This window comes from Trichosurus vulpecula, chromosome 2 (assembly GCF_011100635.1).
Source record: "Trichosurus vulpecula isolate mTriVul1 chromosome 2, mTriVul1.pri, whole genome shotgun sequence".
NCBI classification, from domain to species: domain Eukaryota; kingdom Metazoa; phylum Chordata; class Mammalia; order Diprotodontia; family Phalangeridae; genus Trichosurus; species Trichosurus vulpecula.
This window is the reverse complement of record NC_050574.1, coordinates 377,190,024-377,313,365: the sequence shown is the minus strand read 5'-3', so window position 1 is coordinate 377,313,365 and position 123,342 is coordinate 377,190,024. Positions and strand designations below refer to the sequence as shown.

The 123,342-nt window shown below is 35.9% G+C and overlaps 1 protein-coding gene and 1 pseudogene across 1 annotated transcript; one reads left to right on the top strand and one right to left on the bottom strand.

Moving 5' to 3' along the window:
- The first annotated feature begins 2,140 nt into the window (after positions 1 to 2,140).
- On the top strand, positions 2,141 to 65,468 carry TMPRSS3 (transmembrane serine protease 3). Its single transcript, XM_036744147.1, has 13 exons — positions 2,141 to 2,161; positions 3,331 to 3,481; positions 16,796 to 16,906; positions 17,732 to 17,848; positions 18,594 to 18,717; positions 26,624 to 26,749; positions 40,467 to 40,510; positions 41,723 to 41,888; positions 42,708 to 42,877; positions 43,647 to 43,742; positions 58,625 to 58,767; positions 61,024 to 61,176; positions 65,457 to 65,468. The coding sequence occupies exons 1-13, from the start codon at positions 2,141 to 2,143 to the stop codon at positions 65,466 to 65,468; spliced, it is 1,434 nt and encodes a 477-aa protein (XP_036600042.1).
- LOC118838864 lies at positions 31,463 to 32,381 on the bottom strand (annotated as a pseudogene).
- Positions 65,469 to 123,342: the final 57,874 nt, after the last annotated feature.

Here is a 123,342-nt window from a genome sequence, read left to right as displayed (position 1 = left end):
AAGTGATTTTTCCTAAAGTGACCACTGAAATTTATTGACCCCTTGCTTTAGGAAAATCACTTTGGTGCCTTAATGGAGGATAAATTGTCATGGGGAGACACTTGTGGCAGGCAGCCCAACTAGTTGGCTATTGTAATCATCTAGATATGAGGAGATAAGGGTCTACAACAGGGTTGTGGCAGTATTGGAGAAGAGGAGAGGGTATATTTGAGAGATGTTGTAAAGGTGAAATTAATAGGCATTGGCAACAGATTAGATATGGGGAGAGGAGTGAGAGTGAGGAGAAGAGGATGACAAAAAGGTTGTGAGCCTAAGGGATTGGGAGAATGGTGGTATACAAAGTAGTAATAGGGAATTTAAGAGGGATAGGTTTAGGGGAAAAGATTATCAGTTCCATGTGGGACATGGTGAGTTTAAGGTGTCTGCTGGACATATGGTTCAAGGTGTCTGAAAGGAAGTGTGAGACTGGAGGTCAGAAGAGAGGTTGGGCCTGGGAAAATAGATTTGACAATCATTAGCATAGAAATCATAATTGAATTCATGGGAGCTAATGAGATCATCAAGTGAAATAATACAGAGGGCCCTGGACTTAGTCCTGTGTGATACCTGTGGTCATTGAGAATGACCTGGATGAAGACTGAGCAAAGGAGACTGAAGGATGATCAAATAGGTGGAGAACCAGGAGAGAGGAATGTCGTGAAAACTGAGACAGAAGAGAGTACCAAGAAGAGGATGATTGACAGCATCAAAGCCTGCAGAGATTTCTAGAAAGGCTGAAGAGATGTTATTGTTCAATCATTAAGTGAAATATTTAGAGATTTCTAGAGTCAATGGCATTATGACCTCAGGGTGGAGTCCTTTCAGAGCCATGGGCATTTAAGGTGAGGAAACAAAAACTTGGAACAGAAGGAGTGATGATATTCTCCTTTCCAAAGGCAATGGACTAGGCTAGAAAGTTGATGATGGAATCTTTCTTCTCTTTCCCACAGGAGGCTTCATACTAGATAGTAGATAGAGAGAATATGATCATAAGGGACTCACCTCTCCATTTCACAATCTAATGGGAGACTGAACACCAGGCTATTACCAGTCTCTTTATTCTCTTTTATTCTTTCCAGTACAAAACACTACCTCTTTCCAATACAGCTGACAGATAGGGAAGGCTAAATTGAGATGAACTTAAGCCTACACAAGGTAAGAGATCAAAGAAGTATATCTGTGTAATTTGCTTTGTTAAATTTCACATATAATTAGGCTTTGATATGATATAGTGATTCCTTTGGTTTGCCTCTTTACAAAGGACAGGTACAAATTTGGACTAATATGACATCTATTCTCCCAATTATGTCATTTTGAGAACAAGCCAGGGGGTGGCAGGCCTCCATAGTAATTCACTTTTGTTTTAGTTGTAAGCTGCTACATAGTACTATGAATTTCTTGAGATCAGAAATTTAATTTTATCACAGGGGAGAAATTTCATGTCATATCTTAGTGCCTAATACTTCTGTGAATTTGATAGACAATTTTGAAGATGTACTGTGGTTCATAGATAATAGAATTTAGAGATAAAAGAGTGTGTTGAGATAATTTAGTCCAATTGCCTCATTTGCACGAGAGAGATCAGAGGCACAGAATGTGGGTAGTGAGTAGCAGAGTAAAGATTCTAACCCTTTGACTTTAAACCCTTTAACTTCTGTACTATTTATCACTATTTTTTATTGGACCAGTAAAATAAAGAGGATAAAAAGTTCAATCTCATCCCTAGTGAGAAACTATCACTGCACTGTCCCTAGCTTCCTACGCTATTCTTAATGAAAATGAAAACAATCTATTCAAAAGATTCTTTTTTGAGAGGTCCCTGGAAGGGTTTGATTACCTTACCTGCTCACACTAATTAAAAAAGAGGCAGCCTTTCTTTTTTTTTGCCTTCCTCATTTCTGTAGTCCTGCCATCTAGGCTATCAGATATCTGTGGACAACTTGAATTTCACGGACCACAGCAATAATGTCGTTTGCTACAATTACTGAGTGTCCAGTGCTGAGTGAATTGGTGAAAATATTTCCAAAGTGGAGTAATTTGTTAGACTAGTTTCTCATTGAGTTGATTTTTATAATGAAAAAGGAAAATCTTTTTGTTTTGAATGATGGATTCTCCAGAAATGGTGAGTAACATGGGGATGGGCAGTGACGCATCTTTGAAAGGAAGAATTCCTCATGTTTTTCAATGTGCTATATATATATATACTCAATTACCTGTTTGAGAGAGAAAATTCTTTACTCGTAAGTCTTACATTTCAAAAAGCATTTTACACTCTATCTCTTTTCTTTTCCTTTCTTTCCTCCTTTCCCTTTCTTTCTTTCATTCTTTTGTTCTTTCTTTTTTCTTTCACTCTCTCTCTCCCTCCCTCTCTCTCTCTCTTTTTCTCTCTCTCTCTCTCTCTCTCTCTCTCTCTCACCATCTCTCTCTCTCTCTCTCTCTCTCTCTCTCTCTCTCTCTCTCTCTCTCTCTCTTCCCTCTAAATAATTTGCTGAATGTCGATAGTAAGCTGCAGATACCAGCTGGGATAAGAAGACAAAATGGCTGAAGCATAAACTTGAGAATTATATTGGATATCCCACACAGCTAATAGAATGAACAAGGAGGGGAAGAGGAAAATATCAGCATGTTTTCCTTATTTGGAATTGAACAGCGCATTTTAAAAAAGATTAAAGATGAAATTTGTGTAATAGGGAACAGAGTTGGCCAAATAATCCAAGACCAGCCCTGGGCCCCCCCGTTACATGTTTATATAGTTTTATAAAAACTGCTTTGAAATATTTCTAAAGCAAAGGGAATACAAAGGTAAAGTGATAAAGAATAATGTCGAGCATCTATTAAGATATATGTTTTAAATTTGTGTAAGCTACAGCTATGCAAAAGTTCTTGACCTCTGCATTGGGGAATAGATAGAAATCCTTGATTAGGGAATAAAGCTACGCTATTGTAGTTGTTGGAAGTGAGTTGCCCCATGCTTCTTCAGACTTTGCTGTATAATTGCAGCTAAGGGGACAAAAGCACATAGTGGACACCCAGCTCCATCATTTATTCTCACCTTTAGGTAGGCCATATGTTTAACTGCCAGAAAAAAATTTTCATCAAGGAATGGCAATATTTAGAATTGTCTTCAGAATTAAAATTTATGGTAGTTGCATCAGCACGGAATAAGATAGAACTCTTGGAAAGTCATAGGCTTCACCTCATGAAAAGTAGCCTAAGGATAATCATAAGACAGAGTCGTAAAAGATTTGAAAATTTTCTCTCTCTCCCTCTTTCTCTCTTTTTATTGAAAAGGAGGTAGAAGTGGAGTTGGAGACCAGCCATGGAAATTCTGAAGTAGTCACTGGGACTAATCCTGAATTGTCAACAGCTGAGGCCCCCTTTTCTTTTAGATCATTTTTTGGTTTTGATGATTTAAAAATGGAACCTGGTGATATTGGACCAGGTAGGTTTTTTTCTCTCATTCCAATGGTTAATGCTATAGAATATGCCTCAATCTCCCCATGTGTTCTTATGTCCTTGAGGGTAGCACATAAACTTCTTATCATCACAAAATGCTAGAGTCTGGAAGAAAAACAAGTGGTTTATTGCTTCAACCCTCCCTGCCACCTTTAGCTAAGTATCCAGAATGGATGGTTGTTGAATTTCCTAAAGGCTCCTCTAAGTAGCTTGTTGCAGTGTTTTATTATGACGACAAGCAAATTCTTCCTCGTCTCTCTTTTTGGACCAGATCATTATAGGGAAATTCCTGTGAGGAATTTCCTCTATCATTTCAGATGGGCACCTTTTCTTGCAGAATTTGTAAGGGGTCCTAAGATTATGTGACTTACTGAGGGTCAGAGAAGGGATTTGAACTCAAATCTTCCTTTCTTTGAGGCAAATTATTCACTATGACACATTGCTTCTTCCTACACTATTAATTCCTTCTTATGTCCAACCAAATATTCTGCCTTAATTTAAATCCATTTCTTCATTAATATTCCCGGTGCATGGAAGCATTTGAGACATTATGTATGTAAGGGAAAGAACACTGTATTTAAAGATGAGACCTAGATTTGAGTACCGGTGTCACACACAGCCTAAGTACTTCTCTGAGACTCAATTCTCTCATTAGTAAAATGAGTAATATAGAATTCATACTATATATTCCACAGAGTTGTTTGAGAAATAAATAAGTAAAATGCAGGTGAAAAAGTGCTTTGTAACCTTAAAGCTCTATACAAAGTGTTTTTATAAATTTATAGCAGTGTACGTCATAACAATGTCTCTCCCTCAGTAAGACCTTTTATAAAAATGAATCATCATCCCTTAACTACTTCGGTTCAGATCAGATAGCTTCTTATGTGAAATCAGGTGGCTGGTTTTAAGTTTCCAGTAATATTTGTAGTAGGTTATTGGATGTGTATACATTCTCTGGTTTCTGTCTTTCTGTGATTTGGATAAATGGTTTTCTTTGCTATTTGTTAGTTATGTTCATTGTAGAATTGTTCTTAGGTGGGCTAGGAGTCAAGCCTTGGATATAAAGCTTGAGATCCACCTTCTCCTTGATAATGATGTCTAAGGAATTGGAAGTTAGATTGAACCTCTAAATCATATCCTCTAGACTAATAATATTTAAGGGAGCATATGTAATTCTAGTCCAGTATCTCTCTCTCTGAGTAGAGAAGACAAGCTTCTGGTCCTAACTTCCCGTTTCCCCTCCTGGCAGGAATGACCCCTGCTGCCCTGCCCTAACCCAAGAAAGATGGACATAGAAGAGGCTACAGATATCTATTTTGCCTCCTTTTGGGCCACACCATGACAGTCTTCTCCTTATATGTGGGCCTCTCTATACTTGAGGGTTTTTTTCTGCAGAGGTTATGGAAGAGGTGGCCGAAGTAGAAAGAGTGAAACGAAGTGAAGCATTTGTGAAGCTTTCCTGAAATTATGTTCTCAGAAAGGCAGTCAACCAACCAGGAGAATAGTGTCCCATAGTAGAGGTTCCTCCAAGTCAAAATCTTTGGTGTGGGCCTGAAGAGGTCAAGGAGTAGGTAGCAAGAGTAAGAAATCACTTAAAGACTTTTCAAAGCAATCTGTTGATTTACTTATTCAGAGAGTCACAGAGATGGCTATGAAAGAAAGAATCATGTGAGAATTTGGTCCAAGCCTCAAAGAATAATTACATGGATGCTACTTTAATTGACTTTATTAAGTAATCTGGGCTATTGATCTAGGGAGAAGAATTGATTGTTACCTCAGAAGGAATAAACCGAAACAATATCTTCTGAAGTGTTTTTTTTTCAGGCTTTCCAATTGAGATGGAAAAATGAGTAGGGGCTATGATCACAATAACTACATTTTATTGCCAGTGTGAGGCCAGTGGGGGCCCTTAGAAGATAGAAGGCGATATTAGTTGCTTAAAAGGGAGAGCTGTAAACAAGCAAACAAGGGCCTATTTAGTATTTCTAACTCAGAAAATAAAATATTGGGGTTTTCATCTTATGTTTTGAACTCCACTCCTAAATCTGTCTTTTTGAAACTATAACTTGTACAATGAAATACATAGTTTGAGATGCTAACTTAAGAAAAAGAAAACAATGCACTAACTTGAAGTAACACATTTAAATTCATTCATTTACTACTTAAAGCTAAGGTTCTTTATCTTTTATCATGGACTTTGGTATTTTTACAATAAATAATGTTTTTGAAACTATAAAATAAAATACTTAAGATTACAAAGGAAGCCAATTTTATTAAAGATATAAATTTCTATATAATATAAATTTATCTACATATAACGATATATATATTTCTTTAATATTTAATTTTACAGACCCCTTTGAAATCTACCTGTAGGCTCCAGGTTAAGAACCCCTGAAGGGGAAAGAGTTTTTCTGTTCTCCAGGTTTTCCAAATGTGCCACTTTGTTCTTCTATTAAGCAGTCCTCCTTTTCATCATTACTTACTTGAGAATGAAAGTAACTTTACTTATTGACTTTTATCACACTTCCCTTCCTGCTTTCCATATGAACATTAACTTGTTGAGATTCAATTTTTATGTTCCATTCCTTTCCTTTTTCCTATCCTTCCTTTGCTTATTTTCTTTTGTTTTCCTCTTTTCCAAACTCTTTCCTTGTCTTTGAGCTTGTATCCTTTCCGAATTTCAGCAGATCAATATAATAAATTAATCATAACTCACATTCAAATAGCATTTTGACTTGCAACTCCCGCCCCCTCCCCAAACTCTTAGAGGCAAGTAGTACCTGTATTATTACTCCTATTTTATGGACGACAAAGCTGAGGCTCAGAGGGGTTGTGTCTTGCCCCTGACCACACAGTTAGTCTAGAATTCAAATCCAGATCTTCATATTCCAAGTCTATTTCACTTTCCACTACACCATTATTAAGTACCTGTTATTTATAAGGCACTAAGATATGCTAATATAAATATGAAGTGGCTCCTGACTATGACACAATGGAGATAAAAAAAATCTGTATACAAAGAACAAGAATCCAAAATAGAATGTAATTAGTCCATAGAAGGCATATAAACAAATTGCTATGACAATTCCCATCATCAAGATGATTTTGGGTCAGGGAAGGGAAGATGTTATGGAAGAAGCAGCATCTGAGCAGGATCTTACGAATGAGTCGGATTTAAACAAAGATGGGAAGGGAGTGAAGGGACAAGAGTGTAAAAAGGGAAGAGGAAATGAATTAAAGCAGGAAAGAGTGAGATGAATTCAGGGAATGGTTCATAAATGACCATGCCTCAGAAACCATTTGACATTTTGTCAGAGCTAGATACATTTCAAAGGACAGATGTACACATCACACAGGGGGCACTTTTTCACTTGTTGCTAAAAGCAATATGGCCTAGTGAATAGAGTGCTGGACCTGGTGTCAGAAAGAACTTGGCACCAATGCTGCATCAGCAACTTATTAGCTGTGGCATACTGAATGAGTTACTTACTCTTTCTGACGCATTATTGCCTCATCTGCAAAAAAGGGATTAATATTAGTACCTCAAAATTTTTTGTGAGAATGAAATGAGGTAATTTACACACAATGCTTTACAAAAATTTAAAGTGCACTACTATTTCTGAGTATTATTATAGTCATTATTTTCACCTCATTCTCATCCTTTTCAAGGTGTTCAGATGGAAATAGTTATGGAGCATGTCATTATCCTACTTTTACTCTTTTTTGCATTTTAAATTAAATAGTTTTTAAATCAAAAAGCATTTATTTTCTCTCCTCAAGTCCACATGCCCCCTCCCTAGGATAAAAGAAAAACCAACAACAAAACCCTTATAACAAATACATGTACTCAAACAAAACAAACTACATTGGTCACATTCTGCATTCTCTGTCAGGAGGTGGTAGCGTTCTTCATCATTGGTCTTTTGGAATTATGTTCATTCATTCATTGGTCAGAATTCTTAAATCTTATAAAGTTGCTTGGTTTTTAAAATGTTACAATATAGATTGCTCTCCTGGTGCTGCTCATTTCACTCTGCATCAGTTCATACAAGTCTTCCCAGGTTTCTCTCAAACTATCCTCTTCGTTGTTTCTTACAGCACAATAGTATTCCATTACATTAATATACTTTAACTGTTCAACCATTCCTCAATGATAATCATTTCCTGAATTTCTACTTCTTTGTCATCGTAAAAGAGCTGTTATAAATTTCTCTGCTCATGAGGCAGCTGGATGGTTCTATTAGATAGAGCTCCAGATCTAGTGTTAGGAAGACCTAAGTTCAGCCTCAGGTACTAGCTCTGTAACCCTGAACAAGTAACTTAATCTCTGCTTGTCTCATTTTTTCATCTGTAAAATGGGGATAATAACTGCACCTACCTCCTAAGGTTGCTATGGGGATCAAATGAGACAATAATTGCAAAACATTAGCAAAATGCCTGGCACATAGCCAGTGCTATGTAGATGTTAGCTGTTGTTGTTGTCTTTATTATATATGTTCTTTTTCCCCCTATGATTTAATAGATCATAGCCCAACAGAGGCTTTTGGATTATTGAGTAACTTTTGGGTTATTGTTCCAAATTGCTCTCTAAAATGGCTGGCCCAATTCATGGTGAATTTCCTGTAGCTCTTCAAATATTTGTCCTTTTCTTTTTTTTCTCTGATGTATTTGAGATGGAATTCCAAAGTAGCTTTAATTGGCATTTCTCTAATTATCAGCAAATTTAGAGCAGTGGTGTCAAACTCATAGAAACAAGGGCTACTGAACTGTACATAAGGAACCCTACAGGTCATAACTGACTTTGTTTTAAAATAGAATGTTATCTATGTTTTATTGTATTTTTATTTTGTAAAATATTTCCCAATTGCATTTTAATCTGGTTCAGGTTGTACTTGGGAGAGCTGTGGGCTGCATGCAAACCATCTGACACTTGATTTGAAAATTTTTAACATGGCAATTGATAGTTTGACTTTCTTCACTTTGAGAACTGTTTCTTCATATCCTTGACCATTTATCAGGAAACATGGAAGAGAAAGCTGATAAGGTATCCCTCAATGTGAATCTCTTCTCCCTTAGATGATCTCAAATTTATCCCTTCTACATCTTGTTTCTACATAGTTGTCTGAATGTCGTTTTCTCCATGAGATTGTAAACTCCTTGAAACTGAGACTTTTTAGCATTTATTTGTCTTTGTAATGTTTAACATAATGCTTGTCATGTAGTAGGATTGTAATAAGTGTTTGTTGACTTGACTTGACTTGTCTATAGCCACAAAGTTTGTTTTACAGGTGACATGGAATTCTTGTGTGTATCTTGATAGGTAAATTGTTAAGCATTTTATACATTCTCTGATTATTTTAAATGTGATTTTTCTTTCTATTGTTGGGTTTTATTTGTAATACAGAGAAATACTAATAATTCATGTGGGTATAATTCATATCCTGCAATTTCCTCCCAGAAAAGTCTTTGACAATCCAGAGCTTCCAGGATAAAAAAAAAATGCTACAACTTACACAAAGGAAAAAGTTCAAGTTTAAATGAGTCACAGTGAGGATTAAAAAGATTTGTCATTTACCACTATAAAAAGGAGAACTTAGAATACAATATTCCCAAAGGCAAAAGACACAGGCTTTCAATCAAGAATAATTTAGCCAGAAAAATGGAGTATTATTTTACAGGGAACGAAATGGATCTTTAAGGAGAGAACTTCTAAGAATTCCTAATGAAAAGATACAAGCTGAATAGAGACTTTGAAATGAAAACATGGGAGTCAAGAATACTCTAGAAATGTAAATATGTTAGAGAAATCAGAAGGAATGATACAAAGATGAAGTTTTATATTCTAATAGACTTCACAACCCTAATGTCTTTGTGTGGGAGGTGTCAAAAAGGGAGTTAAATGTAAGAAAAGACCTGGAAGTATTTTTATATTTTGTTTGAAATAATAAAGGGAATGGCAGGCAAAAGAGTAATATACTAGGTACATGAACTATCATGGCGAAGCTGGGAGGGAACCATAGGACCAAATGGGTCTACGGTGAATTCTCAAAGTGAACACTCAAAGAAAAATTAATTTCAATGACATATAAACTTTTTGCAAAAAATAAGAGAAAAAGGATCCTTAAAAATATCTTTTATGACATAGTGTGGTATTGATATCTAAACCAAGAGAGAGACAGCATAGAGAAAGCAAACTGTAGTTCAATGTCCCTAATGAGTATTGATGGAAAAAATTTTAAATAAAATAGTAGAAAAAACTATTGTAGTAAAATGTCAGGAAGAGTATATGCTATGACCAGACTGCAAAGCAAGATTGGTTCAATATTAAGAATATTATGAACATAATAAGTTACACTGAGAAGAACAACAAAAATCACATGCAATAATTTTTTTGACAAATTACAACACCAATTTTCGTTAAAAGCACAAAAATAAGAATAAATTGAACTTTCCTTAAAATAGCAAATAGTATTTATCTAGAAACAAGAACCAGCATTGTCTATAATTATTTATAGTGGGGTTACTAGAAACCTTTGCAATAAGATTAGGGGTAAAGCAAGAATGTCCATTAACATTAACATTTTTACTATGTGAGCTAATTCTAGCTAAAACTATGGGGCAAAAAATAATTTAAAAATAAGCACAGTCAAAAAAGAAATAAAATTATTGATTTTTACAGATCATGCTTATAAAGCCATAGAGAGTCAATCAAAAATTAAGTGAAACAACAACTTCAACAAAGTCATAGAATATAAAATAAATCCACATAAAGCACTAGTATTTTTGTTTATTACCAATAAAACCTACCAAGAAATAATAGGAAGAGATATTTCATTCAAAATTTCTATAGAATGTATAAAGTACATTCTACCTACCAAAATGCAACTATAATGAATGCAACTGAACTTTCTTTATAATAACAAACACAGACCTAAAACATTGGAGAAATATTAACTGTTCAGAGGTAGGCTTAGCTAATATAATAAAATGCAATACTACCTAAATTAATTTACTTATTCAGTGCTATAACAATCAATTTTTCAAAGTATTATTTTGTAGATATAGTGAGAATAATAATGAAAATTGACTGTAGGAACGAAAGTTCAAGTATCTCAAGGAAAAGAATCTAAAGGGATCCTGCAGTTCTAGGTCACAAACTATACTACAAAGCAGTAATCATCAAAATGATTTAGCACTGGATAAAAAATAGAGAGATTCATCAGTGGAACCAGTTAGATACACAATATGAAGAAACAAAAGAACTCAACAGCCTCACCTTCGATAAACCCAAAGACCCCAACTACTAGGATAAGACCTCCCCAGCTGACAAAGATTGCTGGGAAAACTGGGGGGGAGGGCATGGATATATGACTTAGACATAAAAGGTCATGTAAATTAGAGAGCAAGGAAGAAATTACCTTTTACAACTATGGATAGAGGAAGAATTAATCACAAAACAAGATTTAAACTTTCTTTTTGTCATGTCTCAATTTAAGAGGAAAAGAAAATATACTTAACAAATATGCATAGCTAAGCAAAATATATGTTCACATCATCCATGTCCAAAAATGTATGTCTCATATTATCTATTGCTTCTCTGTTGAGAAGAGGGTATGATAGAACATTACCAGTCCTCTACAATCACACTCTGTCATTTCATTCAACAGAGATTTTAAGTCTTTTGTCTTTATAATCTTGCTATTATATACATTGTTCTCCTAGTTCTGTGCTCTCTGAATCTGTTCATGCATGTCTTTTCAGGTGTCTTGTGAAATCATCTTCTTTGTTGTTGTCCTCTTTGAGCCAATAAAAAATGATCAAAGTCTATGAACAAGCAATTTTCAAGGAAGAAATTCAAGCTAACTACAAACAAATAAAAAATATTTCACAGCATTAATAATTCTTGAATGAGAATGAAAGTAACTCTGAATTTGTACCCATCAGAATTGCAAAGTTTAAATCCTGCGTCAGACACAACCTGTGTGAATCTGGGGAAGTCACTTAACTTCTTTCAGCCTAAGTTTCCTCCTCTCTAATATGGGGATAAAATAATACCTACCTTACAGAGTTGTTGTGAATACCAAATAAGATTACATGTAAACCTTAAAAACTTTGCAAACCTTAAATTGCTGTATAAAATTAACCAATATTATTTCACCTTGTTTTCTTTTGTCTGTAGATATTCTGGGGGATATTAACTGTCTCTTACATAGTACAAGAAAATTAATTGCTCTAAATTGCAAGCTATCTCTGGTACACTCATCTTTTAGAAATAGTTATGTGATTCTGTTAAGAAATGTGGAATTAAAGTTATGTCTGAGAGGAAGCTGGTAAAATGTGTTGCTAGGAATTGTGAAGCATTTGTGCCAATAATCTTGGACCTTCTCTTGTTTGGCTGCTTTCCAGTTTTATATTTGTCATCTGTTTCATTATTGGGTCTAATTTTTGGACCTTGCATTAAGTGAAAATTTCTTTGGTCTTATGTTCTGCACCTCTTCCCTTTTCGGATTTCAGTGGCTTTTTATTTTATTTCTTTTAAAAAATCATATAAGCTTAGGGATTCATTTGATTGCTTTCTCTTGGTAAGCAAATACTATTATGTGATTTGGAGCTGAAATTATTCTTGACAAAAAGCAGTATACTTGCATATTAATGGTAAGATCTATTTCCAGTCATGCACTTGTGCATAACGAAGGTATTCAAATACAGTATCTCCTCTGAGACACTTTCCTTCCTTTTTTTTTTTTTGTTTGTCAGGAGGTGGGGATGGGGGAAGCAATCAGGGTTAGGTGGCTTGTCCAGAGTCACACAGCTAGTAAGTGTCTGATGCCGAATTTGAACTCAGGTCTTCCTGACTCCAGGGCAGACTTGGGTACTGACAGGTCACAGCCAGGAACTCATGGCATGATCTCTAACCAGAGGCTCCACTGCACCACTGTACCACCTAGCTGCCACTCTCTGAGATACTTTCACATTTTGTCACTCAGGCTTGCAGGACAAGTTCCCAGAGGAGCAGTAGTTAGTGGATCAAGTGGATGCCAGAACTACTTTAGTTCACAGGCCTCCACTAGTGGGCTTCACATTAAGAATCAGTTATTAGGATGTTATATTAAGAATAGTAGCTGTAAAACATTACCCTCCAATTATAAGAAGTTATTTGCCTAATTATATACCCCCAAAAATAAACAATTAAAGTGAAATGGAATAACATTTACAAAAATATAAATGTCCTAGATTAGCAGAATAGGAAATAGAGTCTCTATAAAGACCTATTTTAGAAAAAGAAATTGGACAGGCTATAAATGAGCTTCCTAAAAAAAGTACCAGGAACAGATGTATTTACAAGTGCATACACACATACATACACATTCATCATGGTATTTGATGGTGGAACTACATGCTCTCCCCTCCCCCAACATGACTTCAATCCTTAAAAAAGAAAAAGCCAGGACTTGATTGGCCTTGGGGTGAGTCAAGCCTTAAGCTGTACCTCCCTAGAAGCACCTTCTTGGGGACTTTAGCTGTGTGGATGTGGTTTCCTAATTACCTAGGGGCATGAAATGATCCCATCGACATGAGGTCAGTGCCCCTCCAACTTGGTGGCTGCTTCAAAACACAGGGATTGCCATGCTGTAGGGGAGGATGGGGCACAACTATAGAAGCTATATTAAAGTTCTACATCCTTTTTGCATATTCTTGCTCTGTTAGGGCTAAGTAAACCTCCTTTAGCTAACTCTTCAATTACTTATAAGTACTTCATTTCATTCCAACATTGAAGCTGAAGTAAGAGGTTGTGAGTATCAGGTGTACCTGATGATTGAGATGAAATGGCCTCTATGTCTTACATCATGGTTGAAGGAGGGGAAGGTATAATGAATCTGGAGGATGGAGTGATAACATGGCTGGATTCAGCAGGGTGGAACCTGGTGGTAAGGCCCTTCTGGTTAGGTATGGGAAGACCTCTCAGTGAAAGCGGGAACTGGCACCTTTTCAGGTGGAGCAACTGCTCCATGAGTGCTCTGTTAGGGAGGGGGGAAAAGTGCCAATTCCAACATTCCCTGCTGGTTGTTGTCTTAGTTTCAGAAGCTGAACTGCTACCATAACTACCAGACTGAAAGTGAATTGGCCTAGCCCATCCAACCACTAGAGAGCAAGTTCTCCGCTTTTAAACATTGTGTAATGAAGGCCATGGGGCAGTTCATAGAACTGATGACAGTGCAATTGAAAGGATTCCTTTTAAGGGGCTTGGGTACTGACAGGCCACAGCTGGGAACTCATGGCATGATCTCTGACTAGAGGTTCCATTGCATTCTGCTGAGGTCAGAGCCATGAGATAGGAGATTGAGTGCAGAAGAGGGGAAGAAACTTGTAAATACCCACACAACAACAAAAACAACCTCAAATTTATCTTATCTTTCCTAAGAGGAGGATGATTTCCTCCACTGAGAGAGCAGGGGGTAGGCATGCTTTAACCACCAAGGAAATGAGCAGGTTGCAAGAGAAGTTCAAGCACGAACCCCATGAATTATTTACTGCAGCAATGAATGGCTCCTGAGGACATGATGAAGTCATTGTTAGAGCTCTCTCCACAACTGAGTTTCACAAGCTGGAGGAGCCCTTTGGGGACACACAGAGTCAGCTAAATGTATTAAAGTTTCTGGGCTGGGGCCATCCTTTTTCCCTTTTGAGTTGGCCGAGATAGTGAAATATTTGCCCCCAGTCCAAAAAAGATGAATTTCTCTTTCAGCTGACTCCCTGACAAGGTACTACAAGGGAGGAGATTAAGTTCCTAAAGGAAATTGGTTTGATAGATAGTCTCCACGAAACTTCCTCACATCCCAAATAGTCTGCCACACCAGCTTCTATGATCGGTCTGCCTTGGAAGCAATTATATCCCTCTTTATGAGTGGCATCTCATCAGAATGACTAGCTATATATCTTTCTCACTATACAACTACACAGGTTTGGTCTAATTAACTGGTGAAATTTGATCAGGAGTGTTATAGTTTTGGCAAAGATTGTAGTCAGTGAAAATAAGCACTCTGGTAATGGGAGGAGCAGTCACAGAGCTGATCATCCTAATAGGTGGGCAAAGTACAATGTCATCCACTCCTGGAGGAACCTTTGGATATGACTCTTAATACATGGGACTGACAAGAAAGCGATTGATAACTACCCTCCCTCATGGTGCCATGCTATGGTGGGCAGAGATCTGAAAGAGACTTTCCCAGTGACAGTAATGCACGCCACTATAATGACACAATGTTTCACCTGGCCAGAAGAAGTAATGGTGGAACAGGTCCAAGGTCAGATGGTAGCCCACATGAGAAACAAAAGGTGGGCAATCAATCCTATCAAAATGCTATTTTGCCTGGTTTACTGATTGATCCATCCACTCCGAGAGAGGTATACACAATTGGATTTAAGTAATTACTAGTCTAGTAATATACCTCTAAGAAGTGGGTGTCCTGTTAGGTCCTTCCAGTGGGCTAAGGTCCAATGTTTATGGCTGTCATGTGAGAAAGCCGTGAGGGATGGGACAAAGAAGATCTTTATCTTCACAGATTCCTGGGTCAGATCAAGTGGTCTGCAACCTGGAGAGAATATGATTGGACAATAAAAGATGCTCCTCTTTGCGATCAGAACTAACAGGAGGAATTTTGTGGATATCTCCCACTGCCTAGATTTGTTTGTGGGACATGTCAGCATTAATCAGAGACATCACGTGTTAAACAAAAAGGTGGGAATGCTATTTGCACTTGAACATTTCCAGCAGATGGGGTACCGGTATTTCTGATTTGTTCTTGTGTATTTTGCCATATTTAGCCAAAACACAAGGGAGAGCTTCTCCATATCTAGCTTATGATTACAGCCGTGAGTAGAGTAAGTCTGTAACTTATATGGCCCCACCAACTTCTTTGACTCTTAGAAGCTGTTTCATTATTTTAACTGTGGTGCTAACCCAGGAAATGTTATTGCCAGAGCCCAGTTCACCAGTATTTTAGAAATCCACAGATATTGTCAATGTCTCAGATACTTGGCGTCTTAATGTACGTCACTCTAGTCAGCAAAACCCTTCCCTCCCTCCTCTCGTCTCCCATGGAATAGATGATAGATTGGACTTTCAGGAGGTTGTTATAATAATAATAGTGACAATAATAATAATTCTCATCCTTTGTCGTAGTAGTGACAGTAGAAAGAGCACTAGTTTTGGAGTCAGGTGACATAGATTTGAATCTTGATTTTACCACAGAGTATCTGCGTGACTTTTTTGGCAAATAATTTACCCTAACTGGGCATGTTTTTCAGTCTGTAAAACGAAGGGGCTTGGAATGTGTTTTGGCCCAAGTTTCTTTCATTCCTTGATTCCAGACCAGGGACGAGACAATTTTTTTCTAGTAGTTTAACTATGAAAGAAAAAATATATAATATAATCACTTTAGGGGGCAAAAGAGTTCAGTGAAGATGTAAAAATATTTTTTTATTTTCATTTTTTTGAAGGATGGGGGAGAGATGGGCATATTTGTAAGCTCAGGAAGGAAGGAGATAGTTGTTAAGGAAAGATTTAAGGTTAGTTAAAGAAAGAAAATGATCTAGGTGGCAAGTTCCTGAAGGACCCTGGGATGAAGAGCACAAATAGAGGGGTTGGCCTTGTAGGAAGGGCTCTTTTCTTGTCTGAAAGTAGAGGAGAGAATCACAAATGATATACATGGAGTTTTGATATGTGTAATAGAGGAGAAACAGGTAGCCTCTATTTTTTCATTATGACTGATGACCTCTATTTTCTCAGTAAAGTAGGAGGCAAAACCTTCTTTTAAGAGAGAGCAATATCTTCCCCCTGCTCTATTCAATTTAGGATACATTTTTCCCCCTCAGAGGTATTAAGGCAATCCTTGGGACTATATTGGCTCCGAGGACTAAACTTGAAGTCAGGCTGTTGATATCACTTCCTGGTTGCCCAAATATAAAGCAACTATGAAGAACTCCATGGACACTCTGATACTATGCTGGCAACTCAGGCAAGGGAGCTTTGCTCAATTGAATCACCTGTCTTCCATGCTTGTTCTTATTGAATATCATTTTTTTTTGCTATGGTAAGTAAGTCACTTTTTGTTAACTCTTGAATGCATTTTCTAGCGTCTCATTTGGTTTCACCATTGAACCTAAATGACCAGAAGATTGGCTTGAGTAAGGCCCAGCACAGAACTGATGGGGAGGGAGTGGTTTAGAGAATGTTAGGAGATAAATCTAATTTTTCATTATGGCCATTGTTGTCATTCTTCCAATTGGATTCTAGACGCTGATGCACTAGCTGCGCAGATCCTCTCTTTACTTCCATTAAAGTTTTTCCCAATCATCGTCATTGGAATTATCGCACTCATCATAGCAGTGGCCATTGGTCTGGGCAGTGAGTACAATTTATTACTTAATAGGTCTTAGAATAATTATTAAAACATTTAAATGTTCATGAGTTTCCTCTTTAGATTAGTATTTTGTTGCCACATATGTTTAATTACTGAAGCAAAATGTCCTGTTGGTAAAGTCAATCTGTTGCTTCTAAAGCAAAGTGTGAGTGAAAACCAGGGCTATCTCACTATGTGAGAACCATTCAAAGGGAGATACTGAAATTGAATAGTGTCAGGTGTGTCAATATTGGCTGGAGTGCCCACACACACAAAGAACCTATTCATTCATCTATCAAACATTTCTGCCACTGGAAAAACAAGCTGGTGGCAATTTTAGTGAAAATGCATTGTTTCAAAGTCTGACATAAAAGGAAAAATATTTGCTCATCAGTTGGATTTACTGAAATAATGACTTAATGTGTCTGTAGACCTTCTGGAGCCACCATTCATTTCCTCCTCAACCAGAATAAGGGAGGAAAAAAAAGAAAGGATAGGATTAATGAACAGACTATGTTTAGGGCTCCCTCACTAAACTTGCTCAGCCATTCAGTACTTTTAAGTGCTGGAATTTCCCTTCTCAGATTAAGCTTTCAGATAGTTTCTACTCCGAGAGAGGAAGCTATATCTCTCCTGGGTTAAGAAATAGAAGCTGAAAGGGACTAGAAAAGATAGAACAGCAGAAGAGAATGCAGATTCTACAAATTTTGTTATTAACTTAAACAGGGCTGAGCAAGAACTTTCCTATTGTTTTTAAATTGTATTTTGAGCACAGAAATTTGTTTTCTGTAGACTTAAAACTGCAATCTTTTTAATCCAATTTCCTTTAGTACACTTCAATTGCTCTGGGAAATACAGGTGCAGATCATCTTTTCAGTGTATTGAACTGACAGCAAGGTGTGATGGTGTATACAACTGTAAAGATGGGGAGGATGAATACAGATGTGGTAATTTGATTTATTCTTCTCTTTTATTATTGTTAGTGGTATGAGTGAGAGGAAATCTATTCAATTACTCCTTTTCCTTATCTATAAACAAGGCCATACTCATATTTTGTGAAAAATAAATTAATCAACAGATATTAAGTGCCTTTTCTATGAGGCCCTGTGCTAGGCCAGGGGTGGTGAACCTGGGCCCACATATGATCTTCTAGGCCCTCGAGTACAGCCCTTTGACTGAATCCAAACTTCACAAATGAGAATTTGTTCTGTGAAGTTTGGATTCAGTTAAAGGACTGCACTTGAGGACCTAGAGGGCTACGTGTGGCCTTCGAGGCCCCAGGTTCCCCTCCCCTGGGCTAGGTTATGTGAATAATATGAAAAAGTAAGTTTTGTTGTCTGCGCACAAAAAATTAGTTGAGTAGATATATGTATATGTATGTATGTACCTGTACACACATATATATCTATGCATATGTATTTATACATGTGTATATATACACATCTATGCCACATAAGTGATATGGACAAATGCTGCAGGGGTACAGATGATTGTGGATTATAGCAATGAGGAGGGGGGATTCAAACAGGGTTATGAATGACTCCTGGATAGTAATAATGAACAGAAATAAACAATGGAATAATTGCAATTAACTTGATAAATAAAAAGTACTATTTGAATTATAATGTTGCATTATAAAATCCTAAAGTTATATGTCAACTAACCATATTTTTCTTTGTATGTTCCTACCAGTCCGGGTCAGTGGCCATAATGCTGTGCTTCAGGTGTTTGTTGCTGCTGCATGGAGAACTATGTGTTCAGATGACTGGAAAGGTCAATATGGACTTATAGCCTGTGAACAATTAGGATTCTCAAGGTAAATGCAAAAATAATTCCAATCTATGTGTTGTTTGTTTTGAAGAGTTAAGTGCAACAGATCAAAATTTTGAAAAGCCATATAATATATGGAAATAGTATAAAATCTCTAAAAAGTTGCAAGTTTGGTATGAACATCAACATTAACACAAACATATTCTCTCTTCCTTTTTTTGCTATGTCTATGTGAGACCAGGAGCAGCTAGATGGTGCAGTGGGTACAGCACCAGGGCTGGAGTCAGAAAGACCTGAATTTGAAATCTATCCTCTGACACTTAGTAGCTGGGTGACCCTCGCCAAGTAACTTAACCCTGTTTACCTCAGTTTGCCTCATCTATAAAATGATCTGGAGAGGGAAATGGCAAAACCATTCCAGTATCTTTGCAAAGAAAACCCCAAATGCGTACACAAAGAGTTAGGACTGAAAAGGCGAAACAACCACATGCGACCAAAGGAATTTTTAAGAAAATTGGTTTTTAAGAAATAGTCATTCAAATGTGTTACTCAGTATCATGTAAATAAAGCTATTTCAAGGAAGTTTTCATTCATTAACTATTTATGTTTTATGTACATATGATGACATCAAGTAAATATATCCCCATCCTCATTTCAATTTTGTCTTCCTTTCTCAGTCCTTCTCTTTACCACTTCCATTTTCCTTTGACTACAAACTCTCCAAGTGTTCTGTCTCTAAAATTGTAGTTTCAACATAGAACTTAAAAAAAAAACTTTGAAGTAAACATTCCCCACTCACCGACCCCAGCCATCTTTCTGCCCTAATACCCACTTTTGTTTCTTGGTTGATAGACAGCTGGCTTTCTTTTCTCTAGGTTTTCTTTCCCTCATCAAAACTGTCCTGTGTCCCATTGTATTAGGGTCTTGATGATCTGATTAGTATAGAACCATAGATTTCTAGTTGAAAAGTGTGGCAGGTGAAACCACCCCAATCCCTTGAACAATCTACTAAAACTACTGGCTATGCCAAAAAAGAAACAAAACAAAACTGTGGTAGGTGAAAGATGAAATGACTGAGGAAACAAAGATTTGATCTTCCAAGCATATCAATTTATTAGGCAGTGCTTGATAATTGCCCAAGAAACTGGACCAGATCTCTTCATCTTAGGCCTTGTAATGGCAAGCAGGACTTTTTGCCATCTTTTCTTTCGGAGTGCTTCTCAGCACTGGGGTAAGCAAGTGCCTTTGATTGAGCCTCTCTTTGAATCAAGAGTGTTTGATTGAATCAAGAGTGTTTGATTGAATCAAGAGTCTTTGATCACCTGCTTAAAACAAGAAAGCCCAAGTCACATGAATTTGAGTCACATGCTTGTGACACCCTCTGTGGGCTGACCCTGAAGAAGTGTATATATACTCTGAGGTTAGCATTTTGCTTTGGGGCTCACTCATTATAAGAATGTTCATGTGATTTGGCCAGATGAGACTCTGGGTAGCTATTAAGGGCTCCTCACTCAGCTGAAAAAACCCAGATATTAGTGCTTTTCTCTCTCTGGTAACTATGTATGTATTGCTATGGATGGACAGCTAGAAGCCCTGTCTGATGATTTGTGTTATTTTCTCTGTTTATATAATTTCTGCTTGTAACTTCTCTTTGTGTTCTCTCTGAACTTCAGGGTGCTGACTTTTTCCCCTGAACTAAGTGAATGATATATGTATGTTTAATTAAAGTGAGATTGTAAACTCCTTACAGTGGCTTTCCTTAGAAAAGCAGATCAAAGAATCTGTGCTAGCAGCTCTCCTGTATGCTGGTGTTGTTGGTCTTACACCTCCACAGTAGCTGCTAGTAACATTGTTGTAACAGCCTGGACCCTGAATACAGGGGGAGACAGACTTTTATACATTAAAGCAAACAATACAACATTAGATAACCTGCTTTCTAATTGGAAGAAATATTAGGGACTTTCCTAGTTGGGAGGGAGACAGGGAGAAGGTGCAATTCCTTGAATTCAGAAAAAAGAAGTGTCCTACTCCCCTCAAGTTTCTGTAAATAATCAAAGGAACATGGAAACAATAGCTGATTGATCATGATGAGGCCAGTTTTCAGATAAGAATTATGCATTGCTTGAGACATACAATTGTGAGAAAACTCCTTGCATCAATCATTGGTTCTGACTGGGTTGGGCAGCATAACCTAGGTTCTTTAGTTAACAGTCTCTAAGCAGCAGGCCTAGGTGGTTCAGTTTCCTAGTCATGCAGGACTAGGTTTAAACAATGCAATAAGTTTTTCTCCTAATTCCAACAATTGAATACATTATTCTCACAAGACAGAATTTGGACTAGACCTGTAATTGAACAGAAAGGGAACTGAGCTAGCTCCAGAACTGAGTCACAAGATGGAGTCAGGGTGGTTCACTCAGTTCCCACAATTAAACACTTACTGTCTTAATCTCCCCAGTTCCCTGAATTGGACCTCAAAGTCCAAAATCTCAAATTGGTTAAGAGCCTTAGTGTTCAATGTCATACAGGAAATTAATAAAGGAGGTTGCTACTGTCATGTCCCCATTTGCAAAGTTTTCTGTGATTCCTTGAATGGAAGGAATTGTGACATCACAACCTGTAGTTTACTCACAGACTTCACTGTCAGTACTCATAACTCTGGGCATCAAAAGATTTTCAGTAAAAACAAATTCTTTTAAAAAAAGATTGTAGATTCTTGTGATAAATAAATCACCGCTAATGTCTTAATGTGTCATATATCTGGTATAACGCATTATGGATTTGAAACACCATCTACAGTCAATAGGCATTTTAGACACCATACCAGGTCCCTTTGAATACTTGTTATTCCCACATGCCTCAGTATGACAAAGAATTTCTCTTGTAAGACTTTATAAAAAGTTGTATCTATGTAACAATACAGTAAGATAGCCTATGCCACATTTTCTCATGTTATAATATACAAGTTAAGACCATTTACATTTTTTACCTCCCTTTATTTTATTTAATATCTTTTTAATACCAATATTTTACCAGTATTGTGGTGAAATTATGAAAAACAGTTTCCTAGTATAGGCAGGCATGGATGGATTATGATCTATAATGTTGGAAAGAACATCTAAATGGATGAGATTTCAGATCTATTTTAGTATCTAATCTAAATTTAAACAATTATCATTTTAAATCATTTAAATTTTTCCTCACATCCACCCTTTTCCTTCCCAAAAAGTCATCCCATATAATAAATAATATTTAAAAATAAGTTTTTATTAATATATTTTGTTTTTTCATTGCCTAAATTTCACCCTTTCTTCCCCCCCTAGTCTCCATCTTACAGAGAACCATCTCATACCAAGAAAAAGATATTTTTTTAAAAAGAAAGAGAAAGAGGAAAAAATCAGTGCTCCCAAAAATCTGAAAATATATGCAATGCTCTATAACAATTGGACCTCCCACCTCTGCAAAAGAGTGCATAGAGAGGTGTCTTTTCATATCTATTTTTGGGACACTCAATTCCTTATAATTTTGCAGCAGTCACTTTTTATTGTATTGTGTTGATCGTTCTTTTGATTTATATTGCTGTTTTCATTGTGCATATTGTTTTCTTCTCTCTGCTAACTTCACTCTTCAAACTCAATTGTCTCTTTGCTGATTCCCTTGTGTTTTCTAAGTAAATATCACAACACTGGTGTGTAGGTATTGTTTTTATTTCTTCTTTGCCTATATTTATGCCTTTATTTTTAAATTTTTTTTGTTATTGCTATCATTTTTAGAATAATATCAAATAAAATAGTAGGAAAATATGTATCATTGCCTTGCTATTGGATATTTTGGAAAAGCTCCTAGTGTTTCCTCATTGCATATGATTCATGCTTTTAGTTTTAGATAGACAATTTTTATTTTGTTAAAAATACCCCTCTATGCCTGTATTTTGAAAGATTTTTAACATAAGTGAGTATTTTGCTTTGTCAAAGGTTTTGTAAAAATGCTTTTAAAATCTGTTGAGATAATCATGTGGTTTGGGATTTTTAAAAAAATATGATTAATTAAATTGTTGACTGTTGAATCATCTTTACATCTCTGACATAAGTTCAACTTGGTCACAATAATAGCATTTAAAGAATAAGTAAAAGTTTGCAAGTTGCTTTACATATGTTAACTCATTTGATACTCATATGGACGCTGGGAGGTCGGTGTTATTGTTATCTTCATTTTACAGATGAAGAAAATAAAGGCATTTAGATTTTAAGTGGTTTGCCCAGGATTACATAGCTAGCGTGCATTTAGGGTTGGGGTTTGAGGCAAGATTCAAACTTAAGTCTTCCTGATTCCATGGCCTGAGTTCTATTCACTGTGCTGTCAAGCTTTAATAATTTCTTGAATTCATTACTATTATCTTTTCGATAGACTTTATTTAAAATTTTTGAATTCACATTCATTAATGATTTAGTCTAAAATTCTCTTTTGCCTTCTCTGGTTGGGGTATCACATATTCTGGTATTAATTATTCTTGCTGGCAGTAGCTAGTGCTGCAGTGGATAGAATGTTAGACTTGAAGTCAGGAGAAACTGAGTTTGAAATCTCTTATTAACTTTGTATCTCTCAGCAAGTCACTTAACTTCTTCAGACTCATTCTATAAAGGTAATAACATATGAAGTAGATTGGATGGCTCCTTATTTACTACTTATTTTCCTTCACCACAAAATATTTAAAGTATGTATTGAAAAATAAGGTATGTAACAATAAATTATGACACCTGTAATATACTCCCTTTGAGATCAGTAATTAAAACATGATGCCCTTTGTACTAATATTGTTTGAGCAACTCATTCATGGTCTTTATGACGTTGGTCAATATCTCTGAAGTTTTTTCAGAGATCACTCTTATTGGACAACCAGTACTTGGACATAGGAGTCTCTTGAAATTACAATGTTGCCAACAAGGCTAGAAAAAGTCATCTCAGTGTTGCTGCTCAGTTACCTATGCTCAGGGAAAGAAACACAAAACAGAAGGAACAGCCAGAAAAGCCTGCACAGCTGCCTTGGCTTTCTAGTTGAGAACATAATGACTAGGACCAGGGCTAGAAAGTGTAAATGGGGCCTTTTACTTGAAACAGGACATAATCAACACAAAAATATGTAACTCTTGATACACACACACATGCACGCACACACACACACACACACACACACACACACACACACACACACACACCCCAACTGAATTTTCTAGTTGCGTCTGGATACAAAGAAAACTGACAGGAATATTTTAAAAATTTCACTCTTTTATGATGAACTTAATATGTACAAACATGAATACTTCAATATGTAAAGAAAAGGAAAGTGTAAATGAAATTGCTAACTTCTGTTATGTACAATTTTTCCCTATGTACAAGTTGTATAATTTTTATAAAAATAAAATTTAACATGACAGTTACAAATCTACTCAGATTATGCACAATTCTGGAATTTCTTTTGCTCCTCAGATTTATTTCTTAATGATTTATTGACATTTTTTCTTTCCTTTTTCTTAGTATCATTCACTATACTGTCTTCCCTGTCCCCAACTTTGCCCTCTGAGGAAAAAAACGAAAGGCCTTCCTTGTAAAGTACAAATATAGATATGGAAATTAAGGGGAAAAAAAGAAAATAAAGGGAAAAGGATCACTGAAGCATTTTAAAAACAGAAAGCAGGGAATACAAGGAATTTTAGGGGAAAACCTAAATAAGCAGGATAATTTTGAAAATTACTTATTGAATTTATTATATAGTTAAAAAGAAAAACTAGTTTTACAGAGTAGAGATTTGTGGTTTCAAATACAATTTTTATTTTGTAAATAAAATGCTCCTCTTATTTAGTGTTTGTTAAGTGAGAATTTAAAAATAAAAAATTGAATCAATATTCATTAAGTATTTTAGTCTACATATTTTTTTTTGATTTACCTCATATAGATATCAGACCAATAGAAAGAGTCTGATAGGAATTATCCTTTCCTATTTTTGCAAACTATGTGATATTTGAATTAATTGTTATTTGAATATTTTATAGAATTCACTTATAAAACCACCTGATCCTGTTTTGTTTTCCTTTGAAAGTCCTTTTTAATGGCTTGTTAAATTTCATTTCCCGAGATTGCATTATTCCAACTTTCTATTTCTTGTTTTGTTTGCCTATGCTATATTTCCGTAATTATTCATTTACTTTAACAGTTTTATTTGAATACAGTTGAGGAAAATAATTTCTAAAAATTGCATTGTTTTCTCTTCATTTCTTGTGAATGCTGCCTTTTCACTTTTGTTATTAGCTTTTTGATTTCCTCTTTTAAAAATCAGGCTAGCTAATGGTTTATTTGTTTTTTTAACCAGCTCTTATTTTTGCTGATTCAATTTTTTAACAATTTTGTTTTTTTCTTTCATTTTCAGAATTTCTAATTTTGTGTTTGATTTAGATTTTATATTTTGCTGTTTTTCAATTTTTTTTGTCGTATGGCCATTTTGTGATTTGTACTCTATTTTATTAGTTAAAGTATTTAAGGACACATATTTTCCCTGAGGTGTGCCTTGGCTACATCCCAAAAGTTTTTTTTGTTTCATTTTTGTCGTTTCTTAAATAAATTATCTTCACTTTGTTCTTTGACTTGTTTAGATTAAATTACTTAGCCTCCATTTAAATTTGAATACTTTCTTCAATAATCCTTTAATTGTAATACTTTTTGTATATGTTATCAGTAAAGGATATATTTCTCTCTTTCTACATTTGTTTATAAAGTTTTTTGCTCTAACACAGGGTTAGGGTGTTTTGTTTGTTTAGTTTGCTTAGTTTGTTTGTTTTTGCTATGTCAGGCTGTGAAATATTAGTTACTTTTAATTCCTACTTAGTAATTGCCAGAAATCTGTCATATCCGACTTTTCTAAACTTCTATTTGTGTCCATTTCCTCCTTATTTATTTTTTGTTGTGTTTGTCTATGTCTAAAAGAGGACCATCAAGATCTCTATTATAGTTTTTTTCTCTATTGTTCCCTATAAATCAGTTTTTTCCTTTAAGTTTCCTTTGAGTTTTTCCTTAGTTGTTATGCCATACCAGTGCATATATATTAAGTAGAGATACGAATAGGTTCTGGGTCTGTGATTTCATTAGTATAGGGAACTTAAGGTAAGGAAACTCTCTCTACCAGTGCAGGTTGGGAATTTCTCTTCAATCTGTAGAGCAGAGGTTCTTAAACCAGGCTATATTAACTTGTTTTTTAAAAAATATATATAATATATATTTAATAACTGAATTCAATATAATAAATTTCCTTTGTAATCCAATTATTTTATTTTATGCATTTAGAAATATTATTCTGAGGAGTCTACAGGCTTCACCAGACTGCTAATGGGGTTTGTGACCCAAAGATTTTAAGAATTTGAGGCATAGAGATTTGCCCAGACACCTGAAGGGTCAAGTGACATGTTTAGGGTTACAGAACCAGTATATATCAGAGGGAAGACATTAGTCTAGGTTTTCCTGGCTCCAAGAACAGCTCTTTATCCACTTGCCATTCTGCTTCTTATATATTAAATGATACTATTTAATTATCCCTGATGCTTGTAAACATAATATAATTTCCCTGCTTATCTCTTTAAACTATGCCTATTTTTACCATTGCATTGTCTGAGACTCAGTTTTCTACCTTGAGTTTTTATATTTTATTTTGCCTGAAGCCTAATCAATTCATCTTGAGGCCTCATTTTAATCCTGTGCAGACATTTATAAGGAATATCTTAATCCAAAATTAGCAGCTTGCATTTTCCTCCATTCATATAGGCCTGCCTTATAAAAGATGATAAAAGTAGTTAAAAAAATAACAACAAATTTGGTAGTGTTTCAATGAGTTGAGGTCAAATTCATCTGAGTTCTAAACATCCATATAATAGTAATGATAGTGGTTTATATTTCTCATTTGTTTGCAGTTATATAAGTTCACGCACCATGAGGGTAGAGGCAGTTGAGGAGGAGTTGCAAGAGGAATTTGTTTCCATTAATCACCTTATACCAGAAAATAAGGTGACTTCTTTACACCACGCAGTATATGTAAGGTAAGTTCATAATTTCATTGACGTATGCAGTTCCTCCACCAACACAGATTGAAATTCCTCCATGCCTCAACAAATAGCTATCATGACTTATTGAATCCCTGCCTCTACCCACTCACCCCCACACATTTCATTTGATGCCTGTCTTTTGTGAGGTGGAATTCTGATAACAGACTTGCCTTTCCAACATAATTGGATTCATCAGAGCTTGTGGTAGACTTCAGGGATCCATGATAATGAAGAGGAGTTGGACATTAGCATAATTAAGAAATATGTTATAAAACCTTCTCAAAAGCAAAGAAATCCAAAGAAATTTAGATTCCAACTTGGAGGCTATTGAAAATATTCACAAAATCATGGATCACTTGATTTAATTCATTGCCTATGGAATGTCCTAGCTTTTCACAGATGCAGGAACTCAGATCAGGGGTTACCTGTGTGGTTGAAGCCCAGATCATATTATTAAAGCTGGCTCTACTCATTCCTAATCAGTTTCCTGAAATTACTTTGTGTTTTATTTCATAATCTATAACAATAAACACTAGTGATCCTCATTGCTTTTTTTATTAGGGATTAATAAAAAGTTCAGGCATATATCTCATCTTGTTTTAAATCATTTGTTGCAGACAAATGCCTTGTTGCAGATAATTTGTTAGGTTTATAAACTTGTCCTCATTATCCTTAGGCTTCTGGAATCATGGATGAGAGTAACTCTCAAAGGGCAAGAAAGGGGCCCTCATCGAATCTGGTTAGACTGGATGGGTTGTTATACTTCTTTTTCTTTGGTTATGTTATTCATTTGTTGAAATTATAAACATTAAGGAGCCTTTGAAGAAAGGAAATACAGATTAAATAACTCAGCCCTAAAGAAATGATGAGTGGAAGAACTTGTAAAAGCAACAGATAATTTAATTATAGAAATAAAAATTGGTGATCATGATGAAATGATAGAACAAATAGAGAGTGCCAAACTGAAAAAGGTAAATAATGTTCTCTGGAAAGAAATCAGTCAATAGGCATCTGTTAATTGCCTACTATTTTCCAGGCATTATGCTAGGCTTAAATGTTTACTTTTCACCTAGTCAATGAACAAGATTATATTAAGCACTCACTGGGAAGATGAATCAAAAGCTGGAATTAAGGTTGCTGGGAGAAATATCAACCATCTCAGGTACGCAGATCATTCTGCTCTTGATGGTAGAAAATGAAGAGGAATTATGAAGTCTCTTGTGGGTGAAAGAGGAGAGTGTAAAAGCTGGTTTGAAGCTTAACAATAAAAAAACCCTAAGATTTTGGCAACTGATCCCAAAATCATTTCCTGGAAAATAGAGGGAGAAGAAATGGAAGCATTCTCAAATTTTATATTCTTGGACTCAAATATCACTGCAAACAGTGACTGCGGCCATGAAAATAAAAGACACTTGCTCCTTTGAAGAAAGTTATAGCAAATAGGGACAACATACTATAAAGCAGAGACACATCCTTGTTGATCAAAGGTTGGTATAATCAAAGCTATGTTTTTTTCCAGTAGTAATGTATGGCTGTGAAAGTTGGACTATAAAGAAAACTGAGCACCTTAGAATTGATGCTTTTAAGCTGTGGTGCTGGACAATCAACACTTTCAAATTGTGGTGCTCGAGAAGACTTTTGACAGTCCCTTGGACAGCAAGGAGATCAAACCAGTCATACCTACAGAAATTAATTCTGAAAGGTCAAATACTGAAACTGAAACTTAAGTACTTTGGCCACATAATGAATGAGAAGACAAGACTCATTGGCAAAGACCTTGATGTTGGGAAAGATTAAAGGCAAAAGGAAAAGGGGATGGTAGAGGATAAGACAGATAGTGTCATAGAAACAATGAACATGAACTTGGAAAGACTTTGGGAGGCAGAAGACAGAAGGGCCTGCCATACTATGGTGCTATTAAGAGTCAGAGACATTTGAGCAACTGATCGACAGTGAGAGGAAAACATGCCTTGAAAAAAAAAAAGATACCTTTTAGGAAATATTTCATCTCCAGGATCCAGAGATCCAATTCTAAGAGATCCAAATACCTAGTTTTATCTTTATGTTGGAGTAAATTAAAACACTTTCACATCTGTTTCTCATATTATAAAAAGCATTTTCCTTTCTCAATATAAACAGTGCTGAATAATTACAGTTTATATTTATATGGTGCTTTTCAAATTGCAAAGTAGTTTCTTCACAACCATCTCATGAAGCAGTATCATATAGTGACTAGAGCATGAACCTGGAATCAGGAAAACATAGGTTCAAATCTCACCTTGGATACTTAATAGTTATGTGACTCTGGTCAAATCACTTAAACAACTTGGAATTTAATTTCCTCATCTATAAAATGAGGGGATTGGACTTGTTGGCCTCTAAGACTCTTTCCAGCTCTAAATCTATGATCCTATGACTCTTGTGGTATAATAGTGCAAGCATGACATAGAAGTGACTTGCTTGTTGTCACACAGCTAAGTCGTTTTCTTATTGTGAATCTGGTGTCCTTCCAATAACCCCACTTTGTCTCTCAAAAAGAATTTTGTCCCATTTTGGCTATGATCACACAATATATATCTAGGACTAAAATCCGAGAAAGTTATATGCAGAATAGTCAAAAATGTTTGTTTTATGCCAGTATTTGTTTAAGAGACCTATTTCATTTATCTTTTTTACTTGGAAAAGGTACTGTATGTAAATCTTAGAAATAAATTAATCAATAATGTAGTATATAATATGTATCTGATTTTTTCATTTCTTTCTTTCTAAATCTCTTCCTCTCAGCCTCACAATAATTATAACTTACTTGAACTCATTCCTCAATGATTAACATACTCCCCTTGCATTATACTGTTATCATTATACCTTATCATTGGGGTATACGGGGTGTTAAGGGAGGACTAGGCCCTCTGGTGTGAGGGATTGCTGAACCCTTGCAGGGCTACTCATCCACTTTTGGTTTTCACCTGTTACCCAGCTGTCACCTGTAGCTCCAAAAGCTGTAGCATGTGCAGGGGCCACACCCTGGTAAAACCATCTTTGTAAATAGGCTATACCAGCTTGAGGGTATCTGACAGGCCTTAAACATTTTGGTGATTTAGGAGGATGTCTACCATAATCATCCCCCAAGAAGAATTGGTGGATGAGAACAATTTGTTCCAATGACCAAGAAAACAGCTGATGCAAGCAGTATGGAATGCTTAGAGCTTGGTCAGACATCTAAGATCCCAAAATCAGTAGTTGCATCCCAGGCCATCACCAGTCCTTCTTACTATTGTCTTGCCACTGGACTTCAATGACTCCAGAAGAGAGAGTGAAGCTTTTATGACTTTGTGCCACTCTGCCTCACTGAAATCCAATTCATGCAAGAGTCAAGGCATCACTCTGTGATGTCATTGGTTCTCTTAGACACAAAGGACAAACAACCCCTATCATCCCAGTGATTTTCAAATCTTTGCTGTCATTGTTCAAATCTAATTTTCCATCCCCTCACTGTTCAATCTCTAATTCGCATCTCACACAACTCAACTTCCCCAATATCACACTCTAAAGCTATCCAAACCTTCTGCTGTGCTCTCTGGAATGCTTGTTCCATAGGTAACAAACTTACTTTCCTTTTAAAACTTTTCCTTTCTTAATTCTTTCCATCTTCTTTCACTCTCTAAGGCCTAGTTCCCTTTTAAAGACACAGCATCTTTGGTCACCCTTTCCACTACTGGTTGCACTTTCTCACATACACTCAACTCACCAGTCATGATGGGGAAGGCAAAATACACCTCACTCTTCATTGCCACCTTAAAGCTTTCCTTCTACCACTATGACCTCCTTCATTCATTCATTCCACGTTTATAATCCAAAGTTCTAGTAGTTATTACCTACAATCTTCAAGACTTTTTTTCTTCTTCAATGTATTCAGTGACTGACTCAATCTTTCCCCTAACTTTTGCTCTCATACTAAAGGATTTTAATGTGCATACTTATACTTCAAACAGGTTAAACTTCCAGTTTCTTAGCTTACTCATTTCTCATGATGTACTCCTCCATCCTACTTCAGCTTATCACAGAGATAGTCAGAGCCTTGATCTTGCCATCACATACAAGTGTTCCATTAGCTTAGTCATGAACTCAGGAATTCACTTATATGATCAAAATCTGTTCCACCTTTCTCTCTGCCTTGCAACCCCAAACCCTATTCTACATCGTCATTATGACCTCTGATGCCTCCATCTCTCAGTTCTTTCCCAACCTATTGCCCCATACAATGACTATATATCCTTCCCCATCTTGAATAATTGATGAACCAGTTTACTTTTTTCATTATTAGTTTATACTTTATTTAACTTAAATTGTATCTGAAATTTAAGATGAAAAAGGTTGTTAGATTTTAATTATTTTAATGACTAAATTAATTAAAATTTCTAAAGTCAAGATGAAGTCAAATTTACTTTAAGCATTTAATGTCTTAACAATTTAATATTTTCCAAAAACGTGCTTGGAGAAATACTGAGTTTCTCAATTATCTGAGCATTTGTTATCTTTCCTACACACTCAATAATTACAACTATTATACTTCATACAGGCAAGGGCAAGTTTATAAACATTTTTTCAAAATATAACAAACCAGATAATATTAGATTACAATAACTAGTCTATGTGAAAACTGTTCTTCCTTGGGGAAGAGAAGCTACATTCATACAGAACAGTACTTTAGAAGCAATATGATGTGTGAGTAACCCAATTGGAGGACTCTTCCTTAGAGGGTTTGGCTGAGCTGTGTGTTGTAAAAAATAGAATTGTAAGCCTCTGATTCTTCGCTGTCTGCTAGGGATCTCCTAGTGGTTCCAGAAGAAGGCTTACTGGCTTTTCCTGAAGAACTTCCATTTGTTCCTGAACTTTTCTGAGTAGAGTTGAGTTTCTTCTCTCTAGAATTAAAGTTTGTTTCTTCATATTTTAAACCCTTAACCTTTGATGGCCCTGGAGATTCTTCAGTGACGTCAGGCTCAGAATCTGCTTCTACCGCCTTGGGTTTTTTGGATTTCTTTTCCAGTTTCATTTTGAGTTGTCTGTCTTCCATTCTCTTCTTTAACACCTCTACATCCTCTTTATTGCCATTAAGCATGATGACATCATCTTCTTGAAAAGGGACACCACATGTGTGACAAAATTCAGCTTTGATTTCTTTCAAGGCTCCTTCAGAAAATATACAACCACAGCAGTGCAAGAAGCAAAACCTGTGTCAACCATTCAACTCCAGACTGACAACAGGGCAAATAAATCAGGCAGGCTCGAGGCCATCAAATTTATCACCTTTTGTATTTCCCTTATCACCACTCCAGGCTGGATTATCAGAAAGCTTCAGCTCTGTCACATTCTTAATGCTCTTAATGTGAGATGCTGCCTGCCCAAGGGCTTTGTCATTAGATTCGTCCAATAAAAGTTCAATGACTACATCTTTGTTATAAAGTCTGCCAAGTTCACATGCTACTATTGGTCTTAGTATTTCTTGGCTTAAAGTACAATAGTTCCATTGGGCCACTAATTCAGCATTTTTGTCAACCTTTTCCATCTTCTTCAGCCCCTTCACCAGCTTGTGCCTTTTGGGAATCGTTCCCCCATCGCAGCCCATCTCCCCTCAGTTCAGTTCATTTCCACAGTCTGTCCTCACCAGTTTACTTTTTAAAAAAATATTTATTTTTTAACATTCATTTAAAAAAATTGAGTTCCAAATTTTCTTCCTCTTTTCAGCCCCTCTTTCACTCATTGAGAAGCCAAGTGATAGACACTTGTTATACAATGTAGTCATTAAAACATATTGCAAAAAAAACCCAAAAAATCAAAAAAGATAAATAAGATGAAAAAAATATGCCTCAATTTGTAATCATATTTCGTCAGTTCTTTCTTTGGATGTGGATAACTTTTTCATCATGGGCCTTTGGAATTGTCTTGGATTCTTGTATTGATCAGAATATTTATGTCTTTCACAGTTGATCATCACTATAATATTGTTGCTACTGTGTACAATGATCTCTGGGGTCTGTTCACTTTACTTTGCATTAGTTTATATAATTCTTCCCAGGTTTTTCTGAACCTATCACCCTCATCATTTCTTATAGCACAATGGCATTTTATCAAAGTCACATGTAACATCTTGTTCAGCTGTTCCCCAATTCATTGGCATTCCCTCAATTTCTAATTTATTTGAAACCACAAAAAGAGGTACTATAAATTTTTTTTTGTAGATATACATCCTTTTCCTTTTTCTCTAATCTCTTTGGGGTACAAATACACTAGTGATATTGCTGGATCAAAGGGTATGCAGTTTTATATCCCTTTGGGCATATTGTCAAACCATTCTTCAGAATGGTTGGACCAGTTCACAATTCCATCAATGGTGTATTATTAGTGTAGCTGTTTTTTCATGTCCCCTTCAGGATTCATCCTTTTCCTTTTCTTTCATGTTAGCCAATTTGATAGGTGTAAGGCTGTACTTCAGAGTGGTTTTAATTTTCATTTCCCTAATTTCTAGTGTTTTAGGGAATTGTTTTCATTTGGCCATTGGTAGCTTTGAGTTCTCCCTCTAAAAACTGCTTGTTCATAGCCTCTGACCATTTGCCAGTTGTAGAATTGCTCTTATTTTTACAAATTTGGCTGCTCCCTACACATTTGAGAGATGAGACCTTTATCTGAGAAACTTGCTGTAACCCCCCCCCCCAGTTTCTTGAATTTTTCCTAATTTTGGCTGCTTTGGTTTTGTTTGTGCAAAAACTCTATTAATTTCATGTAATCGCAATTATCTACTTTACCTCCCACGTTTTTTCTATCTTTTGTTTGGTCATAAACTCTTCTCTTGTCCATAGATTTTATCCATAGATAAAATTTTCCATCCTCTCCTAATTTGTTTATATCACCCTTTACATCTAGGTCATTGTTTTGATTATTGCTTTAATTTCATCTTCATTGATGGTACATTCACCTTTTTCACTTTTAATACTGGTAATTTGGTTTTCTTTCTTTTAAAGACCAAAATAACCAATGATATGTCTTTTTAAAAATAAAACCAGTTCTTAACAGTATCTATTAATTTAATATATAAAAAATTTACTTTCAATTTTATTAATCTTGCCTTTGATTTTCAGGATTTCTATTTTGGTGCTTAACAGGGGAATTTTGATTTGTTATTTTTCTAGGTTTTTTTTTTAGTTGCATGCCCAATTCATTGACATGCTCTTTCTCTTTTTTATTGATGCAATCATTTAAAGATATAAAATTTCCCCTAAGTACTGTCTTGGCTACATCTCACAAAATTTTTGTATATTGCCTTATTGTCATCATTAGCTTTAATGAAATTATTGATTTTTTCTAATATTTGTTTTTTGACACAATTTTTTCTTAGGATTAGCTTATTCCCAATTAGTTTTTAATCTATACTTATAAGGTTTTTTACTGAATGTATTTTTTATTTCATTATGGTCTGAAAAGAGTACATTTAATACTTTTTTCCCATACTTGTTCATGAAATGTTCATAGCCTAATACATGACAAATTTTTGTGAAGGTGCCATATACAGCTGAGAAGAAGGCATATTTCTTTCTATGCCCATTAAATTTTCTCCAGAAGTCTATCTTATCTCACTTAAAAAAATCCATTCATCTCCTTAACTTTTTTCTCATATATTTTATGGTTACATTTATCTAGTTCTGAGAAGGGTAAATTGAGGTCCTCTACAAGTATAGTTTTACTGTCTCTCTTCCTGTAACTCATGAACTTTTCCTTTAGGAATATGATGCTATGCCATTTGGTACATGTATGTTTATTATTGATATTACTTCTTGATCTATGGTGCCTTTTAAACAAAATTAATTTCCCTGATTCTTTTAATTAGATCTAGTTTTGCTTTTTTTTTTTGGTCTGAGATCATGAATGCTGCTCCTGCCTTTTTTCCTTCTGCTGAAGCCCCAAATTGTTAACTCTGTGTGTATCTTTCCATTTCAGGTGTGTGTCTTGTAAACAACATATGGTCGAATCCTGGTTTCTAATCCATTTTGTTCTCTACTTCTATTTTGTGGGTGGGTTCATCCCATTCACAGCTTTGATTACTAACTTTGTATTTCCTTACATTTTATTTTCTTATGTTTATCCTTCTTTCTCCATCTTTCCCCCCTGTCTCTCCTCAAAAGTCTGTTTTGCTTCTGACTTCTGCTATCCTTAATCTGCTCTCGTTTTTATCAGCCATTCTCCTTTTCTTATCCCTTTCCCCTCCTGCTTCTCTGTTTGGTAAGATAAATTGCTATACCCAACAGTGTATAACTCTGTGTGTGTGTGTGTGTGTGTGTGTGTGTGTGTGCGCGCGTATGTGTGTGTATTTCTTCCCTCTTTGAACCATTGAGAATGAAGTTCAAGAATTGCCTGCTTCTCCTTTTCTCTCCACCACTATAAAATCTCTTCCTTGTGTGTCTCTTTTATGAGAGATGATTTTCCCCATTCTTCCTCTCCCATACCCCTTTTCCCATTTCCTCCCTTTTTCTTATCATTCCATGCTTTTTGAGAGACTCATTACAACACAATCAACTCAAATTCATGTTCTCTGTCTATGTAGACTTCTTCTACCTTTCCTAATGATGGTAAAATTCTTAGGATTTAGAAATATCATATTCCCATATAGGATTGTAAACAATTTAATGATATTAAGGTACTCTTTATTGCTCATTCATGTTTACCTCTTTTTAATACTCCTCTTGAGTCTTGTATTTGAATGTCAGATTTGTTTATTTGGCTCTAGTCTTTTCATTAGGAATTCTTGAAAGTTCTCTATTTCATCAAATATCTATTTTCCTCTGACAGATTATAGTTAATTTTGTTGGGTTAAGTTATTCTTAGTTATTATCCTAGTTCCTTTGCCTTCTGCAATATCATATTCTAAAGTCTCTTCCTTTATGATGATAGCTGCTAAATCTTGTGTGATCCTGACTACACAGTACGTAAATTTTTTTTTCTCTACATGCTTGAAGTATTTTCTTCTTGGTTTGGTGTTCTGAAATCTGGTTATAATATAATATAATATTCCTTTGGAACTGAAAGTGAACAGTGAATTCTTTCAATGTCTATTTTGCCCTCTGGTTCTAAGATATGTGGGCAGTTTTGCTTTATAATTTCTTGAAATATGAGGTCTAGGCTCTTTTTTTGGATAAAATTTTCAAGTTGTTCAATAATTCTCAAATTATCTCTCCTTAATTTATTTTCCAAGTCACATGTTTTTCCAATGAGATATTTCACATTTTTCTATTTTTAAATCTTTGACTTCATTTTATCATTTTTGATTTCTCATAGAGCCATTAACTTCCACTCAATCAATTCTGATTTTTAAGGAATTATTTTCTTCAGTGAGGTTTCTGTGTCTCTTTTTCTATTTGAATGATTTTACTTTTTAAGGAATCATTTTCTTCAGTATTTTTTGTGCCTCTTTTAAACACAATATTCATTCTCTTTTCATGATTTTCTTGCATTGCTCTCATTTATTTCACCAGTTTTCATCTACCACTCTTATTTAATTTCAAAATATTTTTGCTCTTTTTAATTCTTTTCTTTAGCTCTTATATGAATGCTTATTGGTTTTGTGTCCAATCTGTATTTTCCTTTGAGGATTTACATGTAGATATTTTCACACTGTTGTTTTCTTCTAAGTTTGTGTCTTGAGCTTCTTTGTCATTACAGTAGCTTTTTAATGGTCACACACTTTTTTTTTGTTTGCTTATTTTTCCAGCCCATATCTTGCTTTTGAACTTTATATGAGAATTGGGCTCTGCTAACCTTCGTGGAGGCAGGGGGAGCATCTCTGCCCCAAGTTTCAGGCTTTTTCATCCTGCTGTTTTTTCATAGCTAGTTCTGAGGGTCAGTAAGTTTTCAGTGTTCCCAAGGTGGTATGATTTGGGGAAAGGTGTGGTCACTGCTCTCCTGGTCTACATACTGGTCCTTACCCAGAAAGGGCCCCTACTCCCTTATGACCACAAGTGCTAGCAATTCTCTCTTTGCCCTGGGACTGTTACAGGATCTAGGGCTCCTGCTCTTTCTCCATCATAGAACTATTACCAGGACCCCTACTCCCTTGTGCTCATAAGTGCTCCTCTCTATTTTGGACTGGATAATAGGCAATGGAGTTTCCAAGCAGTACTTAGTTGTACACCTAGTGCTTTCATGGGGTTCTGCTATAATAACTTTCTGACCAGTTATATAATCTCCTTAATGTCTCTAGGTGGTAATAGCTCTGCAACTATTGCTGCTGCTGCTGCTGCCACTGCTGCTACAGCTTCTAAGGCTGGTATTGTCACTGTGCTGCACTCTGGGCCAACCCTCTCCCTCTAATCTCCTAAACTGTCTTGGGTTAGAAAAAATATCTCACCCTGACCTTTTGTTGGCTATGGCACTCAGGAATTCAATTTGATTCATTATCTTAAATTTGTTTGGAAGGAAATGTTAGGAGATTTGGCTAGAATGATACCTCTACTCCACTCTCTTGGCTCTACCTTCTAGAACCAGTTCAATTCTACATTGTCCTCTTCTCTGGAAATTCTTGCTCCCTTATCCTCTCGCTGATCTTGCCCTGTTCATCCTTAGCCCTGGATTACTCTTACCATCTGCTGCCTTTGCTCCTACTCAAGTGCTACTGAATGAAAATGGAGAAAAGTAATAAATTGTTCTGAATGGGTTCACTACAAATTTATATTACATAATATCTCCTGTGCCCTCACTTAAGGCAATTCTTTTATAGCCCATTAGTTAATAATCTCTCTTTCATCTCTGCAGCATTTCCATATATTTCTATCCCACCTGAAACATCTCATGGCTCTCCCCGCTCCCATCTCAGATGAGAATATTATTTGACATATTACTGAAAATAAAATTAAGCCATTTTATGAGAGCTCTATCTTCTCCCTTCCTCCTGGTCTTAGAGCATTCCAATTTATTTTATCATTATCTCCTCCTTTATCCTTATATCACACGAAGAGGTAGACTTTCCCCTTGCTTAAGCAAATCGCTCTACATGTACAAGTGATCCCATTCTGCCCAATTTTCTCCTGTAAATTGTAATCTCTATTGACTCTTCTCCATCCTTTCACTTCTTACTAATCTTCAATCTCTCCCCAAATATAGGCTACTCCCTTATCTGTTCAAACCTTAAAAAAATGTGCCTTGATTCAATGATCTCCCTTAGCTATCATCCTGTTATCTCTTTTTCCTTTTGTGGCTTAACTCCTTGAGAAGGCTGCCTATAATCAGGACTTCTGGTCCCTTTCTTTGAGATACCAGTGGGCTTCCTACTTCATCATTCAATCAAAACTGCTCTCTTTAAAATTACCAATGATCTTTTGATTTCCATATTTGATGACTTTTTCTTAAACTGACTTTTCTTAAAAATGACTTCTTTCTTTCTTCCTCATCCTCTTGACCTCTTTGCAAACTTGGATACTGTTTATCACTTACCCTTGGATTAACTCTCCTCTTTAGATTTTTGTGCCACTACTCTTTCCTGATTCTCCTACTATCTATCTGACCTCTCCCTCTTAGCTTCCTTTGCTATATCTTAATCTAGGTCATGCTCACTAACCATTGGTGTCCCTCAAGGCTCTGCCCTGCTTCATCTATTCTCCCACTATACTATTTTGCTTAGTGATCTCATTATTTCTCTTAAATTCAAGTATCATTTCTATGCAGATAATTCTCAGATCTATTGATATGGTCTTAATCTCTCTCTCTTAAAATTCAGGGTCACATTTCTAATTGCCTATTGGTATCTCAAATTATGAATGTCCCATAAATATCTTAAAGGCTCCAAAACTGAACTCAATATCTTTCACCTGACCTTCCATTCTTTCTAACTTCTCTATTACTATCAAGGATGTCTTCAACCTTTCAGTCACCCAGGCTCACAACATATGAGTTATTCTTGACTCTGCATTCTATCTCTTCCTCTACCCAATCTATTACAAATTCCTGTTAATTATAATTTTACAACTTCTCTCTTATATTCCCACCATGTTGAGGCAGACCCTCATCACCTTATTCTTTCATTATTGCAATAGCCTTCTGGTTAGTCTCTCGGCTTCATCTCTCTCCCTGTCAAGTCCATCTTGCAATTAACTGTCAAAATGATATTCCTAAATCATGTTACACCTCCATTCAATAAACTCCAGTGGTTCTCTCTTATGAATAATATCAAATATAAAATCCTCTATTTGGCTTTCAAAGCCCTTCATAACATGGGTCCTTCCTAACTTCGCAGTATTCTTCAACCTAACTTCTCTCCACATACTCTGTGGTGCGATGATACCAGGCTTTTCATTCTTCCTTGAATATGCCACTCCATTTCCTGACTGTGCATTTTCACTTGCTCTCCTCCATTCTTATGACTACCTCTTATCATTTTTTTCTCTCATCTTCCCTGGATTCCTTTATGTCCTAGTTAAAATTCCACCTACTGCAGGAAGCTTTGCCTTATACCCTTTAATACTAGTGCTTTCCTTCTAAGATCATCTCTAATTTATAATAATAATAATATAGTATATGTATATATATAGAATATATAGAAGGCGATGAGTTACAATAATGATATAATATGCTAGTGCTTTCCTTCTAAGATCGTCTCTAATTTATAACAATAATAATATAGTATATGTATGTATATAGAATATATAGAAAGTGATGAGTTACAATAATGATATATGCTAGCACTTTTCTTCTAAGATTGTCTCTAATTTATAATAACAATAATAACATAGTATTTATAGAATATATAGAAGGTGATGAGTTACAATAATGATATAGTATACTAGTGTTTTCCTTCTAAGATTGTCTCCAATTTATAATAATAATATGGTGTATATATATAGAATATATAGGAGGTGATGAGTTACAATAATGATATAGTATACTAGTGTTTTCCTTCTAAGATTGTCTCTAATTTATAATAATAATATGGTAAATATATATAGAATATATAGGAGGTGATGAGTTACAATAATGATATAATATGCTAGTGCTTTCCTTCTAAGATCGTCTATAATTTACAATAACAATAATATAGATATGTATATACATGCACAATACATATATGCAGTATGGCTTCCTTATACATACATACACATATTTGTATGTATGTGTCTGTATATATGTGTACATATATAACCTTACATAGTAGCTTTCTCTCATTAGACTATGATGATCAGGGACTTTTTTGTTTGTTTGTTTTTCTCCCTTTATTTGTATTCTTAGAACTTAGCACAATTCTCGGCATGAAGTTGACACTTCATTAATGCTTGTTGGCTCAATTAGACTTGAATGCTATCACCTCCCACATTGAACAACTAAAAAATCACAACAAATACGTGTGGTCCACAAAAACATATTTCTAATTTTGTCACATCCAAAAATGCATGTCTCATTCTGTATTCTAAATATATTTCTTCATTGGCCAGGGGTATGTCATTCATTCCAGCTTCAGGCTTTTGGACTCATTGTTTATTGGTATATTGTCTGTGGACACTAATTTTTGTTATTTATGTCTCATGTTGAAGTCATTATCCTTGTTCTACTATGGGAGAAATTTAGCTAATCATTATCCTAGAATCAAATAAGACTTAATAGTCTCACAAACCAAGAAATATATTTCATGAGAAATGTATTTTGAGAAATAGGCTAATGATAATTTCTATTTTAGGGAGAAATGCTCTTCTGGACGTGTAATCATCTTAAAGTGTGTGAGTAAGTATTTTGGAATACCAAAAAGTTGAAAATAGAAAAGAAAGAACTCTCATTTGGGAGAACTAACATATATGTCTGTCTATTTTTCAATTTCATGTCCTCTAATAGGCCATTGTGTTTCTCATCTTTTTAGATTAAAGGCCAAGAAATGTGTATATTTTATTTCAGTCTAAGAAGGCTAGTTTGTCCTAGATATCTTATAGGATAGGGAGTCAGAATGCGTGCCCTTTGTGTAATAGGAAGAATGTCTTCCTGTCGTATTTGTTTATAAGTAACAGTTTTGGGAAGGAGAGTGTTGTTCCTTCCTTACAAGTAACCAGGAAATTATTTGTTTATTCTCTGGGGGTAGTTTTACTCTTGTCAAACCAGGTCAAGTAATATGAAGAGCGATTTTTAAGCAACTACTATTGCCAAACATTGTGTTAAGCATTGGGAATGCAAAGGAAGGCAAAAAGTCCCATATGTGATAACAGATCAGATTTCTATAGCACTTAAGGATTCCAAAATACTTTCTTTAATATAACTCACTGAAATAGGAAGTGCAATTAGATTGGATTACGAAGGGAAATAATACTGAGAGATGGAATAGGAGAGTGTCTGACATAGATCCTTATGGAGTAGGGTCATATGGAGGACCCTGGCAAAGGAGACCAAGAAAGAGAGATTAAACAAGTAGGAAGATATATAGAAGAAAGATGAGGAGAAAGAAAAGATGATAGCCTGAGTAGATGGCAGAGTTAATACATGGCCTGACTATATTTGTATGTAGTGCAAAGGAGCTAAGGGATGGGAAATCAGAGAACATTTGTATCGGATGCGTATGGCAAAACTTCATGGCTCTGGAACAGGACACAGGAATTAGGAGAAAAGCGGTGAAAAGACCATGGACTGTGGGAAGGGGAGAGTCTTGCTGAACTGGCTAACTATAGATTTAAGACTATGAAAAGAAGGTGATGAGCCAGAACTGATGTGAGATTCAGGGGGAAGGGGGAAGTAGGACTGAAGAAGAGTGAGGGGAAGGACAAAAAGAGTATAATCAGAGAATGAATTGACCTTACTTTAATTTAGCTTACTTGATGGCTGTAGGTAACATGGCTCCTTCTCTGGCAGTAACCTGTTTGAGACATGGAGCAGAGAGAGACAGTGAAAAATGACTTGGAGATGGGTCATTAACTGAGGAAATATTTTACTTTTTTCTCCTCACTCCTTCAGCCTGTGGTCTGAGGATAGGCTACACCCCACGCATAGTTGGTGGAAACATGTCATCCCTTATGCAATGGCCCTGGCAAGTTAGCCTCCAGTTCCAGGGATATCATCTCTGTGGTGGTTCTCTCATCACTCCTGTGTGGATCGTCACTGCTGCCCATTGTGTTTATGAGTGAGTATTGACATCCTTGACTGTCTTACTGCTCCTTAAACAGTGCTTGATAAACCCATCCCCTTCATAATTTCTTGAAGGACAATAGCATTCTATCACATTCATATATAAAAATGTTTTTAGTCATTCTCCGATTGAAGGGCATGCTCTCTGTTTTCAAATCTTTGACACCACAAAATAAAAGAGCTACTGTGAATATTTTTGCATTACCAACTCTTCCCCACCCCTTGTTTGTATAGATTTCTACTTACTGTGATTGTTAGATAACTTCCCTTAACCTTCATTACTTCACCCCCTGCAGTATATTCCTTTTCCCCTGTGTTTCTGTTCTTCTCTTAAGATCAGCAAGCCTTATCATGTAAACAATTTATCCTTAATTAGTCCCTCATAATTGTTCATTCAGGTTTTCCTTTTTATGTTTCTCTTAACTCATGTGTTTGAAATTCAAAATTTCTACACAGCTCTGGTATTTCTATCAGCAATGTTCTCTATTCATTAGAGATCCATATTTCCCCTGTAATATTATGCTCAATTTTGCTAGGTAAGTTGTTCTTGGCTGTGAGTTTTATCTTTGTCTTCTGGAATATTGTATTCCAAGCTCTCTGCTCCTTTAGAATGGTAAATGCTAAATTGTGTGTGATCCTTACTATTGCTCCTTAGTCCTTTGCTTAGAATAAAAAGCCGAATAGAGCATAACATGTGACACGAATGCTATCATTTATCAGAGCTTCTTCAACATTAATTTCCACAATGTTTATGGGTGAATATTTTGTTTCACTTTTGTTTTCTGTACCTTTACCATCTTTAATTCCATTTCAGCCTGTACATGCCTAGTTCATGGACCATACAAGTAGGTTTGGTGACCTTAATAGATACACCAGCTCCTTCTTATTCAGTGGACAAAATCATATACCACAGCAAGTATAAGCCAAAGAGACTGGGGAATGACATTGCTCTAATGAAACTAGCTGTACCTCTCACTTTCAATGGTAATTTAAAGTGTGCCTTCCTTGTTGTTTTCTTGCTTTTTAAATGAAAATGATGACAAAGATTTCCAATATCATATTTTTTTCTCCTCCTGGGACTAGTCTGAAAAAATAATCTTTATCTTCTCAGTTGAGTTTCACAATTTTCTGAATTCCCCACTGTAGATGATATTACATTTCAGTATGTTCCGTGAGAGAATAAAGAGACAAATAAATTCTTGATAAAGGTAGAGAAGACATTATCATCTTGGGTTGTACTTAGCAAAGACTTGCAACTAAATAGAAAGATTTTAGGGATACCTAAAATCCCATTTTGGACTCAGTTTAAAATAGAAAATTACTCTACCCTCCCTCACAGATAGTGTAATAAAATACGTTTTCATACTTTTTTACAAATCCCTGGCAAAGGAGTCTACATACGTGACCTAGTATGCTATGTTACATATACATAGCAAATTGTAAATTAAGTAACTGTAAAAAGGGGGAATGAGAGGGAGAGAAAAATGTATGAAAATGGAAATAAATATTATATTCAGAATGTTAATGTGATCATTGACATATTACTTGTTATCTCTGTTTTATTCTAGGGTTGTTGTTATGAGAGAAACCCTGGGATAAATTGATAGCTCTTAAAATTGTTAAGATCTCATATTTTCCATATGATTTCATTTTATCCATACTGATAAATGCTAAAGTGAGAAGAAATTAAAATTTTAATTTATCTTCCCTATTTAGTTGGACCTAAAAGAAAAAAAAATTCTTTTGCAAACAGATATGATTCAACCAATTTGTCTGCCTAATTCTGAAGAGTACTTCCCCGATGGGAAAATCTGCTGGACATCAGGTTGGGGGGCCACAGAAGAGGGAGGTGAGTATTGTAGAATTTAATATTGTGGAACCTAATATGCCAACATATAGATCTTAAGAAAATCCAGAGATTTTCATAAGATTGTGAGGAACTGGAGAAATTTTTCCCTAAGTAATTTTGCATGATCTTCTGTTACATCCTAGAAGAATAAATGGGGAAAGTAGGCTCATTATCACCAGTATTATCATTACCTTGTTTTTGACATCTTTTGTCAAATTCTTTTTAACATCTTAATTGTCTGCAAAAATTTGAGACACTTCTATCCTGCATACTAAGGTATAGAAAATTTTTTCCCTTTGCAGTATTTGGGTCATTCTCACTCACAAATGACCCTCTCCCAAAAGTTGCTTCAGATTAAAAAAAATCTATTGGTCTGTATCTACTTACAACCATAGCTCAGAACCCCCCCACTAATGTGTTTACTTTTATGAGTCAGCCAACAGACACAATTAGTTCAAAGGAAAATTGTTTCATGAAATAGAATAGTAAGAAAAGCTTGAAATCCAATATTGCTACCATTAACCTAGGATACATACGTATATCCCACCACAAATGTATATGCCATCTTCATTAAGAGTTGATGAATGAAGGGATCATGCTAGAGCACACATATAGAAAAGATGAAAAGTAAAAATACTCTCTACATTATTTTTCTTGTATATTTTATACATATTAAATTAAAAAAACTGGAGTCCCTTGTAGAAGAGAGAATGTTACGTACGTGATAAAATTATTCTCTTTAATAAATTTCACAAGACAATATATGTCAATCAGCTGATAAAGTGTTCTCATATTTGACTTGCTAGTGACATCTTTACTTTGTAAATGTTTATACTGAGAAACTGCATGCTGAACATTCTAGTTCACAAGGAACACCTAACAGAATAAGCAATGTCTCTTGTACTGAATATGAATTATTATTAAAATTATTTTTGTTTTTCAACTGTAGAATCTATTTGATTTTTTAAAAAATAATTTTTATCTTTGGAGGGGAGAAGTAAAGGCAATCGGGGTTAAGTGACTTGCCCAAGGTCACACAGCTAGTAAGTGTCAAATGTCTGAAGGATGATTTGAACTCAGGTCCTCCTGACTCCAGGGCTCTATTCACTGCACCACCTAGCTGCCCTTTAGAATCTATTTTAACATAAAGTTCATCTTTATACTTGTATGTACCTGTCATGAGGAACAATGCAAGTAGACATTAAAGTGAAAGGTTTTAAAATGTTAAATGCAAAAGGAACATACCTGAGAAGCTCATACATCCAGTGCACAGATGTAGATGAGAACACAAATCAGTGACAAATGTATCTAGAGCACATGTGCAGGGAATATGTGAAGACAATTCACATGTGTAAAATTACAGAGCTGTGACTATCTTTTGAGGATGTGATAATGGAATTTATGTTGAATTTCAACCCTTACTGGACCTCATGCCACATTTCTGTTGCTACTTCTTTTTTTGTTGTCACTTACTAGACTTCAAGTCCTCAATTGAGGTGCTTTCTCTTTCCTATTTTTATTTTTAAAGGTTAAGTCAATCTCACACACAGTCCCTGGACTTGATAAAACAGCCTTTTATCTATAAAGAGACTGTGGTCATACATTTAGTCTGTCATTTTGAATTTATTTTCTCCTTCTATTATACATATAATTGGTTTAAAGATCTATATAGCTTGGATATGTAAATTTCTTGTAACTCCCAATGCATATGGGGATCCGGTGCCCTCCTGCCCAAGTCCACTTCAAAAGGGTATGCTGAAGAAATCCTATAAGAGCAACATGGGTCCAAAGCACCATAGTTTCCTTTAGTCCCCCAAGATCTTTAGGGTTTTGCCATGAAAATGAAAAGACAAGATACATACAAACATATACACATGTATGTATACACATGTATATGTGTACATACACATATAAACTAGATGAGATTGCTATGACACTTGTTACTCCATACATGAAATTGATTGTTCCAGACTCCACTGCACAGGCAAATGTGTCCAAGAGCAATTATACTAGGCTTTGAATCAATTCACATTATTTTATAGTTGAAGAAACTGGGTAACAATAAACGATCACACAGCAAAAAGTAAACCAATTACAGAGCTAGACTATCAAGCTTCCATGAGTTCACATCACCTCTCTAGGTTTTGTTCATTATTCATGTCATTTTTACTAATGTATTCTTAATCATAGAATCTCAAAATTAGAAGGACTTAAGGAAATCCTCTCTATGACAGCCCTGAGAAGTAGTCTTATGGCCCCCATTAAGTTACCCTTATCTATTTAAAAAAAACCCAGCTTCTTGTTTTTTAAATTGATTCAATAACTTAAATTTTTAAAATTTTGTTAATTTTCCTTTTGATTTATAATTTTTCTATTTGGGTATTTAACTTTTAAAAATTATTTTTAAAAGTATGTATAGAATGATTTTTACATATGTGTGTGTATACACACACACACACACACACAAACACACACACATATTTGTGTCTAATGATAGCTTTTCCTAGGGTGGGGAAAAAGGAAGACAAAAAGAAATTTATATGATAACTTTATTATATATTTAAAAGGAGTAGCAATTTGTAAATAATAGATTTGCAGTTTCATGTGAAATCATCTTTTTTAAAAAAATACTATGTTATGGAAATCCTTGTTTTCTTCCATAAATTAAAAATAAAATTTAAAACATTTTAAAAATGAAAAAAATTAAAAAAAACCCCTTGGTTTTCTATGTTTGGTCACATGCCCAATTCATTGCTCTTTCTCTCTTTTACTGATGAAAGTGTTTGGAAATATGTATTTTCACCTAAGTATAACTTCGGTTGCATTCCAAAACTTTTGGTGTGCTATTTCGTTGATATTATTTTGAATAAAATTATTGTTTCTGATTTGTTCTTTGGCAGACTCATTCTTTAGAATTAAGTTATTTAGTCTTCAATTAATTCCAAACATGTAAAGACTTATGCCAGAAAAATGGGTACATGAGAACAATTTGTTCCAATGGCCGTGAACTTCCATGACTCTGGAAGAGAGAGTGAGGCTAATGACTTTGTGAAACTCTCTCTCATTTAAAGCGAAATTATGCATGAGTCAAGACATCACCCTGTGATGTCATTGGTCCTCTTCAAAAACAAATAACACCACCTCGGCTTTTTTTTTCATTTCCCTCCTCCTCTTTAGGAGTTTGTTTTACTTCTGACTAATTCCTCCCCCAATCCTGTCTGACCCTTATTCCTCCTCTTTCTTTTAACACCTCCCCCCTCCATTTCTCAGTTAAATGAAATTTACTCCTAAGCACAAAATGTGTGTGCGTATGTGTGTTCTTCCCCACTTTGATCAGTCCGACTGATCATGAGTTTCAAATGTCATCTTCTCCCCTACCCTCTCTTCCTTGTACAGAGTTCTACTTGTGTACTCAAATTACATGAGATAATTTCCCCCATTAGTCTTCTTCCTCCCCTTCCCTAGTATACTCCTTTTCCTTTCCATTCTTCTTTTAAGATCATTAAAACATGTCAGAACTAATTTCAGGCCTACTAATACTACTGATTAGACTTCTAATTTAGACTCCTGATGATGATAGAGTTCCAAGGGGATAAATGCATTTATCATCTTTTTATTTTGGGACCTCCTGCCTTACAGTGAATGTCAATGGTAACAGTTTCTCCTTGGAACAGCAGCCCTGAGGGTCTGCCTCTCCCAGCTTGATTTTTTTTCTTTTTGTCTAATTAAAGGGGCCATGCTTTGACTCACTTCTTTAAGAGGCTTATTCACTGAATGGGCATTGCCTCACTCAAAGTGAGAACCTGAAAAGACCCTAGCCTGAAAGGGCCAGGATCTCCCATTGTATCCTGAGCCATCTCCAGTCATCCTGTTGAATACCAGGCCACTGGACCCAGATGGCTCTGGAGGAGAAAGTGAAGCTGGTGACCTTACACAGCCCTCCCTCACTCAAATCAAAGTCAACTGTAAGTGATGTCATCATTTCCCTGATGTCACGGTCCTCTTCAAAAATGAAGGACAAACACAATAGTAAACACTTAATATTTCCTTGAGGCTTTTCTTGTAAATGTTTTGTTGTCATTCTCCACTGGGTTTGTGTTTTGAACATACTTTTCACCATAATGATATATATATTTTTTATGGGGGGATTCTTTGTTTCTATTCTTCCATTTTACTTCTTGACTTTGGACTTTATATTTGGGATGGGTTCTGCACCTTTCCTGAGGGAGTGACTGGTTTGAGCTTTTGTCTTCTTGGGTTCTTCTTTTGCTAACTCAAGGGTATTGAGTGTTGCATTATTCTAGGATCTCAGGGACAGCTTAATCTGGGGAGTTATAAGCTTTCAGTTCTCCCAAAGTGCTGTGCTCTTGGGCAGTCTTATCTCTATCCTCTTGGTCTGAGCTCTGTGAATTCCTGAACCAGGTTTGGATCTAAACAAGACTGTGGTTGGTTTGTCCAAAGTTGGAAGTTTCAATAGACTGCTGCTGGACTCAGCCACTATTCACTAACTGGAAGGCTCTGCAGTTTCAGAATGGTTGAATGATAGGCCCCCTTTTACACTGGGATTCTTGTTCTGGTTATTCCATTGCAGGCCTTAGCCTGGAAGGAAGGCTAGAAATGGGTTCCTTCTCTCTTCCTGGGCTCAGAGCCACACTGCTACTGAGTGCTTCTCAACTCATTTCTCACACAGTTTTTAGCTAGGGCTCAAGACCACAGCTACTATCACTAATCTCTGTCACTTCAGATGCAGGTTTTCTCCTCGGTCTGTGCTACTTATGGGAAGCACAACTTAGTGGTAGTGAGCAGTATAGATAGGGAGGGCACCTGTTCCTGTATGATACACTAATTCAGATAACTCCTGGACTTCTTCCTGCTTTAAGTTTTTTAAATTAAAAAAATTTTTTTTGGCAGGGGGAAGGCAGGGCAGTTGGGGTTAAGTGACTTGCCCAAGGTCACACAGCTAGTAAGTGTGTCAAGTGTCTGAAGCTGGATTTGAACTCAGGTCATCCTGACTCCAGGGCTGGTGCTCTACTCACTGCACCACCTAGGTGCCCCCTCTTCCTGCTTTAGTCTTCTGTTCTTGTATACAGTTCTCACCCTCTTTCATTCTTGGGTGTTGGAGTGTTTGAGTAGGGGCTCCCCATTCCTAGCTAGACCTGGGCCCCAGTTCTGCCTGCCTCTCTATTTGTCTCCCAGTGTTAACCTGGTCTGGAAAAATGATTTGCTATGATTTTTTTTGGTTGAATTTCTCAATTAAGATTTGGTCTTGTGTGTTTTCTAGATCTTTGTGAAGGCATATAATGGGGAAATTGGGCTATACTTCTTGCCACACTACTATCTTGGTTCTACCTTATTTGTTTTCTTTAGTGACTACACTTCAGTTTGCAGGATGTGTCATTTTGATTTGCGCCTTGAACTCCTTTATTAGAGCACACACACACATATATGCATATGTGCGCACACACATACATGAACGCACATATATTCCACTCTCTTGTGTAGTTACTTTTTCTTCATGTCTTTGAATCAATTTTCCACCATGAATAGATTTTTTTAAATGTGCTAATTGAGTTTTTAATAGACTTCTGCTTTAAGATATATAAATTCTAACGTTTGTTCCTTCCTGATTTATTCTCTTAAATATTTCATTTTTTTTCTTTGAACCATCCTTGAATTTCTTCTTTTATGCTTTCTTGAGATGAATTAATTTGGAGACTCGTAAAGGTCCCTGCTGAGCACTTTTAAGATTACTATTCTCTCACATGAAAATCTGAGGCATTTACATTATTGGTGTTCTCTCATGTCCTGTGGATTCAGTTCTAATTGTTTTATTTCTGGTTAATAATTCACCTATGAGAGTGTTAGAGCATGCTCAGATCAAGTGATATCCAAGGACCTGCTTTTGGGAGAAGACATCCTGTCTTCCACTAACACATGGGTGGGAGTAACCTCCTTTGATTGGCTGCAGTCAGAACAATGGTGTCTAAAACTGACAAACGGGGACAATCTTGCTCTCTTTCATATACACTCTTTCTAGCAGTAGTGTCCAGAAAGGGTGAAGGTCACATTCATCCAAAGTACAAGCACGACAAATTGATTGGGTGGTGGGGAGGGACATCTTTCCCTCTTCCTCCCCCCTTTTTTTACCAAGTGGACCCAAGAGTTGGACTGGGGGTTGTTTTAGTTTGTTTATCCTTTTTAGGTTCTAGGTGCAGTCAGAAATCCCCACTGGACTCCAAATTAAGCTAAGCAGGCCTTGGAGGAAGAATTTCCCCTTTCCCCTCCTACTACCTGTAGAACAAGTTAGATTTCTCTACTTATCAGGGTATGTTATTCCCTTCTTGAACCAGATCAGATGATAGTATTGCTCAAATACTGCCCTTTTCCCTCCCTTCTTTCCCTCTACTATAATGTGTTTTTATGCCTCTTCATTTGATGTAATTTACCCTTTTCTACTACCCTGGAGGAAGAATTCCAAGCTGGATATTACAGCTAGTCAGTCCAGTAGGAAAATCCTAAGAAATCCAGGTGTGTGGGACTTGAGCCCTAGGAGGGCCTTGGACTTTGAACTTGGAACTGTGCTACCTATGAGCTGAGCTAGGGTGTGAACCTAATTCCCTTCCAACCTCCAGAATAGGAGGTTGTGGTGGGAAATTATGTTCCATATCTTGGGGTGTATGTTTGTATATTCGTTATTACACCTCAGAAGCAAGTATTCCTTTGTAAAATATCATCAAAATGTTAAATGGCTAAATGGAACTGAGGTGCAATGGACTCTCTGACAGTTGAGAGAATACTGGCATGGGAGCTGGAACCATTTCACAGAACACCACAGACCCTATTGGGGAAGCCTGGGGGAGGGGCAAAATGTAACACACCTGATCTCCAGGCAGTGGGGGCTGGAGTGATCACTGTTATGTATCTTTTTTGTACGTTTATGAGACTTAGTTGTGAGTAGAAAAAATGTCTAGTCTCCCAGGTTGTTATTCAAATGCCCCAGAAGTTCCTCATTTTAAATTTTTTCAGCAAACTAAATTTCTGATATATATTATGTCTAAGTATAATGACTTGAATTTATTTAGGGCAAGTAGCTGTGCTCTTTCCATGTTATTATGGGATTATATTAAATTATGATTTTTCTTTATTTTAATAGACATTTGTACTGGGGGTGACCATGTTCTCCAAATTGTAGTCAAAATATATGGAGGCAGAATCAATTATTTCTGTGGTACAGAAGGGATTCTACCTATCATGTTGTTCATTTGGCCCTGAAATTATTTTTTGTTTTCAATTTTTGGTTGCACAATAGACGTGACAAAAAAATTTGACCCAAGTTGCTTATTACATGATTCTGTGTACATACTGATTATACTGAATTTCTATTATAGAGACATTCTTGGGTTATCATGTAGGCACAGTATAAAAATATTTTAAATTTTTTCCTTAAAAATGTCTATCCATTGTTGTGGGTCAGTCATTTAGCCGCGTCAACTCTTCATGACCCTGTGGACCATACTGACTCTTGGCAGAGATACTGGAGTGATTTGCCATTTCCCTTCTCCAGTAGCAATCTACCAGTAAACAGAGGTTAAGTGACTTGCCCAGGGTCATACAACTAGTAAATATCTGAGGTAAGGTTTGAATTTAAGTCTTCCTGACTCCAGGCCCACTGCTTTCTCCACTGAGCCACCTAGTTGCCCCATATACACCAAGTATGTAGAGAATTGAAGCATTTATCTACATCATAAAGAAAAATTTAACAGATCACATTCACAACAAACATTTACATATCTTGGTGAAAAGTTTTTTGTCTTTGATTACTGAGCTATGTATTTTCAGCCTTCCACTTTAACTTGTGTGAGAAGAAACGTGCAATTTCCCTCCCAAGATGTGTTTCTGTCTTCTCTTACAGAGCTAATATTTTCATTTGTTAATCTTAACTAAATTTTTGGAGAAACATATAACATTATTATGTAGAGCAATTTTTTAAAATTAAATTTTATTTTTTCAATTATCAAGCATGTATTTTTTCTCCTTCCAACACCGCCTTGACAATGAGAAAAAGAAAAAATAAGAAAACTCTTGTAACAAATATGCATAGCCAACCAAAAAATAGTTCTATTAGCTACATTCAAAAGCGTGCGTCTTATTCTGTATTATATTAGTAACCGCCCCCGTTCTTTTATTGGTCCTCTGAGAACATGGTCAATCATTGTCCTCATGATAGTTCTTAGATCTTTTAAAAATAATTTTTTTAGAGTGTTGATGTTAGAGTGTAAATTGTTCCCCTAGTTCTACTAACTTTACTCTGTCTTCATTCGTTCATAGAAGTCTTTCTAGGTTTCTGTGAAATAATTGCTTTCATCATTTTCTTATAGCACAGTATTATTCCATTATATTTATATACCAAAATTGATTTAGCTGTTCCTTAACTGATGGATGACAACCTATTTTCCAGTTTTTTGCTTCTATAAAAAGAGCTGTTATAAACATTTTTTATACGCACAGGATATTTTTCCTTTCTTTGACTTTTTTGAGGGGGTCTAGGACTAGTAGTGTTGTTGGACCTAGTATTTGCAGATTTGTAACTTTTAAGAAATAGTTCCAGATTGATTCCCAGAATGGCTATACCAATTCACAGCTACATCAATAGTACATTAATACACATGTTTTTCCACAACTCCTCTAGAATTTCCCTTTCATCAGCTTTGCCAGTTTCATGACAAGGACTTTCCTGATCCTCTTCAATTCTAGTGCCTTTCTTCTGTTGATTATTTCCAATTCATCCAGTTTATACGTTGTTTGTTCTTAGGTATTTCCACATTCTCTCCCTCATTAGATGGTAAGTTGCTTGACAGCAGGGACTTTTTAAAAAAATAATATTTTATTATTTCCCAATTACATGTGAAGACATTTTAAACATTTATTTATTAAAATTTTGAATTCCAAATTCTTTCCCTCTTTCCTCCTCTCACACCTCCTTGAGATGATAAGCAGTTTGATGTAGGTTATACATGTGCTATCTTACAAAGCATATTTCCATATTAGTCATGATGTGAAAGAAGACACAGACCAACCCCTCCCCCCCACCAAATAGAGTGAAAAATAGCATGCTTCAATCTGTTTTCAGACTCCATCAATTCTTTTTCTGGATATGGATAACATTTTTCATCGTGAATCTTTTGGGATTGTCTTGGATCATTTTATTGCTGAGAAGGGCTAAGTTATTCACAGTCAATCACTATAAAATATTGCTGTTACTGTGTACAGTGTTCTCCTGGTTCTGTTCTCTTCACTTTGCATCAGTTTATGTAAGTCTTTTCAGGTTTTTCTGAAACCATCTGAACAGGGACTATCTTTTGTCTTTCTCTGTATCTCCAATGACTAATGCTTTGCATATGGTAGGCACTTAAATGGCTGACTAATTGATATGAAACATCTGTGTTTTTTAAAACTTTCATTTCTCTAATTATTGATGACTAAGGACATTAAAAATATATCTAGGTAGCTTAGATTTCTTCCCTTGAGAGATGTCTGCTCATATCCGTTTATTAATTATTTAATGGCTTCTATTCTTGTAAAGTAGAATAAATCCCATATACATATGTGAAATGAAAGCACTATCTTCATGCAAAGTTCCCCATTAGTTAACTGTTTTTCTATTAATCTTAGCTGTATTGAGTTTCTTGATTATATAAAATCAATAAAGCTCATCTATTTTATCTTCTGTAATTACCTTTTCCTTCATTTGATCATGAAAGGTTCCTTGTCAATAGATCTGAAAAGTAAAAAAAAAAGTTCCCTGCTTTCCTCTCCCCTCTTCAATATGACCTTTAAAATCTGAATCATGCACCTATTTGGTGGTTTTCTTGGCATAGGATTTGGAATTTTTTTCTAAGCCAAAGTTCTGTCAGGCTGTTATCTGGTTTTCACTGCAGTTTTTGTCAAATACTGTACCTCCACAAGGTTTACCAGCAGGTTAGTTCATTCATCTCTAAGAAGGCAGCGTTTAACTCCACCCAAAATGAGGAGCAAGCAAAACTCAGAGAGATTAGGATTCTTGGCTCAGTAAGATGGCAAATGAAATTCGTTTTTATGCTGATAGTAACAGTTCAAAAGCTCTTTTATGACGTCTTGAAGCCTAAATATGGCCTCCAAACCTATGGTGCATCTGAACTATTCAGTGCTGATGGAGCCATATTGATTAGTAAGCAAAATCTTGGAGAGATGGGCTGAACACTCCCATAGTGTTCTCAACCATCCATCATCAATCAATGCTGAAACCAGTGACCATAAACCTCAAGTTGAAGTCAATCCCTCTCTAGCTGAATTTCCAACTGAAGAAAAAGTTTTGAATGTCATTAGGTTCCTCTCATGTGGCAGAGCACCTGAGGCTGATTTTATTCCAGTTGAGATTTACAAGGCAGGGGGTCCACTGCTCATGCAAAAGCTGACTGGAATCTTCTGGATTATATGGCAAGAGGAGGTTAATCCCCGAAGGAGTTCAAGGTTGCCTCCATTGTCCTTCTTGTAAAGGTAAAGGAAATAGGTTGTCCTGTGACAATCTCAGGGGAGTCTGTCTCTTAGTTATTACTGGCAATATTCTCACCAGAGTCCTCCTTCCTTCACTTGGAAGATGATCATTTACTCAAAAGACTACATGGCTTCAGAAAGGGTTGAGTAATGGTCAATACGATGTTTGTTGCTTGACAACTTCAGAAGAAATGCCAGGAGCAGAACAGAGGTCTGAATGCCATGTTCGTAGATCTAGCAAAGGGCTTTGACACTGTTGGTCATAAGGGCTCATGGAAAAATTATGGAAAAATTTGGTTGCCTGGTGAAGTTCATCAGTTTTGTACATCAGTGTCCTGATGGCATGCTTACCTGTGTTCTAGATAACAGACTCTTTCACTTTCCCAGTGACCAATGGAATTAAGCAGGGCTGTATGCTTGCCCCAATGCTTTTTAGTACGATGTTTTCTCTGATGTTGTCAGATACCTTTAAGGATGAAAATGACATCAAGGTCAGCTATCACACAGATGGTAAATTATTTAACTTGAAATAGCTACAAGCCAAGATGAAAGTGGAGGGAGAGTTGGTGCACAACTTTTTGTTTGCAGATGATTGTGCACTCAATGTATCCTCTGAGGTGAAGATGCAACAGTGTATAGGTCAATTCTCTGCTGCTTATACTAATTTTGTATAGTTATATTGTATAATAATTTAGTATAATTATATTAATTATACAATTAACACCAAGAAAACAGAGGTTCTCCACCAGTCAGCACTGCACCATCCATACATGGAATCATTGGCTACAGCCAATGGAGAAATTTGGAATGTTGTGGATAAGTTCACAGTATATCTATCTATCTATATCTCTATCTATCTATCTATCTATCTATCTATCTATCTATCTATCTATATCTATCTATATGGCAGTATTCCTTCTAGGGATGTACCCACCGATGATGAGGTTAATGCATGCATTGCCACAGCTAGCTCAGTGTTTGAGAGGCTCCAAAGGAAAGCGCAAGAGAGAAGAGATATTAGACTGATCACCAAACTGAGGGTCTACAGAGCTGTTGAGCTGACCTCATTTTTATATGTGTGCAATACCTGGATGATATACCCATGTCATATCAGGAAATAGAGTTGTTGCCATTTGAATTGTCTTAGCAAGATTTCAAAGATAAGCTGGGAAGATAGGGTACTGGACACTGAACTCCTTTGTCTAGCTGAACTGCCAGGCATTCAGACTTTATTGCAGAGAGTGCAACTCCAATGGGCTGGCCACTTTTCTTCAAATGCTAAATGTTTGTTTGCTTAAAAGGTTGTTTTATGGGAAACTCACACAAGGCAAATGCTCACGTGGAGATCAGAAGAAATGATACAAGGACATTCTCAAGTTCTCTCTGAAGAACTTTGGAATTGATTGGGAGAAATGGGAGACACAGTCACAAGACCACCCAGCATGGTGTGGCATCATCGAAGAAGCTGCTGTGTTCTATGAATGGAGTACAAATGCAGTAGCTCAAAAGAAACATGACGTGCACAATTTTAAAGACATCTCCACGCCCAATGCTCACATGGACTATTTGTGCCTGACCTGTGGTAGAGCATTGCAAGCTCAGACTGGTCTGATCAATCACAGTAGGACACACTGTACCTTGACCCCAACATAGTGATGTCACTTTGGTCCTCTCTGAGGATGATGGACAACAACCGACCAGTCCTTCAGAGTTGAGTAGTTATGATGTCTCTATCATTTGTCATCATACTCCTATCTATCCCAAGTTTTGGTCCTATAATTTCTTTGACCTTTCCCTTTCATAGTTTATGATGAAGTCCTTCTCAGCCTCCTTTTTTTTGGGAGGGGGGGCTTTTAATCTTTATTCTTAGCCTTTGTTCTGAGCTTCAAAATTCCTATTGTTATTCTTTCAGCACATGCTACTCCTTTGTATTCCTCCACTTTAAAAAAATATGTGTTTAACTCTCCAATGAGTTCTGTGAACATTTACCCTTAACACCAGGAAATAGGTGGCAGTTATTGTGCTAATAAATATCTGGAAAACAACTCAACTCTTATTTTTCATATGTTTCCTTGACCATGACCCTATGAGTAAAGCTAAAAAATGTACTTGTAAAATTAGTGAATATCCAAATCAAATACTGTTAAAAATAGGGCTTATTGGTTTAAATTAGGATTGATCCAATGACATTAACAAGTTAAACTTCAATTATCTTGAAAATATTTTATACTTTTTTCATTTTTTAAAATATGTACCAACTTTGGGAGCTTACATTGTACAGTCACCATTTTAATACTTTTCATAAGCTGTATCTTTGGCTTGTAAGTTTTCTGCATTATGCCAGTACTATAACTGTACCTTGCCATGTCAACAGCCAGAAGGTCCAAATCATATTTTAAATGTTTCATTTCTACTTCTGTTATCATATAATATTCAGTGTCTTGACCATTAAGTGGGGTACTTAATCATTTGGGGTGCTCATAGATAGAAATAAAGATCTTATATCTAAATATATATACATCTTGATTAATGAGTTCCATTTTCATGCAAGTTGGTCATTTATGGTCTTTTATTTCCAAGGGGGTGGGATGGGCTAGAGAGTGATTAAATTCCCACTGAAACATCCAAAATGGCTCATTCCAATACATGTAACTACTAGGGACTAGAGAGATATCTTTTTCAGGCATTCATACCTGTTAAATTTGTAAAGTATGTCTGAGTAGCTTGTATACTTTTGATTATAAGGGAAAAATGTGTTCCTGAGGTGAGGGGGGAGAAAACAATGGGCTGCTTATGGTCACTATTTTGTCCTAGAAAGACTTGGCTAGGTCCTAGTTGGACCTCACACATACCTAACATCTATCAAGATCAGGACAAAAGGCTGGAATTTAGTAGGTATATGTCATAAAGTATTTATGTTTCCTCCATATTTATGGTTTTGATATTTTAAAAATTTATGATTAGCTTAGTTCCTGAGTTTGAGAGTATCAATTTCCCTAGATTGTGCATTTGATATATTTACTATGTTTGTCCATCTGTGTCCATCAATTCAGACAATTCCCCTTTTCATCTTCAGAATTGTTTGTCAACAGAATTTCATTCTCAAGTGTATTCTATTTCTCTTCCTCTGAAAAATTTTAGGTCCTAGAATCCTATTTATAAGAAATTCTGGATTTGACTGCTCCATTTAGCTCAAGAGGAAGAAATCATGTTTCTCCCCCATAAGAAAAGGCTCTTTCTTTTCCTCCCTCTCAGTTTTCTGAGGACAGTTAGGGTTATGTCCCCGAATACCCTGAGAATGACCACACTGTTGCTTGTGCAGCATGCAGAGAAATCTAATGCAATACAATCCTTCAATCAATCAACATGTAGCTATCAGGTGCTTACTATGAACTTAGTACTATGGAAGTCCTTTCTATGTGTTAAAATTTTCTTATGGGATGTTGCATGGAAATATAGGATTAGCTACTCTTCACCCATCTCTACTTCCCCCTGTCTCAGGCCTTAGTCACTAAAAGTATTATGTTCTTGAAGGTGTCAGGCATATCATCTGTAATCCTTCAATATATTTGTGTAGGTGGGGTGGATATTCTTTCCTCCCCAGATTAATCTGTTAAGAGTATTATGAAATAAGTTTATGAGCCATTCTTTCCAAGGAACTGGACAATCAGGTTTTTTAAGATCTTAAGAAGCCAGTTTGTTGGCAAGCTTATAACCCTATTTAAAACATTGGATTAATTTATTTCCCTTGACAGTGTAAAATTTCCATCTTTTCCATCTATGTGCATTGTTAGTGATAATTTCAAATACAATGGAGGTGCAGATTCTGAAGTCCACCCAAAAAGAACTATGTAAACCACTCCCTTTTTGTGTCCATGATTATTATTTTTTAGGGTAGAAGTGGATAGCATATTATATTATATGTTGGAGCTTTCTTGACTTAGGGAAATGTGTTATACAGAAAATATGAATTTGCAAAAAAAAGATAAATTGGGGATTTGTTTTTAATTTTATTGAAATATTCATCAAAGTTTCTTTTAAGAAGAAATATAGTTTGGTTAATAAAAATTAAATATATATATATATATAATTTCTATGAAACATTTCTATCACATAAAACCAAATATGCCTACATTGGTTATATGGAAGTTGACCAGTTTATAAGATTTTCTGCTTGCCCAATGTTATTTTGATCTAAAATACATTGTTTCCCTACTCAGATTTTTCCTCCTGTGGTATTCATCATATTTAATCTCCCCATTGAACAAAACAACCAGTTAACTAAATTCAGTTTGTGAGAAGGGGAAATTTGCCTCTACTGACATATACCAATACATATTTTGAAACAGGAGATGCTTCACCAGTCTTGAATCATGCTGCAGTTCCTTTAATTTCAAACAAAATTTGTAATCATAAGGATGTGTATGGTGGAATCATTGCTCCTTCAATGCTCTGTGCGGGCTACTTAAAGGGTGGTACAGACAGTTGTCAGGTAAGGAGTCTTCACTAAAATTTATTTATAGGACCTTAAAATTCCAAGACAGCAAAATGAAGCTTGGCTGGACCTATTTAAGCAAAACTACATATGTACTATAGACTATGTCAAATTTCTATATTATTTACACTTCCTATAGTTATTCATTTTATGGATAATAGAAAGGTCCCAAATGGCCAAAGAAGAATTTGAGAGGATTTTACTTGATTTTCTTGGTGTATATTTCAATTAGGGACATTCATTGCAGAAATTTTAGTTTTCAGTGTTAGTTTGAAGAATTTTAAAAATGATATGATCAGTTTCTAACCACTCATTTTAATTCCTACATTTGGTGCTGAAGACCATTCTAAATGAGTTATTATGTGGTGTCTTAAGATCTATGTTAGATAAATGAAAAAGAAAAAAAGCCCACATACAAGACAGGTGTCCAAATGAAATTTATTAAAAGTTATTTCTTACTTCTGGCTGGAGATGGGATTGGGATTCTGTGGTTCTCCAAATCTGGATTGCTGCCTGTTTTGTAGGGCCCATAAGCTAAGAATAATTTTTTACATTTTTAAATAAAATGTTTTTGTATTTAAAAATGTAAAAACTATTCTTAACTCTATAGTCATGCAGAAACTTGACAAAAATAGGGGATGGGACAGATTTGGCCCTGGGGCCACAGTTTGTTGATACTGATCTAGAAAATCAACCAAACAATGAATCAAGCCTGATTTTTAGCATTTGTTTTACAAGGTGTATATATGCTCATTTTGAAAATTTAACAATCAGCTCTTCAGAGCCACTATAAAACTGATTCAGCATAACCCTGTGTTGACTTTCAAGATAACTTCCCAGATTTTTTTTTGGTAAAGGAAAAGTTCCATATCTACTATGTGTTAAAATTCCTTATTCTTTTTGGGGGAGGTTCCAGGATGGGTGAGGAGTAAGCTGCTGTTTATTATCTCCACTTACAGTTCTATGCTTTAGTATCTTTGAGCTTAGTAAGTAGTAGAGGGTGCATGAAAACATGGAATTGGAATGCTTTCCAGTTTATTCAAGGTAGGTTAACAAAGGACATGTAGAAGGTTTATCTGTGATCCCAGGTGCTATGGAGTTGTTTGTGTCTAGGTGGACATATAAATGAAATTACAATTGGGGATAATTGGGACACCTGGTTCTCTGCTGATTTCAGAGGTGAAAACAGGAAACAACTAAAATTATATGGGTATTCAGAATAGTAGATATGTAATATAGTTATTAACTTTCCCAAGGAATTATTCCTTAATATTTTTTTTTTGGCCAGAGCCAGGAACTTTGGATTATTCTCTCAAAATAAGGATTAAAGGCCTCTGATGGAGGGACTTAATAATTTTTCCCTTTGGGCTTTTACATATCATGCCAACTCAGATTCTATAAGATTGGGAGGAAATAAAGTTCCAACACACAAAGATCTTAATGTGTGAAAAAGGCCTCATTGCTTCATATTTCTAAGTATAAATGTATTTATGTGTAGCAATATAAGTAATTATTCCTGTTGCCAAAGAACTTGGGTCTCAACCCTCTCCCTCTTCAGAATGAAGCCTCTCTCAGCTCTTAACCTAACTGGACTAGGTTCGATGCTGGGAAAAGTCTGGCTTCAAAAGAGAAGGATTATGCTCTTCCTTGGCACACATCCCCCGCCCCATCCAGTGTGGGGGTGAAGCACATAAATCTTCTGTTTGGCTCATCTCTAGGGTTCCTCCAAAAGAGGGATACTCAGTGTACAACTTAAATCAAGTGTAGGACAACTATTTATTTCTTCCATACAAAAGAAATGCTTAACACAAGAGACACACAAACATTTGAAAAACACTTAAACAAGCAACACTAGCAAACTGTTGTACTCTCTTGAGTAGGTAAGACTTAAAACATAAAAGTGTGAAGCACTTTCTATGACTGTTAAGCAATCATTTCACTTTTACTTTGGCTCTGCACAGTCCAGCTCCCCCAAATCCAGAGCACTCTGGATCATGGCGTGTGTTCATTGTCCTATGGGTGGCCATCTCTTCCTCCAAGATGTCCTGTAATAGGTGAAAGGGCTACCATTAATAGTGCATCTGGTGCCTACTGGAGGGATCAGGAGCCCTTAAACTTAACTTCACGAGATTGCCTCTAAGTCTCAAAATGTTCATCCCTTGCTATTTGTAAGCTCAGCCAACAATGTGACCACTCAATATATGAGGCTAATTTTACAATACCTATGTTGTTTCATTTTGTTTTCACATTAAGGGTGATAGTGGAGGACCTTTAGTTTGTGAAGAGATGAAGATCTGGAAGTTGGTGGGGGCCACCAGCTTTGGAATCGGTTGTGCTGATGTAAATAAACCGGGAGTCTACACTCGCATCACCTCTTTCCTGGACTGGATACATGAACAGATGGAGGTTGGTATCCAACTCTATAACCTGCTTCCTGTATTTATATTGAAATCTTACCCTGATTTCAAGCTCCAGAAAACTCTCTGGTTCAAACTAAAAGGACTCCATCAGTTCCTATCAAAAAAAGATTAAGGTCTATTCTCTCACCTGACAGATGTCTCACAAGACGAGCCATTGTTTAAGATAAGATTAGGGTCTACAGAAATGTGTATAACTAGAATAAGGCAGAGTAAGAACCTAGATAGCAACACGTACAAGCATATGATCCACTCAAATATTTGTTGATTTGCTTCGATACATATTTATCTGCTTATAAGGTAAGAGGATCATAGATTTAGATCCAGATGGGACATAAGAGGCCATAGAATACAACCTCCCTTGTTTTTACAGATAAGGAAACTGAGGTCCATCAAGGTGAAGTGACTTCCACAATATCACACAGATAGGTATGACAGAGAGCCCACATTCTTCGATTCCAAATTCTTTGTTCTTTCTACTATACAATGCAGCCTCTTGATGACTGGGGATTTCAGCTCTTGAAGCTGTGGCAGGATATTTTAATATTCTCTTAAGGAAAATGACCAAATGAAGAATTAAAATATCCAGAATTTTTTCTTCTCCCTCTATATTTTTATGAACGTCCACATGAGGAAATTACCTTCATGTACCCAGTGGATCTGAGCACATATAACTCATACATTTCAGTATCAGAAGATGTTCCATTTGAAAACTTTTGTTGGCTAGCATTTTGTATAAAATTGTACAAATAATCCATGAATTAAAATTAAGCTTCATTTTGATTACCTTTTGAAGGATATAAAATTCATCAAAATTAGTCAATTCCATAAAAGTTAATATGAAAAAAGACAAATATGAAATGCTTTGAAGTCGAGTTAAAGAAAAACTTTGGTTCATTTGGTTAGTTAATGGTAATATAGGTGGGAGCCTGGTGCATAGATATGCTTTGTATGTACAAAGCAGTGACAGATAACTAGTATCATGGCACTCCTCATAATCATCATAGATTAACCTGTAGAAAATATATCAATATTATTGGGTGTGTCTCATAAAGTTGCTATTTAACCAGACAGAAGTATGGTGTAATACACAGCTTTAGATTTGAGATCAGAGGATGTGGGTTTGAATCCCAGCTCTGATCTGTATGACTTTGTTCAAATACTTTAATCATTCTGAACTTCAGATTTTTCATCTGTAAAATGAGGGGCTTAGATTTCCTCTATTATCCCCTTCATTTTTAAATCTATGAGCCTATGGTACTTAAAAAAATAATAAAAATACTTGAATAAAGTGGTCTTATCTATCAAATACTGGAGTCCACATGGTAGAATGAAGGAAAATCTTAGTTTGTATGGAAAAGAGGTAGTTTTTCTCCATTGATGTTAAAAATCACACACACACACACACACACACACACACACACACACAAAACCTCTTCATTCTATGCTGTGACATTGTTCATTCAATCACTTTCTCTCACTCAGAAATTTTCAATTTCTCCTTTTCTTCTGGACCTTTCCCCTCAGCATAAAAACACAATCAGTTTGGTGTAGATTTATTAATGCAGCCATTGAGAGACATCTGGGCTCTCAGCCCTCCTAAACCCTGAGTCCATCCCCTCCACCCCACCCCTCCATCCACATATGCACACTTAAACACTGACCTCCCCTACATCATTTGGTTCCTTTGACAGCTCCCCAACTTCTCCAAATCCATAACCTCATCTCCTATGACTCTTCACCCCCTGTCTCTCTAGTATTCAAACCTCTTCAGACAGTGAGGGGAGAGGCATTTGGGGCACGGCAACCTAACCCCATAGCTCTGTCTTGAGTCTCTTGCTTCTAAATTGTACATCTCTCCTCCATTCAGCCCCTGCCTGACCTTTGGCAAGAGATATTTAAGCAATTTTGACTTTTTTGTGAGGTTTCCCAACTCCATCCCTGACTGCCCCCCATATTCTCCATAACTTATCATTAATGAAACTGAGATATGGGATGACCTGATTGATTGGCTTAATCTATCAGGGGCTATTGCTCTGCCCCTCCTAGTTGATTATGGAATCTTTTTGTGTCTAATTCTGACCATACCCCATCTTTCTTATCAGAGCCCTCCCACAACACTTCACACCAGTCCCATCTCCAACCTTAAACACCGCCCCACCTCCCACAAAGGGTTGTGAGTTTTGCTTCCAAATGGGAGAGGGCAGATGGAGAAGACAATTAGTCTGTTTAAGACACCCCCTTTCCATTCACCCAGTATATACTCCTATTCTGAACACCATTTATGTGCACAGCTCTTTTATGGACTCTTCTGTGAGAGAGGAGAGGAGAAATTGTTTCCCTGTTGGGGAGCGAGATGGATTACTCTTTCAGGATACAGAAATAAGGTGGGATGATCCTACTATATAGGGATCTTGACATCAGTGCTGCAGATATGGAGGGAAGCACAATGAAGCTTCCTGGAGGAGGGAGTGAATGCCCCAGTTGTTGGAGGAGGTCAGAATGGGTAAAGAGCCAGAAACTAGAAAAAGTCAGCAACCCTAGGGGCAAATTGTAGTTTTCTAGATTGGAATGGAGAGTGAATCTAGGAGAAGGGATTTATAAATCCTAATTAGGGATTGGAATTAGAAGGGAGAGAGGGTAATTCTCAATACCCATAATGGTCCCTGTTGACTAGGTAACCCCCAAGCACAGAATGTTGATACTCTTCCCTTTCACCCTCAACACAGACACAAACACATTCTCCATGTGCTCAAGACCACCAGGGGCTTGTCCAGGTCTGAAGTGACCAGTGCCTTTGGCCCTCCCCTGGGAATTAGGGTTTGTCCCAGAAGGGGCTGAGATTTTTGTCCCTGCCCCTCAGGGATGTTATAGGAGGGAGGGTCCTATGTTCTAGTTTCAGAACCATCTCCTCCAAAGAGAAATGCCAGTCGGGGTGGGATGGGAGCAGCTAGTATGCAGAAGTCTTGATGCTAAATAAGGATGAGCATGCCCCCTTCAAAAGGGGCAGGGATAACCCCAACCATCTCCTCCCCCTACACACACACACACACACACATATACATATACACACATGTACATAATCACCTCCACCTCTGAATACTGGTAAGTGCTTTAAGATCATAGGATAGAAGAGGGGTGGGGACTTTCAGCCTTGGCATCCTGAGCCTACGCCTTTCTTACCTCTGTGTCTATTTCTCCTTCCAAGTTCTTCCTTTTGTCCTCTATGCCAGTAAACCCTATTTGAAGGAGGAAGTGGTGATAAAGTCATTTTTTTGAGCTGAGGTTGGAGACCAAGATAGTAGAGAACAGATGCCTCATTCCTACCCCATTCCTCTAATCCCATGTAAATAAATGGCATGATGTTTGTCATGAAAAAAAACCAACCAACCCCCCCCCCCATAACAATTACAGTGAAACCCTCCTTTTTAATTCTGCCACTCTCTCTAGCTCTTTTTTCCCCTTTCCCCTTCTAGAAAGAGCAATCTTCTTTCACTATATCTACTTCCTTACCATTTATACTTCAGCCCATGAAATATGGCTTCTATTTCCTCCATTTAATGAAACAATTCTCTTTAAGATTGCAAATTACTGTTTCCCTTTTCCTTATATATCTCTCTTTGTTACCTCTTCATTTAAAAAAATTCTAATGTAAATTGACTCACGCTCATGCCTTCTGTCTATACTCCTTCTGAACGCACTAATAAGGATAAAATTCTTAGGAATTACATTTATCTTTTCAAATAGGAATGCAAACAACTTAACTTTATTGAGTCTCTTATGATTCTCTTGATTCTTGTCAAATTTTCCATTCAGATCTGGTCTTTTCATCAGCAATGATTGAAAGCCCTCTATTTCATTAAATATCTATTTTTACACTGGAGGATTACACTCAGTTTTGCTGGGCGGGTCATTTTTGGTTGTAATCCTAACTTCTTTGCCTTCTGGAATATCATATTCCAAATGCTTCACTCCTTTAACATAGAAGCTGCTAAATCTTATGTGATCCTGACTGTGACACCACAATATTTAAATTGTTTCTTTCTGGATGCTTGCAATATTTTCTATTGTTCTAGGAGCTCTGGAATTTGATTATAACATTCCTGGGAATTTTCATTTTGGTATCTCTTTGAGCAGGTGATTAGTGGATTCTTTCAATTTCTATTTTTCCCTCTGGATCTATGATATCGGGGCAATTTTCCTAGATATGTGATATGCAATTTTATTGAAATGTGATGTCTAGGCTCTTTTTTTGATTTTGGCTTTCAGGTAGTTCGATAACTTTGAAATAATCTCTTCAATCTACCTTCTGGTTAATTGTTTTCTGTCAAGAAATTTCAGAGTTTCTTCTTTTTTTTTTATTCATTTGACTTTATTTTATTGGATTTTTTTTGAAGTCTCATGTAATCATTAACTTCTACTTGCTTAATTTTAATTGTTAAGGGATGATTTTTGTCAGTTAGCTTTTGGGACTTTTTTCCATTTGACCAATTCTGTTTTTTTTAAAAGGAATTTTGTTCTTTAGTTAACTTTTGTGTCTTTTTTTGCCACTAAGCCAATTTTTTAAGGTATTCTTTTATTCAGTATTTTTTTGTGCATCTTTTCCCAAGCTGTTGATTCTCTTTTCATAATTTTCTTGCATCACTATCGCTTTCTCCCCCTAATTTTTCCTGTATCACTCTTGCTTCTTTAACTCTTCCAGAAATTCTTATTAGGCTTTTCTTGTACCTCTTAAATTAGCAATTTTTTCTTTGAGACTTCGATTGTAGCTGTTTTCATGTTGTCATCTTCTGAGTTTGTGTTTTGGTCTTCCTTGCAGCTGTAGTAGCTTTTTATTGTGAAGGTTTTTTTTTGTTTGCACTTTTCTTCCAGTTTATTTCTTGATTTTGAACTTGTTTTGCTGATTACTGCTTTATAGTTTTGGCATTGCTACATCTCCTTAATTTCAACATTTTTTCTTTCACTTGAAATTCTTGATTTGTTTGTGTTTTTTTTCCCTAAGTGGTTCAATTGGTTTAGCATTGACTACATTAATATACATGATGCAAAGGAAAGAGCATCTGTCCTGGAGTCAGAAAGACTCATCTTCCTGAGTCTAAATATTGCCTCAGATATTTACTAGATGTATGATAATCTTAGGCAAGTTAAAAGTACTACAATTTCATTAAATTGATTCAGCCTACCTATGAACATTTAATATTCTTCCAATTATTTATATTTTATTTGTGTAAAATGTGTCTTGTATAGTTCTTGTGAATGGTTTAGTAGATAGGCTTTCAAATATTTTATACATTCTGTAGTTTTTTTAAGTAGAATTTTTCTCTCTCTCCCTAACATATTTTTTCAGCTAACATAAAGACATTTTGATGATTTTTGGGGTGTTTATTTTATGTCTCATGAGATTGCTAAAGTTGTTTCAATTGATTGTTTCAATTAATTTCTTATTGACTTAAAGCTTCTCCAAGTCAACTATCCTATCATTTGCAAAAAGTGGTAATTTTGTTTCTTCTTTGCCTATACTTATTCCATCCATTCTTTTTTCTTCTCTAATCACTATAGCTAGTATTTCTATCACTATATCAAATAGTAATAGTGATAATGAATATTCTTGCTTAATCCTTGATCTTACTGGAAAAGCCTTAAGTTTATTCCCATTGCAAAAAATTGCTTGCTTTTGGTTTTAGCTAGATACCATATATTATACTAAGGAAAGTTCTGTTTATTCTTCTGCTTTCTAGTGTTTTTAATAGAACTAAGTATTTTATCCTGTCAAAAAATTTTCCTGTATCTCTTAAATTATATTATTTTTCTTGTTTTTATTATTAACATCATCAATTATGCTTATAGTTTTCCTAATATTGAACAAATTCTGCCTGCCTGATATAAATCCAACCTGGCTATTATATATAAGATTTGTGATATGGCCTAGAAGTCCCTTTGAAAATATTTTATTAAAAATTTTTGCAACAATATTCATTAGTATATTGGTTTATAATGCTCTTTCTCTGTTAAATACTCCTTGGTTAAGATATCAAGACCATATTTGTAACAAGAAAGGCATTTGATAGAACTCCTTTTAAAACTCTTTTGGGCAACATATGAATTATTCTCCAAAATTGTTTTTGGATTTACTTGTACACCTTGTTCTGGAATTTCTTTTCCCTTGGGAGCTTGTTTACGGCATGTTCAATTTTTCTCACCAATACTGAGTTATTTAAATCCTCTGTTTCTTGTTTTGTTGAACCGAGAAGTTTGTATTTTTGTAAATATTCATATGTATTATTTGGAGTAAGTTTTATTGACAAATAATTGGATAAAATTCTTTTAAATAGCTTTATTTTTAGGTGGTTGTGAATTCACCTTTTTCTATTTTTAAATTTTATTTAATTTATTTAATATATTTAGTTTTCAGCAGATTTTCACAAGAGTTTGAATTACAAATTTTCTCCCCATTTCTACCCTCCCCCCACTCCTAGATGGTGTATATTCTGGTTGCCCTGTTCCCCAGTCAGCCTTCCCATCTGTCACCCCACTCCACTCCCATTCCCCTTTCCCTTCTTCTCTTGTAGGGCAAGATAAATTTCTATGCCCCATTGCCTGTGTATCTTATTTCCTAGTTGCATGCAAAAACTTTTTTTTGTTGTTGTTTTTGAAAGTCTGATTTAAAACTTTGAGTTCCAAATTCTCTTCCCTCTTCCCTCCCCACCCACCCTCCTGAAGAAGGCAAGCAATTCAGCATAGGCCACACGGTATCATTATGTAAAACCCTTCCACAATACTCATGTTATGAAGGATTAACTATGTTTTGCTCCTTCCTAACCTATCCGCCTTTATTGAATTTTCTCCCTTGACCCTGTCCCTTTTCGAAAGTGTTTGTTTTTGATTACCTCCTCCCCATCTGCCCTCCCTTCTATCGTCCCCCCTTTTTTTATCTTCTTCCTTCTTCTTTCCTGTGGGGTAAGATACCCAATTGAATGTGTATGGTATTCCCTCCTCAGGTCAAATCTGATGAGAGCAAGATTTACTCATTCTTCCTCACCTGCCCCCTCTTCCCTTCCTAGAGAACCACTTTTTCTTACCACTTTTATGCAAGATAATTTAGCCCATTCTATCTCTCTCTTTCTCCCTCTCTGAATATATTCTTCTCTTACCCCTTGATTCAATTTTATTTTTTTAGATATCATCCCTTCATATTCAATTCATCCTGTGCCCTCTGTCTATATATATATATATATATATATATATATATATGTACCTACATACGTAGATACACACATATGTATATATATATATATATGTACACACACACACACACACACACATATATATATATATATATTCATATTCCTTTCAGCTACTATGATATTGAGGTCTCATGAATCATACACATCATCTTTCCATGTAGGAATGTAAACATAACAATTCAACTTTAGTAAGTCCCTTATGATTTCTCTTTCTTGTTTACCTTTTCATGCTTCTCTTGATTCTTGCGTTTGAAAGTCAAATTTGCTATTCAGCTCTGGTCTTTTCACTGAGAAAGCTTGAAAGTCTTCTATTTTATTGAAAATCCATATTTTGCCTTGGAGCATGATACTCAGTTTTGCTGGGTAGGTGATTCTTGGTTTTAATCCTAGCTCTATTGACCTCTGGAATATTATATTCCAAGCCCTTCAGTCCCTTAATGTGGAAGCTGGTAGATCCTGTCTTATCCTGATTGTTTTTCCACAATATTAAAATTGTTTCTTTCTGGCTGCTTGCAGTATTTTCTCCTTGACCTGGGAGCTCTGGAATTTGGTGACAATGTTCTTAGGAGTTTTCTTTTTGGGATCTTTTTGAGGAGGTGATCTGTGGATTCTTTCAATTTCTATTTTACCCTCTGGCTCTAGCATATCAGGACAATTCTCCTTGATAATTTCTTGAAAGATGATATCTAGGCTCTTTTTTTGATCATGGCTTTCAGGTAGTCCAATAATTTTTAAATTATCTCTCCTGGATCTATTTTCCAGGTCAGTGGTTTTTCCAATGAGATATTTCACATTGTCTTCCACTTTTTCATTCCTTCGGTTCTGTTTTACAATATCTTGATTTCTCATCAAGTCCCTAGCTTCCACTTGCTCCAATCTAATTTTTAAGGTAGTATTTTCTTCAGTGGTCTTTTGGACTTTCTTTTCCATAATTCTGCCTTTCAAGGCATTCTTCTCCTCATTGGCTTTTTGGAGCTCTTTTGCCATTTGAGTTAGTCTATTTTTTAAAGTGTTGTTTTCTTCAATATATGTTTCAGTATTTTTTGGGTCTTTTTAGCAAGTCATTGACTTGTTTTTCATGGTTTTCTTGCATCATTCTCATTTCTCATCCCAATTTTTCCTCTACTTCTCTAACTTGCTTTTACAAATCCTTTTCGAGCTCTTCCATGGCCTGGGACCAGTTCATGTTTTTCTTGGAGCCTTTTGGTGTAGGCTCTTTGACTTTTTTTGACTTCTTCAGGCTGTATGTTTTGGTCTTCTTTGTCCCCAAAGAAAGATTCCAAAGTCTGGGACTGAATCTGAGTGTGTTTTTGCTGCCTGGCCATGTTCCCAGTCAACTTACTTGACCCTTGAGTTTTTTGTTGGGGTATGCCTGCAGAGGACTTTGTTCCAAGCTTGAGGGGATGCGCTTTTGATTTCAGAGCTATTTCTATACAGCCAGCTCTGCCACACCAGCACTCTTCCTTCCTCAAGAACCACCAACCTGGACCTGACGCAAATCTTGAGCAGGCTCTGCACTCCTGCTCTGATCTGCCACTTAATTCCTCCCACCAGGTGAGCCTGGGGCCAGAAGTAACTGCAGCTGTAGTTCTGTAGCTGCACCATCCCACTGCCTTTGGGGCTGTGGCCAAATCAGCGAACTCTGTCCCCCGCAGCTTTTCCCACTAACCTTCTCTGTTATCTTTGGTGTTTGTGGGTTGAGAAGTCTGGCAACTGCCACAGCTCACTGATTCAGGGCACTAGGGCCTGTTCCACCTGGCCCCCTGTCTGGTTGGTCCTGCTGCCACCCATGCTGAGCTCCGCTCCCCTCTGTTCCATGTGCGATAGCCCTCATACAGCGACCATCCAGGCTGTCCTAGGCTGGATCCTTGCTTCCCTCTGCTATTTTGTGGGTTCTGCAGTTCTAGAATTTGTTCAGAGTCATTTTTTATAGGTTTTTGGAGGAACCTGGTGGGGAGCTCACGCAAGTCCTTGCTTTGGGGCCGCCATCTTGGCTCCACCCCTCCGAGAATAAACCAATTCACCTTTTTCAATATTTTTTACTATTAATTTGGTTTTTCTCTTTCTCTTTAAAAAATCAAACTAGCTAATGGTTTACCAATTTCGTTGTTTAGAAGCAGTTCTTATTTTTATGTATTAATTCAATAGGCTATTTGCTTTCAATTTCATTAATCCCTTTTATTTTCAAGATTTCTATTTTGACATTTAATTATGAGGGTTTAATCTCTTGGTTTCTTATTCTTTTAGTTGCATGCCAAATGCATGGATTTATTCTTTCTTTCTTTTATTGAAGAAAATATTGAGATGTAAATTTCCCCTACATATTACCTCAGGTACATCTCAAAAATTCTACTATGTTGTTTCAGTGTTGTAATTAATTTTAATGAAATTATTTACTGATTATATAGTTTTTCTTTGATGTAGCTATTCTTTAGGAATAAGTTATTTAGTCCTCAATTAATTTTAATAATCTCTTCAGTGTATTTTTATTGTGTTTTGGGCCATAAATCATGTGTTCCATATTTTTGCCTTTCTTCATTTGTTTGTGAGGATTTTATAATAGCTCTAGAATTTATATGCCACTTTTAACACTTAGAAAGCACTTTATAAATATATATATTTTTATCATTACAACAACCCTCAGAGTTAGGTGTAATTATTATACCCATAATACAGATGAGGAAATTGATGCAGACAGAGTTTAAGTAACTTGCTTAAGGTTACACAGTCGGTAAATGCAGTAAGTCAGGATTGAACTCAATTCTTCCTGACTCCCAGGTATAAAAATCTATGTGCTGCATGAACGAACTGCCTAATGTAGGGTCAATTTTTGTAAAAGTACCATGCACAGTTGAATTGATATATACACTCTTTTTTTTGCCATCCACTAATCTCCAGAAGTATAATACATCTGGCTTTTCCAAATTTCTATTCAGGGCCTTAACTTCTTCCTTGTTTATTTATTTTCTTTGGTTCAACTTATCTAGGTCTTGAAGGATTACATTAACATCCCTCACTATTATAATTTTATGATATATTTCTCCATTTAGACTTTCCTGTAAAATATTTAGATGCTGTATCATTTGGTGCATGTGTGTTTGGTATTGATATAAATTCATTGTCTAGGTAATCTTTCAGCAAAAATGTAGTTTTCCTGTCTATTTTAACAGAGGCTATGCTAGCTTTTTCCTAGTCTGAGATCATGATATCTTCCCCTGCCTTTCTAAAATTCAGCTGAAACATTAAAGATTTTGCTCCTGTCCTTTGTCTTAATTCTCCATGAAGATGTTTTAGGTGTTTCTTATGAGCAAGATATTGTTAGATTCTGCTTTCTAATCCATTCTCTTGTCTTCTTCAGCTTTATGGCTGAGTTCATCCTATAAGTTTTCTCAGTTAGGATGATTAACTGTATACTTCCTTCCATTCTATTCTTTTATGCTTTTTCTTAACTCAATTTTCTATCGTTTCTTCATAAAGAACAGAATAAGAGAAATGTATGCTTAGCATTAGTTCTCTAGCTCTGATGCAATCTGCTTCTGCTTGACTGTCACTCTTCTCTTTCCCTTGCACAGAGCCCAATCAGTCAGTCAATAAACATTTATTAAGTACCTACTAGGTGTCAGGCACTGTGCTAAACACTGGTAGTACAAAAAGAGGCAAAAGACAGTCCCTGCAGGCAAGGAGATCACAATCTAATGGAGGAGCCAACAAGCAAAGAAATATTTACTGACAAGATATTTATAGGATAAAAAGGAAATAAAGAAGAGAAGGCACTAGAATTAAGAGGGGTTAGGAAAGGCTTCCTATAGATGAGATTTTAGTTGGGATTTAAAGGAAGCCATGGAATCCAGGAGGCTGAGAGAGGACTAGGTAATAAAGGGTTTTGATCCCCAAATTGAGGACTTTATACTTGATCTTGTGGATGCTAAGGAGCCACTGGAGTTTACTGAGTGATATAGTTAGACCAGCACTTTAGGAAAACCACTTTGGTGGCTGAATGGGGGATAGATTGGAGTAAGGAGAAGCTTGAAGTAGGCATACCCACCAGCAGGCTATTACGATTGTCTTCAAGGCCTTCACCAGAGAGGTGGCAATGTCAGAGGAGAGAAGGGGCCATATTCAAGAGATATTACAAAGGTGAAATCAATAGGCCGCAGCAACATATTAGATATAAGGAAGGGGTGAACTATAGTGAGGAATTTTGTCATTCAGTAATTTTAGTCACATCAAACTATGACCTCATTTGGGTTTTTTTTTTGGCAAAAATACTCGAGTGGTTTGCCATTTCCTTCTCCAGCTCATTTTACAGAGGAGGAAACTGAAGCAAAAAGGGTTAAGTGACTTGCCCAGGGTCACAGTTAGTAAGTGTCTGAGGCCAGATTTGAACTCAGGTCTTCCTGACTCTAGGGTTTGGTCTGGTGCATTTTCTGGGATCTGTTCAGAGAACATTGTGCAGAAGAGCTCAGTGTATTGCTTCCCATCACTTCCATATTGGCTCCCTGTCTCTCTGTCATCGTCTTTAAATGAACTCTCTATCTCCATCTGCCAAAGACTTTTCTTTCAAAGTCCAACTCAGGTGTAGCTTTTCCTGATATTTTCTTCATTTCCACCCTTTGGTGAAAGTTATTTCTCCAAGTTTCTCAGAAAGAACTTTGCTTGGACCTTTCCTTCCCAACAGATCTCCATTAGAGTTTCTGGTTCATAAGAACAGAGTCAATGTCTTATCTAGCAGTATAATCCTAGAGCCTACTGCAGTCTCGTGTATAGTATGTTTAATAAATGTTTGTGGAATGGAATGACTACAAATTGTCAATACATTTCCAAGTGAGCTGAGTATTGAGTTGGTCAATTTGGCTTATTGGAAGACTTATAGAAAGAATTTCTATAGTCAACAGGAAAATACAGAAGGATTTAATGAAAATTATATGTTATCTTCTTCAAGACACAACTGGAAATCATGCATACTTTCAGATATTCATAGATTTATATGCTGTCTCCGATGCCACTGCAAACAAGCTACTTACTAATATTTTTTTTGGAGGGGGGAAGGCAAGGCAATTGGGGTTAAATGACTTGCCCAAGGTCACACTGCTAGTAAGCGTCAAGTGTCTGAGGTCAGATTTGAACTCAGGTCCTCCTGACTCCAGGGCTGGTGCTCTGTTCACTGCTCCACCTAGCTGCCCCTTACTAGTATGTTACATCTAGGATGATCAGGAATGTTTTACAAAAGAATTAACAATGTATTTCTATAAATTACACCATGGACATCCTGCTCTGTGCTCTGAAATTATTTTTCAGTAGTGTTCAACAGTTTCAAGAATACTGAGTGGAGAAACCCACCTGAACAGAATTCTAAAATTGCTGGAATAGAAAGAGTTTAAACATTTAAAAAGATTAATCAATGTTTTTATTTTTAGAGGGAACTAAAAACTTGAAGACAACATGGATGAGCAACAGGATTATTTTTCTCACCTTGAATTCCCACTCCGCAGAAAGCTGTCCTGTCCTACTTTGGACTGATGTGTAAAACTTAGCTTCTTGTTAAGATCAGAGGCATTCATTACTTTCCTTGATTATTCTTTTCATGTGTAAAGAACATTTTGGATATTAACTATAGTGCCTGGCACAGAGTAAGGACTTAATAAGTGTTTACATCTTTATAAATAGCAGAAACCACACAAAATACACTGGCTTTCCCCAAGTATATCTTGGAGAATTGGAAGGAACTACACTGAAAGAATTTTATAATTTATTAAATGAAACACTGTGTGGAATTAAAGAAAGATGTTATTGCTGATTAAATGCCTTTACACCAGAAACCAGGGCACTTCCAAAACTTTCTTCTTCCAAGATCTATTTACATGTGAAAATCATGTTCATTAATAAATCATTTTCATGTATCAAAATTAATTGTTGCTGTTTTTGTTTTGAAATTTTTATAGTTTTCTCTGAGGAGAAAACTAGGTTCCTCTTGATATGAATTAATTAACACTTAAAAGTCTGCTGGCATTGAAAGACCAAAAGCTTAATTCCTTGTGTATGATGCAAGTAATGAAACTCTTAAGAGGAAAAGGAAAGCAAAATTGTTTTTAATCTTGTGCTTGTTTGCTGTGCAAGTCAAAAAAGCCTTTGCTGGACCTGGGGACTGGGTCACTCCTCCCCTTCTCTTTCTCCACTAGAAGGTCCCTCTACTTTGGATATATACATTTATTTTCTACACATAAAATAAATAGCAGACATGAAATACTCACAAGCATATATTGAAAGAAAGTCTTAAAAAAGAAGCAGAAATAAATTCTGTTGTACTATCTTGAGGTTGATATTTTAACATCATCTAAACGTTAGACATTTTGCAGCATTACTGATGGGTATTTGCTGCCTGTCAGCTTGGACCAAAGGATCCAGGATTGATGAACCTCTTGAACTCCCAAAGTGCATTCCAAGCTTGGAAACTGCAATCTCAGGATCAATATTCATTTCCCTAAGATCAGGAAAGAACCCACACAGAAGAGACAGTCCAAAACCTAAGATAAGGTTTGGGATTTACCTGCCATATGCAAGCTGTTCTTACCCTTGTGCTTAATAGGAAGTATATACAGAACATGTTGATCATAAATATAGAACTAAAAAAGATCTCAGAGGCCATGTAGCTAGCCCACTCATTCTGCAAATGAGGAAGATAATAACCAAGAAGATTAAATGATTTGTTCATGGTTGTACAGAGAGTAAGCTTCAGAAGTAGGATTTCAAACAATGTACTCTGAATCCAGAACCAGTCAGTGCCCATTCCCGTAAACGATGTCTTCAATCCAATGTGTGGCTAGGCAAAGTTAGTGATCATATGGTGAGATTAATTTGAAGGATATGAAAACAACCCTAATATACCCCATTAATTTCCAGGACTAAAGTCACTCTATTGTGTCTCTACAAGTTTCTTATTTGATTACAAATACTACACGACATGGTAATTGTCAGCCACTAAAGATATTAATTTTATACTTAACATAAATTAGCTTATCTGATTGGCCGGCTAATCACTTAGTGAGATTTTGAAGGAAAGAGACAGAATGTTTAAGTTGTGTTGGAAGGAGGAACTGGTGGTCTAAGAGAGATCAGATGAAATAGAAGTCTGAGAGGCAGGATTTCTCAAGGAGCATGTAAAAGGGGAAATTGACTAAAGACAAATTTTACCTAGACCCAACACTATTTATTAAACCACAAAAGTAAACTATAGAAATCTCTTTCCCATGGAAGAAATAAGGGAAAGGGAAGGGAATAAACATTTTCATAGTGCCTACTAAGTGCCTGGCATGGTGGTAAGCACTTTGCAAATATCTCATTTAATCCTGACACTATATAACACTTCAAGGTTTACAAATCCCTTTATGTATACAAGTTTGTTTGCACTTCATGACAATGCATAGCAATTCTATAGCCATCATGATCACTGTTTTCCAGATAAAGAAACTGAGGTTCAGAAAGCTAAAGTGATTTGCCTTAAGTGACACAGTTCACAAAGATCAGAGTAAAGGACTCAGAACCAGGAATTCCAGAATCCCATACTATATCCAAATTATTGTGTTTATATACATACATATGTATATGTATATATGCATATACATATATGTGTATACATGCATATATGTATATGTTATATGTATATATCATATATATTATATAATACACACATTATGCACACATTTACACATATATGTATAGAGACAGAACTAATAGCCATTCCCCAATAGAAAATGGTCAAAAGATATGAACAAACAGTTCTCAAAAGAACAGCCAAGTATTCACAACCACATGAAAAATGCATCAAATCACCAATAATAAGAGAAATGCAAATCAAAACAACTTTGAGGTTTACTCACATCCTGAAAATTGTCAAAAATGACAAAAAATGGCAACAGTTGATGTTGGAGAGGTTGTGGGAAAATAGGCACACTAATATCTTGTTGGTGTTTCCATTTTAGAAAGTAATTTGGTATCATGAAAACAAAATGACTAAAATGTCCATACCCTTTGAACTAGATACTCCGTACCTGTGTTTATACTCCAAGCAAGCCATCAACAAGAAAAAAGCCCATATGTATTCCAAAATATTTATAGCAGTACTTTTTGTGATATCTAAGAATCAGAAATGAAGTATATGCTTGTCATTTGGGGAATGGCTAAACAAATAGGAGTTCATGAATGTAATGGAATATTACTGTGATTTGCGTGGTGAATACAGAAAAGCATAGAAAGATCTGCATGAACTGATGAAGATTGAAATAAGCAGAGCTAAGGAAACAACATACATAGCAACCACAACAATGTAAATGGAAAGAACAATAATATAAAAAAAACCAAAAGCAAATGTAACAAAATTATATCTATCAAATGGTACTCAAATGAAGAGATAGATGACATCTCCAATATAGCCATTCATGGAGTTTTAACATTGCACATAGTTTCATACTTTTTCAATGTGTTGATCACTGAATAACTCTTGGGACAGGGTGGGGGGGATGGGGAGGAATTCATGACATGACTGAGATGATACTGGCACTCTTAATAGCAATAGAGAAATGTAGAGTGTCATGTAATAAGTTCAATTTGCTACTTGTTGAGTTTGAGATGCCTACAGGGCATATTCAGTGGGCTGATAATGAAGTGTGAGTAGAGCTAAATTAGGGATGGTCATACAGATTTGGCAGTTATCTATGTAGAGATGATATTTGAACCCAGATGAAAGCTGATAAGTATTCTAAAAAAGTATATACAGACAGAAGAGAAGAGGGCTCAGGAGAGATCCATAAGGAATATTCATATTAAGAGATCAAAATAGATTATGATTTAGCAAAGTGGACTGAGTAATGTTCAGATTGGGAAGAGGAGAATCTGGAGAAACCAGTGTCATGAAAGCCAAGGAATAAGAGAATATAGGAAGGGGGAAGGTGTAGTTCAAATGATCAAAAACTGCAGAGAGATCAAGAAGGTTATTGATAATCTTGGATAGAGACGCTAAAGTAAAATTACGGGTGTGGGAACCCAGAATGTAAGATAAGAAGTATGATTTAAAAAAAGAGAAAGAACCAGGAAATAAAATAAATACCTTGAGTATGCACTGGTGTACACATCAAGATAAGATGCTTAGTGTATATTTTCTAATATTGGGTGAACTCTCTAGGGAAAATATCAGAAGATATAAAAAAGCTTGTGCTTTGAGTATGAAAAGACATGGATATACTGTGATCAGTACCATTTGAGTGAGGAATCACCTCAAAAAGTTCACAGATTTTTTGAAGTAATGTAAGTTAAATCTTCATGCCAAGTGAGACAGAGGTCTTTAAATCTCTACCTTTGTCTGCTTTTTGTTGGTCCCACACATACACCTGCCACGGTTATTGACTATATACCTAATAATCCAAATGATCAAAGTGGGAATCCAAAGACCATGGTTGTATTAGATCATTTTAGTGATGGGTCAATAGTATCACTTTCACTATCATTTAAGCAATGATATATTTGATTAAGAGGTTTGTGACATTGTTTGGAAGTGCATTGATCGTTTCATAGTAATTGATAGGGACATGTAGAGGTCTCACCAGGAATTACTGTGTTCTTTCAAGACTCTAAAATTGTTCTTATCACCATGCCTACATTTAGAGAAACAAACCAGGGGGATATAATTCTTTCATCCCATAAAGATAACATTTCTTTAAGTTTCTCTTGTTGTTATGAGTACTGTCTCCACTGACTTGGATCATAATTCTTTTATGTCTCCAAAGATACTTGTTAAGAGTTTCTGTGGTCAAAAAATCCATCACCGTCTGTCCAACCTAGTAATGAGCCTTTTGGAACTTAGGTTGGTTTTTCAATAGCAAATAGTCTACTCCTAAGCCCTTACTTAAACCCAGCTTCTATTCTATCAGCATAGCCTTTGAGAACCCAGGGATTCCTCTATGCTAAGCAAGTAAGGGGATTTACACACAATCCAGTAAGAGGATACAGTCACTGAGAAGGCATGAGACTGATATTAAGTAATTTAGGGCAGTTGTGCCATTTTCTTGACTCTAGTTACCTCATGGCATGTATATAACACAAATTCTCCTTGTGCCATGAACGTGACAGCATAATATCTAACAGTTGAAAAAGAATAAATTGACTGTGTCACTTCCACTTTCTAATGCTGGAACTCCTTGGCCCCATCTGAGGAATACCCTCTCCCCCAAAAAAGGAGAGGCATTACCTTGCCAACAGAGGTCCATAATGTCAAGGTTATGGTTTTTCCTAGTAATGTACAGCTGTGAAAGTTGGACTATAAGGAAAGCTGAGTGCCTCAGAACTGATGCTTTCAAATGGTGGTGCTGGAGAAGGCTTTTAATAGTCCTTTGGACAGCAAGGAGATCAAATCAGTCAAAAATTAATTCAGGTTATTCTGGAAAGTCAAATACAGAAGAAAAAGCTTAAATACTTTGAGCACGTAATGAGAAGACAAGACTCATTGGAAAAGACCCTGATGTTGGGAACTATTGATGGCAAAAGGAAAAAGGGACAGCAGAGGATGAAATGGATAGATATATCATGGAAACAATGAACATGGATTTGGACAGACTTTGAGGGACAGTAGAAAAGAGTCACAAAGAGTTAGACATGAAAAACAACAGAGATGATTTCATTTAATTTATTCTTCATTTCTTACAAATGAAATTGTCCTGGGCAATGCTAAAAGGTAAATGAAAGTGTGAGTTTGTGGAACTTTTGATCGTGCTACCTTCTACTTCATTTATGTTTAAAAATAGACAAGTCTGAAAGTGTGATTGGAGGCAGAAGTTGGAGATTTGGGTACAGAATTGAAAAGTACGCTAAATTTCACCACATCACATATATTTCATATTGTAAGATTTGCCCAGTGTAGTAACTAAGGAGTTGTTGACCTATATAGAGCATAACTCTAAAGAAGTGAAAGAAATTTCCTATGACTAAGTCTTCAGTATTAGCAAGCAGTGTCTTACAGAATTTTAAAAGCATCAATATTAAGCAACATTCATTTTTAGACAATTTATTTAGCTTTTGTTTAGTAGTGTTATTGGATAACCTATTTTTTCTTTTAAAATGAAATAGGAAAAACCCATTGGATAAAGCATGTGTGAAATTTTCAGAATGGATTGCATTTTATTGAGAATAGAAAGAAATGGCAAGCGATGAATGTCATAATTTCCAGACCAATGGCTCACTCAGGCAAAGTTCATTCTCAAGCTACACTTTCCCCATCAGTGTCTTTAGTAATTTTCTTATTTTCTCTTTCCATTTTGAGTTTAGAGAGAGCATACATTTTTGCCAAGGCTTCATTGTTTGCTCTCCCTCTTCATTCATGTATACCATTATCATTTCCTTTCATAATTTTCCTCCATAGTTGGCCTAAAGTTCATATTTCTTTTCATTCAGAGACTAGAGGAACAACCACTTGGCAAGGATGTTGGTGAGAGATTCAATTCAACAAACATTTTAAAGCGCTAGTCACTGAGGACTCAAAGAAAAAAATGAAACATAATGCTGGGGGATGGGGATAATAAGTTAGAAAAAGCATTGGTTCATAACCTAGAATCAGAGAAGTCAGAACAGGATATGAACTTAGAACTAATTAGCTAACCCCCCCCCCCTTTTTTTCGTAAATGAAGAAACTGAAACCCAATGGATTAAAAAAGTTCTCTGTAAGTATGCAGCTAGTCTCATGCTAAAGTTGGGAAAATCTTTAAAATTAAGGAAAATTATAATATGACTAAGGTGGGGAGATGGCTGGTGGAAAAAAAAGAACTGCAGTAAATATAGAAATTCTGATTTCCTCTCTACCTAAATAAGAAAAACTAAAAAGCAAATATAAAGATAAAATTTCTCCACAGAAAATACCAATTTGTGTTCCATTGCTCCTCTTTTTGAAAGATGAACAAGTAAATCTAAGAGCTTCAAAGAATAAGGCATTTTAAACAAACAAATTCTAAGTATACTAGCAAGTACTTCCCTTGTTCTCTGTCTAATAACAGGCAAGGGTAGAGCCAAGATGGTGGAGTTTGGACAGCACCCAGATGAACTCTCCCAAAATTCCCTACTAAACAAATTTAAAATAGCTCCTCAAATCACATTGTGGAGTGGCAGAGCCAACAAAAGGTCAGAGTGCTTAAAATAGCTTAGGTTGTCAGCAGGAGATGTATCTGACACTGCAGAGTGGGGCAAGCCCAAGCAAGGCAACAGCATTAGTGGTGGGCCTTGGAAGTCCCTGCCAGTGGCAGTGGCAGCAGCAGTTTTGGGAACTCTCAGCCCAGAAATGGTAAGGATTTCAGACAACTGGTCAGAAAGAAATTACATGGGACCATTTTCAGGCACTGGGGTGCAGCTGGTGCTAATTGGTAACACTATTGCCCATATGAAGTTTTGGGTTGCACTTATGGTGTGTCACAAGGGAGCAGGGGCCTTGGTCACCGTTCCAAGAAAAGAGGCACACTAGTACTTGCGGCTGCAAAAGAACAGGGGACCTGGTCACAGTTTCAGGGCCAAGCAGAGCACTACTGCTTTTAGCTGCAGGGAAGCAGGGGACCTTACTGGATAAGGACCAAAGTACAGACCAGAAGAACAATGACCATAACTCTCCCCAGACCATATTTACTTTGGAAGCACCAAAAACTTTCAGACCCCAAGAAGAAGCTCTAAAAACAACAGCATAACAAAACCCTGAAGATTGAGATGGTGCTTCTCCAAATGCAGGCACTCAAACCCAGAGCTCAACTTTAACATAAAGTTCAAAGTCAAGAAATAGACTAGAAAAATGACCAAAAAAGAAGTTGTCCATAAAAAGCTACTATGGTGACAGGGAAGACCAAGACATAAACTCAGAAGAAAACAACAATGTGAAAACAGCTACGAGTAAAGTCTCAAAGAAAAATGCTAATTGAACCAAATCCCAACAAAAATTCCTAGAAGAGATAAAGGAGGAGATGAATCGTAAAAAATCGAGAAAAGAAATGAGTTATGCAAGAAATTTATGAAAATTAATAGCATGGTAAATGAGGCACCAAAATACTGAAGAAAATAATACTTTAAAAAACAGAATTGGCCTAATGGTGAAAAAAAAGACATTAAAAATTCACTGCTGAAAAGAACTACTTAAAAAGCAAAATTAGCCAAGTGGAAAAAGAGGTACCAAAACTCACTGAAGAAAATAATTCCTTAATGATTAGAATGATCAAGTGGAAAATAATATCTATGAAATATCAAGAATCAATGAAACAAAGTCAAAAGAATAAAAACATTGAAGAAAATGTGAAATATCTTATCAGGAAAAAAACAACTGACCTGGAAAATAGATCAAGGAAAGATAATTTGAGAATTAATGAACTACATGAAAGCCATGATCAAAAAAGAATCTAGACATCTTATTTCAAGAAATTATCAAGGAATGTGGCTCCAATATCCTTGATCCAGGGGTAAAATAGAAGTTGAAAGAATCCTCTGATCACCTCTTGAAAGAGATACCAAAATGAAAATTCCCAGAAATATTATAGACAAATTCTAGAACTTTCAGATCAAGAAGAAATTATTGTAAGCATCCAGAGAGAAACAATTCAAGTATTGTGGAGTCAGAATCTTGCAAAATTTGTTGTTGCCTCCTTTACCAAGTTGTTGACTCTGTTTTTTCATTATTTTCTTTCATCACTCATTGCTTTTTGCAATTTTTCCTCTACCTCCTTTATTTGATTTTAAAAGGCCTTTTTCAATTATTCCAAGTATTTTTTTGGGTATGACAACAATTCACATTTTTTTGAGGCTTTGGATGTAGCTGTTCTGACTTTGTTGTCCTCTTACTTTTTGTTTTGATCTTCTCTGTCACCATATGTTTCAGCAATCCAGCTAGCAGCTGCTGTGGGGGTGTAAAACCAACAACAACCAGCTCACAGAACGCTGCAAGCCCAGGTCCTTTTGATCTGCTTTATTTAAGGAAAGCAATGTTAAAGTGTTAACAATCTTACTTTAATCCAGCATACAAATATCATTTACCTAGTTCAGGGGAAAAAACCAGTACCCTGAATTACAGACCAAATACAATTTGTAGTTATCAACATCTGAGTGTTCGGCTGGGGAGCTCATTACAACGGCTGGCCCAGAGTCATGTGCCACTCCTGCTGTGGCTCAGAGCTCTGAGAGAAAACACCAACCTCTGCACTTATATATCCTGTTCAGGGCCCTGAGGGCCCCAACCTCACCCAGGCTGGGCATGGAAAAGTTCCCCACCCCCAATATCACATCAGATACAAATCAGTGACTCCCAATTGTCTCAGTGCTGAGAAATACAAAAACATCCCACTTTATCTGCCCCATTCAAACAAAGGCCAGAATCACTAAAGGTCAACAGCAAAAAGTCCCACCTTAATTACTATTACACCACAGTAACTTTCTATGGTCAGGTTCTTTTTTTTTTATTTGCTCATTTTCTTAGCCTATTTTTTGAATTTTATGGTTTTGTTTGAGTTGGGCTCTGCTCCCTCAGTGGGGGGAGGGAGTCATTTCCCAAACTTTAGACTTTTTTATTCTGATGTTTTGGCAGCTTGTTCTGGAGGTCTGTAAGTTTTTGATGTGTGCCAAGTGGTGTGATAGGAGACAATTGTGGTCATTTCTTTCTTGTTTTGCTTTCTTGTCCTTACCTTGAAATCCCCAGTGCTAGCCCTCTTCTTTGCCCTGCATCTTCAAATTGGTAACAGGGCCCCTGTCCTCTCTGCTCTGGAACTGTTACCAGGGCCTCTCCTCCATTGCTCCTGCAAGTGCTCTTTAACACCCTGGAAGTATGACCTGAAACTCTGTAATGGGGAATAAAGTTTCTAAACTGTGCCTATTCCTGCACCCAATCCCAGGTTAGGCATCCTGCAATCTCTTTTTTTTTTTTGACCCCTCATCTAATCCCCTTAACATCTCTAGTTAACTTCCAAAACTGCTGCTGCTGTCACTGCTGCCTCCAACACCCTCAAATACTATTTTCAACATGTGCTGTGTCAACTCCCATCATAGTGGGACCTAGCCTTCTGATGTCCTAAGTTATCTTGGGCTAAAAAATGTCTAATTCCCACTTTCTGTTGGCTATTTTGCCCCAGAAATAATTTTGCCATGTTATTTTAAAGTTGCTTGAAGGGAAATGTTGATTGAGTTTGGCTTGAATGATCCCTTTACTTTGCCATCTTGGGTCTTTCTCCTCCATTCCATCTTCTTCCATTTTACAGGTGAGTTTACCCCAGTCACATTCAGCATTAGGATTGTTAATTTTGTGTTTCATTCTATCCTTTTGTCATACTTTTCATTTTCTTTGTTTCTCTCCCTCTCTTTAAGAGTTTGTTTTACTCCTTGTACTCCCTTTCCCCTCCAATTTACCTGTTGAGTGAAATGTATTTCTGTACCAAACTCTCTCTGTGCAAATGACCACACACACATACACACACACACACACACACACGTGTGTGTGTGTGCAATTCCCTCCTCCACTCAACCTAAATTAGAGTGTTTCAAGTTTCATTCTCTTTCCCTAACCATTTCTCCTTGTTTCATAGACTTCTACTTGTGCATCCACATTACATGAGATAAGCCCATTTTTCCTTTTCCTACCTGTCAGTATATTCCTCTTCCCATCTATTTCCATTCTTTTTAAAAGATGGTCAAAACATAATAGACATCCAGGCCCTCTGTTTAATTATATTCCCTCTATGACCCTTGATGTTTATGGAGATCTCTCCCTGTGTAAGCATGTGAAAAGTTTATCCTTGTTTATTCCCTTTTGATTTATTGCTCATTTTACCTTTTTTGCATCCCTGGACTCCTAAGTTTGAACTTCAAAGTTTCTACATAGCTCTATTCTTTTCTATCAGGAATGACTGAAAGTCTGCTCTTTCATGAAAATTCCAATTTTCCCCCTGTAAATTATATTCAGTTTTCTTTGATACATTATTCTTGGCTATAAGCCTAGGTAGTTTGCCTTCTGGAATGTTATATTCCCAGATTTTTACTCCTTTATAGTAGTGGCTGATAAATTGTGTGATACTGACTATGGATCCTCAGTATTTGAATTCTTTCTTGCTTTTTGTAATATCTTTTCTTCAAACTTAAAGCTCTTGATTTTGACTATAATGTTCTTGGGAGTTCTCATTTTAAGCTTTCTTTCAGAAGGTGAGCATTTGATTCATCCTGTTTCTTGTTTACTCTTTGGTTCTAAGACATCTGGGTAGGGCAATCCTCAGACCTCTCAGCCCAGGACAGGAGTCTGATGGAGCTAAGTGAGACAACAGCACAGAGCCTGTGGCCACAGTGGCAGCTACTCCTGAGGCTTTCATTCCACCATCTAAAGGTTTGACACCCACCTTCTTGAACTTCTGGGAGCCATGATGACCAGATAAAATGACTCTCTTCCCTTTCTTCCTCACCCAGAGGATACTGCCCTGGGAGAAACCCTGGAACAGAGAAGCTGGGAGTGGGACTTCAGTATTATAGCATTTTAGCTTGGGAGGCTGGGGAGACGGGCCCCTCTTGTGGTGGTAGAAGGAGACTAGTGCAGGAAAGGAGGTATCTCAGCAGGCCCTGCCTCAGCAGACCAGAGGGAGTTCCTGAGCCCCAGGGGGGTGGGGCCCACAAGCGCCAACACCAGAACCCCAGATATGCCTTTGTACAGCCAGGGGAAGTGGCAGACACCAGCGCAGACAACTGCTGAGACCACCCATGCTGTAGCACAGCCCTAGGGGAAGAGGAGACTTCCAGCAGCCAGACTACCTCTTCCCCACACCTTACACTAGGAGCTTCAGTGTAACCCAGGGGAACTCAGAAAGACATCCACCTGGCCTTGACCTTCACACACCAACCAGCTACAGCTCAGCACCAGGTGGGCAGCAGCATTATATAGCCTCTAGCTGACAAAACCAGAGTCCACAGCACACAAAGCCAGTAACCAGACCCCAGTTCCCAGCACAAGAAGCTTGGGACAGAGCCTCCTGGGCCCCAGAAGCAGAGATCCACTTTAAAAGCCAGGAAAAAGACAACCACCATGAAGAAGCAATCCAGAAAAATAAGAACTATTGATTCCTATTACGGAGACAGTGAATATCAAAATACCAGTTCAGAAGAAGACAGCATTGACACCATATCCACATCCGAAACCTCAAAAGGGAATGTGAACTGGTCTTAGACCCAAAAAGCATTCCTAGAAGAGTTTGAGGAGAATTTGAAAAAACAAATTAGAGGGGTAAAAGAAAAAAATGGAAAAAAAATCACTGATGAGAACAAATCTTTAAAAAGTAAAATTGGCAAAATGCTTGAGGAGGTACAGAATCTAGTTAGAGAAAATGACTCCTTGAAAACTAAAATTAACCAAATGGAAAAGAAGATACAGAAGCTAAATGAAGGAAGCAATTCATTAAAAATTATAATTGGGCAAGTAGAAGCTAACGACTCTATGAGGCATCAAGAATCAGTCAAAATCTAAAGAATGAAAAAAACAGAAGAAAATGTGAAATATCTGATTGAAAAAACAACTGACCTGGAAAATAGATCCAGGAGAGATAATCTAAGAATTATTGGTATACCAGAAAGCCATGATGAAAAAAAGAGTCTGGACAGTACCTTCCAAGAAATCAAGGAAAATTGTCCCAAAGTCCTAGGATCAGAAGGTAAAGTAGTCATTGAAAGAATCCACCAATTGCCCCCGAAAGAGATCCCAAATTGAAAACTCCAAGGAATATTGTAGCCAAATTCCAGAATTATCAAATCAAGGAGAAAATATTGCAGGCAGCCAGAAAGAATTCAAATATTATGGAACTACAGTCAGGATCATGCAGGACCTTGCAGCTTCTACATTAAAAGACAGGAGGAATTGGAATATGATATTCCTAAAGGCAAAGAAGCTTGGACCACAACCAAGGATCAACTACCTAGCAAAATTGAGCATAATTTTTCAAACAAGGAGATGGGCATTCAATGAAATAAGGGAACTCCAAACCCTCTTCATGAAAAAGTCAGAGCTCAATGGAAAACTTGACCTTCAAATACAATATTCAAGAGAGACATAAAAGGGTAAACAGAGAGGAAAAAAAACCCTTGTTATTCAATAAGGGCAAATTGCTTACATCTTTATATAGGATTTTATATCTATCTATATCTATCTATATCTATATCTATATCTATATCTATATCTATATCTATATCTATATCTATATCTATATCTATATCTATATCTATCTATCTATCTACCTATCTATCTCTCTCTATATATATATATCTCAATCCTGAGAATGATAGAGTTATGACAATTAAAAAGAATATACATAGACTAAAGGTGTCAGTATAAAGTAACTGATATGGTGATAAAAATCATAATTAAGGGGTGCAAAGGGATTATTCTGGAAGAAGAGGTAAGGAGGAAGTAGAAAAGGGTAAATTACATCACACCAGAGGCACAAAAACATATTATAGTAGAGAGAAAGAAGGGAGGGAGAAGAGCAGTGTTTGAGCTTTACTCTGATTGGATTTGATTCAAAGAGGGAATAACATACTCTGATAAGCACAGAAATCAAACTTGTCCTACAGACAGTGGGAGGGGAAAAAGGAAAGAAGAGGGAGGGGGTTGGAAGAGACAGAAGAAGTAGCAAGGGGAAAAGGGTAAGATGAGGAAGAGGTCTCAGTAGGGAGGGAAAATTAAGGAAGGCAATAGTCAAAAGCAAAACTCTTTTAAAGAGTGGAAGGGAGAAGAGAGAAATAAAAGCACAAACAGGGAGGGACAGGATAGAGAAAAAGACACAGTAATCGTAAATGTGAATGTGGATGAGATGAACTCTCCCATAAAACAGAGGTGGATAGCAGAAAGGATTAAAAACCATAATCCGACAATATATTGTTTACAAGAAACACATTTGAAACAGGGGGATACACACAGGGTAAAGGTGAAAGGCTGGAGTAGAATATATTATGCTTCAGCTGAAGTTAGAAAAAAACAGGGGTAGCAATCCTAATATCAGACAAAGCTAAAGCAAAGATAGATTTAATTAAAAGAGTAAGGAAGGAAACTATATCCTACTAAAAGGCACCATAGACAATGAAGCAATATTATTACTTAACATACATGCACCAAGTGGTACAGCATACAGATTCTTAGAGGAGAAGATAAGGGAGTTACAGGAAGAATTAGACAGCAAAACTATATTAGTGGGGGATCTCAATCTTCCCCTCTCTGAACTTGATAAATCTAATCTCAAAATAAACAAGAAAGAGGTTAAGGAGGTGAATAGAATTTTAGAAAAGGTAGATATGATAGACTTCTGGAGAAAACTGAATGGGGATGGAAAGGACTATACTTTTTTCTCAGTGGTATATGGCACATACACAAAAATTAACCATGTCTTAGGGCATAAAACCTTAAAATCCAGTGAAGAAAGGCAGAAATAGTCAATGCAGCCTTTTCAGATCATGATGCAATAAAAATTATTTGTAATAAAGGACTATGGAAAGATAAACTAAAAATTAATTGGAAACTGAATAATCTAATCCTAAAGAATGAGTAGGTCAAAGAACAAATCATAGAAACAATTAATCACTGAAGAGAATGACAATAATGAGATAATATACCAAAACTTATGGGATGCAGCAAAAGCAGTTCTTAGGGGAAGTTTTATATCTATAAATGCTTACATGAACAAAATAGAGAAAAAGGAGATCAATGAATTGGGCATGCAACTGAAAAAGCTAGAAAAAGAAAAAATTAAAAATTCCCAATTAAATATCAAATTAGAAATATTGAAAACCAAAGGAGAGATTAATAAAATTGAAATCAGGAAAACTATTGAATTAATAAATAAAACTAAGAGCTTGTTTTATGAAAAAACAATAAAATTTGGTCATTTTGATTAAAAAAAAGAAAGAAGAAAACCAAATTCCCTGTATTAAAAGAGAGTGAAAAAGGTGAATTCACCTCCAATGAAGAGGAAATTAAAACAATAATTAGGAATTATTTTGTCCAATTGTATGCCCATAAATTTGACAATCTTAGGGAAATGGATCAATATTTACTATAAGTTGCCCAGGTTAACAGAAGAGGAAGTAAATACCTAAATAACCCTGTCTCAGAAAAAGAAATTGAGCATCCATTAATGAACTCCCTAGGAAAAAATCTCTAGGGCCAGATGGATTTACATGTGAATTTTATCAAACATTTAAAGAACAATTAATTCCCATACTTTATAGACTATTTGGGAAAATAGGTAAAGAAGGAGTCCTACCAAATTCCTTTTATGACATAAATATGATACTAACACCTAAACCAGGAAGAATCAAAACAGAGAAAAGAAATTTTAGGCCAGTTTCCCTAATGAACATTAATGCAAAGATTTTAAATGAAATATTAGCAAAAAGATTGCATCAACTTATCATGAGAATAATACACTATGACCAGGTAGGATTTATTCCAAGAATGCAAGGCTGGTTCAATATTAAGAAAACTATCAGCATAACTGATCATATCAACAACAAAACTGGCAGAAGCCATAAGATTATCTCAATAGATGCAGAAAAAGCCTTTGACAAAATACAACACACATTCCTATTAAAAACACTAGAAAGCATAGGAATAAACAGAGTCTTCCTTAAAATCCCTAAAACCATCAGCAAGCATCATATGCAATGAGGATAAGCTAAATGCATTCCCAATAAGATCTGGGGTGAAACAAGGATGTCCATTATCACCCCTATTATTCAATTTGGTACTAGAAATGTTAGATTTAGAATTAAGAGAAGAAAAAGAAATTGAAGGAATTAGAACAGGCAAAGAAGAAACTAAGTTATCACTCTTTGCAGATGAGATGATGATTTATTTAGAGAATCATAGAGAATCAAATAAAAAACTGCTTGAAATAATAAAAAAAAACTTTAGCAAAGTTGAAGGATATAAAATAAATCCAAATAAATCCTTGGCATTCCTATATATTACTAACAAAGCCCAACAGCAAGAGATAGAAAGAGAAATTGCATTTAAATTTACTATAGTCACTATAAAATATTTGGGAGTCTACCTGCCTAGACAAACCCAGGACCTGTATGAAAACAATTACAAAACACTTTTCACACAAATAAAGTCAGATGTAAATAAATGGAAAAATATCAGTTGCTCATGATTAGGTTGAGCTAATATAGTAAAAATGACAATTTTACAAAATTAATTTACGCATTCAGTGCCATACCAATCAAACTACCAAAAATTATTTTACAGAGCTGGATAAAATAATAACAAAATTCACCTGGAAGAACAAAATGTCCAGAATATCAAGGGAATTAATGAAAAGAAATGCTAGGAAAGGTAGCCCAGCCATACCAGATATTAAATTGTATTATAAAGCAGCAGTCATCAAAACTACTTGGTACTGGCTAAGAAATAGAGTGGTAGATCAGTGGAATAGGCTAGGTATACAAGACACAGTAGTCAATGACTATAGCAATCTACACTTTGGCAAACCCAAAGAGTCCAGCTTCTGGGTTAAGAATTCACTATTTCACAAAAATACTGGGAAAACTGGAAAATAGCATGGCAGTAACTGTGTAGAGACCAATATCTTACACTGTATACTAAAATAAAGTCAAAATGGGTTCATGATTTAGGAATAAAGGCTGATACTATAAGCAATTTGGGAGAGCAAGGAATAGTTTACCTGTCAGATTTATGGAGAAGGGAAGAACTCGTGACCAAACAAGAGATAGAGAGAATTACAAAATGCAAAATGGATAATTTTAATTATGTTAAGTTGAAAAGTTTTTGTATAAAGAAAGCCAATGCAACAAAGATTAGGAGGGAAGCAGAAAATTGGGAAAGAATCTTTACAACCAGTGTCTCTGATAAAGGTCTTATATCTAAAATATACAGGGAATGGAGTCAAATTTATAGGAATACAAGTCATTCCCCAATTGAGAAATAGTCAAAGGATATGAACAGGCAGTTTTCAGAGGAAGAAATTAAAGATATCTATAGGCATATGAAAAAATGCTCTAAATCACTATTGATTAGAGAAATGTAAATCAAAACAACTCTTAGATATCACATCTCTCCTGTCAGTTTGGCTAGCATGACAAAACAGAAAAATGATAAATGCTGGAGAGGATGTGGGAAAATAGGAACATTGTTACATTGTTAGTGGAGCTGTGAACTGACCCAGCCATTCTGGAGAGCAATTTGGAACTATGTCCAAAGGGCTATAAAAATGTTCCTACTCTTTGACCCAGCAATATCACTTCTAGAGCTGTATCCCAAAGAGATCACACAACTGGGAAATGGACCAGTATGTACAAAAGCATTTATAACAGCTCTTTTTGTGGTGGCAAAGAATTGGAAATCAAGGGGATGCCCATCAACTGGGGAATGGCTAAACAAGTTGTGGTATCTAAATGTAATAGTATACTATTGTGCTATAAGAAATGAGGAGCAGATGGACTTCATTATAACCTGGAAAGACTTATATGAACTGATGCTGAGTGAGGGGAGCAGAACCAGGAGAACATTATACACAATTACAGACACATGGTATCTGTAAAGACTAACTTTGATAGAATTGGCTCTTCTCATCAATGCAAGGTTCAAAGACAGCTCCAAAAGACCCATGACAGAAAAAGCTATGCATATCCAAAGAAAGAATTATGGAGTCTGAATGCAGATTGAGGCATACTATTTGCTCTCTATTTTTTTTTCTTTTTCCTTCTTTCTTTGGTTTTGTTTCTTCTTTCTCATGATTCATTCCATTGGTTATAATTCTTCCTTACAACTTAACTATTATGTAAATAAGTTTAATGCAAAGGAATATGTAAAACCTACATCGGATTACATGCTGTCTTGAAGGGTAGGAGGGAAGAGAGGGAGGGAGAAAAAATTTGGAACTCAAAAGCTTGTGGAACAGAGTGTTGTAAACTAAAAATAAAAAATAAATTTTAAAAAATCTGGAGAGTTTTATGATTTCTTAAAATATGTCTTGCCCCTCCCTTCTTTTAGTCATGACTTTCAGGTTTTGTCTATCCTTAGTAGGGCACCTGTCTGTACATGTTCTTCTATTTTTTGGCTTCTTGACCTTGTTTTAATACTTTTTAAAAAAAATGTTTCAGAGAGTCATTAGCTTCTCTTCCATCAATTCTAATTTTCAGAGAGTTATTTTCTGCATCTCTTATTTCAGGCCATTAATTTTCTTTCTATATTTTTATTTTTTAGCTCCTTTTTTCTAATTTTTTTCCCTTACTGCTCTCATTAGGTTTTTAATATCAATATTTATCACATAAAAAACTTTTGCTTTATCTCTTTCAGGAATTCTGGTTAGTTGTGGCTAAGCTGCAATTTCATCTGAAGTTTTCTTGTAGATGTTTTGGAGTCATTCTCTTTTTCTGGGTTTGTGTCTTGAGCATCCCTGTTGCCATAATATTTTTTTATGGTGGGATTTTTTTTTCCATTTTTCCATCCTACTTCTTGACTTTCATGTTTAAGTTGGGAAAATGTCTTAATGGAACTTCTGACTTCTTGGGTCCTTCTTTCTTTTCTTGGGATCTCAGAGGCAACTTATGGTTGGGTCTTGCAAGTTTTCCACACTCCCAAAAGTCATGCTCCAGGGTGACATCTACTCACTGCTCTCCTAGTCTGAGCTCTGCTCATCATCATCAGGTTTGGATTTGAGCAATATCTCTATTGGCTTGTCTTTGATTGGAAGTTTTAGTAGATTCCTGCTGGACTCAACCACTGGCCAATAGGAAGCTCCGCGGTTTAAAAGGGATTGAATTGTAGACTACTCTTTGATCTGCAAGTACCCTTATTATTCCATGGTAAGCTTTAACCTGGGCTTAAGGCTAGAACCGAGTCTCTGCTCTGTTCCTGGGTTCAGAACCACATAGCAACTGTTATATTTATCTTATTCTTTGCTTAGAACACTGCAAGGATGATGAGGGTGGGGGACCATGATAGTGATGGTGACTCTTGTTCCTTTTTTCTGCCACCCCTTGGCATAGGTCTATTGTCAGTCCACCCTGGATCTGTGACTTGGAACTGGGTAGGGAAGGATGCAATCAGATGGCACCTGCTCAATAGTTCAGGGAGTTCTTGGGATCTCTTCTTGCTCTGATAATTCCTGTCCTCTTAGTGCCCAGTTTTGGGCCTCTTTCAGTCACTGGCATTGAAATCCTTTTTGAGGGTCCTCATTCCTGACAAGATCCCATTCCCAAAGTGTCTATAGTTCTCTCTCTCTCTCTCTCTCTCTCTCTCTCTCTCTCTCTCTCTCACACACTTTCTCTCTCTCTCTCTTTTTCTCGCTCACACACACTCACACACACAAAAAACAACATAGTAAACACCACCTTCATCTCATGAAATGTCTATTAAGGTTTGGTCCAACATCAGTACTCTATAAGTTCTAGTTCAATTTTGGAATGATACAAAGCATTTGTAAGTCTTTGAGTAGTTAACAAAAGGAGGCTTACTTTGACCTAATGCAGCAAGGATATGTATCAATGGTACAGTGATGCTTAGCTTCTATAGATGTGGGCCCTTTTGTCTCTATGTGTAATCATTTCTGGTTGTCAGGGTGGGATATAGTGACTAACATACATCTTGCAGGGCAGTAGCTTCTTTTAGTCCCTACTTGAAAGAGACAGACTTGTGAGTGATTTAGTAAATGGGGATCATCAGGATACTGAAGTGAAAAAATGTGGGTTCTCTAAAATTTGAAGAATCTAATAAGCCTCTGGACTTTTTTCTTAGATTCTAAAAACACTTGACTCAATGGACTGGAACCTAGATTTTCTTGAGGCTGATTTTCTACTTTTTTTCCCCTCACATCAGCTATCATCTAATCTTGGGTCTCTGCTACCATGGACTAAATTGGTCTGATCAATCTTATTTCATCAATATAATAGTGTACATCAGTGCCCTCAAAAAGTGAGACCTCTTTTAGGTTTCTCTCCCCAGTATAGTGTGGCAGTATGAGGGAGAGTTCAGGTAACCCTGAGGAAAGATAATGAAGGTATAATAGCCTCCTTTCCAGGCAAAAGCACACTCCTTCTAAATAGTCTCAGTCACAGGAACAGAATGGAGAGGAATAGCCTTATATTACTCACTTTGGACACAACATTGATGAAGTCAGAAATATCTGTAATGATAGATAGGGTAACTTTGTTCAACTCCCTGTAATCCACTGTAAATTGCCAGGTGTCTTATACTTTCCTTAAAGGCAACACAGTATTGTTGAATGTAGAGCTGGTATAATGCAATAGTCCAGCTTCCTTCATCTCCTTCACTAAAGAAGACATATCTTTAATTAACCTCCCTGGGGGCTTGATTTTGTTTGGTGTTAATCACACAGGATCTTTCAGGTAATGCTAATGGTTTTCCTATCCACTAATATGCAGAAAGATTGCTGAAAGAGCCAACACAGATACTTACACCTGTGAGGCCATGATACCTCTTCCCACCCTAGTTCGCTTCTCTCCCCCCTCCCATCCTCCTTTGAATGATTCAAATGAGACAGGGCCTTTAAAGGATACCTGAGGGTTGAGTGGGGCTGAAAGGCCCCTTAGGCTACTGCTTTTGAATTTCCCTGTACAATTTTACTGGCACTCCTTGGGTGGGGACGATCATCCGTTGCTTTTTTTTGAACCCCAACTTTCAGGAGCCACACCCAAAGTTCCTTCCTGGGAATGATGTCATCCCACTCTGTCCACTTAGCAAGGAAACAGTGGGCTCTGTGACTCCTCCCCAATTCTCAGAGTGATTATTTACCCTGCTTGCATTATTTGCCCAAATCACAGCTGACTTGAACTCATGCTCATATTTCTTTAATTGATCTGTCCAAACCTGTACAATTTTGTAGCAGCAGAAATCCATACCTAAAGTCTGAAGCAATTCTGGTGAGGATCTATGCAAAAGGTATGATCAATTGAAGTCAGCTGCTCTTAAAGTGTGACAGGCTAGTGAGAGGTTGCTGCATAGATCCAATCAATCAAAGTTGTTTTCCTTTTAAGAATTTTACCTTTGGGGCAGCTAGGTGGCACAGTGTGTAGAGCCCTGGCCCTGGAGCCAGGAGCACCTGAGTTCAAATCCAGCCTCAGACACACTTAACACACTCACTAGCTGTGCGACCTTGGGCAAGTCACTTAGCCCCAATTGCCCTGCCTTCTCCCTTAAAAAAAGTATTTTACCTTCTTTTCAGTTTGATATCAAGGAATCAGCTACAATGGCAATTCATCTTTATAGGGCCAAGTTTCAGTGACTCCCTATCTTAGCCACTGAAGAAGGGACAGAGGGTGGTCCACATAGAGAATCTCAATACATTTATCTGACTCTATACAATTAAATTCTTAGAGAGTTCCTCCAGCATATGAAAGTCATCTGCAGATGTATCTCAGTATTATTATCTTATAGTATGTTAGTAAGTATTAAGTATATTACCAAGTATTAAGAATCTCATCAGCATCTCAGCATTGGTTGCATTAGATCATGCCTGCAGGACCCACTGACCAATGAATCATCAGATTTCTCCTTAAGACTCTCATGCAATCACCCCAGCTCTTGGTAGAGTGGGCAGCCCATCCCCTGCTTTCACAGAGCAAAGACTCTCCTCCTTAGAAAATTAGAGTCCCAGAGAGAGGACTTACCATACACAATCAGAAGGGCTCTTACTACTAGATGCCATTGTGTGGTAGGGGGTATCTGATCACTTCCCCCAACTTAACCACAATGTAAAACATGATGCCATCTTACCTCATCCCAATTATACGAACTGTTAGGGCTAGCCCTAACACCACCACCCTCTTAGCTAAAGTTTGATTTTAGAATGATACGGAACACTTGTTGTTTTGTTGGTTAGTTAAAATTTTTTTCCTGTGGCTTTTTTTTAGAAAGAAACTTCCCGAATTTTAGCAAGATAATGCCTTTATTTATTGTTGCAAAGCCTTTAGCTCAGATGCACACTCATAGATTATATGCAAAGTACCAAGTCTGGTAATAATATTAGAACATTTGATATTTACATAGAAGTTGTTTTCACTTCATGATCCCATTTGGAGTTTTCTTGGCAAGGATACTGGAGTGGTTTGCCATTTTCTTCTGCAGCTCATTTTACATGCGAGGCAACTGAGGCAAACAGAGTTAACTGACTTGGCCACATTCACACAGCTAGTGTCTGAGGCCAGATTTGAACTCAGGAAGATGAGTCTTCATGACTCCAGGCTTGGTCCTCTATCCATTGTGCCACCTCCCTGACCATTTACCTAGAAACCTAGCAATAATACATTAATTTCATGAATAATGGATACAAAACCACACATTTTCTAGGGAGACAGTTTACACTCCTTATGATTCTACCTAGCCTTAGACTGCCTCTAAAGTAACGAAGGAATCACAGCAATGCATCATATTAATCACTGAACGTACACAGATGATTTTAAGTTCAGCTCCTCCAAAAATTATCAAACAACTCCTTCATCTTCTGGAATTTCCCCAGTGATATAAAATGCCACTTGGACTCAATAAGTTTGAAATTCTTAATATATGCAGAAGAAGAACAGAGACCAAAGACTTTGGATTTGAATATGGAGGTCAAAAATGAATAGATGTATAAAGGTAAGAGCAATACTCATCTGGCAAACTCAAGCAAAAAGACATCAATAAAAAAGCTATGGCTGAATATATTAAGAGATTTGCTGGAATCTTGAAATGAAAATCTGAAAAAGAAGAACATTTAAAAGGTAATTAACACCAATGCCATACCAGACTAGATGTATATTTGAAGACAGCAGAACTTATGGACCATAAGAGTCCTAACAAAAATACAGGTCCCATCACAGTAAAGCAGCGACATAAAGATAGCCTTTTCTCTTCAAAAAGGAGGAAGAGTATTACCGGGGGAAGTAAAAAGAGGAGACCATTTTTTTTGTCAATTAAAAATAAAGTTTAACCATTTTTAAAAAACACTATATAATTGTGACCACAATGTAACAGCTATATAAGTATTGCTAAGTTCAGACAGGAAGTAATTGTCTGTGCTTTGCTCATGTAAGTTCAAAGTCAATGTTGTATTAGATGAAAATAATGATATTTAATAGGAAGTAAAGAAAATGGTTATTTGAAGAAATGTTAATTTGATCAAAGAAAGACCTTTCCCTCCTATTTTTGACATCCTCTTTGAAGGATACCTTGTCCTATTGACTTATGATCTAGTCCAGTGGTGGGGAACCTGCAGCCTCGAAGTCTCATGTGGCCTTCTAGGTCCTTGGGTGCGGGCTTTTGACTGAGCCCAAGTTTTACAGAACAAATCCTTTTATATTAAGGGGATTTGTTCCATAATGTTTGGATTCAGTCGAAGGGCCACGCATGAGGACCTAGAAGGCCACACGTGGCCTTGATTCTGAGTCCCCATCTCCGACTAGTCATTTCTGTCCCTGCGGCTGCTATTCCATGAATTCTGAAATCCTATAATATTTGAGGAGGCACTAATTTGAGAAACTGTATCTCATCAGGCTGAACGTTGTCTTCTTTGTTTCACCATAGAAGAGAAAATGAAAGCCAATGAAAATACTATTAGTCCAACTGCACCCTTCACTATGAGTCACTTATTTTAATAAAAGAATTTTAACTTTCCAGAAAAGCCCCTTAACTGATATGAAATGGATCGTAGGCAGGTCAGGGGATACTCCCATAGGATAAGGGAGACTATCTTTATTGTAGAACCCTGTAACAAGATGACTACACAAAATGGCATTTTCCTCTATCAGCAGACTTCTCAGTTGGCTTTTAGTAGGTTTAAGAAACACCTTTTAATCAACAGAGATTATTTCAAGCAGAGAGCAGCCAGACCCTCCTTAGGTAAATGTTATCTAAAACTCTTTAAGCAAATATACCTGGGTCTATATAATAAAAAATTTAGGCTAATTCTCATCCTTGACACAAATTCTTCTTTTGACCAGAGGGAAAGAAGACAGAAGGCTAGAATGGAATACAAGGTGTTTTGCACACTGATGATCACTCTGATGCTGGGGCTCAGTGTGCTGACCGAGGAAGCCTCTGGTAAGACAGACTTATTTTTTGTGTATTATGCTGAAACCCCACGAGGAATAGAGTAGAATCTGTAATTTTGCCACTTTTGAAAAGTGATTGCTTCCCCATTTAAGTTCTAAGGGGCAGGTAGGAGGGAATGTCTCAGATAAAAGGCAAAATACACATGGCACAAGAAAGTACAATGCAATTTCCTGTTAGTACATTTCCCCCGATATCGTTACTGGAAGTAGATTAATCACCATCACCACACCACCACCACCACCACCACCACCACCACCACCACCACCACCACTACTACTATTACTGCTTCTACTGGAACTGGTATGTTTCTGAGAAGATATTTTGTATAGGATACAAAAGGAGCAGTGATAAGCCTACTGGCTTAGTTATATAGCAAGAGCTATACTGTTAAGCTCAGAGGGCAAAAGTAGCAACTGTGGAGGAGGATAATAAGCAGATAGTGCTCAGGTTAACATTAAGAAAATCTCCCTAGTAATTACAGCTCTGCATTGAGATCTTTAAAAAGAGGCTGGATGATCACTTGGCAATTTTGTAGGTGATATTCATGATGAGGGTAGGGATTGGACTTGGGGATTCCTGAGATCCCTTCCAGCTTTAATTCTAGGCACCTATAAAGGAGTGGCTGGGAGATTGGGAAGGACACTACAGCATTACAGGACAACAAATGTTGTCCTGATTTTCAAAATAGGGAATGGAATGGCAAAGTTCCAAGAAAGTATGAAATGGATGGCTATAAAACATTAAAGAAAGGAAGTGACAAGCATTCATTTAAGCACCTACCATGTTGCCAGACACTGTGCTAAGCACATAATATTATCTCATTTGATCACCACAGTAAGCCTGAAAGGTAGGTGCCATTATTCCCATTTTACAGTAAGGGGTACTTAGGCAGATAGAGGTTAAGTGTCCTGCCTAGGGTCACACAGTTAGTGACTGAGACTGGATTTGAATTCAGATCTTCCAGACAGCAGGCCCCACACTCAATCCTACTGACATCTATCTGCCCCTAGCTGTCATTAAGACAATGAACCAACACTTTTCTTTATCAAGAGCTGTGCCGAGCTAACCTCTTTTCCTTTTCTTTTTGACAAATACATCAGTAGAATACTATATGTATCTTATCCCAATTTTAGAAAATAATTTGACAAGTTGTTCATATTATTCTTATGGACAGATAGGAAACAGGCAATATCACAGACAGGTCCTTTTGGAACTGATTGAATGACTTGACAGAATAGTTCAATGGTTTTACGTCAGTTTGAAAGGAGGTACCTAGCCTAGTCTTTCAAATATCTGTTCTTCTTCTAATGCTATTTACCATTTTTCTCAATGACTTAGGGGCATAAAATAGGACACTTATTAACTTTGATGAAGACATAAAGTTATCAGGGATGTTTGAAAATAGAGAGTACAAAAATAATCTCAATAGAGGCTTGGCTGAATCTAAGATGTTTTTGAGCAGGTATAGATATAGTTTTTACATTTGGGCTTAATATGTTCACTTCAAAGTACATCATGGAAGAGGTGCCTGTAAAATTGGCATAAAAATGCTTTCCTGACAGGAATGTTGTGAATATCAAATGAGATAATATATGTAAATTATTTTTAAATATTTATTTTGTTTTATTGTTATTATTTTTGTTGTTCAAGTATGGGTTGGACTGGGAAGCTGCATGCCCTAGTGAATAGAGGGTCAAACTTGGAGTTGAAAAATAAGTTCAAAATCTGCCTCTGAACCATAGTGACTGCATGAACATGGGCAAATCATGAAACCTCTAAGGGACACTTGGATGGGCAACTGTATAAGAATATAAGTTATAGGTATAAGTTACTGACAGATTTCGGTGTAGAGAGTTTCGATGCTAGAGGTTGCCTGCATTGAGGCAGTCAGAGGTCCAGACCACCCCTTCACTATTCCCCTCCCAACCTACCCCCACCCCGAAGAGATCAGGCTAGATCATTTCTGAAATAATTTCTAGTTGATATTCTGGGATGAATATTATTCAATGGATGCTAAGTGACTTGTTTACTTTTAATTTTGTTTTACATATTTTCAGAAACATGTAAAGTGGCACCAAAGACAAGAAAAAATTGTGGTTGGTCTGGTGTCACAGAAAAAGAATGTCAAGCAAGAAACTGTTGCTTTGATGACAGTGTTGCAGATACTGCCTGGTGCTTTTACCCTGAGAAAATAGATACAGAAGATGGTATGTATCTTTGGAAAGTTATTAAAACATCTTCATGCTTACAGTAAATCAAGAGGTTGGATTAAGTGATGTGTAATGTTTTTTTTCCAGATCTAAAACCTATTGACCTATGATGTCTTACTCTGATGTCTCATCATAATACATAGATGATTCTAGAAATCAAAATTGAATACAATTATATATCTATATACAAAGACAACACATTTAATTTAAGACTTGAAGCATAAATGACACATGATAGAGAAAGGGTCTCTGATAGGAAATATACTGAATGGAGAGGTAAAGTGCTGTTTTTTAGTTTAAAATATTTTAACGATAACCTTTACCAAAGAATCTCTGCTAACATCCTTCCCCTAAAATGTTTCCAATGGCTTTAAAGCAGAAGTTTTTAATACTTTTTTGACTGCTGTGGATATCTTTGGCAGTCTGGTGAAGATTATGAACCCCTTCCCAGAATAATATTTTAAGTCCATGTAATAAAACAGTATTACTAAAGAAACCAATTATATAAAATAAAACTATCAAAATATTTTTAAAAGTTCATAAATCGTGGGTTAATATAACTGTCTCAACAAAAAGATGTTGAAGGAAAAATAAATGCTGTTTAATCATCAGCAAAATTAATAAAAAATTGATCATTAGTTTATCAGGACATCTATGGTAAATTTCATAACCTTTACACTAGTTTGTTTCTTCATACAACTACACATAATCTTCATTCTTCTCTATGGTGAAACTACTTGTATACCTCTTTTGGAAGATTATATCAGTGAAGTTCAAGCTTTGGCAGGTCCTACAAAGTTTGAAGGGGCACAGTGGATAGAGAGCTGGACCTGGGGTCAGGAAGAGTTATCTTCCTGAGTTCAAATCTGGCCTCAGACACCAGCTGTGTGACCCTGGGCAAGTCACTTAACCCTGTTTGTCTCAGTCACCTCATCTGTGAAATGAGAAGGAGAAGGAAATGGGAAACCACTCCAGTAGCTCTGCCAAGAAAACCCCTAAAAGGGTCACAAAGAGTCAGATGTGAATGAAACAACAACAAAGCTGGACAGATTTGGTGCAAGCTTTAAGACAACTTGCATATTGTTGGATAAAGTCTCAGTCTCAATAAGGTGGGACAGCTTATCATCAGAAACTTAGGCACCAGTTTATCAATGTTTTTAGCAGCACATGAAAATGTTTACTAACACATAAAAGGATCAAAAAATTTATGTTAAGGGAGAAAGTGTCCACACAAGTGAAAATGCAGACCTATTGAAATATTTAAGATGGGAAATTGGTAATTAGACAAAGTAAGATTATTAAATTTTTCCCTACTGACACAAAGATTAGATTTTTATATAGAAGAGCCAAATGAATGCTGAGAGAAAGTCATCTATAACTAAAAAGTGGTCAGTGATATGTCCGGGAATCAGAATTTAAAAGGAAGGAAAAAACTGAACTGGGAAAGAGAAGACAATTTGTCATACTGGTGCTCAGTATTTTAACCTCTGTCACTGGTTTTTCTGACAAATTTCTCAGCATTTTGACCTCTGTTGGTGGTTTTTCATAGAAGTTTTCACCAAACTTTTAAAATTTTCTATTTTTAACTTTCTTTTAAAAAATTGTTCCAAATTTTTCTCCTTCCTCCCATGACTCCTTCTCTGTTGAGAAGGCAATCAATATGATAGCAATTATGCATGAGAAATCAGTGAAAACATATTTCCATAATCATGTTACAAAAATAAGCCAGAAAATAAATTGAAAAAATTATACTTCAATTTGTACTCAGAGTTTATCAATTCTCTCTCTGGAGGTGGGCAGCATTTTTCATCATGAATCATTCGGAATTGTCTTGGATCATCAGAGTAGCTGAATCTTTCACAGTTGATTATCATTACAGTATTACTATGTATGGTGATCTCCTGGTTCTCCTTACTTCACTTTGCATAGGTCTTGCCAAGTTTTTCTTAAATTCCTCCTCCTCCTTCATTTCTTATAGCATGATAGTATTCCATCACAATCACAACAACTTGTTCAGCTCATCTCCAATTAATGGGCATCGCCTCAATTTCCAATTCTTTGCCACCACAAAAAGAGCTGCTATAAACATTTTTTACATATATGTCCATTTTCTGTTTCTTTGATCTTTTTGTGATATAGACCTCTTAGTGGTATTGCTGGTAAAAGAGTATAGACAATTGTATAGTCACTTTCACCAAATGATTTTGACAGATGACCAACCATCCATTTGGTTTGCTTTTTGGCTACTTTGCTGCAGGAGAAAGATTGGCTGTTAACGTGGAGAAAATTAGTCAATGGTTCTTATAGAATTAAGTTTAAGTTTATCCTCATTGAAATAATTTTATTTTTTCCAAATAGCAACAATGTTTATTTTCACTAACAAAATTATATATATTTTTTGTCTTTTAGAATGCGTCATTTAAAGAACTCTTACTTCAGGATCCTGCTTGCTTCATCCAATGGAAACCTTACTTTATTGCAATGGGAGATGTCTTTAGTTTTTATTGTATTTTCTATAAATTTGCCATGGGTGTATATCACTTTTAATTTTACATTTTCAGTAACACAATTTACCACTTCTATTCAAATACTTCTCTGGTAGCTAACATATAATTTGGGCTTAAAATAAAAAAAATAAATGGGAGATGAAAAGGTTTATAATGTTTCTCTTTTCTTTAAAACTCTCTAAAATTATTTTACTTCTTGAGAAATAGAGAATTTTCATATCTATTTGCAACTTGGTTCCTAGCATAAAATCTCAGAAAAAACATTGTTACTACTATTAAGAAGCACTATTAGGATGAGTGGGTACATAAGGAACTAGTCATAGAATGGCATTTCAATTTTTTTAGGTAGGTGTAATCATTTATTCATTCAATGAACATTTATTAATTGCCTACTATGTGCCAGGCACTGAGCTAAATGTTGGGGAGGTGAAAAGAAACAAAAGATAGTTCTTGACTTGAAAAAAACAAATCTAATGGAGGAGACACATGCAAACAAATATAGGCAAAGTAAGCTATATACAGGGAAAGAATGGAAAATATTTTAGAGGGAAGGACTGGAATTAAGAGGGATTGGGGAAGGCTCCCTGTAGAAGTTGGTATTTGGGTTGGCACTTAAAAGAAGCCATGTAAGTCAATAGTTAGACTGGATGAGAGATAATGTTCCAGGCTTGAAGGAGAGCCAGGGAAAATGCTCACGTCAGAGAGATGAAGTGTTTGGTTGGTGAAACACCTAGGAGGTTAATGTCACTGTATCAAAGTGTACATATTAAGGAGTAATGGAGAAGGTAGAAGGAGAAGAAGAAGAATGGAAAGGGAGAAGAAGGTGAGGTTATCAAGAGCTTTGAATGACAAACAGACCATTTTGTATTTGCTCCTAGAAGCAATAGGAAGTCACTGGAGTTTATTGAATAGGGGTTGGGGGATATGATCAGACCTGGGTTTTAGGTAGATCAACTTCATGCGTTCATGAATGGAGGTGGATTGGAGTGGAGAGAGACTTGAGGTATGCAGACCCACCAACAGCCTAGTGCAGTAATCAAAGTGATTGATTGAAGTGATGAGGACCTGTACTAGTGTGTTGGCAGTTTCAGAGGGGAGAAGGGAATATATCTGAGGATATTGCAAAGCTGTTGATAGGTTTTGGCAAAAGCTTGGATGTAGAAGGGGGCAGTGAGAGACAGTAAAGAATCCAAGGTGAATTTTAGGATGGTGTTGCCCTCTGCAATAATACGGAAGGTGAGGCAGTTTAGGGGCCTAGATAATGAGGTGTGTTCTGAACATATTGAGTTGAACTAGACATCTAGTTTGAGATATATGAAAGGTGGTTGAGAATGCTAGATTGGAGGTCAGAAGAGAGATTGGAGCAGGAAAGGTGGATTTGACAATCACTGCCACAGAGAGGATAATTAAATCCATGGGAGCTTCACTAAGTGAAATAGTATAGAGGAAGAAGAGACAGGACAGAACCCTGAGGGATACCTGCGGTTAGAGGCTATGATCTAGAAGAGGATCCAGCAAAAAGACAGACAAGGAATGGTCAGGTAAGAGGAAAATCAGGAGAGAATGATGTCCCAAAATCCCAGAAAGGAGAGAGTATCATGGAGCAAAGACAGTGATCAAAGTGTTAAGGCTGCAGAGAGGTCATGGAGAATGAGGAGTGAGAAAAAGCCATTGGATTTAGCAACTACAAGATCATTAGTAACTTTGAAGAGAACAATTTCTGTGGAATGCTAAGGTCCAAAACCAGATTGTAAGGTGTTAAGAAAACAGTGAGAGGAGAGAAAGTGGAGGTACCTATTGTGGTTGGCTTTTTTTGAGGAGTTTGGCTATGAAGGGCAGAAGAGAAATAGGAAGATAAGATGAACGGAAGGATCAAGTGAGGATTTTTTTCAAGAAAGGAAGATAAGATGAACTGAGCCAGGAGAGGAGAGATTGAAAATAAGTGAAAGAGAGGGAATGACAGAGTGGGTGATCTTCTGGAGGAGATATAATGAACTGGGATCACTTGAACAAATAGAGAGCTTAGTCTTCATGAAGAGTAAGTGATGGAGGGTGAAGGGGGACAGGGGTGAAGGAAGAAATAGTAGCATAAAGCATTTCAGTGGCAGGAGATGAAGAAAAGGGGTGGAAAGGGAGTTCATAGTGAATGGCCTCATTCTTTTCTGTAAACTATGAGGCAAGGTTCTTAGCTGAGAGGCAGCTATGAGAGGTTTGAGGAGGGATGAAAAGATTTGGAAGAGCTTCTGTGGAGAGTGGGATAGTGAGTTGATAAGGGATGGTTAGTAGGATTGCTTAGGAACAGTGAAGACCTATTTGAGGTTGTCTCTTTGCTGGATCCTCTTCCATAATTTGTAGTGGACTCGGCCAGGACACTTGTGTGATTTTTCTCTGCCTTTGTTCAGCATTACATATGTAGACATGAAGGCATCTTACGGTGGGAATGAATTATGGTTGGGCACAATTGATAATATGACAAGGGGGTGAGGGATTCAAGAGAGGGGAATAGTGTAGAGTTCAGTTCACTCACCAAGGAGTCAAGATGGGAAGAAGAGGAGAGAGCAGCTAGTGCAGGGAAGATGACCTGGGACAGACTTGCAGAGTCAAAGTAATTAGAGGTCATGGTGAGGATGAGGAGTAGGATTACATAAGGGAAGGCAGAGGGAGAGGTTAAAAACCAATAGATTATTGTCGGATAAGAGGATTTCAGAATTCTTGAACATGAAGGTGGTGCATCTGTGGGTGATGTCAAAATTAAGGGAATAACTATATTTTTGTGTGGCTAAGGTGATGTGGAAGAGTAGTTAATGAGGTCAGTAGGTTGAGGAACTGAGTGGTTAGAATATTTGAGGGAGAATCAATATACATGATGAAGTCCCCTAACATGACTACAGGAATTGGAGAGGACTGAAAAATTGTTAACCAGGTAGCAGATTCATTGAGAAAAGAAGAGGACTGACCTAGAGGGTCTGTAGACAATAGCTGCCAGGTTTTTAATAGGATGGAGATCTAAATGGAGCAGCTAGATGGCAGAATGGATAGAACATGGCAGGATCTCCATGCTAAGACTACCCTTTCTTTTTACTCCTCTCTTTTAACTATTAAAAGATATGTTGTTTTTCAGAGCTAAGGCCCAGCAAGCAAGCTGTGCCTTGAGCTTGGAATAACAACAATCCTTTGCACTCACCCTCTGGATGAACTCTGCTGCAGGTAAATCACAGAATTGGCTATGGCCAGCACCAAGTGGTCCCTGAGTTTGGACAAGCACTTGTAGGAACCATGTTCTGATCATGAAACCCTACTAGAAATAGATTTTTTTTCCCACCAGGCAAACTTACCTCATTGTTGCTGTTAAGCATTGCTTCTATGGCTATACCTTATTGCTCAGTTCTTTGTCTAGCCATAACTATATATATCAAGATTTAGCCCCACTGCTTTGGGTCTTCACGGTCTTAGAGAAGACCTTGGTATGCATGTCTAGTTTCCCTCCTCAACAGAATAAAGAAGGCTTTTTGCCTATAACTCCTGTGAGTTCTTTGGCTTTATTTTTTTTTTTTATTTTTCAGAGTTAATAGTTGTATAACCTCTTCGGCTATTTGGTCGTTTATTTTCAGTTTGAAAAGCAGTGGGTTTGGAATCAGGAAGACCGGAGTTAAAATTTGGCCTCAAACATTTACTACCTATGTGACCTTGGGCAAGTCACTTAACCTCTATTTGTTTCAACTATAAAATGGGGAAACACTGAATACGGAAATGGCAAATATCTTTGCCATGAAAAAGTCAGACACTACTGGATGAATAAACAGCAACAACTAATTACAATAATGGGCAGCTAAGTGGCACAGTGGATAAAGTGTCAGGCTTGGAGTCAAGAAGACTCATCTTCATGAGTTAAAACCTGGCCTTAGACATTTATTAGCTATGTTTCCTTCCACTTCCTCATCTGTAAAATGAGCTGGAGAAAAAAAGGCAAATCACTCCAGTATCTTTGTCTAGAAAATCCCAAATGAGGTCACGAAGAATTAGGCACAACTGAAATGACTGAACAACAAAGATATGGATAGCATGAACCTTAAAGGAAGAGAAATTACTAAGTAAAGAAAGAAATGCAAGAACCTGGAAATGGCATTGGGGAGCAAGGAGTATTCCAACTTTCCAGGACAGCATAACAGGAATCACGGGCTTGTGCTCTGAAACCATTTAGCAATTTCATTGCTATTACTACAGTCTCTGCCACCACATAGTGCTCCTGTCCTACGCCTTCCACTCTGTAGTCAAACAAGTAACAGAAATCAACTCTACCCACCCCCTAAAAAGTGTATGGAGGAGGTGGAATTATAGTAAATCAGAAGTATGTTCTGTCTGGAGTGGCAGCACATTGTTATAACATCTCTCAGACAAAGAAACAAAGATTAGAGGCAACTGGAAGAGGTCACCAGAGTATGTGTGGAGGTGCATAAAGTCTGAAGGAAGAGGGACTGGCATCCAGATGGGGACAGTTCTGCCCCAGACACCCCCAAGGACATTTGGAATAGAGTGGGAGGGAGGTGGGAAATGAATTCCATAGCATGGGAAGAAGATGAGATAGCTTTGAGGTACAGTCCTGGGTGATCTATCATCTATGGGAAAGGATTCAGAAAGTGAATGATAGAGGAATACAAAGAAAAAAAGACTAAAATTGGCAAAGATCTCAGAAGAAAGAAAACAGTCTAAAACCTTAAATGGAAGTGGATATATTAAAAGAAAATATAAGAGCAGATAGACACGAGAACAAATCAAATGAGACAAATATTTTGTAACATATTTAGCACAGTGACCGGCACATAATAGGTACTTATTAGTGCTTATTCTATTTCATTCCATTCCAAACATCTTTGAATAAATATTGCAAGACAAAGGAATCAGTGTATGAAAAGACAGAAGCATCTCAATTTCAGAGGAACATGTGAATGCAGCAAGATATTCTACTCAGTTCAATAGAGAAATAAGAAATATGAAAGCAGAATTCATGGCATGCACAACAGAAGTAATTGACAGAATACAACAAACTTGAATCCTTGGTGGAAAATTTCACCAAAGAAGTAAAAGAGAAAACAAGGGATGAGAAAGATAAATATGTAGAAATAAAAGAAAATGTTGAAGAAGGGAAGCGAAAAGCAATGAGGTTAGAATAAAATATGATATGCTCTTGAGGACAGGATGTATGAAGACAACTTAAGGATCAAAGATCTCGCAAAAGAACATGACAAATTAAAAAACAAACCCTGAACATCATAATGCAAGATTTAATACAAGAAAACTGCCCTGAATTTTTGAATACTGATAATAAAGTGCCAATAAAAAAGATGTACTGATCACCTCCAAGGATAAGAAGAGAGAAAAACTATATTCCAAATTTCAAGACATATGTGGCCAAATTTAGCAATTCCAAAATCTTCAAGCATTCAGGAGAAAGGCCTTAGAATACAAGAAAAAGAAAGCCAAACAAAGCAAGATTACTCCATAACCAACAGTTACTGCAGAAGGGAATGGAATAATGTGTTCAAAAGAGCAAAGGAGTTCAAGCTGCAACTCAAAGTAACATACTTCAAAAAGCTGAGCAAACTTATCATTGGAAAATGGAAATTCAACAAAAGAGAGGTATTTAAAGTATTCAAAAGTAGATTGTGAAAACATTGTTTGTAAACATTTCAGACAACAGAAATACAAAACAATAAGGAGAACTACTAAAGAAAACACAAGTAATGAAATAAATTACCTCAGAAGAAAGAGGAAAAAAACCCAGAAAGTTAAAAAATAATAAAAAGTTGAAGATAACAAGAGAGGAGCTATGATGTTATTTCCTTTCCAAAACACACAAAAAGATGAAAGTAGAACTTAAAAGAAGATGGGATTGTGGAGGAATATAGTTCAAACATCATGTAGTAAACCTCACAACACTCCTACTTACAGGTAAATCAATGTTTTGGGTTTTTTTGTGTGTGATTACAAATTGCAAAAGAGTACATAAAAGGGGAGAAAGGAGAAGGACAGGGAATTATGGTGTGCTCTGATAAGGTCAAGGGTAAACAATGAAGAGAAAATAACTCAAAAACAAGAGGTATTTTAAATGGAAAATAACTATCAGGAAGGACTATGTTAGAATGGGTAAGGTGTCAACGAGAGAGACTGACATGGGGAGAAAAGGGATGATCTTAATTCAGTGGTAAGAAGTTCTGCAGAACACTCCCATAGGGAGAGATGTAGTCTATAATAGGTGATGGGGATCTTAAAATGGATGTGATCAACAAGGATTTGGTGCCCAGAAACACTGCTGCCTCTGAGAGAGTGTTGTACCTATGTATCCATGGATAGTATCTTGTCTCAGGAGAAAAAGACATTTAGACGGGTGAAAGTACATAACTCAGAAAAGATATTTCATGGAAAATGGGAAAGAAAATGATCATTGGGAAAGCAGGGAGTGATATAGTCCATCATAAATGGACTAAACAATCAGGAACACAGGAAAATTTCTACCATAAGGCATTACTTCTATCTTCTCTATGTTCTGTATGAATTGATACTTCTAAGTGTGAAGCACAACAGAAAAAGGGGAAGGGGGAAGATTTAAAAGGCAATAACATAAAAAAGTTTTAAAAAAGAAACTCAATGTAGATACTTTAGGAGCTTTCATTCCATGAAAAACACAGAGCCTAAACAAAGAAGAAATAAGGATGAGGGCCACAAATTACAGAATAAAAGTTTGGAATAGACAGAAGGAGAAGCTAATTAATAAAGAACATGAAAGAAAATAATCTCTTTTATTTAAGGAAAAAAGCACAGAAAAAAACTAATAAAAAAGTTGAAGGGGAGGAGAGTGTGAATAGATTAAATAATCCAATAAAATGAAAGAGCAAAAATAATTTAGGATAAGAAATCAAAAACTCAAAAATCATTGCTTATAAGAAACAAACCTAATACACAAAGTTTGCTATAAATTGGATGAATCCAAAAAGATAGGAGTTCCAATCATGATGTCAGATAAAACAAAAACTTCACAACAAAATAAAGTTATATATCAAATGCATTTAGAAAGACCAAAGTACAATAAAACATTAATTGAGAAATGAAATATGAAAAAAGATTCAGTTCTAAATGCATAAAAAGCATTATATCCTAAATACTGATTGGATCATAGGATAATTCAATATTATGTTATTGATATGTTAATAATGACAGAACATGCCAGAATCCATGGAATATAGTTAAAACAAGTTTGGGGTGGCAAATTTATATCCCTGGGTGTTTATTAACAAAAAAAGAAAGAATAGGCTAATATACTGAGCATGTAGGTTTTAAAAACTAAAAAACCAAAAATTAATTATTCTAAAAACTATTCTATTCTATTCTGAATTAATAAAAGAAAGATCTGTCAATTTTATTTTTAAAAATATAAAAAAGAAAGATAAAGTGGAAAACCATATTACCACAAGAAACATTAGAAGAGAAAATCAAAATGGAGAACACTCTTACAGCATAACTATTAGAAACCATTATATTTAATTGTATTCCTCAAGTCCTGAAAATTTTAAATGAATTAGTTAATGAAAAAGTTATTAAACACTTGCCAGGTGCTATGCAGATATAAATATAAAAGGAACAATCATTCTTGTCCTAATTTACACTCCAAGAAAGGAGAAAAGTATATATGGGGAATTGTAGACTATGGAGAGAATTTTGTTCTGGATGGTAACCATAATTGTAAGTTCATGTATGGGCCGGTGAACTGACATGCTCTTTCTTAGAAGCAATTATACTACTGATTTGATCACTCTGTCCAGAGAAGAAGTAGAAAGGGAAGAAGTGAGTGAATAGTGAATAGTGAATAGTGGTAGCAGGCAGATGGGAAGATGGCCTGTGTCAGTGGATTGCTGTGGGATGGGATGTGAAATTAAATCCTAATGAACGATCCATAAGTTAAATGGACATATATCTATGAAATGTAAATATACAGATTAACAACACAAAAATTGGACAACCAAAACAATGCGATCTCACAAAAAGAAATTGAGAAACCACTAAGTGAACTACCACTGAAAAGTACTCCACTACCTGACAGTTTTAAAAATTAATTCTACCCAATGTTTTTTTAAAAAAAAACTCTGTGATACATAAATTCTCCTCAAGGTGGAGAAAAAAGGCATTCAATCCATCTCCTTTTATGAGACAAATATTTTCCTGATACTCAACTCAATTTACAGAACATTAATGAAGAGACAGAGATTTCTTAACCCATATTATTAATGGGCATGGTTTTATAATACTAAATAAAGAACTGTTAAAGAGGCTATAATAACACATCCAAAAAACCTATTCATATTGATGGTAGAATTCTTAGAAGGAATGTAAGGTTATCCTTTCTTTTTTTTTTTTAGAAGGGGAAGGCAGGGCAATTGGGGTTAAGTGACATGCCCAAGGTCACACACAGCTAGTAAGTGTGTCAAGTGTCTGAGGTCGGATTTGAACTCAGGTCCTCCTGACTCCAGGGCCGGTGCTCTACTCACTGCACCACCTAGCTGCCCCTATCATAGAAGGAATGTAAAAATGTTTTAACATCACATAACCAATGAGCAAAATAAAGAAAAGTAGCCAAAGCCAAAATGTAGCAATATGAATAAAGGCAAAAGTAACCTTCAATAAAATATGGCACCTACTTATATTAAAAATGAATGCTGAAAAACATTGTTGTAAAAGTCACTTGGGTTTTTAAAATAATCTAACACTGGTGTTTTTTACCTGAGGCCAATGAACTTTAAAAAATTAATAACTATATTTCAACATAGTTTCTTTTATAATCATATGTATTTTATGCAGGTAAAATCATCACCATCCTCATCGTCATCATAGCTAGCATTTATATAACACCGACCATGGTAGATAAATGCCAAGCACCTTACAAATAACATCTCATTTGACCCTCACCACCACCTGGGGAGGTATGGCCTATTATTGTTCTCATATTACAGTTGCAGAAACTGAGAGAGGGAGAGGGCAAGTGACTCACTGGGACTTCATCCATTGTACTAAACTTTTTTGTGAGAAATGATCTCTACATTTCACCAGACTGCCTAAAGAGTCCATGACAACTACAAAAAGGATGAAAAAACTCTAATCTAAACCAAATAAGCATTATTTGTTATAGAGAAATTATAAAGCTCTTTCAGTAAAATTAGCATAGAAACAGGGATGGTTCTTGTCATCGTTAGTATTTGACTTAGTACTAAAAACTCTTAAGATAGCTCATTGAAAAAGGAACAAAAAGAATAAGTTTGGGGGGAAGTGGCTAAAATATCTCTAGTTACAAATAAAGTGACTTCATTTACAAAAGACTGAGGAATCAATGTAAAAATTGTGGCGATAATACATATTTTCAGCAAAATAAGTCTATAAACATCATTAACATTTCTATATATTACTAACAACAAGAACAAAAAAGAAAAATGGATAAAACAAGAAATAAAGTAGCAAATGCATTCAGTATCTTGGGGTTATCTTATTATGATATAAGATCATAACTACAAAATAAAGATCTAAATAATTGAAGTTATTTGACATTTGTAGTTTGGCTACTCTAATAAATAAAATATGACATTCAATTTATTTCATTTTAAATAGACATTTATTAAGCACCTACCATTTGCTAATAGGCAGTGGGCCCTGAGAACACAGATAAATGTAATCTGGGACACAGAGCCATAGATCAAGTTCAGTCCCATTATAGTTTACCCCAAAAGGTTAGCATCTCTTTTGACTTTTATAACCATACCTAGAATACATACTTTGGAATCTTCAAATATACTCCCACAATTGTGGCCAACAGAATCCTAAATTCTAATATAAGCACTCAACACCATAACTGTTTATCAGGTAGAGGACAGCCTTTCATCCCAAAGAAAATATAGAAAGATCAAGGGATTCATAGGAGCCCATAGACTAGAGGTTCTTAACTTATTTTGTGTCATAGGCTTCTTTGGCAGGGTGTGCACCTGTACTCAGAATAGTATTTTCTTAAGCATAAAATAAAGTACATAAGATTACAAGAGAAACCTATCATGTTAACATCTAGCTATCAAAATATTGAGAAAAAATACTTCAGAGACCTGAGATTAAGAAACAGATAAAGAACACACATTATTTGCTAATAGTAGCCAATAAAATTGCTTTAGATTTTAAAGTGTATATATGAGATTGATGTATGTATAAATTCGAAATATGTTTATGTGTATATAAATATATATGCATATATGCATGTGTTTTTATTTTTTTTTATTTTTACAGTTTTTTTGTTTGTTTTTTTGGAGGGGGGAAGGCAGGGCAATTGGGGTTAAGTGACTTGCCCAAGGTCACACAGCTAGTGTGTCAAGTGTCTGAGGCCGGATATGCATGTTTTTTATATCCTATATATATGTGTGTTCTCTCATTCTTATATATATATGTATATATATATATACATATATTCATATATACACACATATACATAAATACATATACAAGACTTTGCATAGGCAATATTGTAATATTCCCAGATCCCTCCCTTCTGTTTAATGGAGGGAAATTTATTTGGCCAACTAGTTCTAAAGAGGGCACTAGAGGGAGGGTGAATTGAGAGAGGGATTAGTCAGTTCTAAACAAAATAAGCTGTAACTAAGAATATATAAATTACAGTCAAATAAGGCCCAGACAGTTCTTCCAAAAACTGAGTAGTATCTAGCCTTAATACAAGGTCCTGATCTGGGAATTTGGGCTAAAATAATGAGTAAACAAAAAAAAATTTCAGCATTAAAAAAACTCTATGGTGCCAAAGATATTCAAGACGGAAGCCTTGAGGAATAAAATTGCTTCAAAACATCTATAAGCAAAGCTTCAAAGAAAAATAACTTAGCCTCAGACATAAGGTTTAATATAATTCCTAGAAGAAATAAAGCAAGAGTTTTGCTTTTTTTTAAGAGAAGAAAATGATTTTATAAAGTGAATTAGAACATTAGAGGAAAAAAAGTGGGAAAGAAATGAAACATTAGAAGAAAGTCTTAGAAGGAGAAATACCTTACTCAAGCAATATTCCTTGAAAACTAGAATGGACCAAACAAGTTAATGATGCCACGAATCAGTTAGGAATATTGAAAACAAGGTCAAAAGAATGGGAGGAAATGGAATGTATTTCTTAGCAAAAACAATTGATCTGCAAAACAGTTTGAGAAAAGATAATTTAAGAATCATTAGACTACCTGAAAGCCACAATCAAAGAGTCTGGACATTCTATTAAACAATTATGAAAGAAACTGCCTAGATTTATTAGAACTAGAGGGCAAAGTGAAAGTAAAAAGAATCCACCAGTCATCTTCTGAAAATAACACAGCAAAGTAAAAATCTGTCAAACAGCTAGAAAGAAAGAATTTAAGGACTGAGAAGTCACAATCAAAATCATACATAATTTAGTAGCTATTAATATAGAAGAGTTGAGGAAGAGCTTAGAATTTTTGTTGTATCATTTTTCACTCATGTCTAACTCCACTACCCCATGTGGAGTTTTCTTGGCAAAGTGGTTTGCCATTTCCTTCTCTAGCTCATTTTACAAATGATGAAACTGAGGCAAATAGGGTTAAGTGACCCACCCAGGTTCCCACAGCTAATAAGTATTTGAGGCCAAATTTGAAATCAGGAAGATGGGTCTTCCTCACTCCAGGCCCAGCACTCTATCCACTGCACCACCAAGCTTTCCAAGATTTCCTAATAGGATATTTTAAAAAAGGCAAAAGATACATGTTCACAAACAAGCCCATGAAAACTGAATGTAATTCTACAAGGTAGGAGAGAAAGGGGAAATAATCCTTTAATGAAATAGAGGACTTCTAGGTATTTCTGATGAAAAGACAACAGCCGAGTAAAAACTTTGAGATACAAATATAGAAGTCAAAAGACACATTTAAAAATTCAACAGTCAGAAAGGACTAAACAACACTAAATAATTGCATTCAAATGAGAATGGGAAAGCAGATACATGTCCCCTTAGAGCAGCTGGACACAAAAGAAATGAATTGAAATAGAAATAGTGGGAGTAGTTTTCCTTTTCATGATTTAAAAAAAAAGGAGAGGAGGGCAAAAGGAATACACTAAAGAAGAAATGATGATGAAGAGTCAGGTAACTCATCTCAAATAATTGGTGTCACCAAATAGAAACTATACAAATAAGGAAGAAAGGTTAGCAGGCAACACCTGAACCACACTTTCATCTGAATTGGTCAAAGGAGGGTAGAATATATACAGATGTGCATACACACACACACACACACACACAGGGTAAAAACACATTTATCTAAACAGGTAAACATGAGGGACTGGTAGGAAGAAAGAAGGTAGAATAAAAGCAAAGGGATTTTAAAAAAGAGAGTGATTAGTCATAAGCAAAACAAACTCTCAAAGAATAGATCATGAAGAAGGATTTAAAAGGAAAGGCAGAACGAGTAAGAACCTGTCATTGTGGTGAGAGAAAGAAGTAGATTATTTAAAACTTAAAGATCTGGTACTGAACACTTTTTTTTCCTCACCATCTTGCTTGTCTTTGTAAAAGGAGAGTAGAAAGAAAAGGAAGCAAAAAATAAGAGAATAAGCTGGGTGAAAAGACACAATTACCATACACAATTGTTGATCATAACTTCAAATGAGAATGGGGCTAATTTACTCAAAAAATGGAAAAAAGATAGCAAAATTCGGAAGTGGAATTCAACAATGTATTGTTAACAAGAAACACACTTGAAATATACTCACACGGAGTAAAAATGAGGAGTTGCAGCAAATATATCTTCAGCTGAATTAAGAAAGGTAGGGGTAGCAATCATTATTTCAGACAGGCCAGTCAAGCAACAACTTAAGAGATAGAGCAAAACTATATTTTACTAAAAGCAAAAAAAAATATGATTAAAAGATAAGCAGGGAAACTACATTTTGCTGAAAGGCATCATGGAAAATTAATTAATATGTTTTTATTTTTTAAAGTTTTATTGATGTATTTTGTTTTTATATGACAAACATTTACAGATTACTCTAACTTCATGAGACATCTCTTGTAACAAAATAAAAGTCAAACTAATAATGCAGTGACCTCATCTAAAATGCATGTAAAATTTCACATCTCTAGCTCTGCAACTTCTCTATTTTAAAAAATTAGCATGAATCTATTTTCTGTCCCTTCTACCACCATCTCAGTGAAAAAGGAAATAAAACTTCATAACAAATAGGCATAGTCAAGCAAAGCAAAACAAATTCACTTAATGACTGTACATAAATATGTGTGTAAGTATACATAAATATAATGTTTGTATATACGTATATATACATATACCATATTTACATATTTATGCATATACATATAATATATACATACATGATTCTGTACTGCCAATCCATCACTTCTTTATAATTGATAGTATCCTTATTAACATTCTTCTAGAACAATTTGTGAATGGTTATTGTATTGATCTTAATTCTTATAACATTTGAAGTTGTTTGTTTTTACATTGTTGTCATTAAGAACATAATATGTTCTCCTGATTTTGTTCATTTTATTGTTCATCAGCTCATAAAAGTCTTCGAAATTGTTCATTTTGATAATATTGATGTATAGTAAAAATTGTCCTGTTTTTGCTTACTTCACTCTGCATCAGTAGCTCTTGGTTTTAGATGTACAATATTTTCTTTATGATTTTAAGGAAAAGTCAATATATTACTATTTTCTAGTGTTTTTAAAAACAGAACTGGGTATTGTATTTTTTTTTAAAAACTTTTGTAATTATTGATAAAATTTATATTTTGTTGAGTTTATTATTATTATTTAGTTGTTTATGATTTTCCAACATAAACCCCATGCTGCATTCCCTAGTTTAACTTCAACTTGGTTGAGGTATATATATAATCTTTGATTGTCCATGTTTTTTTAAAAAAAATTTATTAAAGTACCTACTTTATGCCAGGCACTGGGCTAAGAACTTCATGAATATTATCTCATTTGATCCTCACAACAACTTTTTCCAATTTTTTCCTCCAAAGTTCTTATTTCAGTTTCAATTTCTTTTTTAACTCTTTACATCATTTCTTCTAGCTAATCTTCTAGTCTACCTTGTGGTCAAGTAATTTGTATCTGAGATTCTGCTAATGATTTTGGCATAATTCTCATTCTTCTTTCCTTCTTTCTTGTGTTCTTTCTTTCTCTCTTCTTTTTTCCTTCTCTTCTTCTTCTTCCTCTTCCTTGTTCTCCTCTTCTTTCACCTGCTCTTCACTGGTGCTTTTTCTTTTTCTTTCACCTCCCCTTCCTTTCTAGGCTGAGGTTCTAAATTGGTATTTTGTGACAGGGTCAAGTTTCTTAACTATCTAGTATGGGGGTGGTTTTCCACAAGGTTTCTGAACAAAGTTTTTAACAGTGAGCATACGCATTATATTGCTATATTTTTTTCTTTGTGCCCTTCTGTGCTGACACAAAGCAGTAGGCTTTACTCAATTGTTCCCATGATTGAGTGATGTGCTGGTCATAAGTCTTTAGATTTACCCCTTTCTCTAAAATTCTAAAACATTATATCATAAGTAGTCATAGTTTTCAACCAAACATCAGTATTCATAGAACAAAGCCTTGTCATATCCCAGAGAGTCCATAGATCACTATAATATCAGAGTGGGAAGGGGCAGGGGAAATCGCAGATATGAATGGATGGCCCATATGCAGATTTTCAGGATCTATCAGAGGTGCTAGATTATCTAGTCTGATATACAATGCCTCAAGAGCAATGGGTGAGGAGGTCACTTATATAGCCCACAGGTACTATAATTTCATTTTATTCACCAGTTTCTTACCCAAATAATTAGCAAATTTACAGATATCACTTATATGGAGTGGGTCTTTAAAAATAACTATTTGGATGTATTTATTTTAGAATTAGCACCATTCTTTTATTTTATTTAAATAGATTTCAATGACACGTACATTTTCTTCTATGTCCCTCTTTATTCTTTCCCCAGATAGCCATCACATATAACAAAGAATAAAAAAAGAGAAAAGAAACAAGTTCATGAAAACCAATCAACACATTGAAAAAGTCAGATGTTATAATGTTCCATAGCTGTAGAACTCGACTCATATGATAGAATTGGAGAAATTGTCTTTTAATTTCTTTTCTTTGCAGCCAAGCTTAATCATTATGATTTGCGAAATTCAGTTTCAATTATTTTGTTCCTGTTCTTTCCATTTACATTGTTGAAGTTACACATACTGTTTGCCTGGTTCTACTTCATTTTGTGACGGTTACTATAAGTTATTGCATGATTCTCTGTATTCATCATTTTCATTAAGTTTTACAGCACAGTAATATTTCATCACATTCATGTAACACAATTCATTTAGCCATTTCCTCAAATGAGAGGCATGTTTTATTTACAGTTTCTTGCTACCATGAAAATGAAATACTCCTTTAAATATTTTAGTACATATGGATCCCTTAAAATTTTTTTGTTCTTGATCTTATTGAGTTATATACTTAGATCACTGGTTCAAAGGGGATAGGCATTTAAGCTACTTTATCTGCATAATTCAGCATTGAATTTCATTATTATAGTCAATTTCTAGGTGAGTAAACTTTTTACCAAGGCAGGGGAGCACTTTCTCTTTAACTTTTAATATTAGAGAATTGCTCAGAGAACAGAAAGATTAAGTGGCTTGCCCAAAATGCAAGGGTATGACACAGGTGGGATTTGAACCCAGGCCTTCCTGGCTCCAAGGATGACTCTCTATTCACCAAGTCATGCTACCTTGCTTTCTGTTTTCTGGAAATTTTTTTTCTAATCCACAGCTCCACCAACAATGAATTATTGTGTCTGTATTTTCACAACATCTACAACATTTACTACTCTAATCTTTTGTCATCATGACAATCTGCTATTTCTGATGATAAATTCCATTCTTTCATGGAAAGGTAGGTACAGTTATATCTTCCTTATGGTTAGCTCAGGACACAGTATTGCATTTGAAGAGGATAATATACATATAATAGACTGCATGTATCTTAATTGGATGCTACATAATATGACTATACGAGACCCATGTAAACTGTGTAGGCACACCTATTGCAATTTGATGATATATTCATAGAATTGAAGACTTGGAGCTGTAAGAGACCTTAGAGATGACCTAGTCTAAATCCCTCATTTTTAAAAAATAATATTTTATTTTTCTCCAATTACATGTAAAGTAATTTTAAAGATTTTTTAAAATTTTGAGTTCCAAGTTCTAATCTCCCCTTGCTTCCTCCCTAAAATAGTAAGCAATCTTATATAGGTTATACATGTGCAACCATGTAAAACATTTCCATATAAGTCATTTTGTAAAGGAAAACTCAAACAAAAACAAAAAGAAAGTGAAGATTAGTATGCTTCAGTCTGTATTCAGCCATCAGTTTTTTCTCTGAAGGTGGATAGCATTTTTCATCATGATTCCTTTGGAATTATCTTGGATCATTGTATCGCTGAGAATACCTAAGTCATTCACAATTCTTCATTGTACAACATTTCTATTACTGCATAGTGTTCTCTTGGTTCTTCTCACTTCATTTTGCATCAGTTCATATAAGTCTTTCAGGTTTTTTGAAATCATCCTGCTTGTCATTTCTTATGTCATAATAATATCCCATTACAATCATATGCCACAACTTTTTCAGGCATTCCCTAATTAATGGGCATTCCTTCAATTTCCAATTTTTAGCTACCACAAAGAGAATTGTCATAAATATTTTTGTACAAATAAGGTTCTTTTAAAAAATACCTCTGTAGGATACAGACCCAGAAATGGCATTGCTGGATGAAAGGGTTAAATCCATTATTTTGCAGAGGAAGGAATTCAAACCAAGGAAAGTCAAGTAGAATTCTTAAGGTCACATGGATAAGTGACAAAGCTTTGATTCAAACTCATTATCAAAGCTATATGCATCCCTCATCAGCAACTTGAATTATTTGAATTTTAAAATGAAGATATTATGATACCAGTAAACTAATCTGAATGTGCTCACTTAGAGCTTTGCTTTACCACTCAACTCACCTTGGCGAAAGTGAGGACACATGATGGAAGATTGAGAACTACAATCCCATAATCTGACACCTTCTTAAAAAAATTAACCATTGCATATATTTATCAGTTCAAGGACTTCTCTTATACTGATATGATTCTGTCCTACTTCATGTCCCTCCTCAGTTGAGATGAGAAATTATTGAAACATTAGAACTGCATGATTCCCCACATTCTTGTAAGCACTTTTCTTAAAATGTCTGTGATTCCCTCCTCAACTCTCTTAATATATGTGTGCCTTATTCTGGGTCAAAATCTTTGGCCTAAATAGAGGAGAGTTGTGTCCTGTTTTTCTTTTCCTGGGAGAGTGAGACTATTAGTTCATGGGCAGCAAAAAAAGAGATAGGAAATTGGTTTAAGCCAGTCAGTTTGCAAACAGAAGCAGCTGCTTAAGAGACCTGGTTCTGAAGAAGGTTAATTAGGATTCTGTCTCAAAGTATAAGCCTGAAGCTCCCGCCACTCTGTTATCAAGGAGAAATATAAAATAATGAACAAAATATCCTTATTCCTCACTTAAGACATTATTTCCTAAGATTTTGTGCATAAGAAATCTCTCCCCCTCCCCTTCCCTGATTTCATGGAAAGAACACTGGAAAGAGTACTCAAAAACTGAATTTTCTCAGCAGTAATTTACAATATGATTTCAGGCAAGTCTTTTTGTTTCTTCAAGTTAGCTTATTTCTTTAGAGCATACGATTTTGTACAAGATGTTTCCTCTTAGCTCAATAACTTCCTGCTTGCTCTCCACTAAACTTTGGTAGGTCACAATTAGTTTTTCAATAAAGGAAGCATTTTTTAAATTCCCTACTCCTTGACTTGCCTCTGAAGATTACTGAATCATAAAGCCAAATAGGAAAGAGTTTGATATGGTTTCTGTTTTAAATGACTAGCTCACTGTTTCTTCTGAGGCTCAGTCCTAGAATCCTTGAACTATGTTCAGCTCTATAGATGTCAATGGGGGGGGGGGGAGGGAAACTAAACTGGAGAAGGTAAAGTTGCCTGACAAAGCCAACAGCTCATTGATAAGTTGCTTATGGGTATCAGTAATTTAAATAACCTGTTACACAGCCATAGTCTAATATAAGGGAAAAATCTGAGCCAATTTATCTACTGCAACTTTTGCCAAATCATACTGAGAGAAGAATGTGTGACTCTCGCAAGGGCAGCAGTTCACAAGTTGATAAAGTAATTTTATTTTAATGAAAAATTAATTTATTAAGTACTTATTGCATGCTAGGCAACAAGGATACAAAACAAAAAAAATCAAATAAGAAAGAGTTCTCAGAGATGTACCTTTCTCTTAGAGAAAGGCAATAATATGCCTAGAAAGATTCTCTCTCTCTCTCTCTCTCTCTCTCTCTCTCTCTCTCTCTCTCTCTCTCTCTTTCTCTCTCTCTCTTTCTCTCTCTCTCTCTCTCTCTCTCTCTCTCTCTCTCTCTCTCTCTCTTTCTCCTTCCTCATAATATATGTACATATATACCAATTTGTTTTCATAATTACTTTTTATCATAAGTTTTAAGATTTAGTACTACAAAACCCCTTTGTTAAGCCCTTCTTTGTTTCTGTAAGGAGAGTTTTATATATTCACATAGCTCTTGCATGGGTCATACTCTCAAGTATTTTATGCATTCTATATTAAATTTGAATGGAATTTTTTTCTTATGTCTTCTTACTGGGTTTTATTTATTTACAGAAATGTTAACAATGAAGTTTTTAAAAATTAATCTTAGTTGATTATCTAGGACAGTCTATGTAAACTATCATATTATATGAAAAAAGCAAACTTATTTGTTATGTGCCCAAGCTTATTTCCTCAATTTCCTTGTATTGATTTTTCACTATACTTGGTATTTCTAGCTACACACACACACACACACACACACATATATATATATAGTACTGATGATTTACATCCTTGCTTCCTCCCTTACCTTTTTGAAAAGTTGGGTCTTGATTTTAGACAGATGCTACATGTCACATTTTGAACAGGTCTATTTATACCTTTTTCCCAGTGTTTGTTCTTTTTCTAAATGAAATGAATGTTATAACTTCTCAAAAGCATTTTATATGTCTCTTAATAAAGCCATATGATTTTTTGTTAAATTTTGTTGAACAGTTTTTGATTATTATGTTGATACTTTTCCTAATATTTAACCAATCCTCTCTTTCTGTTTTATATCCAACTTGGTCATAACATATAATCTTTGTAATATGTTGCTGTATCCTTTTTTTTTGCTAATATTTTCCTAAAAATGTTTTTGTCAAAGTCCATTAGGAATACTGATCTGTACTTTCACTTCTCATTTGGCTTGTCCTGATTAGTTACCCAAACCATATTTATATCATAGAAAGAAATTGATAGGTCCCCTTCATCCCTTTCTTTCTGAAAAAGATTTATGTAATATTGGAACCTTGGGTTTTATTTTTCCCTTTGGGGAGGTTATTTATGGCTTATTCAATTTCTTTTTCTGAGATTAGGTTATTTAAATTCTGTACTTCTTCTTCTGTAACCAGGATGTTTTAAACCTTTGTTATTATTCATCGTTTCATTTAAGTTTTGGCATTTATTGAGATACAAATAAGGAAAATATTTTCTAATGATTTTTAAAATTTCTTCATTTATGTGGATTCTTTTTATGATCAATTCTGATAATAGATTTATCTCTTTAAAAATTAAAAAATCCTCAGTTTTAATTAATTCAATGATTTTCTTTTACTTTCATTTTTGTAATCTCTTTGATTTTTTAGTATTTCTCTTTTGATGTTTAAATAAAAAATTTAAAGTAGTTGGTTTTTCAGGAGTTTTTTTTGGGACAGGGGAAGGTAACAAGGGCCTAAAGTCAAGGCTCAAACTAATCTAGGCAGTGTATATGTCTTCCATAAGTTCTAGAAGATGGGGAAAAGTGTCCCTCCCCATTTCCCCTTTACAGTGGGGAGACTCGGAGAAACAGTTTCATGCTGCCCATTCTATAGAGTACCACTGAGTGGAGTAACTCCTTTTAAAGTGTCCAATCTCTTGAAGGTACCCTCCTCCACATGCTGCTATTGTGGAGAATCCTTTGGGGTAACACATAGTTATCCCCATTTCTGAAATGGGGAAATTGAGGCTTAGATAGATGAAGTGACTTCAAGTACACCTTTTCTTACTAAGTAGGAATAATGAAAATCAGAGGTAAGGGTACAAATCTCTGGATTAAGATTTAAACAATTGACTATAGTTGGAACCTGAAATGGAACCGGGATCTGAATTGATGCATTTGCTAGTAGTTCTTCTCTGACAAACACACTATCCTCAGTTGGTGTAATTCTAAGTTGAGTACAAAAATAAACATGGCGTGACATTAAGTGATTCTAATAAGTAGAGAAAATCTACTAAAGGCAACAGATTTAAACATTTTACATTTTCACTTGAGTATAGTTTACTTGTATTTATCATATCAGTAATTCTATTTTTAAAGATTGACTTAATGAATAACTTTCATAGCTGTTGTGTATTTATTCCACAAACTGTTCACCTGTATTTGAAGAAAACATTAAGGTGGTCCAAGAAAATAGAGCTATGTCTCACTGATAGATTTTTGGTCTATCAATAGATCAGGATATAAGAATTTTCCTCGAACTTTAATTTTAAAGTTCTACTTTTGTTTTTCTTACTACATGTTACTTTTCAAAAAAAAAGTTTTATCATTGTCTTTTTGAAAAATTATGACTTTTCCTAGTATTCTTCCCCACTCCTCTTCCAGGGAGTCATACTATCTAAAAATGTTATTTTCTAAAGACAAAGAAGGGAAAATCGGCATAACTAGTCAATACAAAAGGAGGAAGTAGGGTATCTTCTGTTTTGTCCTCTATAGTTCTACAACATTCACTTCTGATATTTTCTGGCTGGCTTCTTTTTCCCAGTTAACCTATTATAGTCTTTTTGTTTATTGTTTTCTTGGTTCTGCTTACCTCACTGAATC

Coding starts and splice junctions, on each gene's coding strand:
- TMPRSS3 (XM_036744147.1), top strand. CDS start 2,141: ATGATGGATTCTCCAGAAATG. Junction 40,511..41,722: donor AATCATCTTAAAGTGTGTGA/GTAAGTATTTTG, acceptor TCACTCCTTCAG/CCTGTGGTCTGAGGATAGGC. Junction 41,889..42,707: donor GCTGCCCATTGTGTTTATGA/GTGAGTATTGAC, acceptor ATTCCATTTCAG/CCTGTACATGCCTAGTTCAT.